General features: G+C 45.7%; 6 protein-coding genes and 1 long non-coding RNA gene across 7 annotated transcripts; 5 read left to right on the top strand and 2 right to left on the bottom strand.

The window, feature by feature from the left end:
* The first annotated feature begins 10,827 nt into the window (after positions 1 to 10,827).
* LOC128730599 (uncharacterized) lies at positions 10,828 to 66,374 on the top strand. Its single transcript, XR_008411681.1, has 3 exons — positions 10,828 to 11,149; positions 15,789 to 16,712; positions 66,255 to 66,374. It is a non-coding gene; the product is annotated as an uncharacterized LOC128730599 (long non-coding RNA).
* Positions 66,375 to 66,762: 388 nt separating this feature from the next.
* On the top strand, positions 66,763 to 73,673 carry LOC128728675 (zinc finger protein jing homolog). Its single transcript, XM_053822313.1, has 4 exons — positions 66,763 to 71,706; positions 71,788 to 71,929; positions 72,733 to 72,913; positions 73,007 to 73,673. Exons 1-4 carry the CDS (start codon positions 66,763 to 66,765, stop codon positions 73,671 to 73,673), a joined length of 5,934 nt encoding a protein of 1,977 aa, XP_053678288.1.
* Positions 73,674 to 83,625: 9,952 nt separating this feature from the next.
* On the bottom strand, positions 83,626 to 84,939 carry LOC128728686 (NF-kappa-B-repressing factor-like). The gene is made up of 3 exons (XM_053822324.1): positions 84,379 to 84,939; positions 83,931 to 84,313; positions 83,626 to 83,850 (listed from the first exon to the last, which is right to left on the bottom strand). Exons 1-3 carry the CDS (start codon positions 84,937 to 84,939, stop codon positions 83,664 to 83,666), a joined length of 1,131 nt encoding a protein of 376 aa, XP_053678299.1. The 3' UTR covers positions 83,626 to 83,663.
* A 351-nt stretch (positions 84,940 to 85,290) lies between these two features.
* On the top strand, positions 85,291 to 87,776 carry LOC128730329 (heat shock protein 75 kDa, mitochondrial). Its single transcript, XM_053823371.1, has 3 exons — positions 85,291 to 85,472; positions 85,583 to 87,431; positions 87,505 to 87,776. Exons 1-3 carry the CDS (start codon positions 85,352 to 85,354, stop codon positions 87,677 to 87,679), a joined length of 2,145 nt encoding a protein of 714 aa, XP_053679346.1. The 5' UTR covers positions 85,291 to 85,351; the 3' UTR covers positions 87,680 to 87,776.
* A 2,809-nt stretch (positions 87,777 to 90,585) lies between these two features.
* LOC128720717 (V-type proton ATPase 16 kDa proteolipid subunit c) lies at positions 90,586 to 99,189 on the top strand. Its single transcript, XM_053814409.1, has 3 exons — positions 90,586 to 90,834; positions 94,288 to 94,477; positions 95,321 to 99,189. Exons 1-3 carry the CDS (start codon positions 90,756 to 90,758, stop codon positions 95,523 to 95,525), a joined length of 474 nt encoding a protein of 157 aa, XP_053670384.1. The 5' UTR covers positions 90,586 to 90,755; the 3' UTR covers positions 95,526 to 99,189.
* Positions 99,190 to 99,893: 704 nt separating this feature from the next.
* Positions 99,894 to 103,649, top strand: LOC128731728 (periodic tryptophan protein 2 homolog). The gene is made up of 7 exons (XM_053824861.1): positions 99,894 to 100,116; positions 100,179 to 100,291; positions 100,365 to 102,161; positions 102,224 to 102,371; positions 102,446 to 102,845; positions 102,930 to 103,146; positions 103,222 to 103,649. Exons 1-7 carry the CDS (start codon positions 100,099 to 100,101, stop codon positions 103,490 to 103,492), a joined length of 2,964 nt encoding a protein of 987 aa, XP_053680836.1. The 5' UTR covers positions 99,894 to 100,098; the 3' UTR covers positions 103,493 to 103,649.
* Positions 103,650 to 106,491: 2,842 nt separating this feature from the next.
* LOC128731945 (glycine receptor subunit alpha-4) lies at positions 106,492 to 128,877 on the bottom strand. Its single transcript, XM_053825102.1, has 7 exons — positions 128,804 to 128,877; positions 119,621 to 119,697; positions 112,209 to 112,308; positions 110,821 to 110,975; positions 107,327 to 107,623; positions 107,031 to 107,260; positions 106,492 to 106,956 (listed from the first exon to the last, which is right to left on the bottom strand). The coding sequence occupies exons 1-7, from the start codon at positions 128,875 to 128,877 to the stop codon at positions 106,492 to 106,494; spliced, it is 1,398 nt and encodes a 465-aa protein (XP_053681077.1).
* Between the last annotated feature and the right edge of the window lie 4,184 nt (positions 128,878 to 133,061).

The following is a 133,061-nucleotide window of genomic DNA, read 5'->3' on the forward strand; positions in this document are numbered from 1 at the left end:
AGGTTTTTTTCCAACAGTACATGAATCAAATTTTATTTAAATAACTATTAATAGGTTGTTGCTACAGGATATATTTGATGTTGCCTTAAAAATAAACTTTGATTTAGATTATCGCTCTTGTACGTGCTTATGTCTTTCTAAATAATTATATAAATCGACATTTCATTGAAACAAACCAAATCTAGCAATGAAGGCATGTGGTGTTATTATTTTTTTCTTCATTTCAAATAATATGTAAAAACAATTGAAAAGCAACTACATGTAACTTTTCTTCGAAACGAGAAATATTCGTACAATGATCGAAAAGGTTTTTTTTTTTCCACCACACTACCACATAATGGAAATCGCTTCCAAAACGAGTACCGGAAGAAGCTTTTATTTAGCCCTCTCGACGTTCGTTTTGATGTTGTTTCGTAAAGCAAACATAAAATTTACGACAAATCACTGCTCAAACATGATTGGCACACCGCACACCGCAAGTTGAGCCGCTTACTGCCCTAACACGCGCAGACCTCTGTTAAGATGCACCGCCTAATCAAAGCCCCGAGAGAGAAACGGAACACTAAAATGTCCTTGTTTTCGCTTCAACTCTCCCTTGTCCGCAAATTTACGCATATCCACTCACACGGGGAGGAAAATTCGCCAGCAAGCTCTCGAATGTAATTCAATCATGTTTTGAGCTGGATGACTCTCGACGGAAAACGACTGCATCAGCAGAGCATCCCTTTTGACGTGCGAGTTGCTTAGAGCGAATAGGAGGAAGAAAATAAAACACACGCTGGAACGGCAAAACACAAAAAAAAAAATCACACACAAGTGAACCAACCCTCTGGCTTCGCTTGAGAAAAGAGGGTCTTCATTCGGGACCCTTTCGCTTCCTTCTGTGTGTGCCCTGTGGTTACAGCACAAAAGGACGAACACGCGCCAGACGTCGTTGGGCGCACGAGACCTCGCAACATCGGTGGGATAATTGGGAGTGAAACGCGCGCGCGGCGGGGATGAAATTTTCCCGATTGCCACCACAGGGATGGAAAGCGCGCGCGGGAAGGTCGGTGCACCGGAAAATTGCAGTCCAGGCTCTTGTTGGTGCGGCAGCTGTTACGATTCCCGTCGGCGAAGGATTTAATAATCTAATCTGAAGCGGGCCATCACCACCGCCATGGCGTTTGTAGCATGTTTTCGTGATGGCAGCGGAGCTACAAAATGGTTTATGTTTTTGTCGAAGATAGTTGTCTAACTGTTGTGTGTTGCAGTGGGTTTGTTGTTGATTATAGCTTTTTGTAGCTTGTGGGCTTTCCAATTGGCGGTTCTAATATACATATTTTAATGTATGTTTCTCCTGAAATGTAGCTACTTATGTTTCATTAGTGTTTTTCATGTGGCTTTCTGTGATAAACATTTATAAAGCATTTCAAATCAATAAGCACGAACTAATAAACGTGAATGAGTCGTACAAAAAAAGAACTCTCATCTGTTTGGAAAATGAATTCTATGATTTTTCAACCCCAGTTTTGGTAGAATTGCGCTGTAACAATCTTCTTCTGTAATGCGTGTGAGCATGAGCAATCTTCAATTGATTCTAAAGCCGTTCCGTTGAATGCGAACGTAATCCGGTAACATCGATCAATCAAACGGATTCGCTCGCCACAGTAATTTAATTCGCGGCAAATGGTCTTTAATTTTTAAAGCTCGTCCCCCGCCACATCGTGCGGCATGATTTTTATTTTTATTTCCCCGGGAAAAAACAAATATCCCCAAATTCGCACTGATTATCTCCACGGGCACGCGGTTCCTCTCCCCATGATCGACAGCACTCGTCGAAAGAAGCGCAGCACTAGCATTTATCATGCTGAAGAGCATTATCAATCTTGTGAAGAATGGAATGGCGATAAGAAAAAAAAATACTGCTACCATCAATGAAAAGCATAAATGGAAAGCAACACTTGCAATAGGGGAGGGAAAAAACACACGGCAATGCGAAGGAAATAAACAACACCACCACCCATCGGCTCGGTTCGGTGATGTTCGGGGTGCAAAAGAAACAAAAACGAAACCCCAGTAGCAGCAAATGGGAACGAAATGTGGCCAGACGCGGCAAAAACCCTCACGCACGGAAGGGCGAACGCGTCGTAGGATAACTCCCCTGTCCTATTTTACACATCACACGGCGTACGCTGGCTACCGGAAATACATCTAGCAACAGGGACACTAGGGAGAACTAGGGAGCGGAAACGGTGGCAGAAGATGAGACGAAAGCGGGCACACAAATGCTACAAAATTGCATGCCCAAGCCTTATGTAGGCATCGACCCTTCTGTGTGGTGGTGCGAGTGTGATGTTGTCCTAAGATGAATGTTTATTTTGAGTTCTGTTTTCATGCTTTAAAATGTTTAATATTTGCTATGAGGGTAAATAATATTAAATATCAATTTTAAATGGGAACCATAAATAACTTCTAAAATGCTCTAGCATCAATTCTTAAAAATCATTCCAGGAAATATATGTTATACCATGTAAAGGATCAAGACACATTTTAAACCTGATTTACACTGTCACTTAATAACATTACACCTTCAAATTTCAGTAGTCCAAAAGCTTTAACATTTTTAAAATCTATTAAATTATTATTTTAAATTACGCTATTATGATAATATTTAAGAACGTTAGCAGAAAAGTACATTGATAAACATGTAGAGATGAAGCTTTACCAAATCAAGGTTCGGAAAAGAAATTCAACAAATCAAAAAATATAATTGGCAGGATTAGTTGATTAAAATACGGTCCTTCGCGTTTTTCGTCTCTCTCGTTCCACCCAATAATAGAAGGATTATTCAAAGTGAAGCTAATTAAAAGCACATAATCAAATGTAGGCAACTCCTCCGTATCCTGTTCGCTTACGGTCGTCGCCAAACCATCCGAAACCTCCCACGTGGTGGTGACTTCTGACTGCTCCACTGCCTTAATTACACACTTCTGGTGTCTTCTCCTCCATCCGGTGCCCCACTTGTAGGGTCCTCGTCCCCTTCGACCATCCGGTCCAATCTCCGAACCAATCGGTCATCTTTCCCTCGTCCTTTTTTTTATTTTGCAATCCCTAGCCCTTTCCTTCGGTCGGCCTGGCTCGGCTCATTATGAGGAATGGAAAATTGAGTCCTCCACACACCGGCCAACGGACCGGGCCAGTTGGGAAGTTCACTTTTCTCTCCGCCCCTGGCTTTTTATTGAAAAACACACCCCACAATGACGATGACGATGAGGATGAAGACGACTTATCGTTTTCATCTCGCAACCCGGACGGAGGCGCTCGCACTAAGCCGTTCATTGATGTCCGACATAATTCGATGGTTTGTCATCGGCTACCGTTGTTATTATCGTTATTGTTATTGATATTACGGGTGCGAAGCCGGCTGTTATTGTTATTATTAATAAAGCGCGCCCTAAAGCAACACTTTACCCAAGGGGGGTTTTTGGGATCGAAGACGATCCATTCCACCCGGGGGTCAGGGTTTGGGCGTTTTGCCGTTCCTTGGATTTTTCCCTGCATGCGGTAGGAGGGGATGAGATTTTTCCGAGGAAAATTTTAAATATTGCGCTCTTCGGATGCCGTGTGAAGGTTTACGTTGGTGTCTAGGAGCTAAAAGCAAAGAGGGGGATTGTTGCACCGACGTTCCTTTTAAAGTGATTGAATTGTAAATTGAAAATTGATCAATTTTTAACGGAAAGTTATTGACGAATCATGTAAGCAATTTTGGTTGGAATATATGGGATTATGCAATGACTAATGAACATAAGTTTGAGCATATTATAGGGGGTGTTTAAATGGCAGTTTAGTAAGTATTAAAAATGCTAGGGGAAAATTAACTACAAAAGCCAATGAATGTGTAGGAAAACTTGTTTAAAATTGTAGTTAAGTGCTATTTGAAAAGTAAAAAAAAATAGTAATTAAATTGTACGTTGTAGGAATAAAGGACGAAAATTACCATTCTTCTCCGGACGGCGCATTATAGGAAATCTGCTAAGAGCATTATCAACGGGTCTTTAATAAGAAAACTTCCCTCGGCCCACTAATGAAGCGCAGTTGAAGCGCACTTATTTTTTTCTCCCACAAAACTTTTACCAAGCTAACTTTTTCGCGCCAACTTATCTACGTTAACGGCAGCGGAGTGCGTGAGAGAGTATTATAAAAAAAAGGAATGCAAAATATTCCCATTCCACAGCTTAAAAGTTTGCATTTTCTTCTCACGCCGTAGCAGGAAAGGCCAGGCACGTTTTAAAATGCATTTTTACGGCTCCACAGGAAAATGGCATCAAATTTTCCGCGAATTTTCTAACGTGCGCAGCCGCGCGATGCAATCTGCATCCTCGGGGGGGAAGGACACAAGGATCGAGCCATTGTCTGAACGGAGGTTGCGGGCGGTTGTAATGCTGTAAAGTTTTTACGAGCCGACACGCCACTCGTCCTGCAAGCACGGCTAAAGAAGCTTTCGCCTCCGTTGAGCACTCGCACGAAAGGCGCACAAGGATTCTCTTTTCGCGTTTTTTGACACGAAGGATGTATAAAGAACCTTTCTGGGAAGCCATTCGAGCTCTGCGGGCTCGAATTATAATATTATGATAGATTTATTGCTGAGCTTCTGGTTTGTTTGATCTATCTTTCCGCCATTGGGTTTTATCGTCATTTCTGATGCGGCACTTTTATGGGGCTTCGTGATGCATTAGTGGGAAAACTCTACTCGACGATGGGAAATTGCATGAGATATGCTAAAAGATATATATAAGATTATATAATTCGTAATTTGATATCCATAAGGATAAAGCGAAGGATACTAGGAAGTGCTTTTGATTGTTGAGATTAAAAATGCATGTTTTTTTATCTACATCTTTTATTGCTGATATTCTGAGTAAATCAATTTTTCTTCATTTTTATACCCTTTTTTATTCAAACTAATTTCGCAATGTGCATTTATAAGTTTCGCCATCCACAAAAACTAATTAAATTCATCTTTAAAACTCATCCCTAAACCTCTGCTCCACGTTCGCGAACGGCATGGAAACGCAAGGCTTGCAATAATCCTCTGGCTCTGGTCGTTTTGCAATCCGGCTGCCATCTCGCATCCATTTCTTATCCGTTTTTCTTTCTCGCTTTTCTTGCTTTCCTATGATCCCTCGCTTTCGTGGCTCCCAAACCGACGTTCTACGGTGTGTTTTGCTTCCATTTAGGATTGCTTTTGCTGCCGATTTGTTTGCACTTCCTCGTGGCTTCTCCCGTTGACCCACATTCACGGCCACGACGGTGAGCGGGGGAGTACCAGGAGTGTTAAGAATTTCATTTTCCTTTTCCCGGCTCAGTGCCCAAGAGAAAGAAAAGCAAACCCTTCCACACCCACTCTTCAGGGTCGCTTCTTTTCGCCGTCACGCGATGAATCAGTTCAATCAATCGAAAATTCAACACCACCACAAACGAGAAGCAGGCGAGCTTGGCCTGGCTTTTCCGTTACCATGGTGTGTGGTGTGCGTCTGTGGATTCGCCAACTGCGATGTCCTGCAGGATATTCGCTTTTTGGAGCAAACCTAGTCCCGAGATGGGCCCCCGTTTCCGTTGTTTATCTTTTTTTGTTTTATTTTTTATTATTTATTTTGCTGCCCTCCCCCAAATCTCTCTCACACGCGCGGCGCCCAGGAAACGGGAAGAGGATGATGATGATGAAAATTTAATGGGATTCGGAGAGCTCCCATCGAGCAGTCGCAGGGAGGCTACACAAGCTTCCACGGATAACAAAAACACACACACACACACCAAAACCTCTCTTTCTTGGGCACCACCGGGAAAAGGTTGTTGGGATTCGTTTCGCTGGTGGTTGCGAATAGCGGATGCGGGCTTAGCCAGGGGCTGGGAAATACAAATCCTTCGCTCAAAAGCCAAACGGTCGGCGGGGAAGGCCAAGACATTAAATTTCTCAACCACAAGCGGTGGCCGCGAGCGATGCAAACAGACGGAAAGTTTCGCACGAACGGCAGGATGTTTATGTGGAAACAATCTCTCCGCACCACACACAGCCAGCAGATTTAACGAGGCCATCCTGGGGGCGTTATGTGGAGACTCTTAAATCATAATAATTAAACGGGGACAGTGGTGCTTACAAGTGGAGAGTACTTTAATGAAGTAAAATAAATTCGATGGTCGGTCGTATGCGGTTCGAGTACATTTGAAGGGCTATGCATTTTGAAGTGGCTGCTGGTGAAACGATATTTCCCGGCAATATTATGCATGGAAAAACGTTCATATCGTATCGATTTCCTTGCATACGTGCAGAAGGGTACTTATTTCTCTTAGCATAATCATTCAACGTTCATTAATTGATTTATTCTCGTGTTATACTTCGAGTAAATAATCGCCACAGTGAGTGCACTGTTTTCTGTTCAATTTGTATATTAAGATTGCTATAAATTGTGATACTACTGCTCGCAAGGGATACTGCATTGCATTGAGCCAAGCCCTTCAATTTAATTGATAAAAAAAATCAACTCAAACAGCCGCATCTTCGATGTCTTCTAGTAGTTAGTCCTGTCGATTCGAACTCACGACAGCCAGGAAGTCAACGTATCTAGCACTTGAAAACCTTCTAGTTAAACCGATTTGTAAAAGCAGCTTTCTGCACGTTGTGAATTGAAGAAAAAAAAAAGAGGACACAAAAGTGTCCTCGTCCTCGGCAGCAGCTGTAGACGTATTTATACCCCCATTTCTTTTTGCGTCTTCCTTTGGCTCCGGAACCGGCTGTAATCTGTTCGAATTTTACTACAACTCGCCGGGCGGGTTTTATTTTCCCGCCGGCGCGGTCGGCGTTTTATTCGCAGAATTTCCCAACGTGCTGTGGAAAATACTACACCGCAACGGGGTGGCATACGGCCACGTTGTAGTCGTCGTCCTCGTCGCCATCGTCGGTAGTAATATTCTCCGAAATAACTCTCCTCTCCATGTGGGGGCGGCAGGCTATTAGGCGGCTTTATTCATCGCGTGGCTCCACACCAAAGGAAGCGGGGAGTTTGGGGTTGGAAAAATCCGAAACCGAATCCACTCCCCCAGTCACGAAGGATTTCGACGCGCTGCCGCCATCCCTACCGGTAGAAAATCTCTCCACGTACCGGATGGATGCCGGATCGATGGGAAGCGACTGGGTGACTGGTTGAGCAGGAAAATGATGGGCTGGGGAGAAAGGACAACAGGGAACGCGCGGAAGGAAACAGCAAATCCTGTACCTTCGTCCTGCGAGGCGAAAAGGAAGTAAACACACATTCGCACGCGAGCGTATACGGTCGATCGCACGCACACACTACAACAGCAAGTGCAGGAAAAGGCCAAAAGCGGGCTCGTTCCAGAATCAACACAGGACGATTGGTTCGATGGTGTGCGTGTGTCGCTACACTCCTGTCATCCTGGTTTCGGGCACACAACCGGTGTGTGTGTATGTGAGGTGTTGTTGTTTCGAAAAAGGCTCGCTTTCCACGCGTAGCGCAGTGGCGCGCCCCGTCTTCCGGGGAGGAATTAGAAGAAAAATAAACGCGAGAGAGGATTCGGATGAAAACATCCCTCCAGAGCGTGCTCCTTGCGTCGTCCTGCGCCCCGTTGGCGCATCAAACGCGTTGCGGATCTTCCAATTCTCCGCGGTAGTATTGGTGCTTCCAAGCTCGTCCTGTTCGTGCCGCGGGAGAGCTCTATTATAGAGAGCCGTGTCGAGAGCGTGGTCCTTTTTCCCTCCAGAAGCTGCCTCCCGGTGAAACCCCAGGGCTCACTTCCGGTGGCGCTGGGTTTGGCCCCGGGGAAGCAAAAGGCTGACAGCTGCACGACAAATCGTGAGTTAATCGAACCGAATCGTCGCCGTAGCCTTGTTCTCACCACTCGCGATCGGTTGATGAAGCGAGCGGGAATAAAAGTGGCTCCTTCTTGGCAAAGGGGGAAAAACTACCCAAGATGGAATCGATTCTCGGGGTGGAGCTGTTTGCTTGAGATACGGCACAAGAGGGTCTGAACAATTGCCACCAATTGCCAATTTCCATCATCCCTTCTCGCGATAAGCGAGAAAAAAGTGCTGTCTTATCGCGTCAACAAGCAATGAACCGTTTGCAACGCGAGAAACAATAGAGTGCGAAGGGCAGGAGCAGCGATAAACCAATGAATTTCCTGCAAAACCATCGTGCTTCATTAATTATTGGAAGGTTTTTTGAATACTTTTTTTCCTGGGCGAATTGTCATTTGCGCACGCTAAAGAAAAATATAAGCTCAGAAACGCGCTTTTTTTTAATCGTCCTGGGAAAATTCCCCGCCGGCCGATTCGAAATTGCGCCCGCGGAAAAGTTTCCCAAAGGCACGAGACGTTTTATTTGAATTTTAAAAGTTCACCGAGGTGTTTGTTTATTTTTTTTTTCATCCTGTTTTGCCATGCCTGTCAAAAATCAATTTAAAAACAATTAACACGCTACGATGACAAGTTTTGACAGCGGCGTTGCTCAAAGTTGCTTCCGTCGGCAGTTTTCCAATAACCGTCGTTGAAAAAAAGGAGATGGGCGGGTAGCTGACTTGGAATGTTTTCCACTAATTACACTCCCCGCTTCTCTCAAGCGCAGCGACGTTTTTACGATGATGTAAAAATTCCACGCTTATTTTCCGACAAACTTTAGCAAGCGTTTTGAACCGGGTGGCAGCTGCGAAGTCCTTGCTTGCTTCTGCCGCTGCTGCACACACGGAGGCGAACGACGTGTGTGCATTTGTCTCGATTCTTTTCAATCACATTTTCCTCCCCGCCCCCCACACTCACTGTCCGCTATCGGAAAACTTTCGTCGCGAGCAGAGGGCGAGGAGACGATTTCCGGCGTCGTCGGTGAAGGAAAAAAGGGCAGCAATGAGCGTGCGGGTGGGAGCTTGAAAAACAGAACACAGAGCCGTGGCGGGGATCCCCCCATATCGTGCGTGTGAAGGGGCCCCGGAAGCCGCGCGGGATGTGTTTATGGTGCCGTATATCATCATCATCAGCACCATCTTCAAATACGTTGCGGCTCGTGGGCGCTCGTGACGCCTCCTCCCCCTCACCCGGGGGTGAGGTCGTGGCCCTACGGTTTTCTCGTTATGCTTCATTCTTTTCCTTTTTTTTCTTTCCTCCCTGCTCAACCATACGCGCTCCATATTGCCAGGGCGACGGGAAACGGTTCCCCACACCGTGGTGGAATCGATCCGGAAGTCGAGCGGCAGAAAATGGGATGAGATGAGATGAGTGGCGCGAGAGAGCACAACCGTGCAGGGCGTGAGAGAGCGTGAGCGCGTGAGGATGAGAAGGAAGTGCACTTTTGGAAGCAGAAGGGCGTGCATGTGTGTGGGGGCGGATGAAGGGGAGGGGGGGAGGAAAATGCGAGGAAATACGGGCATAACGAGCTAATCGATGATCGGAAGGAATTAAAACATAAACACGCACGTAGGGAAAGTACACCTGCGCGTTTTTTTTTCCTCTATGGCATCGGTGTGTGTCTAAACGTCTCACCTGCTCACTGCTCACTTCCCGAGCTCCTGTGCTCACACAGGAATGTGGAAAACCCTATGAGAACGCTTTTAGCTGGTGGGATGGGAGTTTTTAATTAAAACCCAAAACAACCGATAAATAGTGCAGATTTGGAAAAATTCTACAGAAAAATGCAGAAAGAAAAATTTGACGTAAACACAAGTAGCTGTCACATTAGCTCAAAGTCAACAACCCCAAAAGTAGCTGTCCTGGAATAACTTCCTTCAAACCGCTTACTGCGATTGAGCCGCGGAATCTCTTCCCTGCCATGTGGTATGTTACTGATCGACTTCTCACACGTCCAGGTGGCCATCTTCCATACGTGAGCCGCCTCTCTGGGATGGGGAATTATTTTTATCTGCAATCCGGGTGCGTGATAATTTATATTCCCTAACTAGCGATTGGTGCGATCCCCGGTGTGTGTGTGTGCCCACAGAAGCCGGCGACGACGAGTGGTTCGTGTTTGGTTTCTTTCGCGTCTTTACCGCTTCAATGCTTGTTCTTGAGCTTCAACATGTTCGTCGAGAGCCACAGCCGCAGCAGCATTGCTGCTGTCGCCCGTGGTTGCGATAATCTAATCATTTAATTTTCATTCCTTTCGAAGCACCAACCGCTCCGGAGTCAAACGAGCGAGCGAGCGAGCGAGCGGACGGGCGCTCTCCTGCGGTGGCGCGGGAAAAGTTTTTCCCTGCTCCTCCTACACCTGCCGCCCTGTGGCCCTTCACGTGCTGCCTCATGCCGAGGAGGGGCCTATTCTTGGAGCAACGGCATGGGAACAAGATCTGGATGCGGAAGGAGGAGAAGAAGCAGCGGGCGAAGAGAGGGTCGGTGTACGTGACCGCGCTGCCCAACGTGAGACTCGCGTGCTGCGCTCAGCTAAGCGCGATGAACGCGCGAGTGTGTGTGTGTGTGCGTGAGGAAGCTTGTGTCGGCTCTCTTTTTTTTCGTTTGCTTCTCTCTTAACAAAAACGCTCACCGTTCTGCGCCGGCAACGATGCAGCGCTAATGATGGTGTGAGATGGGCGCGAGAAGAGTGAGTAGCCCACGATGAGAGCCCAATGTGTGAGCAAACGAGACGGGTAGCTCACGGTCGCTCTCGCACGGGTTGCTACGAACGGGAGCGCGCGCTCGCGCGGTCCGTGAGTGTGAGCGAGAAGGCAAACAGAACGGTGATGGAATCGCGAGAGCAAACCCACCCGAAGAGCCTCTCACAAAGAGCGAACGGTGGTTGATCGAGCGCTTTCTTCGCTCTTTCTCTCAGTCTGCTTTTGGCCACTGTTGGGGACGGTTTCGCGCGTCCGTGCGTGTTCTCGGTGCCCGTGTTCGACAGCAGCAAAGCTCCAGCACTAGCAAAACAGCAGCAGCAGCAGTATTTCGGCTTGTCAAGCAGCGCGGCGGCCGCAGTGGTGAAGAAAAAAAACGTGAATTCTAGTGGACGGTGGTGGTTAACCGCACCGAGAAACACACATCATCCGACGGCGGCAGTGTGTGCGATAGCGCGGAGTGGCCGCACCACATCAAAAGCAGCGTGTGTATTGGGCTCGAACTTGCAAACGGCCATCTAACGAACTGTGGCCGGTTCACGGAAGGCCCAGCGAAAAGGTGTGTACCACGCGGGCATATGACCGGAAAGATGGAAGAGTGTTCATCCGTGTGTATGTGTGTGAATGGGTTGGCCTTGCCTGGTGTTGCCGCCAAGGTGTGATATGCACAGCATATGCCCTTCGTGTGATGCTGTCAATTGCCGGGCGGCGGCACCATCAGTGATGATAACAAAAAGTAAAATTAGATAGGAAAAACCTTCGCCTCTCCGTCTGTGTACACTGGCTGATTTTTCCTGGTTAAAAGAAGGAATAATTCTCACTTTAGTTCGCTGTGGCCATGAGAAGTGAAGAGTATTAGCGGTACGAGACACACACACACTCGCGCTCATCTCATCAGCTTGCCGCTTCCGCTGAAGCGTCGCTGTTCGCGCGAGCCCTGCATCGTGTGTGGAGCATCGTTCTTTTCTTTTTTCTATCCGTGACTCCGTGACACGTCGTGCATGCCAATCCCACACGCCCGGGAATCCTGATGGCCATCTTGGGGGGGTCCGCGTGAGAAACGTTCTTCAATGCGGGCTGCTGAGAAGGCTGAAGGAGAAGGATGATCGATTGCGAGGTCCCGCCGGGGTGCAATTATTGTTTTGTGTACCCCTTGGGTGTTTCCGTCTCAGCTGCTCCCAGGTTTCCCGTTGCCGGCCATTTCATCTTTCAACCACTCCAGCGTGTGTGTGTGTGTGTGTGGACGGCGCAGTGTATACAATTCTTTTCCACCGTCCGTACCCCTCTTGGGTGCCTTGGATTGATGAGAGAGCAGGATGGCAAAGGAGTGCATCACGTCGAGGAAGAAGCACCAACGATAATCAAAGCAAGAGCGAGCGAGATAGCGTAAAGTGCGCTCGTTCATCTCGTTCTCGCGCACTCTTTTCTCGCTTGCTCCGTCCTAGCGAATGTTCGCTTCGCTCGTTCGTTGATCCGTGGGGACGAGAGTGTGTGTGTGTGTGTGTTTGCGTGCGTTTTTTTCTCTTCCATTTGGAATGATAAAGTTTGTTCTATCGCCGACACACACACAGTGTGTGTGTGCCATGCTTTCTCCCGCTCACCGCGCGAGAACGAATGATAGAGAGCGAGAGAGGGGGCATACATTCGTAGGCGCACGTTATGAATGAGTTTTTTTTTGCTTCACGGAAACAGCCCGCGGTCCGCGGGGGTGGCTAACGGGTTTGTGGGTGAAAGTGAATAGAAATATAGCACGGGTGGAAAACGTGCGTGAAGCCATGGCACGAGTTTGACAGCGCGCCTCGACCACAGTGAGAAGAAACGAAATCATCTCGAGAACGCGGGAACAAATAGTGCTGAGGCAGCGGTCTATCTAATGCGTGCATGTCAAACAAACGTCAATCGAACCGGTGCGTGAAAAATAAAAATCCCTCACGCATCATCGGACGTCGTTGAAGCGCTGCTGCTTCGATTGAGTGGAAATTTCATTGCCAAGGATTCGATCAAACGGCTGCATGTGTATGATTATGTGGCGTTGTGTCGGCCATATTATTATATGGGGCTATGTTTTGCGTCCAACAGAGTCCGTTGCTGGCTTTTTTTTCTCCACATCAACAAATCCTTCCCTGTTTGCCCCTGCGTACGAGAATCCCGCGATTTTTTTTTCGCTACCAATCTCGTTCTCGCTGGTTCTCGGGTTGTTCCCTTTAGTATACCCTTTCATCTTCTCGATTCTCTCTTTTCGGATGGGCTTTCGCTGTTGTGTGCTATCTGCTCAAGAACCAGCTCGCTTCAGGTACCCGCACAGGAGGAAATGTGGAAGCATTGTTGCAGGGTGATTTTTCCCTCGGGGGCTACTGCTTTTCTCTCGTGTGTGTGTGTGTGTGTGTGTGTGTGTGTGTGTTGCTCCCTCTGCGAGAGGGAAGGAAATTTAATACCCCAACCCGGGAATGAAGGCCCTTTCTTGCGTCTCTTTCGATGCTGCTCTTGCCCCCCAAAGATCAACACACCACCACGATAAAAGCTTTTGTGGGCTCTTCGATAGAAAAGGGGGGACTTAGAAGGCTCCCCCCCCCCCCAAGTCGGGTGGGTGTGTGTGTTGGTGCGTGCCCAGAATTCCTGCTGCGCCCCGTCTTTCGCTGGGTGGTGGAAAAAAGCGAGAAAAAGCACCTCTGCTGGATGGACGATGCACACGAGTGTATGCGCTGGAACGAGAAAGCACAAAGCATGTCAGTTCCGCACGAACTTCAGAGGTGGTGTGTTCTTGTGTGAGCAGGCATTTTAGTGTGTGCCGCGGATGCAAGATTTAAAGTCGTTTTGAGACCCTCCTCGCGAGGTGCATCATCAGCTGCAGCAAGAGTGCACCGTCAGGACACACACACTGTCTCACGATTCCGTGCGTGTGTGTGTGATTATACACTCAGTTGCTTTGTTTTTTTATTGTATATTGGAAACAAATCTAACGACCAACACCAAACCAGGTTGAATCGATCAAATGGCGAGAGCGAAAAAAACAGCTAAACATCAGAAGAAAGTGTACGAAGGAAAAATGGGAAAGAGATGGCCCTTCAGCCGCCACGAGAAGCGTATTTATGCTGCCTCTACACCGGAGGAGGTCGATTTCTCGTTCTCTTCTTTCTCCCATGCCGTCAGCGCCACTGCTCGCCCTATCCCATCGCAAAGCAAGCTATGCTGCAGAAAAGCTGGAGCATGCGAACGAGCGAGATAGCAGGCGCATGTTTCTATGGTTATGTAAGCCGTTCGCGTATCTGGAAAGCGAGAACGCGATAGAGTGTCGCTTGTTTTTATGCGCGCACGGTGGCAAACATACGGCAGGGGGGAAAAGATCGTTCTGCTGGGAGAAAGCTCTTACGTTGGGGATGATGGGGGTGAAACCCTTAAACCCATTCCCTCCCCCCCCCCCCCCCTCAGCTCAGTACGAAGAATGACACGCGCTAATGTTCGCTCGCGTGCTTTTCCACGCGCAAGCACCGCAGTGGTGAACGCGCGGATGTAAACCCGCACCACGCGCAACATCGCTAGACGAGGCGCGGCTCGCGCTATCAATTCATTCGCGAGTATGTTTATCTTCCGCTCTCTGTCTTTCACCCGCAAAAGGGCTGTTTGCCGACCCCCCCCCCCCCCCCTGTTCTACACCCCACTTTACTCGCACGAATTCCTGATTTCCGGCCGTTCCCCTTCCGCTTTTCCTGTGTGTGTATGCGCGCGCGCGCGCGTTCTCTAATCTCGTTCCGCGTGTTCCCTTCTACCGCGGTGGTGAGAAAGAGCACGAACGAGAGCACCTTCGTCGCTCTCCGTGGCGCATGGCCACTTGCACCGGGTGCGAAAGGGGATGAAGCGAGTGCAGCACAAACAGAGAGAGAGAGAGCGAGAGAGAACTATCAGTTCCGAGAAAATGTGTAACACCGCGCGCGCGTGAGCCTTTCGCCGCGAGAGGGTCGATGCTTATGCTGCAGCTTATGCTACACCAAGCAAGGTGACTAGCGGTGTGTAGGGCGGGTTCGAGGGTGATTCCGGTCCCGCGAGCACGTCTCTGTATGTGTGCGCCTCACACAGGGTTCCGGCCCAATGGGAGGGAGGGTTTTTTTTTGTGTGTTGAATTTTCCTCCCAAAGAAGTTTCCGTTCCGTGCGACGTTCGATCGGAGGAAAATTTAAATCGCGCAAAGATGAAAATTAAATGCCCCCAGCAGGGTTTGGTGTCATGAGGGGCGAAATCATGAATATTAAATCTCAACCATACGCGGAAACACAAACGCGCCGGCCGGTCCAGGTGTGTATGATGCGGTCCTTATGGAGATGTGGCTTTCAGGACGAAGGATAACTGAACAGCTTCTACCATGCACGAAATGGAAGATTTTATTTTTCATCTCTCCTTGCAGTGGATCCGTCATTATACGGTCCTAATCTATTTCTCATCGACTGCTCCATCACACGCGTGAACCTGCACTCGCCAACCACGCAGGAGTCTATGTTCCCCAACCTGTGTGCTGGGATGAAATAGCAGGAAGAGAGGCTGTTGATTTACTTCCCTGTGTTTCGTGGCTCCAGTCGGGGGAAAAGGCAAGAGCCGCAGCTTCATCTCAATTCATCCATCTCCTTCGGGTGGTTCGTGGTGATGGAAACTTTGTCTTACACTCACACACACACACACACGCGGTTTGAAAAGGGGAAAAGAAGTCAAGAGCTGGTTCATTTGTTTCACAGCCTGCTTCGTGAGTCGTTAGCCAGTGGGAAGGTGAAACCAAACGGGAAGAACGCAGCCTTTTTCCTCGGACCCAGCCTCAGCCCAAGCTGCGCGCTCTGGGGCTGATCCTTCGGCACACCGTTGCTCCTTTACGTGTGCCTTGGGTCGTTTCTTTTTTTTATTCGCGCTTGTTTCGTCGTTTTGGGACTCCTCCCCACACCAACGTTCGGCAAAGTTTGCCCTGTTCTGTGGTCTTGTTCTCGTTTCTTTCGTGTGTCCTTTTTTTTTTGCTATTCACGATTCACGCGCTAAAGTTTGATCGTTCTTTTGTTTGTTTTTCCTTTCTTTTCTCATAATTTCTCATTAACATTTTTAAGCTATTAAATTTTGCTGTTTCTTTCACTCGGTTGATTAAATAAAATCATATATAAGCTGTATTCTAAACTAGTGCTATTTTACTCTAATTTGTTGTTCTTTTTGTTTCTTCTCTTACAGGTGTTCGTTGGCTACAAAAAGCTATAAAAAGTTAGTTTATAAATCTATAAACCAATCTACGACAGGCAACACTCTTTAGGCCCGGTGTTTGTAAGTGTTTCTTTCGTGGGCCTTTTGGGTGAAAAAATCGGTTGCCAAAAAAAAGGGAAAATTGTGTGTTCAGTGCGCGGAAGAATGGAAAAGTGCGCAATGTTGTAAGAATAGTGGGCGAAATAGCAAATGAAAGAAAAGAAAATATCCAAGCCTACGAGCAAATGAAAAGTGAGAGTGAATAAGCGCAAAAAAGGGGTGGTGAGTGAGAGTGATTGTAGGCGTAAAAAGTGTAGCGGGAGGGAAGAGATAGAGAGAGAGCGAGAGAAAGATCGCGAATAGCGAAACGGCACCGCAGGGAAAAGGAAAAGCAATGCAAAAGGTGCGAAAGTAAACGCAGGAAAACAAACGGCCTTCCGCTAGTAATGAAAACGAGGAAAAGTTCCGGTGCTTAAGGCAGCGTTTCTGCTCGGGAGAGCAAAATTAAAAACGGCGGCAATGTTCTGTTCCCGTAGTTTCGCATAAAGGCTATTTCGCAGTGTGCTACCGTCGTCGTTCGTTTCGAAAATCGAGTGTCGGAGAGTGCGGGAATGGTGACGATGTCATTGTAAGTTTCCCAGAAGTGCCAGGGATACCGTCGGAAGGAAGGAATGGTTGGAATTTTGAACCACCCGGCTGTGTGAAAAATAAAAGTTTTCTCCTCAATACCACCCTTCGGAATCGGCACAATCCCAGGCATGGATTACGAGGCGTTGCTGTTACTTCTGCTGGCGTAAGGACATCGAAAACGGCCGTGTGAAGGATTTTTGTTCGCCACCCGGTAGTGTTCCAGGTCTTCCAGAAGGACCAAACGTCAAAATCGTCGCTATTCCTGTTCAGAGGTGTCCTTAAAAGGTAGGTATTATTATTGCTATTAAGGTAGTCTATTCTTTTCGTTTGCCTGTATAGTCGGGTCACTTTTGCCTGTAGAAACGTGCTCGATCGTTACATTTACCTGTATATTGTGTTTACCTCTGAAAAAACACTAAACGGAGTTATTTTGCTGGGTAGATCTTTCGAGTAGGGAATGGAAATTGCCAGATATATCGCAAATAAGTCAAATTTTCTGCTGTATTTAACTGTATTTTGTTCCTCGAAACCCGCCGCAATGTCATGCCACTACACAAAAGTATTACCTTCAAATTCTTTGTATAAAGAAATCAAAATGTTTTTGTACATCCAAAAATCAATATAATATGTCAGCTGTTCGTCGTCAATCGTTCATTTTACAGATGATTCCATTTTTTTGGACATCCAATGCTTGCCGCATGCGACAACTTAATCTGCATGTTCTCCTCTGATGCTGACATGTGCTTAATAGCCATTTGTTGTGCAAAATTATAATAATGATAATGATTATGGTTATAGCCAACATTACGTGTGAGATGCAATTATATTGAGTACGATGCTCGAAGGACGGAGCGTAAGTACAAAGAAACACCTGAGCACCATCTGGGAGCTTTGGTATGAAGATTGATTCTCTTATGTACCTTTTTTTTGGGAAATATCATTTTTGCCAATTAAATTCCGAGCCCTTCTAGGTGAGGATTTATTTATGAAGTTTTCTTAATTTAATTTACAATCCATTTTCCTTCATTCGTGGTTCGAAGTGTACGGGATACCCGTGTTGCACTAAAGAATGAATTAATTTGTCCTTTTTTCCGGCAGCCACAACGACCGATGTTGTGTTGTATTTCGAAACAACACAATCGCCAGCTGACGAAGAAACCACGCATTTTGATAAAAACGAAAAGAAATATCGAGCTCCTCGTATCCTTTTCATATTCTATCGTCTAAACGAGCTTCCTTGCACCACAAAACCAATTCGAACAGCTGACTGGGGTCTCAAATTGCAGCGAGATATAAAACAGTAGAAAAGAAAATCCTCTTCCACGCGCTCGAATGCAGCCCTCCTTCCGGTGCATTCGAAAGCGCATCCAATCGAGGGCACTTGCCTTTGCCTGCCGCGTCTTGTGATAAAATTAAATGAATTGGTAACTTTGTGGTGGAATTGATGGGTCGATGCCTTTTTTTTCTCTCTCTCCTCTTCTTGCCCTCTCATAAACGATCCCAACCCCTCCGGGGAAAGGATCTCAAACCATCGAGAGCCACTTCCAGCCAAGTCGATTTTGCCTTCTCGACAACCTGACGCAAAACCCGGACGCCGCTATCAGTCGGGGTCGTCTGTTTTTATTGCGCTTCCTTCCAACCGAAGGATCGCTCTCCGGACATTGCGGTCAGGTGTTCCCTTTGCCACGAACTCGATTGCACCTCCCGGCGGGTGTGTGCGTGTGTGTGTGTTGCTCGTCAAGAAATTTCGACAGCAAAAGGTGCCGCGTGACCGGTGGTTTCGCCGACAGCAGGCGGCTGAGCAGCCGGCATCGGCAGCTGTTTTGTTGCTACGCTATCCTGTGTAACCGTGTTTCCTCCCGTTTTGTTTCGGGGTAGAGATGTTCTTCAAAACAGCAAAGCTGCATTTAGTGACCTTTGCCTAGCCAGTGCTTCCTGTTTGCCGGTCGCGCTATATCGCTACGTTTAATTAATGTAAATGTTTTCAAATTATAACGTTCTCCCGGGAGGTAGTTTTTTGTGTGATTAATTCAGGCATTTTTCGCTCCGGAAAAAGTCCCCATACCGCGTGGTGTCCAACAGCGAGATAAATTAGCGCCAACGTGCGTATTATTCACCGGTAGATGATAGCTTTACGTCATCGTAGCGAGAACTTGATATGCAAACTATCCTCGATCCTTCGTCGTTATCTGAATCAGCTTCAACAGGGTGCAGGAAGTTGAGATTGACACACTGATGACGTGGTAGAACTTACACAGGCTTACGTTAGAACCAATTTTCTGTTGGAAGGTCTTTTAATGAATCATGCTCAATGAAACTTTTGACTCGTAATACGTTGTAGCCATCTTGCAAGAATTTAATTTCCAAGTTATGTAAACACAATGCACTTAAACATGCCTGAGCCACAAAAGAAGTAAACACTCTCGTGCTTTAATGTTATTAAAACCAAAACGCCGGACCATTGTTTGCTGTCGCACGGAAAACAAAACCCAAAAGGATACCTCTGGGTAAACCGCGCATTCTCTTCGGTTTTTTTTGGAAACACGACCACGACACCGAGAACAAACAAATGAGTTCGTGTTTGCGCATTAATCATTCATTATGTGATTATGCCATTGTCAGGGCGAGAGCCCGCCTAGACACGCTGTTTTAAAGAGGGGCCTCTCTTCTGTTTGCCTTTCTCACCCGGCACAAAATTGCGCGCAAGGAAAGTTCAATTAGTAAAGCGAAAGAGGAAGACGCGCCGGAGAAAGGACGACACAGTGTTGTACGATCCTTGAGCATAGTGCAATGGTAATGCATTTTCGGTTCGGTAGATATACGGTGGTAGGTGGCTTTTATTTATTCATGCACTACGGTTTGTGGCGTACCAGAAAGAGAGCAAGAGAAACGGAGGATCTTCTGTGACCCCAAAGGACCCTTCCTTGTCGACAAAGGACGTGATCCAATCAGGATAAAAGATCTATCGTGCTCCGTTTCGTGCGAGAAAAACTCGAAACTCTTGTCGCCGGTGGATTTCCGTAGCCTGTTTTTTTTTGTGTTGATTTTATTTGTGCTACAAATTAAACTCAACCCACCAAATACCTTGCAGGATGGGAGAAAATTATGCCCGGAATTCCTTGTGTACTGCCGATGGTGGTCCCCCTTGTATCGCACATCGCGTTCCGGTGAAAGGTGAATCGTGGCGTATGAATGTCTGGTGAATTCCACCGCAGGTTGGAATGACAAAGAACATTATGGGAACGTTTCTTCTCTGCTCAGCGACCTCTATTGGCCCCGTTTGCCTTCCGGCGGGTTCTACCGAGTGCATTTTAGAAATGCAACACGCTTCCTCTGGTGGCACGATATCGGAGGGCCTGCCAACGACATGTGCGCCCCGCCGGGTGGTACTCGTCGGTATTGCGCAAGAGCGTAAATGGGCACATCGATAAATAATAATTATTATTATTTATCTTCGTCAGTGGCAAGAGAGAAAGAGAGACAAGAGCATTTATGTGACGTGCATACGTGCCGCCACTTCACTTGTGTGTGCCCTTTTAGCGGGCACTTTATTGTCGCTACAGTCGTGTGCAGGAAAATGTTCTCGGTGCATTAAAAGTGCTACTAATGGATGATATAAATTCTAATTGAATGCTTTCCCTTCCCTAAGCTGGGATGTAATTTCTATTTTCAATCAAAGCATAAGTTAGAAGTGGGGTTTCCAATGACCTTTATTTATTTGTCTGTCCTTTCCGTTTCTTTTTTTAATTAATATCAAAATCAGACAACAAATAGCCATTGATTTATGTTTTCAATCTTAATGCTGTGTTTTGTTAGCGTTTAAATTTTTAATGAATATATTACATGAATTAAATATGACTTGGTTAACTGAAGGTGTTAATTGTTCAAAGCATGTTTAAATGAGTAAAATTTGCTTTCAATAGTAGCACATTAGTTCCTTGAAAATTTTATAACTACTTGTTTTCGAGTTCATTAATCTATTAGCTTTATATTTTGATACTTCATAAACGCTTGGCTCCAATAAACTTTGATTAAATGCTTCCAAATTCCATGAAAAAGGGCCGCGCATTGTGTTTCTGCTTTCGTCACTGTGCAGACGACCGTAAACCACCCCCTGGGCGATGTTTCCATTGCACCGACGTACGGGAGATGGCCATCTCTGTGGGGGGAGGAAAAAGGACGCGCCACGTTTATTATAGCCACGTGCGTTTGTGTGTATGTTCGCGCTCGCGCGTTTGTATGGCGAAGGGTACAACCCGAGGCACCGCTTGATGATGGCACATTATCGAAAATGGGTTTTATTTGCTCGATAAATGCCGTTGTCGAGGCGTACGGCCAAAAGCCCAACCCGGGTCCGGTCTCTTTCTCCGTCATTGGGGTTCAAATCGGACCAAAATGGTGCAGCCCGGTGTGGTTGCCTTTTCGTAGGGTGCCTTTGTGCAGTACCGAAGGTGGGGAGGGTGCAAATACCCACCACCAACACCAAACCCACCCCTCCCTACATTGATGCGCAAGACGCAGAGCATAACCGCGGTCCTTGTTTGGGTTTATGCTTTATGCTACGCGAGCCTCGTGTTTCGGCCAACGGTTTGGGTTGTACGTTCATTTATTTCGGATTCCACAAACGCGGATGGGTTTCCGATGTGTGGTGTTCCCAATATCGGGAAAACCACCTACGGACTTGATAAAAGGACCACAGAGACAGAGAGAGAGAGTCCATTTGAGATGACCGGACGATAAAGTTGCGGTTCCTTTTCGCACATTAGCACGTGCACACGCGCGCGCGGGGTCCATGTTGGGCTTTTCGCTTCATTTCGGAGATTTTAATGTTGGTTTATTACGCGGTTCCTCCCGATATTGCAGCCATCGCGAACTACTCTTCACGGGGGCATGCGGGTGTCCTGTGAATGGGTGTACATTTGCTTGACTTTCGGGCGGCATCCTTCGCGCGCGTTTTTGTCTCGACTAAATCGCGTTCCAAATTACCGGAAAGGAGTCGCGATGAATTTACGATCATGTGTGTTCGCGCGTATGTATTGTGCAGAAATTGGGAGGAACATTGCATTCCATCCCGCACGAAATTGGTCAGATGAGAAATAAATCTTTACGATCAATTGTCCATTGCAGTTTGTCCTTACCGGCGTGTGCACCCTTTCACTTTATTATGTGCTGGTGCTTTTGGCAGAATTAAAGCATCTTCCCCCAAGCTGGCTAACTGTTGTTTTTAATTTGATTTAATTTTTTCGCTTAATCTGAAAAAAGGAAGGCTAATTAGTTGCCCAGCAACTGCACCATATCTGGAAGAAGCTTACCTTTTATATGTTCAGTGTTCTTTTGTGTGCTTTTCTTTCGTTTTTCATCTGCTTTTGGAATAACCCAAGGCAGATATTATTAATTCTAGTACTAACAAAATCGAATTCGGCCCACTTTTTCCGTTGGATTGCTGCAGCTTGCATTATTCCGTGCCGTAGACAGGCTTCTGCTTCATATCCAAAGAATATTCATGGTGTTTTTCTGCTTCAAAATTCATCCTTAACCGTTGCCCTTGTAGGCATTTGAGCGCTCATTTCGAGTAAAAATAAATCAAACCCTGGCTTTTTCTGGCGGTATAGACGTATATATTTTTTTTTGGGCAATAATAAAGTTTTACCGAACCGACAGCTGTATTTTCTTCGGCCGTTGCTGCGTCCCAGGTTTCGTTTTCCCGCTACAAGAGCTAAGAGCCCTTTTTTTTGCTCGCCTTTGCACTCTATTCCTTGCCAGGTTGTTTCGCATTTTCAAGTTCTAGCGACCGATTTCAAGCACGGTGAACGGCAACGTGCGTGTGCTTGTGTTGCTTCTGGAACGATTTTTCTTATATCCCCCTTGCGGGCTGCTTGTATTTCCCTTCAAATCGCCTTCGGGGACCGGAGACCGGGAACCGTTTGCCATCAATCCAGCTTTTTTTTCCAAACGGCATCCTGGCGGGCTGGCAGAGGATCGTTGCATGAAAAATAATACTCTCCCGGGAATGCTCAAGGATACCCGCCGGTTGCTCTGACCACGATGGATCGATTTCCGCTCGCTGTGCCAGCTGCTCCGGTACACGGGGAAGAGGGTCCTTTGCTGCTTTGCTGGCTTTTGGAACATTCTCATGCAAGAGATGATTGTGTTCTACAACACCATGGCTCACATGTTGAGTCGCGCTGGATGGGAACAAATTAATTTCGATTCAACAAGTTGCTTGCGTTTGCTTCCTTGGAATAGAGAGAGGAGTGAATCTAAGGATCGCATTTGGCTTTGAAAAATATAGTTTTAGTGTTAAATCAACTAGACACGTGGAACTTTTAGAACTTTTAAATAACCTTACCATAAGATAATGCGTTGCATGGCTAGGTAACTTGAAGCTTTTGCCTGGCCTTTCGTAGGGGCTTTCGAGTTTTTAAGGCTGGTAATTGAATTTCCCTTCGCCGAAACAACACCAGGCTCCGACAACGGGCCCTAGAGTCGAGAAGGCAAAAAAAAGCTAAAATAAAAAAGCCACACCAAAACCTCGAACCACCTTCGAAGTTGAGTGGCCGAGCGATTGGCCACCTTTTTCTCTCTCTATCTGGGCCCTTCTGCTGCTGCTCCCTTTCATCCAGTAGGTGGCTATTTGGGCAGCTTTTTATTTCGTGGCCATAGTTCAAGAGCCAGCAGAGTGCGCTAGGAATGATGGGAGAAAAGGGAAAAAACCACCACCTCACGAAGAAAATTGCTTCATAATTGAATTTATGACAGATTGCTTCTCAACCATCCGTCCGCACCTGTACCTCCATCAACCACCCACCTTCTGGCATTCCCTTCGGGGGGAAGCCCATCCGAAGGGTTCATCAAATGCCGTAGGCTTCGCTAGCATGAATTCGACCTTATGCTTGCACTTCCATGGGCCCTAGCGTGCGAGAACGTTCCTTCTCTGGCACATTTCCTGCAGGGAGTTGATCATTTTAGTTCCTCCAAACCGGAGAAGCTGCTCCTGCCCGCTGCCTCGCTGAGGACGCGAAGTTCAACCCTTAAAGGGTCGAATGCCCTCACCACCGTACGGAACCTGGGGGGACCTGTCTTGAGGGAGGCATAAAATGGTTCATTAACTTTACGACCGGGCTCGTAAAACTACAACTTTTGATAGCAATTTTCTCTCCACACGGTTCCAAGCGAACCAGCTTCTTCGACCCAGGGCTCGTATGTCATTTGCCACAAGCCGAGCGTTTTTGTTCTTTGGTCGCGAGTAAAGTCTTGCATATGGGGGCCTACGCGGTTCCCTTTCGGCCTTACGTTTTTACACACATCGCGCTAGAAGCGTTGAATACAATGCGAGATGAATGTTGCCAAAGGGAAGGATTATTTTCACACCCCCTTTTTTGTTGTTTGAGCCCTTTCCACGCGGTGGAGGAGAACAAAAATCCACCACCATCTCCGAATAGCTGCTCATCGGAAGAGGATGGAGACTCTAATGAAATTCTATCGCCGAATGAAATTAACACCACCGTTTTCGGGTAGCAGGAATGTGCCCTCTCCCGGTAAGCCTAGCTAATTAAGCCGACTCAGAGCATCAACGATTGGCGTGTTATGGAGCGGGTTTGTTGGAACTTCGTTCCAGCTAAAAGCGTACGTTGATTGAGTAGTTATCGAGGGCGATTAAATTTGTCCAACAACGGCAGGTTCCCTCATGTTACACGACAACCGATAAAAAGGGGCCTCCCAATATTTATCACCGATGCTACAATGTATGCTCGTACAGTTGTCCTTACGAAATTACCTGCGAACGACGGGATGTGGCCGCGTTTTGCAGCGCCAATGTTTTAGTGCAACATTTTCACTTTGTTCAGCTGCGAAATGTCTCCATCTGCACCTCGCTCGCGATGGATGTGTGTAACACCGACGTGCGTGAAATGAGGAAGACATTTATTTTAATGTTATAACATCAACCAATCGTCCATTTCGGTTCTCCCTCCACGTTGTCTCACGAGTCGTAGGAGAAGTTTTTTTTAATGTAAAATTAATTCCTGTCGTCCAAGAAGCTGTTACAGCTGGCCCCGATGTTCGTTCATCTCCTGCGGCAGCAGCTGCACGCGTGTAAATGAGAGTCCAGTTCGAATTATTTTTATTTTTATTAATATCATCATGTTCCCGGCATTATCCTCTCCATTATTTATATTCGCTATCAAGGAAGCGAGGAGCCTAACTGTAGGGGTTATCAGCCTTATCGGCGATAAATGCAATGTGGTGATAATGGTTCGCCCTAACGACATCTATGAGGTTTTAATATGTCTGCTGTGGTGTATATCACAGGTACATGCAATTAATGTTTGATCGGTGTTTTTTTTTCGTGTGGCATGAATGAGTTCATTCTCTCCCTTCTTTGATTACGTTGACAGGTACGTTTGGTGTGACGTTTTGACGTTTGTTAGTTGGCAAATACGGTATGGAACTGGCATGTTGTCACGAGGCTTATGAGTGCGTTTCGAAACGCGAAATTGTGCAGGGATTAATTCAAGCCATCATTACGCGAAACAACCCGTTTACAAGGTGTAGACTCATAGCAGGCGCAGGCTTATCTGAAGCGATGCATATCTGTAGCCATCTGTCAGTTGCCTTATACGTGTTGGAATTGAACAAAAAAACACCCCAGCATGCTATGCAAACCTGTTTCCATGGAAGCTGGATCCAGAAGGGTATTGCAACAAGCTGGAGTGAATTTTTTTTGCTCTTATACACTGCGTGTGAATCATTTTGGAAACGTTTTTTTTTGCCTCCGGTGGAGCAGTCGCGTGAGCATATGTTGCGCCTTTTATGCACAATAACCAGCGGCACGCGACAACGTCATTTATCGCGGGATGTCTCCGCGTGTCTCTGTGGAGTTTAGCACATGGCTGTTGGGTTTTTAACCATTGACCAACAGTGCGCTTTGCTGCCTCCTTCGGCGATGGCTTCCCTTTTCCCCCGAATAAAGCGTGAAACAGCGGCGCAGATGTGTGTTGATAATTGTGCTGACATGTGATTTACAACGCGGGGTTGCGCGCATACTACAGTGGGGTAGCCCTAGCCAATCGGCCTCTAGCCGCGCGCGCAGCACATGTGTGCTCCTGGTGCCGAAAAACGGCTGCCAAAAAGTATGTTGTGCGCTGCTGTAAAAATATGTCTGCGCGCGGTGGCAAGGAAAAAAAAGGAGTCAGCGAAAGAAAACACACTCACACGCATCGGTTGGTTTGGCTGCGCGGCAGGCCAAGGAAAACAGTCGCTCCGCCGGATATCGACAGCTGTCGCCCTTGTGGCAGCGGGAACCATAAACATAATAGCATCTTCTCGATGTGGATGAACTAGCAGCTGAAGTCGCTTGCTTGCTCGCTTCGGGTTCGTTCGGTTCGGGGAAATTTAATGCGATTAATTTAATACATTTTTAATTAACTTCTTTGGTGTTGCTTTTTTGTTCTCACGATGTGCTCTCCAATGGCGCGTGTCGCTTTTGACATAACAACAAGCGCTATCATGAAGCTGTCAAAACCCGACATCCGTTGTTTGATAGATAGAGAGAGCCTGATAAGCAGCATGACGGCATTTATGCTTTTGAATGACTTTTCATCAAAGAACGAATTCATTATAAAAAGCACCCATTCGATGTGGAGAAGCCCCTTTTGAGCATATATATTAATCATTATCAATATCCATCTGTCATATTGACTATTCCGACTACTGCATTCATACGCGCATTACTCCCGGAACCATATCGCGATGTAAAATTGCAATTTTTCCGTAACATTCAACTCCCGGGTTTAATCATCCACGTCGAAATGAATTCATGGAGAGGGCCCTCTCGAGTCCCATTGAATTGTGAATAACCCCCACGTCCGAATGCGGGGTAGGAAGGCAAAAAACCATTTCGTTTCGCCGGCACGCAAATGTCAATGCGATGGTCGATGGTCATTGAACCCATCTCCCTGATGCAGCCCAGCTCGGCTATAGTGGTGCCATTTGAGCTGCATTTTCCGTGGTTTTCGTTTTTTCGTCCCTGCTCGCATTTATTGGTAATATTTGCCTCCTGCAGGGTTTGTGAGTGCGCACCAACGCATCCAAATCCTGAAGCACACACGGGTATGATAAACTAACCGATCGAGATCAAGAACGAATTTCCACGGGCGATTGCCGGATGACCCGGATGCATACGAGAGACCATCAATTGAAATAAACTCACTGGTGAATAACATATCATTTTATTATTATGAGCAAAATGAATGCGGGAGATAGGAAATAAATATATTGAATTGCTTTCAATGCTATTTGTGGTTTTTAGTTTTTCCTTCCATTTGCATAATTAAATTATTTGCTATCAGCCCCCCCACTGTGGGAATATAATATAAATATCAATAGAGCAAACCTTTGAAGTGGTTTTATTTGTTGGGTATTATGTTGCGGTTTTCAGATAGAATATCAGGATATTCTGCTGTGTGAATGTTAACCAGTGTTTAAAAAATATTGATCATTTCAAAAACAATTTAGAATAAACGCAGCATTAAAAGGATTTGTGTCTAAATAGATCTCCCCTCCTTTTTACATTTACATTTTCCTTCCTAGATTTAATTCATTTACTTCCTTTAGTAAGAAAACAATCCACCATCATTATTAAGCAGCTTTTATAGATTTCCTCTAACGATTCGCAATGGCACGATTTAAGACGATTCCCCTTATCCCTAGGTTTAGGCTACCGTGGTGGCATTACTTGCGTTCGATTCCCTACTCAATTAATTACACTAACGTCAATCAAGCCTGGAATTGATCGCTCACCGCGGGATAGGATTTTACGCTTCCGCTTTCCCCGTCCGGTTTCTCACCCCTCGAACAATCGCCCTGCGTGCCAACTGCTCTAAAAAGCGTACACCGGAAGCAGTTGTTCGCGTGCCTGCCCGCCATCAACCCCGCTCGTTTCGCCACGAAACTCCGTCAATCCCACGCTTTAATTAAAAGGCCTAATGTTGTGCGCCCGTGAGTCGGGGCCTCCGATCATTACGCGTCGTCCATCCGAGCGGCAAGTCCTGCCCAGAAAGCAAGAGAGAGAGAAATAGATCCTTTACGAGGTGTCCTGGGGTGGCTGATAGCTCTCCCTTGTAAGTTTCGCTTCCTTTCGTGCACAATTAGCTAGACGCCGGATAAAGCGAGGATGTTATTGGGTTTTCGGAACTCGTTTTCATCTGACTTCATTGCCTTTCCGGTTGGAACTGCGAACGTCCAACGTCCTTTTGGGTGCGTGAAAATTAGAAACGAACGGAGCGCGGATGGTTTTATCTTGCTTGGTGGTGGTGTTTCTTAGGTATTGGGGATCCTAATTGGGTGTGACTTCTTGAAGACTGCGTTAAACTTTGAACGTAAGTTGCTTGTCTATATTAAGTGTTTTATCCGTCAACCGTCGCATGGAATGTTGGAATTTAGGAACGAATGTTTCACTTGCCATCTATTCCTTTTTGGATTCAAGTGAATTTTTGCATGTGGATTCATGTACGCATATTTCTAATTTCGCAATTTTCGAAGTAGAAACACAGCTTAAAAACAAACTCTTTCGTATTTTCAGTCTTGCGTATTTTAAATCTAACCTAAAAATTCCTAATGTTCTGTTGATGTACCTTCCTTCCCATTTGACTGCTTTATGCATGTCCGTAATAACCTATCCGGGACGTTACTCTAAATACAATGTTCATGTACCATGCTCCCCGAAAAATGTACCATCCTGTGACGGTAAAGGATAATCCTTGTCCTACCGTTAGTGACGTTGAAAGATTTATGTTCACACTCCGGTTCGTTATTCCGTTGTGTCCATCACGCCTCTGAAGATAAGTCTCCCCCGGGAAACCCGCCTTGATATATGAACTCTCTAATGGTTGCCATCGAAGAGAAGTTTTTCCAGGTCGCACATATGCAACACGCATTATCCTTGTAGCGAAGGGGTCCTAATATCCTGCCCCACGGGGGAGCACTTCGATGACAAAAAAAAAACACCCGACCGTGTCGAAAACCCGTCAATACCTTCTTTTCTTTCCCTTTCGTCCTTGGCAGTGTGGGAAAGCTTCAAAGGATTAGCGACACCAAAGAGGGTGGGTTGAAACGATAGCAGCAAAAAAAGGATTGCCGTTTTTCGGGCCATTTTTTCCCTTACGCCTTTGCTCACAAAATCTCATCCGTTTTGGCGTGTGCGAAGGACTCTTTCGTTTCGCCTCTCCGGTTCCTTTCGTTACGGTCACACCACAGGAACCCAAATGGGCGCCATTTTGTTCGACCTCTATCGCCGAAACCATGCTGGACCACCCGCAGCACACCACCAACCCCCGAGGGTGGCCAAGGGAGAGAAAAAAAGAAGCACCAAAACTTATTCCACCGTTTCCCAAGGGAAGGCTTCCTGCTGCTGAGGTGCACCTTCCCCTTGTCCCTGCCCGCCACACCCGACGCACGGGCCCATTTGACATGGCGTCAATCAAATGGCTGCCAAGGGTCTCTTTCCCGCCCGTGTCCCGGTTCCGGCCAGTCGTTCCATTAATGCGGGCACGTGCATTCTTGACGAACTCATAATGCTTGCCCTCCCTCGTTGGTACGTTTCTTCTTCTGATGCGTTTTCTATCTCACTCTCGCTCAATCTGTTTTCACTCCTTCCGGGCGCGCTTTCCACTCGCCGTAAGAAGCGTCCGTCCGCTGATGACAAAACTGCATTAAAATCCCTCGCGGAGAGGGGTTTGATCCGAAATATAATGTATTCTAATCAGTGCGCTTATATTACGACCCCGGCGCCAAAGAGGGAAGGACCTCCTCACGCGTGTGTGATGCATCCGGCGGTCGGGGGGTGATGCTTCTAATGAAAATGCAATGCTGCGTAGATGGCATCAGGCGGGTTGGGGTATGCAACAATTCGTACGTGGGAGGGAAGAGAGGAGGGCTATCCCCCTACGGCGGTTTAATTATGCAAAACCCGGCAAATGCAAATCGTAAATTCGCGCGGGAAATGAAGCCAGAAAACCCCTTCCGGTGGGTTGCGAAGCCAAAAAGGACTCGTGGGGGGTGAGCTTGCCGGGATGTGATTTTGCAAATGGAAATCGTATTCTCGCATCGGTTGCTTCGGTTAGGCAGACTTCCGGGCATATTCCGTACGTATGTGTGTGTGCAGAATTTCCAATCAAATACGAGCTAAATGCAATTTTTGGTTCAAATATTTCTGTTTGCTGGCATTTGATCAGCGAATGTTTATATGCGAAATGCGAAAGAGTGAGTGGATTTTTTATCGTTTTTGCTTACGCAAGCGAATCGCGGAAAAGCCAATATTCGCACTGCGTTGAAAGGGCGGCTCATTTGAAGCCTCAAAAAGTAGATGAATCAGCTTGTGTGTAGATTATGCTTGTTCGTTAACTTTGCAATTTGTCTGTAACGCATCATAGCATGGGTAAATATATTTTAAAATGATTTCTGATCAAATCGTTTCATTTCACTCAGTACTGATGTATTGGATCACGTGGAATTTATCATGTAAATACTCTTTTTACTAGATCTTAATAGAAAAACGTTGATATGACTATATTTATTTGATTTACTACAATAATTTCTTCTGTATCAATTTATTTCAATATTTCAACTGAAAATTTTGAGTGAGTTTTATGGATAAATTTATGGTTTATGAATAACTCAACCAGTGGATGAATATTTGTTAATTATTTAGGAGAAAATTTATCACATTCTTCCAACGAAACAAACCCAACACTGCCGTTTGTCAATTTGCTTCGACTTAAACGATCGCTTTTCAAGTGATTAAGCGTCAATCAATACACCCGTCCAAGAAAAGGGGTCCTGCCAATTACCGCCAATCGAAATCAGAACACCAATCCAATCTCGATCCGTCTTTGTCAATCAAAAAGCTCGAGGGCTTCCACCGAATCGAACGGAAGAGAAGAGTGTTTTCGTGGATCGTTTTTCGTTGGAATACTTCAAAATCCGCGAAACTCGAGACACATCAGCCAGAGACAATCGCAGGCATCTCTGGCTTGCTTCCCAAAATTAGTACCCCCAGTTTGCTGTCGTTTATGTGGCAAATTGTTCCTGCCGTTTTTCGTGTCTCTCGCTTTTTTTTACCAGCGCGAAAACGACACGACGAAGGGTGACGAACAAACAAAGCGAAAAACCACACGACTCGCGAATTAGTGGGTCTTTCGCAAAGGCACAGAAGACAAGACAAAAAAAAAATAATCGAATCTAAACTCTCGATTTTCGCACTCACACCCCACCGAGAGAAGGCCCCCATCGAGAGTTGCTTCCTTTCCAAGCTCATTAAAGCCAACAAAAACCCCGTTTTTGGGACCAGCCAAAGGGAGGGGCGAGTGTCCATGTGTGTGGTACACTATTTTGGACTGTTTGTTTTGATTACTTCGTTCGTAGACCCGTCCTAGACCTAGCCGGTGCCGGCGTCGACATGTTGGTTTTATTTTTTTTGGCAAGCGCTAGAGCGGCCCAAATTTTGGCGGATTAGCAGCGCGCGAATGTGGTTGACGGAAGTGTCGAGAGAGGACGGACCGGATAGCGGGGTGTTGTTACGCGTTTTTTTTTTGTGTATATGCCACCTCCCCCCTCCCACCACCCATCCACCGCCAAAATAGGCAACAAAAGAGGAGTGAGTCTCTCGCCATGACCGTGTACAATAATCGTGTCATGGTCGTGGGAATAAATTGCGCACATCCCCCGGCCAGTGTGGTGTCGTTGTGTCTCGCTCCAAAGCACCGTTGTGCGGGTGCTTGCGAATAATCGGCGAAACGGTAAAATAAATATCCGCGAGTTTTTCTTAGCTTGATTTTTTGTTTGTTTCTTTCTCTAACGCGCGAAAAACGGTAGCAACGTCCGGACAAAACCGGGTGTCTAAATCTAAATCTTATTGCTTCCCGTTGCCGACGGATGATGAGGTGTTCCGGTTATGTTTTTTTTAGGTTTTTTGTGATTGTTGCGGCGATTATTACATCTCGTTTTTCACCGCGCCTCTGTTTTGGTCGCTTGCTTCGTGCGGATGAAAAGGAGAGTGATTTTCTTCTGCAATGCGAAATTAAAGCACCGGTTGTGTATTTGCTCTCTCATTAGGATGGAAAATCCGGCCTCAATGTATAGCGTTTAATTTGTTTTTCTTTGTGTCTGCGTTTTCTTGATGGATTGCATTTTGCTGCCCAGTGCTGCAGCGGAGAGCGTCGAATAATGCATGATGCAGTTCCGTAGGGAATTCAATGCTAATAATTCAGGTCCCCATCCTATGCAGCCGCTCACACATTCGGTTCATGAAACGCTCATTAAAAATACACGCTCCGTTTTTGCATAATCCATCCGAGACCAACCACCCGCGTCTGTTGAAGGTTAACGCATCCACCCCAGTTTCCATTTGGAGGGTGGTCATTTACGTGGAAGATTGAACGTGTGTGTGTTTCTGCTGCAAACTTCTGGCTCGCGCTTGGGAAAGGAATAATTACGGTACGTTTGGGGACAGCGAGATGACGCTGGATCATCTCCTCCCCCTCTCTGGTTCGTTGTTTATTGGGAAGCTTCATCAATTTTCCATTTTTCAAACTGACCTGTAGGGGGAAAATGACTAAATAATAAAGCCACACACACACACACACACATATCGTCCCTCTGGCTTTGTCTGGGGCGCAAACAATGCACTCAGCTGCAAGAAGGTGCATGGCTAATGCCACCCCCGGGAGAGTTATATGTTTTAGTGTTCTCTTATCCACCCTCTGGCGGGCTTATGATTCGGTTTTGTCCTTCCCACGAGAGTATTGCAGTGGCGAGAACGCGCGAGGGCCACGCGTCCGTTGGCCCTAATCAGATGTGCAAATTTTCCGCAACAATTTCCTGCACATTTTGCGATTCTCGTTGTTGAGGCACAATTTTGCAGCATACTCCCCTTTGGATTGGTTTTTGTGGTAGCGACAGTGTGGGGGTGAATTTACTGCATGCAAATTCAGCATCGCTTGCGCTGGTAAACAAAGCCTTGCACTCGGTGTATCCCTAATGGTCCTCTCCATCATCTCCTTCGAAGGGAAGCAAACCACAGCACGCACATCCGGACGAAGCGTGTTCCCAATAAAGCAAACGAAGTATTCCATGACGTTTTTCCCTCGTCTCCGTTTTCGACATAAAGTCAACTCGAGGTTTTCACTGCGTACGGAAAATCCCGGCCAATCCATCCCTCACAACTAATCCTCCTCACGCTGGCGCGTGTGGCCGTGGTAATTTGAATCGCTTGACCATTGGGAGGGCCGAGTTGTCGCTGTTGGAAAAGCAAACTGGCTTTCCTGTGATCCCCCAGTCGAATGATTTCCATTTTCCAAAGATACACACGCCCGGTCGGTCAAGTTTTTCCCCCTTTTGAATATCTCGCTCTTTTTCTCGTTCTCTTTTTTATCACAAAAACAAACAAAACCTACTCGGGCGGGGAGAGGGACACACTGACTGAAGCGTCGAAAACTATCCCCTAGAGAAAAGGGATGCGTCCCCCTCGTTTTGCTGTCGCGCCGTTGGGCCGTGCTGTCGTAAATTGTCGCAAAAAAAGGAGATTTGTGTGTGCCCATCGTTCAATAACACCGTCCGATCGATGGCCCGTCGTTAGCAGATAGCAGATGGGAAATCGAGCAGGAAATAGCGCAGCATCCTGGTGCTTATGGCATGTTTTTTTTATCCTTGATTCATGGCATCGATTTTGGGATGTTGTGTGATTTGTTTCTTCGTTTATTTTCCATCAAAACTGGGTAGCAAACTTTCGCTAACAAGGAACATATGTACCGTGAATATGTATCGTAACCATTTATGGGCTTTTTTCCTCTTGCTCTCTGTTCTCTATGAATATTCAAACGGCACACCGAAACATTGTCAATTCACGCGTACTGTGACTCGCCATCGTGATCAGGGTGCTTTAACGGACGCGCACGGTTGCTTCACGCGAGAGAGTCCACACGTATGCGCGTCCCAATGTCAAACAGCTTTATCACCGTCAATGACCAGCTGTCAACTGCCAACTGTCAAACGTCCGTTGCAAGACAAGGGATGGATGTCCCAAAATGCCCCTGCCAAAGTCGGTATTTGTCGTATGCATGATTAATCTAATTGTAAATCCAGGCCATTTGCACAGGGGGTCGTGAAAAAAGACGACGCTGCTTGTCCACTGTACCATTTATTATCCTTTTTTTATGGTCCTTTCTTTTATCGAACAGGTTGTTTCCCCGTGTGTGGGGGCTCGTTCTACCATGTTAAAACCAATTATAAACCGCTTAGAATGGAATTATGGGACAATAACTCGAACGAACTTTTACACACTCTCACGTGTGCGCTTTGTCCCTTCATCACCTTCTGTTATACTGTTCAAACCGTTTCCTCAAGGTGCGTCAAATTTTCCTAACGGAAAATGTGTCCGCGCGTGTGTGTGTGTGGAAGTACCTCGACCTCTTCCAAAGTGGCCCAGATTATACCCTTCTGGTGCAATAGCTTTCCCACCGAGACCCTCAAGTCTGTCAGAAACAACCAAAAACCAAAAAAAAAAGAGAAACAACATCTTCCGGAAGGGCCAAGGGTGTCGATAATTTTATTCGGTGTGATCATAAATTTAAAACTCACCCATTGGCGGCGCTTTACTGCTGTTGTACCCTCTCTCTCTCTCGTCTCTCTCCTTCCCCGGTAAGAGCGTCACGTCGTGTCCTCCCAAGGATGTGGCCGCGCGAAAGCGGTGTGAAGGAAATAAGAGGCGTCCCTTCTTTTCTCTCGAGGTGTTTAAGACGGTGGTGGTGGGTTCCGGCGTTACGTGCCGCGTTCACCTTGACCCGGTGTGATGGCGCACCGGGTTAAATTATGGCACCCTCGGTCGAATGTCGGCAGGGATGAAACCATCAGCATGTGTCGGTGATCACCTCTTTTCCGGTGGAGTAAAGCCCCGTTGGCGAATGTTTCTTTTGGAAATAGCTTGGAAGGGAAGATGATGATCTTTGGCAAGCTAGAATGAGAGGGAACTAAAGTTCAAGACTCTTTATTTACTCAATATTTAAACAAAAAAAAGGCAGCGTAAAGGAGAAAGAGAGAGATATTTAAAAGAATCTCCATTCATTCCATTACAAGCTGATGCTTCTGCTGTGTGTTCGGAATTTTTCTTCTCGCGCAAAACACTCGTATCCATTTATACGTGCCTCTCAGAATCTGTTAAAGGACACTCCAACCGTAGCGAAGGGAATTTAATCGAGCCGGGAGTATTCAGCGCACGTCCCGACAAAATGCAATTGGACGAATTCCGGCATCGGTCCAGGGACTGCTGATGAATAAAATTGCGGTGTCTCCACCGCGTTTGATGTGGGAGTTGGATGCCGAAAGTCTGTGTGTGTGTGGAGGCTTAGCAGCAGAGGGTTTTTGCGTTGTGGTTGAGGTTACGGGACATGCTTAGAACCGCAACTTAATGTGCATATAATATAGATTTGTTGTACAGAGGCTAAAATACTAACCTTTTTCTTTTTTTGTTTACTTTCAGGTATGTATTTTTCATTTCCGAGGACAGTTTTTCCCTTCATGACACGCCAATCCAGAACTCGCACGTGAGGGTGAGCAAGCTAGTCTAGAAATTTACTACATTTAAAACCGGGACGCGGTTTTTCGTTCCATCCTTTTCGCTTGGTCGCAAAAATACTTGAGGGGTGAAGGGATTGCGCTAGGTGCTTTTAAATTTCAAGGATCGTTTCTTCCGTTCCGTTTTCCTTCCGTGCTGACCGGACTCTATCGCATCGCAGCAGGAGGTAGTATATGGCAATTTCAAGTGCTGGCAACAGTCGATTTCCTGTTCCTGCCATCATCCATTTCGTCCGGGCGGAAAAAGCATCTCCAGAGCTGATTAATAATACCAGCAGCATTCCGGTTCGCCGCGGGCGAGGACCGAGATGGTCGAGTTTCCCTTTTTTATGTTTCATGTTCTCTTTCGCATTCTTTTCTGAAACATTCTGCTGGTTTTGCGTGTTTTTTTCGCTGAGAATACTCTCGTGGATTCGTGGTTTTATTTTTCCTATCGTTCTCAGATCCACTGGTTAAGGATGAAACAAAAATATGCTTTCCTTTTAATTCCCACCATCCTTTTTTAATGTGACAGGACTGTCACATTCTGGTTTACAATCCATCATTCGCTACCTTGTGAAATTCGTAGTCGTTGAAGAAGTATCATTGAGACTTAGAACGCCTCGGGTTGTTTGAAAAATTAATTTTATTCTATTTTCTGTTCACCTGCTGGTCTCCAAAAGTTGCCGATACGACTAATGTACGACGAACATGTCCCAGAAAAAGAATGCGTGCTTTGAAATATTGATCTTTTCTACGCGCCGTACCCTAGATGGGCCTTATTCGTTTCAGGCTGAAAGTTTTGATTAAACGTCAGTCAGCGGGAAGAAGGAACTATCGTGCTTGTTGGCCAAGAAGTAGAATATGTATATGCGACCGTCGAAAGACTCCCAGGGACTGTGAACCGGGACCTCACGTCAGCTTGGATGTGATTTGTGGTCATTTGCATATTATTCAAATTGGATAAAGTTCCTCAAAGTACATCTTCTCCGGACACGCGCAGGAAGATCGCACGAAGACGTTGAGCGGTTCAAAAAGGCAAGAGAGAGAGAGGGGAAAGGGATCCTGTCGTCTCGGTAAAATGTTGGATGTCTTTTCGGCGAACGAAAATCGAATTCCGACCGGATCGACCGGAAGTGAGCCACACACCTACGCGGTCTTCGCGCCCAAGCTTGTTAAAGGCGCGCCGCTTTGCTGGGGTCTGGTATCTCCATCTCTCGGCAAGCGAGAAAGACACCTTAAGCTGGAAGAAATTTTAAATCTCCTAAATAGAACCGGTTTTTGGTAGAGGAGGCTCCTCATGTCGCCACCACCGATGTTGATGACCCTCCGTTTGGAATGGGAATGGGTTTCTGGGAGAAGCTGAAAGCGAGAAACAGGACGCAAATGGTTCCGTTCTTGAGGCGGATCTTCTGGCGAAGATCGTTTTTTGGTGCCCACCACAAAGAAGCTCTCTTCTTGCTTCCAACAGGCCGTGTATGACACGACACTCTGTCGTCAGCAAACGTTAATGGTTCGGTTGGGTGAGGAGTTGATTTGTGAAGTTGGCGGGGTGGACCTTCTGCTTGAGGTTTAAACCACGCACAAAAATGTCCGGTACTTGTGGAGGGCAAGCAACCAACCAGCACAAGTAGATAAAACAATGGTATTCGGTATCCATGTGCCAGGCGCAGCAGCAGTGGGTGTAAAATGCAGTGAAATATGCTGCTTCTCAGGGCACAAAGAACGAGAAACCCGTCAAGCGCAGTCGTCAAGCGCTGTTTCAATTTACAATGTTGCCTGGTTTACTCGTGAAAGGCAAAGAGAATACAACCTGAACATTTATGTAGCGTGTATTTTCATAAATCCATGGAAAATCAACCGAAAATAAGCGTACTTGCATAGCCATTTCCCATGACACAAAAAGACGCATTCACAATCAAACCCTTTTTGTCCTACTTCCTTAGAACACTCGTTACTCGCATGTGCCTCTAATAACCTTGCAAAAAACGGAGTAAATTCTCTCCCCGTCAAGATGGAACGAATCTCAAACCGTGCTCTTCTGCCTCATGTTGAGTGTGTTTATTTGTTTGATGTTTGTTTGGCTTTGGTACGGAAAAGTGAATGTTATTTTGAACGGAAATCGACCTAGGCTGTGCATATGTTGCAGCAAGCGTATGTGCAGCAGCATCTGGATCGTGTTTTGGAATCGTGGCCAGGCTTCGATCCCTGAACAAGCAACAGCAGCAATATGTCTTTTTCTCCGTACGTCGCTATGGAAAATAGATAGGTCTCTGAAGATGGAAGCGAGGACTTTCTTTGCTTTATAAATATCGATTTGATTCGATTACCCTGCCATATATTCGATTTGAAATATTTCAATCATACACATTTCAATTTCAAATGTTGCTCCGGTAATTGTATTTTAGCTGCTTGCTCTATTGAACACAACGCGCGGCACTGTGACTAAATCTCTGTTTTAAAACAATTAAATTTATGCACATCAAGGCAAATAGACATATAGCCCGACAGCAGCAGACGTTGCAGCTAGTAAAATGAACGTCATCCCCCAGCAAATGCACAATGAGCAGCGATTGTGAGAAGAGACCAACCGCAACGAAACCGCGTGTGCGTGCCGTTCTTATGTTTATCAGATTTCCACTCCAGAGACCCCCATCCTGTATAGATCTTTTCCTCAAGAGACGTCCGCAGCTGGGAACGCAGAGAGGAGTGAGACTGGTTCCAAGAACATCACGCACCGAGAACGATCAACCCATGCCGAGCATTACGCAACCATTGCGCCCATGTGTGTGTCACCTCGTGGTTGGTTTATGTTTTCATGCTAACCGTCGGGTCTCTCTTTCCCGATAGCTGAAAATAAATTTGTTTTATTTCGGGGTGTGTTTTTCTTCTTCTTTTTTCATCATGCTTCACGGACCCAGAAGGCGATAAGGAAACCGTGGTTTTGGTTTCCGAACGGTGGAAATTTTTTGTTCGATCTCTCTCCCGCTGCGTAAATGACAAATTAATTGTCGGTCAACCGCGGGAGAGCTTTTCAGCCGGGCTAACCCATGCGGGAGGCCCAAATATTCATTCGCTTACGGGTGGACCAACGGGGTTTATGTCGTTTTCATATCGCTCGTTGAATAAAAATCTTCTGGGTGTACAAAAAACGATCTGATTTAAATTATTCTTAAGCGCGTTTTGTTAGTGGTATTTCTTTCAAATACATTTCGAGCAAAACCTCGTGGAAAATTGGTGAAATTGTCAACATTTGGGGTGCATAAATCGCTACATCACATCACTTCTGAACGGTTTCCGGGGGTGCACTTTGCGTGCTTCTGTGTCCTTTGTGCGTTGGTGACAGCCGTCCGATGCAATGAGGCCACTGTCCTTCAGTTGAAGCTGAGGATAAAAAGAGAAAAAAAAATACTCACCTTCCTTTGGTGGACCTAGCAAATACCGGTGGTGGTGAGGAAGTAGGGAGATGATGGAATGGGTGAATATAAAAAAATCCAACCCCCAACCAAGAACCACCCCATCCGGCGTTAAAAGCGAATTAATGATGACAAATTTGGTGTCGACCGAAGCGCAATCCGCGAACCGACGGCAATGCACTGTCAGAAGGTTGAAGGGAAGAAGGGGTCGGAGGAAAGGAGCAGGAGGGGGTGGCGTGTGAGGCCGATGACACGTCGCGGAATAGCAATGAAAAAAAAATAATAAAGCGCAGAAGAAACACACGATGCAGTTCACCTTCAAAAAAACTGTCCCGCGCTCGTAAGGCGAGGAAACACGAGCCGAAAAAAGATTATATTTTCAACAAAAATAAAATGCATCGCTCAGGGGTGGAAGATGGAGCGAAATGGGAAGGTGGAGGGTGGTTTTAAACATGAGGAAGCAAATTATACGCACTGTCTGTTGGGTGCACTGAAAATGGTTAACCATTCGCCCAAATTACAGGCGTTCTCCTCTCAACCTGAGCGTGACCAACGAACGACCTGCTGGTGTTCTCTCTCTCTCTCACTCTCTCTGTCGGTGCATTGGCTTTGGTGGCACCCTCTCGAGTTGATGGTCATTGCGCGCGGCCCCGTTGTAGAACGGAAACCCAGAAGGGGGTGCGTTGATTTAGCTGCTGCTGCTGTGTGCAGCAACCCTCTTAGCAAAAGGAAACCCTCACCTTGATGCCATTGCACACACATGGCCTTCGACTCGTCCAAGGCACGCGGCGGCGAGTTTTTTGACGGCTTGCGCATGAAGTCGTCGGTTGCGTTGGCCTTTTTTTTTTATTCAACCCCTATTTTGCGTGTCCCCTTTTTTATGCGCCCCCCCCAAAAAAAAATTCTCGCGGAAAGTTTTTGCGCACAAACCGCCGGCGCGTGTAATTATCGCTAAACGTTTTGGGGTAGTTTGCGATTAGCTTGCGGGAAGGGGCGAAATTAGAGAGAAAAAGAGAGAGAGAGAGAGAAGAGAAGATCGATAAAAGATCTACCCCCAGTGTGCTGGAAGCCAATTGGCAGGGGGATCCATCAGCTTTTTAATTCGGTTAGAGCACACACAGCGGCTTGCTCGGGCTCTTCCGCGTGTGATTAGCTTTATTATCCTATCTATCCTTCAGCCGGCGCAAAAGGATCGAAATGAAGCCTGAAATCTGCACAAATTGATGCGTTCGTTTCATTTAGCCCGCAGGGAAGCGTGCGAATGATGGAATGGCTGCGCTTTGTGTGTGCCATTTTCCATCCATTTCCTGATTCCAGTGGCCGTTGCGTTCTCAGTATGAGTGGTTTTTTTTTCGTTGCTATTTCTGTGTGCTCGCGAAATACCTCCTCATCTCATACGTCGAAAAAATCGGGCGGTAAGAGGAGGAACGGGCGGTTGGAAAAATTATATTCAATTGTTCGATGTGCCATTGAAAAGGCGTCAAGAAGTGGTGCTTAAATGAAGGCAATCAATGCTTTAAGAGCGGTGTAAAATTACAATTAAAAGCAATAAAAAGCCAATGTATCGTCCTTTTTTTCCTTCTCCACTCACAATGAGCCGCCAGCCAGGGGAATAGACAAATAATCATTCATGGGTATTTTTTTACCCAACGCCTTTAAATGGTGCTTGAAAAATGCGCCGGAAGCTTGCCGCAGGCACACGGGAAAGAAGCGGGGGACGGTCACGACGTGCTTGGTTGGGGTTTGGTTTCAAATAAAACACACACACACATACGGCCAAGCGATCCCACAACTGCATTCGAAACCGAATCAACCTCCCCTGCCGTTGACCGTGGGGTGTCCGGCTTGACCAGTTTCTTATTATTTATATTTTCTCTCTCGCTCTCTTTATTTTAAACGGGATGCAACGAACCTTGGCGCGAGGCTGACTCTAGCAGAAGTGGGGGCCTACCTTGGCATATAATGCAGTGGTTGTTGATTTTTTTTATCCCTTCTTCTGTCTCTCCCTCGTGTTGTGCACCTTTTATTTTTGTTGTGTGCATTTTGCCACATGGCCAAGGTAAATAAATTGCAACCACCGCCTGTTGGGGTGGTTGTTTTTTTTTGCTCTCTCAGGGGGGATGATACAAGAGAAGCCGCGGGTCGTCTCCTGGGTGCCGAGTTCACGCGTGTCCTATAATTAATCATGTCTCGCGGGGAGAGAGAAACGGGACGCGATGGGAGTGCGAGTGGTGGTGATTTTCATCCGTTAAATCCCTTCTGGTCGTTCGCTGACCGGTTATCCTTTACACCGAGGCGATGGTCAAACTCGGCGTTGGAAGTTTTATTGCAGCTGTAATTTAAACATTTTTTTCAAGATCATATAAACTACTCATTTGTCTAATGTTTTATTTAATATCCAATTTATGCTTTTTATTTATTGACCCAGCATCATAGAAGGTGGCCTTGTGAAAGCGTGTCCTTTTCCTGCGACAACGAAATCACAACGTGCACACGAGTACACTTTTTTCGACACAAAAATGCATTGCAAATGCTGTTTTATCGTCTCATGCATCAAATGTTTTTTTTTCTTCTTTCGGCCACAAACTTGTCAAACACTGTTGACCATGGCGCCGCCTGATTTGGCGACTGTGTATGGTGTGTGTGTATTGTTTCGCGCACTCCAAGGGGAGGTGTGCTCCTTTTTTTGTTGTTGTCCCGCGCCTGTTCCTTCTGCTGTCTAAAAATGCACATCGTAAGCGTAAACAGAAACGCTTCAATTTGCATACGCGAGTGCGAAAAGCGAAAGACGAAAAAACAAAAAATCACAAGCAATAATGGCACCTAAACTGCAGCGCCAGCTAACCCCACGTTTCTCGTCCTTTTTTCGGTTGTGAGGGTGGCTGGCTGAGGAGGAAGGATGAGAGTGACTCCCGTAAACGGCAGCCAACGCGCCGGGCGCACACACACGTCACTCTCTCGTAAACCGGGGCGAAAATGAGACAGTCAAGTGTCAAAGAACTCGCACCTCGGCGTGCGACACCACCGACAGAGTGACACAAGCGGGCAGAAGAAGACGCCGAATAAAAACGAGGTGTGAAAATCATAAGCATCATAAAGCCGAAACGGCAAGCGCGCAAAACGTGCGCCAACACACACCACCAATGGGGGTAGGGGGGTTTACATGTATGTGCACAGCGGAATCGCGTCGCGGCCCGCGAATATGCATCTCCTCTCGTCGAGTGGGGCCCCTTTTGCGCTGTGTGTTGTGATCGCAAAACAGCAAAGCGTGCCGCCTCTCCCCCCGCTTCCCCTCGCGGATCCCCCCTCTCCCCCTTCACCCCTCCTCCAGCAACACAAGCGGATGAGCGGAATGAACATTACATAAATAAATTTCTTGCTGGCCGCCGCGACCTACGACAACAAAATAAAATTGAATGTGTACGCGCGTAGGACGTGTCGCTTGCGTGTGGTGTAAGGGTGTGCGGTGGGTTGTGGGGGGGAAGGGGGGGGGTGGCAAAGAAGTGGCTGGGTGGTTGCGACTGAGAGGGTGAGATTGTGGGGGCAACGCACGAGCAAAAAAAAAGACCCAAACCCCTCCCGCAATGGGGAGACACCGTTGTTTTTTCTCCTTCACTCGCACGGTTCGCTCTCGGCCTGCTTTGCTCTCGCTTGTGCAACATGACAGATGGGTGCAGCGATCGCGATGACGTATGACAAAAGCGAGTTGAGTTTCGCACGGAGGTGTTTTGGGGTGGACGCGCATGGGTTGTGTGTTGCTAGATGAGAGAGCGAATGAGAGAGAAGCAATGCGATGTGGAAATGATTTGTATTTTCTGCGAGCACTCCGTTGTGATAGAGTGCTACAGAGAGAGAGAGAGAGAGAGAGAGAGAGAAGAAGTAAGAGCGCGATAGAGAGACGAGTTTTGACAGGAAGCAAGCCGCTGTGTGTCAAACCACGTGGAGAGCAAACACCAAGTTTCTAAGGCAACAAAGAAGCGTGTTAATTAGCTCTATTTAGCTCTCGTAAGTACGCGATACGTCAGCTACTATAAATGTGCTCTCTATCAAGTGTAGCTCAATGGGTGAAGTTTTTTGTTCTTCCTTTCATAAGTGTCATGTCGCGACGCTTTTATTCTGTTATTTACGAAGCGACAAGCATACAAGATTATTCTCATTCCTTCACATCTCCCATCATAGGTTCCGGTTTACTCATCCTTTTTCACGGACGTGAACCCCTCTGGGTAAATGACCTTTTTTGGGGGGTTGAAGAAGCATGCTTTTTCGGCGAATGTCCTTTCCCCATGCAAAGGAAGTCCTCGGTGAATAGGGTGGAATTTTCCGCATGTTGAAAATGCCAACACACACACACAAGCCGCCCTGTGGTGGTTCCCTTTCAAAGAGGGAATTAAATTTCCATCCTTTCCGCCATTGGGGTTTGTTTGTGAAACGCGGAAGAAAGCGCGGAAAACAGCTCTCCTTCCCTTCCACCCTGTTAATCATCCTGCACCCGTCTCACTACCGTGTGTTGTTCCGAAGGTTTTGCTGTATTTCGTGGAAAAATACGAAGCACAAGTGGCGGGCGACATGCGCAAATATTCTACACTCGGTTGTTTTTTTTTTCGTTCAGCCCTATGTCTGGCAGCAGAGGGTATCTTTCGGTGCGAGTGCTACGTCGTTTCCTTCCGTGCCGCGTTTTTTAAGCTCCAAACATGTTCCAAAAACCCTCGTTCTACTCCCCCTTCACATGGAGAGAATGGAGCGTTGGAGAATCGCCCTGGAGCACGAACAAAAAAAAAACATAGGCGTGGGCGACAAACATGAAAATCGCTTAAATGCTGCACACGCGGAAACAAAACACACGCACATACACACACACATCACACAAAAATCCCCATAAACGAAACAGGAGCGCCCGGATGTCAAAGCGATTTCCGGGGAAAGACGATTTCCGTTTGCAATGAGCACACAGACGCGGGGGTGAACTATGCGAATTCCCAACCCCTCTTTAGTGTAGGACACTTTAAACTGTAGCACGGTCGATGGGAAAAGGGGATGATTTTCATTTTCGTGTTTTATTGCTGATGAGCCTAAATATAAAACATATTACGAAATGCACCGCAACGGGGTTTGCTTTTGTTTCTCAAACCACCAGGAGAGTTGCTGACCAAAATCAAAATGACATTTGGCACATGCCCTCTATGACTGGGACACCGTAGCATGGCGGAAGGACTCTGGTGGTAATGTGTTAAACATGATCATAAAACATTCCAGCAGCATAAATGAATCGGTTAACATCGGCGTGTTGTACCACAAATCGTGTGCATCTGTGCGCTCAGCCACAGCGCGCTGTCAGTTTCTAATCGTACATGGTAAACGTACGCGTTGTGGTGCTTGGGAGGAATTCTTTCGAATTCGATCACCGTTTGACATTTCCTTCGGTTTCGCTCTCAAGCCTGACTGTTTTTAGGGAGCCCTCCTGGTTTGGTTCTGAAGCGAAATTCGCAAGCCAGTTGAAATTTTGCGCGCCCTGCAAAAAAAAAAGAAAACCCGCCCATGGAATGGAATGTCGTTGCTAAACATGGCACGACGGCAACTTTCGTGGTGTGTTCTGTTCCCTGTTGATTTCATACGAATGCGGCGTGTTTCGGTTTGCAAAATCACACACCACGCGTTTTGTTTCTTCTCTCTCCTTCTCTTTCTCATTGTCGGGAAAAAGCGCAAAGTTTGTTGATCTTTAACGCACCTCGCTAGATCGCTCACTCTCTCTCTCTTTTTCTCTCTTCAGTGAGACAATTTTAATAAAAAGCGTGATTTGGCGTTGATTTGGCCTCTCTCGCTTCTATTCAAAGACGTCATTCCCCCCTCTCGAACCCGTCCTAGACACCCTGTTGGAATGCTCTGTTTTGCGTTAATTTCGCAACACTTTTAGTTTCGACACCAAGCGACCGTGTACTGTGGATGATGACTCCTGCACCCCAAGTGCTAGATGCAGGCAGAAAACGGCCATGATGCTCCGCGCAGCTTCCTGCTCTCTCGGTAGTGCTATTTTGGAAATAAATAAGTCTATTTACACACCATCCTCCTCTCTCTTTTTCTCTCTCTCTCTCAACTTCGCATACTATTTCTATTTTTCTCTTTACCACCCGCGGTGGAACACCGGATCGTGGTCGGTGAAGGTAAGAGGGGGTTGGTTTTTTTATTAAACACCCCTCAACCCTCTCCCTTCCCACGGGAGACGATCCCGTTGAAGCTTTCATCTCGTCGCTCCCTCCGTCCGCGATCAGGGCGCGATCGCTTTGACAGCCGAGCGAGACGAGGCCAAGGAAGGTTGTTGACCTTCTGCTTCATATTTACGCGCGCGCGTAAAGCGGGCAGCATCCCCATCGTCATCGTGTGGTGACGGAGCGGAATGAAAGAGACAGTGTATGTGTGCGTGTGTGTGTGGTTTGCAATGATTGTTTGACATTGTGGAATCATCATCATCGCAAAAGATCGCGATCGCAGGCACGGAAGAGCGCACGCTGACGAAGAAAAGATCGAACTGTCAAACTCACGGTTCTCTTTCGCTTCACACGGTTTTAAGAGGAAGATTAGTTGACCAGAGAGCTTCCACGCGGAAGACCCTAACCGTCGCAGCAGTGTGCGAGATATATGAAGGTTGTGTGCGCGTTTCTTTTGCCTGTATCCATCACGTCTCCGGTGTGTTTATTTACCTTAACTCGCGTGAGATTTAAATAGCCCTAAATCTCAACCAAGAGCAGATCAAGCAGTGGAGTAGGAGCAGCACGAGTGGGGTTTCTTCGTCCAGCAGCTGCCGTTTCTGGTTCATTTCGAGCGGGCGATTTAAAATTTCCCCAATACCAGACACACACATGCACACAGAAACACCATCCGAAAGGGCGAGAATGTGGCTATTTGGTGTCTGGCGGCGCGTTGGTTCGAACTGGGTGAATTAAATCGATTTTCACCACCCTTGCATCCACAGAGCGTTGCGCCTGTTATTGCGATTGGGTGAGGATGGTTTGGTTGTGTGCTTTGTCCTTACCGACAAAATATTTTTACACTCTAACGCCGTAATTGCACATTCATTTCATGTTGGGCTAGGAGAAGGAAGAAAATCACAGAGGGTGGGCCTCCCAATGCAGCGTATAAATTTGCTCCATTCTGACAGGACAAAAAGGAAAGGCAAATTTTATCGCCACTGCCGCAACCGACAGGACATCTTTCTGTCGGGGTTTTTTTTTGTCAAAGCCGAAAACAACTTTGTTTATCCACTCGCTGTCATACTCTCTCACGCGCGCCTATATGAGGTTGGCTCATTTCACCTGGGCGTCCCTCTCATAGTGAGCTGTGACAGGTGAGTGACCCATAGTGAGCTGTGAGCCGCCCGGTTCGCTTGTCACTATAGGAAAAAGGGATAATAATGTTTACTACAGCAGAGGGAGGCTCACCCCTGTGGCGCTTTGTTTTAGCGACTCTCCCTCTTGGATAGGCCTCTTTCGGCCGCTTTGCTTCTCGCTCGTTCTCTCAACCACCTTGGTGGCTTCAAATTGGCCAAACGGCGAGTATCGGATAGAGAGAGAGAGAGAGAACCATGAACAGATAATTACGTTTATCGGGTGAAGGAGCGCGCGCGGAATCACAGCTCGCATGCCGGTTGTTTTTTTTTATTTTGACTGCTTCTCTCCCCATCTCTCTCGCTTGCGCTCTCTTTGTTTCCGATTTTTTGGGGCCACGGTCATAATCGCGGCACCGTGTGAGCTCTGGTAGTGGTGTGTGTGTGTACGTGCGTGTGTGTGCCAATGCAGGGAGGGCTCCATAATCATCGGTCGGCGGGACGAGACGTCGCCGCCGTCATCGTGGTATTATCGTGTATCGTCGATCGAGATTTGTTGTTCCGCAGCAGCGACGAGAAAAGCCAGTGTGCCTGAATGGAGAGTGGGTGGTGGGTGGTGGGGGGAGACGAGACACGCAACAACGATTGCAATGCGAAGGACATTGACATTGTTCTCCGCTTTCGACCTCTACGCCGGTCTCGGTTCCGCCGCGCGCGCGCGCCTGTCTGCGGATTCTGGGGCTTCTTCTTCTTCTTGTTCCCAATCCCTGCTATCGCATTTTCGCGATACGCGCGTGTGTGTGTGTGTACGTGTGGAGCACACGTTTTTTTCTTCTGTTTGTTGTTCGTTCCGTTGTCTCCTCGTCCTGTGGCGGTACGATAAAATGTTGCGCATCGTCGTTCCCTTCGGTGCGGGCATATCTCTCTGTCTGTCGGCAATTTTGGGGTTCCTTTTTTTTTCGTGCCATCTCTTTTCGCATTTTGTGTGATGCAGTTTGCTTCACCCGGGTGCGCCCGATGCAGGAGATTTTGCAGGAAGCGCTTTTTGATGGGTTTTTTGCACACACAACCTTCACTGCATTATGGCGGGGCTCAATCGGGGTATGATAATTTAATTAAACGCATAAAATGGAGGTACCAACGCAAGTGTTTTAAGTACATTTGAATTGTGAAGCACCTCATTTGCAATAATGTAAATAATGAACTGTCAAAAACGGCAAGAATGCATGGAATATGGGCTCGATCAGCTAGCAGAAAAGTGGAAAAAAGTTCTTTTTTTTAAACCCATTAAGGAGACCTCACACATCAAGTAGATGCCAATGGTGGCAAATTTATTCCGTAATGAAATCAAAGGCCTATAAACTGTGTCTGGCCACATTTGGCGAGACACCTTCTGTCCTAGACGCCAAGACTCAGCATGATTGGTAATTGATAGCTCCCCATTTTGACGGATGGCTGGGTTTCCCGTCCACTAGTTTGATCGCTTTTCAAAACTGCCATAAATTTCGTTATCACCTTTATCGTACCTCCATCGTCTGATCGTTCCATTCTACGCCCGCGTTCAAGGATTCTACCTTATTTTACGCCCTTTTCGTCGGATCTAATCCACTTTGTTCCGCGGGCAACGCTCGATCCCCGAGGGTCGTAAAGGCAAATCTCGTTTGAATAATTTATGCCTTAAATCTGTTTCTTCCTTCTTTTTGTCGTTCTTCGTGGCGTCGAAGATTTTTGGATCGTTCCTTGAGATTCAGACACCCTGCCTCCTCCATTCCCCTTCTCCAGCAGTGGAAGAGGTACCCAAACGTTCAGTTATGATGCATTTTCTTCATCTTCATCCGCTTCCCACACTCCCATCGTGCAGTGTGTCAGTAGTGATGTGCCATGCTTAGAACTGGTTTCGTTGAAAACCCTTTCGTTCTCATCCTGTCCCTCTCAGGCACACACATTAATTCGACCCTCCTCTCTGCATCGTGCGGGGTCGTATTTTATAATTTATGTGTTAAATTAATAGCGATGAAACCTTCATCTATCCCCTCCATTCACGCGATCCTGGAACCTGCGGGCGCGCTCATCATAAATGTTTATTATATTTGAATAAGAGCTGGCGCGGGCGGCCTTCGAAGCGATTGGATTACAGTAAAATTAGGCGTGATTTGATACGCCCTAAAACCGACTTCCAATGCAATGGTGGGTTTGTTAAAGGCCGTTTTTGCCTCGTACTCTGACACATTTTTCCTGACATTCTTTTTTCAACCACACCAGGATCACACGTGGGGAAGCAATTTCGCATTCACAAACAGCCAACCTTCCTCACATCCCACGTAATGGCCGCACAAATAATGCAGAAATCTCTCGAATAGGCGATGGGTGGTGGTGGTAGTGGCGATCCTTCTTGCCTTACCATGTACCTACCTACCCACCTTCGCTGACCTATTTGTTGTGTTTTATACCACCCATTTTGTGTGCCAACGTCTCGCCAACATCCCGTTTGTCACCGGTTCCTGAAGCAAAAACGAAACAAAAAGCTGTAGGTGCGCTCGAACAAACAAAAACGAAACGTAGTGGGGAGGGGTTGGCTTTGACGTCGAGAGCTGGTTGCAATACAATTTTATTGAGCTTCGGTGTTGCTCGATCAGGGTCGGATTGCTTCATTATTCCTTTTTTTTTATTAGTTATCGATTTGATTAAATATGCAAAGAAATCTAATTTACGTAAGCACAAAATGGGCTATAAATACTAACATATACATATCTTTTCTTGTGTCTCGTTTTTATAGGTAAAGAGTCCTCGGGCTTTTTTGTAAAGTGCATGGAAATAACGAACGAAACAGATCGTCAGCGTGTGATTGCAAGCTTCCCTCAGCGTAAGATCATCTATCAGAGAGTTGCATAAAGGTACATTTTGCATGAAAAAAAAACCAAAGACAACCTCCCCTTTTTGTGCTTATCCGCACCAGCCCACGGCGCATCACATCAACCGATGTAACTAAACATGACAAATTGAGCGAAGGCCCCATATCTGGATCGGAAAAGCCAATCTACGATCCCTCCGCACCCGGTGTAGCAGCTCAGATAGCATCTCTCTACCGTTTGTCCGATCGTGGGGAAGATCACGTTGCAGATTGAAACGAAACATTGTGAGTTTTTCCTTCCTTCTTACGCCTTGCCGACGGTGTGGTGTGTGCATCAGGAAGGAGAGACGAGTGTCGTATATTTTGTTAAAACAGAAACTAGAAACGAATTGCCCTCCCGTTCATCCGTTCCATTTGGAGGGGATGATGGCACGTTTTTTGTCCCCTTTTGTGAGGCGGGGGCGGGGTGGTTTCGAATCTTGATGACGCTTGAATGCATTTTCATCTGCTTGTAACGAATCGCACTGAAACCACAATCAATTCGTGTGGTACAAAATTTTCATCTAATTCTCGTTAATTCAGCAGGAAGCAGTAACAAGAAACCAAAGCCTCCAACAAGGGCCCGTCATGCGTGCAACCGCCCTTTCTGATCATCCCCCCACACCCCTAAAGCCGGGCCGATGCACTTTTTTGGTGTGTGTGTGTGTGTGTGTTTGTAGCGGTTTGTGACGGAATCGTGATATGCCGATCCGAGAGGGAGAGAACCGTCTTCGAGGGTTTCTTTGTTCGGTAAGGGTGGGTTTCAAATCCGAAACCGGGGGTGGGTTTTGTTTTGCAATCCTCCTCACCTCAAACGGTCGGAAGAGGCGAGGTGGGGGTGGAGGGAAGCACCACCATTTGATGTGATTTTTTTCCCTTTCGTTTTCCGCTTCGCGCGTGCACCCTTTTGAGGCACCCCTCCGAGGGGTGAAGAAGGAAGGGAGAGGAGGGTCTGTTGGCGGTGGACGGTTGCATTTTAAGACGGCCACAAACCACCGATCACCTTCCATCACCTTCGTTTCCCATGCCGCGCCTAAAGGGTTTTGCAGATTGCATTTCGTGCCCTCTTGTGGGTAGCCATTTTTTTTTTGCAACCCACTCTCCGCCCAACATGATGCTTGGGGGGGTGAATGCAACGATTATATCGAAAACGATTATCATCTCCCTTCTCCCATGGGCCCCCTTGGGGTCTTTTAGTGTGGATATTGTTCCGCTGCCAAGGGGTAATTATTGCAGTTAATTCAGTGTATTTTTTGCTGCTGCTGCTGCTGCGTTCGCGAGCAAACTATTCCCCCGCGGTATGAGAAAAAAGGCAGTCTGGTTTTTTGTTGTCTGCACAACCTCCCCAAAGAAGCAGAATTGATCTTTTTTATCGCATATTCTTTTGGAACGCCTGCACACAGCGTATTTATTGCGCGAGCAAGAAAGAAAAAAAAACGTGCTGAAGGTAATTTTTGTAGCCAGAAGCAAAAAAAAAGAATAATTATTATATCAAAACCCGGTAGCCAGTGGAGAGAAGTGTGACGAAATTATCCAACGACGTGGTGGTTGGAGGATAATGACCCTAAAAAAACCTCTTTCGACGGGAGGGATGCGTTTGTCTGCTGTCTGTTCGTTTTGTTTTTTTTTTCGTGATGCGAAGGCGAACGATGAGAAAAAAGTGCATTCACTTGGATGCACACATTAAATAAGCATTAGCTGCTACTGCTGCTGTTACGGCCTTCCCTTGCAACTGACCACACACTCACACACGCACCTAGGAGCATACCGGAATCTCATGCCGATACCACCCCGGGGTGGGCCATTCTTTTTTTTTCGTTCTTTTGTACATATCATACATTTGTGTGCGTGGAAAAATCGTTTCATTACTTTGTTTGCGGCACTGGCACCTTTTTTACATCATATGCTGGTGCTTTTCGAGGCTTCGGGGGCTTCTTACCGCTCCGTTTAGCTTCCGTCTGCTGGTAGGTCCAAAAAGGGGTTTCAATTGTGTCCTGAATTAGGTTATTTCTTGTCTATAAATGCTCTATAGTTCTCTTAGCACTTGTGCCCTTTATTCATGATTTTATGGTGTCCCCCCAACAAGACTGTTTTTTTAATAAATTCAATATACAACATCGTTTAGAATGTTACGTCATTTTCAACCATAAGAATAAGGGTACCAAATATCATTTGAATTGGAATAATTACTCGATCCGAATGCACGTAGATAATTTTTGACCTACCAAAAGACCATGTTCTTTTGGGAAGGAATAAAAACTAGAAGGGTTCTCATTTATGAAGATTGAAAAGCATTCGAAGAAATTGCACTAATAGAAATAGTTTTAACAGCACAACCTCAATTTAATTAAATATCCGGCTTGTTATTACAAACCTCTCTAACCGCCGATAATTGATGGTAACGTTAACGCCACCCAAACGTCTCATTTTCTTCTCCCGGTCTACTTCGATCACGCCTAGAGCGCTCCTTAATTGTCAATAGAACATAAATTCACGATCCCCCCCCCCCCCCCCCCCCCCAAAGTGTTATTAAAAACATAGCGGAAGTGAGAACGCACGCGTATGTGTGTGTGTGTGGGTGCAGGGACGACAGAAAGGGACGGAAAGAAGCGCCCAGACACGGGTAATTGGAAAACAAATCCGCGCCCGCACCTTCGCGTTTCGGTTTCATACGCTTAGGTGGTGGTCTCTCTATTTTCAGCCCCATCGAGAGAGGTGCATGCCGACGATGAAAAAATGAAAAAAACAAAAACACCCTCTGCCCGAAGGGGTGTGCTGGAACGTCGCCGCGGACCCTATTGTGTGTGTGTGTGTGTGTGCGTTGTTGCGTGGGGTTGAATTTGTTGTTTCATGTCTCTCTATAGCCGTTTCATTCTCACTTGCATTGAAGTGCATCTCTTGGTGTCAGGGACGTCTGGAAGGCGGGAGGGGTTATCATGAGGCAGAGAGGGTCTGTCGCAGCAAACCATGCGCACACACAACGATCGCACGTGCTAGTGTGCGATGAGTGAGCGCGACAGATATAGCCCTCCGTATCCGTTTCCTTTTCGCGCTTTTTCCCTTCAAAAGGAGGGTGGGCACGTAGCAAGTGCATCGAACTTTTGACTTGTCCGCGAGAGTCCGCTGTTGCTCTCTCAATTTTTCTTGTGTGCTCTCTCTCACTCTCTCGGTGAGCCTTGAGGGGCCATGTCGGGTTGCTCCTGCTCCAAGTCACAAGGCGGAAGTAGTAGAAGGTGCATCCGCGCCAGGGCTCCACCGCGTGTAACCATGGTAACGCCCCTCTATCGCCTTGTGGATATCTAAAGGGGTGAAGAGGGGGGGGGTCCTCAAGAGGAGGGAAAGTTAGAGCAGGACAGAAAACGAAGAGAGAATTTTTAGTCTGGCGGTAAACTCCAACGTCTCTCCGTTCGGTGTTGTAAACCTCTCCGGAAAAACAGGAAAAAAGAGAGCTTTTTAGAAGGGTGTTCGCTCTCTTTTTCTCTCTGCTTCTCTCGCTAGGGTTATGTTGCTTCATCCACGCAATGCGCGCCTTGATGATTATTTTTAAAAGCACTTTTTTCATACATTTCCTCTCAATACCGACGGCAAACCCCCCTTCCTTTCAATAAACGCTTCTAGTTTGGCTATTCTACACACTACACCGTTTTTTTTTTGCTTTTAAGGTCCATCCCTCTCTAGGGAGGTGCGCAGGGGGTGGTGCGTATGTATGTGCGTCTGCTTGCATGCCTCCATTGGGGCACGTTTGAAGCCGAACGGGAAAAATCGGTAGAGAAAAAAAGGAACCTGTCATTATGATGCCTTTTTTCTTCTCTTTTCTTTTCTCCCTCAAACGAGACGATGAAGAGGAGAACTACGAAACACCGGTGGTCATTTTTCCAAGAAAAGCCATTTACGCGCGGGGGTCGTGGGCAGAAGTGTGGGAGAAGTGAGGGGAGAGTAGCAACGATGGGGCCGGCCACCCCGACTAGACGGCGTTGGAGAAGCAGGCAGCATACAAACGCCCTTTTTCAAGCATTGTGTTACAAACCGGGCCCTTGGTGTGTAGACATCGGCACGAGACGTGGAAAAAGGATCGTCCGCCGAGGGTGGTGAGGGGTGGGGTTGCAAGGGCTTAACAATAAAGAGAGCGAGAGAATGTGAAGGCTAGCTTATGGGGCTTGCATCGGTTCTCTCTCTTGAGTTCTATGCTTCAGAAAATGGGCGAAAAAAAATCTCAAATGGAGCTGAAGCATATTATACTGCTTACGACGGCTGAGAAAGATGTGTGTTTCTATTAATGAGCTAAGGCGTGTGCGTACGTGCGCAAGAGACGGCATGAATGGGGATAAACGGGAAGGTCTTTTTCTAGCGTACACGAGAGCGGGTGTTTTTTCATATTCTCGGAACAATCATAGGAGTTGTTTACGATTTGCCCAGTAGATTGATAAGTGAACATAACTAGCTAAGATTGGCTGCTTTTGTTGCTTCAGATTTGTTTTGTAATAGAAAAAATTTCATTGACGAAAAAATGCAATATTTTCCAGATTTCCCTAACGAAACAGTAATGTTTGTTTCAATAATATAAAAATACTTTAGCAATTCGAATGTTCTGAAAAATAAAAGAATGTTTAGCAACTACTGGTCCCACTGGTCCCACTGGTCAAAGAAAGATGTTATAATAACGATGCTAATTTGCATTGATTGCTAAGGTCAAATTAATAACTTTCACATATTGAAGGATCATGTATTATAATATGTTTAACGTTTTCCCTTTTTCTTTCCATCACATAAACGCGGTTCTGTGAGTACGTGCTTTTCAATCCCTTCGCAGTCAACCTGCGTTCGATAATATGATCGATGTTTTGCAACACACACCACCCATCTTTCCCTCCCGCAATCAGGTGTGGCTCGTACCAGGAAAGCCAGAAGAGAGTAAAAAAAACATAACGAAACACAAAACCAATGACCCCTTCCCTTGGGGCAGAACATTTCTGCCTGACTCGCGGCGGAACCGATAAGCGAGAACATCAGGAAAAAACCAACAGCAGACCCCAAGAGATTAAGCCCTTTTTCGCAGTTTGACACATGAATGATGTGTCCGTTCATTTTGCCTTTTGAAACGCGCGCGTGACCTCACCCCCCGGGCGTGTGTGCGTACTGAGGCAGCTAATTCGAACGCGCGTAATCACATCCCCCCTCTCCCCGAAAGGAAAACGGGAAAAAAGGGGTTGAAGAACGTACCCCCTCTACCCTAAACCTTCTTGGACGCTGATAACTGATGTATGTGGGCCATTCTTCTACGGTGGTTTGTTGAGGTTATGTCTCCACGGTCACACAACCCAACCTCCGCCGGCGTGTGAGTTGATGGCCTACATTATCGCTTGCCTCCGTTCGTGGGGTTTGCCTCTTCTCGAGGAGGAGAGTGCCAGAGCAAGATGGATGACCATTTTGTGCGTGCGTGTGTGTGTGTGTGTACGCCCGGCCAGGCGCCAAACCGATAAGCAAAGTTGGGTTGGTGGGGTTTGAGTCGCGTTGTGCCCTGGAAAGGGTAAGTGTACATAAAATCGAACCTTGGCTCGACCGGCAGCTGGCTCCTCGTTCACGGTTTATTAGGTGTCCCCCTTTAGAACGGCCAGAACTATAAGTGGGGGGAGGGCATGAAAAATCAACCCCTACTGGTCGGGCGGGGTGGTTATAAGTTCCCACGCTATTCCGCACCGACGTTTAAGTTACTCTACTGGGTTCTTCGTTACATACGAGATGTGTGGGGTGGCCAAGCGAATGGGGAGCTATTCCTTTTTTTCCCCCATCAGGAGCTTTCGGTGTTTGCTAGGTGACGGCATGTAGATAAGGCTTCGAGTGAAGATTCCGACTTACGCAAGGTAGCTTGGCGCACCTGCGTGGTGTTCGATTTCTTCGGAATAGATTGACTGCTCGAAGGGCTTCGAAAAAACCTTACATGCCAACAAGTTGGGCTACCAAAATTCCTACAATACCTTTAGAATATTCACATATTTTGATGAATAAATTACGCATTTTGGATGACTTTGCATCGACAAATTATGCATTTTCCGAACTTCACAACATTTGCGAATCTAGAACACAAATTAGCAAGTTGAAGAACGTTCTATTATACTCTATTTACATGGCAACAGTAAGTTTGTTCTTTACCAACGTTAATAATCAAAGACTCAGCCGCTGTAAGCTTACAGCCAGCTGTTAACTGCTGATTTGTGCTTGCCTGTTAAAACAAAAGTGCGAAAAAGAATCGATCTCAACGAGAGCAAAATTGGTCACGAAACAAAACATGTCAATTTCGACAAGTGGCCCAACTCTTCTCGCGTGCAAACCCACATACACACACACACACACACACACACACACACACACACGCAAACACAGATTCTTCAACCCCTTCCCATGCTTAAGCTTCGATCATTTCCGTCTGCCTACGTAAGCGTGTGCATGTGTGCGCCCGTGTTCTGACGGATATTCTTCTTCTCCCTCTCTCCGGAGCTGTGCAACTGCAGTTAGAATGCAGTTCGCCTCGATTGAACTTCGTCCGTTTCGTCGTCGTCGTCGGCGTCGTTCGCGCTGCTACCCACTCTGCTGCACGTTTAGCGCTCAGCAAAACACGCAGAAGAAGGGGCAGCAAAGAAAAAAACACAGGAAAAAAGAGCAAACCTCCTCAAACCCACAACGGGGTCGGTAGAGTTGCAAGAGGGAATGCATCGCGTGGAGGAACGGCATATGAAGATGATGCCCTTCGGGCACTCTGACCGAGAGGCAGGGGTGTTGTTCGTTGTTTTGCGGCCAACAGGAAAATATAAGAAGAGTGAGGGAGAGAGAGAGAGAGAGAGAGAGAGAGCGTGCGACAGCAAAAAAAAAAGCGTAACACTGTTAACCTTGTGCTCGCGCCAGGCAGCTCTTTGGCAGCTTCAACGGCACGAAAAGAAATAGATATTGGAAGAAGGTTTAAAGGGGTTTCGAACCTTCCCCGAAAGCGCTGCCCGATGATCCATGGTGAAACAACTTCCTCCCATACACATGCACACAGGGGGTGGGTTTTTCCGCGTTTTATGGGGCCACAAAGCATGCATAAAAATTGCAGTTTTGAGACGAAGCGAACAAAAACACGCGCACCGCGAGACCCTAGAGGGCATCGTAAATACGCGAGATGTGGCTTCTTTTTTTTTTTGAGTGAGGTGCTGTGCATCGTTCGAACCTTGAGAAGCTGCAGGTACTCCGTGTACAGCAACATATCGGGTGCTCTGTTTGCATCCAGTGCAGGCATAACTTTCTGGGTGTGTGGAGAAAAAAACCTGCGTGCCTTCTTTTATTTAGAGAAAAATGTTTAACTTCAAAAAAGTGCTATTATTTGTTTCACCCTTCATTGCATTTAACACTCACCAGTTATTTATTTGAGCGTCTCGGGGCGTATTTCTTCATTTTTGAGCCACCTTTCTGGCCCACCCCAGTGACACGGGGTTGCGTAGGTTGAGCGGTTTTTGACACACACACACACACTCAGCTATCCCTTCCCGAAGAAAAGGTGCTAATAGACGGCTGCGGCAGCGGCCTGCGAGTGATGGACGAGAGACCCTGTACTATACCATCCCCGCTGACAGTGCAGGGCAGAAAATGAAGCGAATCGACCGTTTTCCGGGCGGAACTTTTGTTAGGATTTATGATTATTACATTTTCATGCCCTTTTGTTTTATTTGGAGTTTCCCTTTTTTTTCGTTATGGACACAACTGTCGGCAACTGGTCGGTTCAGTTGGTGTTTTATTGGAGACTTCATCTGGCGTTTTGTTGAGCAAACGAATGTTGCTCCGTTTCGAATTAGTTTGGTGGGGATAAATATTTAATTTTGGTAACATTTTATACACACGTTTTTGGGCACTATGCACAGGGAGGTTTTGGTGACACAATTTCTCATCACCTCGCGTCACACTTTGGCTGCGCGTGCTGTCAAATCTTTCTTTCTGCGTGTCCTCTCCGATCTCAAAGAAGAACCCGTCGACAGAGGAAGGGTCCAGTTGCTTCAGATTCGTTCTTCAATCCTACATCCTACTCGGTCCGAGGTCCGTTGCTCCACTTTTCGAGGGGCCCCAAGGTGTGGATGGTCCAGGTCCGAGGGCATCACAGACGTCTGGTTTGTGCCGCTTCCTGTAGCCAGTTATCGCATTCCCTGCCTACTCGGATAGCACCACACACACACACACACACACACACACACACACACAAGGGTAAAAGCAGACGGTAGGAAGCAGAAAATGAACAGGGAAAAAAATCCCAACGTAAAGGCCTAGGCGGCAGGCAGCGTTTGAAGTTTTGCCGACTCCAACCGCGACCGCAAGAGGGCGCGCGCGTGAGAGAAGTCAAGAAATGGCGCTCGCTTTCCGAAACAGGCCTCGGGGAAAACTCGGCATGCCTCTTCGAGCAGCACGCTGGGGAAGGTTTTCATTGGGGTGGTTTAACCCCCGCCCCACCACCGTCTCACACATGCTTACCATACTGCCTGTTGGGGGGGTTTTTTTTTTTTGGAAGAGATGTTAGCGAGTTGACGAGTTCATTCGCTTCGCCTCGATGGGGTTATTCTGTGGCGCGGTCTACCTCAAGCCCACCCCGGAGGCTCCAATCTCGGTCGGGCGCACGTAGTACCGGTGGCTTTAATTTAAGCTAATTAACTTCGATGTTAAACTGCTTCTTCCTACGAGCCGCTCCATCGCGGTGTCTGAACTGAGCAACTCACGGCTCGATTTCTACACCTGCTGAAGAAACCCACCACCTTTTTGGAGGGGGTGGTTTGATCGAAGGACGAGTGGAGTTTATTGGCTTTGTGGGAGGTAGTATTGGCAAACACCACCCACTCTGGTAGGGGAGTACACTGATGAGAGGGTGGCTTATGGTGGGTCTGGGAAGGAAAATTCTGCTTCCACCCACAACCACCCTTTTGTGGGTTTTACTTTTACCATTCCCGAATCAACCCACTCGCTGGCAAACCCCTTCAACCACACACGTGTTCCCCCGGTCGATGTTTTGCGATAATGAACGCTTCCTGCGCGATTACCTAATGATATGGTTTTCTAAACGTTCGCCGTTTTTTTTGTTTCGCTCTATCCCTCCTCGAACGTGTTCCTCGAGAACCCGTACTTTGCATGTTTCTTCCTTAATTTTACTTCCGCTATTTGTGCCGCACCCACACAAAACCCCCGTCCCATTCCCCAAAGGCAATGTATTCTTGAGTGGTGTTGTGCTCTCGCCCCCTTTAGAAGGTCGAATAGAAGAAGGGGTTGTGTCCCTTCCTTGCTGCTGCCCTCCGTGTGTGAATGAGTTACGGTGGAATCGTGCGGAAAAAAGGGCTCAACTTTTGCCTTCTTACGAGGAAAGGGAGTCGTCTGGGTGGGGTGGGAGAGGGGTGCTCCTACACCTTACGGTTCTCCATCCCCTCCCCCAAAACGCTACTCCTAGAACGGAAGCAACCAATTAATGAATGGTTCTGTATAATTTATACTCCTCCGGCGCGTTTTGCGTCGATTCTCGCCTAATGGTTGCGCCCGGCTGGCTCTCTTTCTGCTCCTAGAGAGCAGAGCGCGCTCAATGGCGCTGTGCTTTATATGTTTTTTATGGGAGATGTGAATTTTACAGCCCCAACTTCCCCACCTGCATCCCACTTTCGAGGTGGGAACAGAGGCAGACAATGGAAAAAATATCAAAAAAAAAAAACAGACCCACTGCGAGACCTCCTCAGCTTCGTCGCGGTGATGGTGGAAAATGTGTGTAAATTTATGCTGGGTAAGGTTTTCCTTTTCAGGGGTGCGTTTTTCCAACCCTCCCAAATGGGGTGGTGGTAGCGTTCAGCAACATATCGCTCCATTCGCCCATTTTCACCTGCGTTCGGTTTCCGGCGGTTTGCGCTAATATGTGCATGATACGGGGGAGAGAGCGGCTAATGAACAGATTTTCATTTCACTTTTCATGTGCTGCTTGCGGGGGCTTAAGCCTCACATGCAGGCATCGTGTCGCACCTGTTTGGCTTCGGGCAAAGGTGGGTGAAAAAAGGGCTCTAGTGTGTATTCTGGTTGATACAAAATAAGAAAAAAGATTACAAGCTCCGGCTTTTTTTTTCACCACCTACCAGGGTATCTGATTCACGGTGCAGATTTATTTTATTATGCTTCCAGAATTTTAGGAAAATAATAGAGGACCTGCAGGACGTATTGCTTGGTTATAACGAGATATGAAGGACCTCCTAGCTTTCGGGATATTTATAGAGCGTCAAAGTTCTATTCATTCCGAACTTCTGGTACTATTGTTGGGATATATTGGCAATTTTGTCTTTTGGGTTATTATGTCAGCACATAATTGGAATATATTGTTCCACCTAGTGTTCCACTCATAAGGATACAAATGTATCAATGCTGCTAGGCAAAATTTTCCAATTATTTATATCGGTCAATTGCGAGCATATACTACAATGCAGCAATGAACTCTATATCATAAACAGCGCTACTCTTCATCACAACATAATCGGAAGTAGAGAGAGAAAACCCATCGGAAGTGGTGCGAACATTTAAAAAATCATCCACCATTCACACCAAAAGGTCACTCCCTTCTCTCCTCCCTTCAATCACACATTGGCTGCGTAATTCTTTAACCCCGCCGGGCGATAATGCAGTGGAGAGAAGAAAAAAAAAGCCTCACGTCCTTCTGGTTAAGGCATTCACCTTCAATTCGCAGGAATGCCAATAAAAACACCCAAAAAAGTGCATCAAAGTGTTTCTCTCTCTCTCTCACTCACTCTTCCTTCTTTTGGGTGGCTGGTTGGGGTGAAAACCATCCGACGGAAGAAGGAAAGAGAGAAAAAGAAAAATCCCATTTTTGGGGACGGTCGCGAATTTTGGAGGGCGCGAATCGTCGAAGTCGCGCGGGTGCCCGCCGATGTCTCTTTCGGCTCGCGCCGGTCATTGGACCGAAAACCAAGGTCATGCATTGACTGCACGCGGACCTCCCCCCCCCCCCCCTTCCAGGGCCACCCCCAACCCCACTCCCTTTGCCCTTATCGCTCTTTGCGTCGTCTCGAACGGCAGCATTAATGTAATTTTGCGCGCCTTTGCTGCTGCTGCTTCTCGTCCTTTAATGCAACCCCTTCTTCGCGAGCCTGCATATCCTTGCGGGTAAAGGGTGCACCGTTTTGCTCGGTCAGGGACGCAACGGTTCATGGATGGTTGTGGAGGGGGTTTGGGTTTGTGGAATGGCTTTTTTTTTACGTTTGGCTCGCACGATTTTTTTGCTCCATCTCTTCGCACCTTCCCACTGTATTTCGATCTTCGATTCCTTCATTCTCGCGCGAATCTCTGGCATCATCATCCCTCCAAACGCCCCCGCCCCCCTCACCACATCCTCAATCTCATACTCGTCTCGTTCGCTTTTCTTGTGTTCTTTTCTTTTCTTGTGTATTCCCTTTTTTTCCTCACTTCTCGATTAACTCTGCAAAATTTTCTCCTCTTTTGCTTTTGCTCTCTCTTTCTCTCTCTCTCTCTCTCTCTCTCTCTCTCTCTTCCCTTTTGGTTTTGTTTCTCTCCTTTTTGTGCGTGTTTTTTTTTCTGCTGCTTTCCTTCCGTCGACCTTGTTCTTCTCGGTTTTGTTCTCCTAAGCTTTTTTTACTTATTTTTTCTTTCCATTTTTGCCGGCGCGGTGGCGGTGTTTCTCTATTGCGTGTTCGCTTTCTGCATGCCTTATTTAACATTTTGTCCATTTTGCTTAATCGCCACACTTTGTTACGGCTCGTTTTCGGGGGGGAGAGGCTTCTCCGCGTGTGCCTGTCTTTGACCACGCTGCGTTGTGTGCGTGTTTGTTGTGTGGGGTTTGTGCTTTTGCATGGATTTCTTTCTCCCGATCGTCCCACCCCCGCAGCCTTCATCGGTCACTTCCTCTTTTCCGTTCTTCCGTGCTTTTGTTTTTTGCTATCACCCGTGTTCTAATCGCTAATTCCGTCATTGATGTTAGTTCGCGCATCGTGTGACGTGGGGGCTCCAAATTCTTCTTCAACCACCGACGGTGCTAGCAAGTTCTCCTCTCTCTCTCGCTCTTCCTTCTTCACCTCAGTCTGCTCCGAATGATGGCTAGTTAAAATTCCGCGCCCGCCTGCCCAGGATGACAAATATTTGAATGCCGTTGTTTATTGTCCAACGCTCTCGCGAGCAGGGAAGAGATTTTTTTTCGCATGGTGTCTAGTTTCTCTCGTCTCCTTTTTTTCCCGCGGTTTTTCGACCGGAGCGTGGGTTTTTCTCGTAACCGCACGCGTGTGCCGTTTGGAATTAAAGCCCCCCCCACACACACAGTCCTCGTTTGCTGGTGGAGTAGATTCGAGCGCGTATCTTATCGGTTTTACTTCCTATTTAGTGCGATAAATTATCGCAAAATCGCACGTGGTATAATCTGCTCAATTATGTTGCCGCTTTCTTCGGATTAATTGCTGGCTTTTCCCTTCTGATCATCCCCCGTCTATATGATCCTGGGTGACGTGGGTGGGTGGAGGTTGTTCAAGAATTCGAGGCATCCAGACGATGAAATTTATGCTCCCGCGCTAATCGACAGTGGCCCTATCACATAATAACCAAAGTCAACTACCTTTCTTGCGTGCATCCAGTGGGTGCAACTTTTAGGTTGGTGACCCACTGCCTGTGTGTGTGTGTCTGAACGCGCACAAAAACTCCCGCATGTGGTATGTGAAATTTTTATGAACTTTTGACATGCAATTTGCCCCGCGGGACCATGAAATACGGCCACCGGTTCCGTTGTGGGCGCTGACAGACGCCCCAAACACAAACGCCCCTTAAAAAGAACCCCAAGAGCTAGAAGGAAGAAAAACGATACGATGCTGAAGAAGCGTTATTGGCGCAGCTTTTTATTTTTTTGGGTGCAAAACGGTTTTATTGGAGAAGTTTTTTTTTCCACCATGCCACCAGCTGGCGATTATCGCCAAACGCGGAGAATGGTGTTGCTATTTTCTGGTGTGTGTGTGTGTGTGTGTGTTTGGATGATATTTTCCCTTACATTCGCGGAAAAGTTTGCCTGCCGTTGGGGGTTCGATTTGGGTTTTTTTTCGCTCCCATTCTCGCCAGAATATTGCACAAAAGTGTGCCTTTATTCAGCATTATATCAAGTGATATAATCTAACGCCGGGTGTCATGTGTACGCGTTTTATGCGATTTATTTTGTTGCTGCAAAAACCATTAACCTTTATTGAGAAAATTGCTCGAAAGCGTGTACCGCCTGTGTGTAATTTACGGAATGATTCCATTCTTTAACTGCCCTTTCGATTTATTTTCCAAATCAATTACATCATAAATTAATACACACCCCCCCCCCCCCCCCCCACAGATGGTTCCCTCCCGCGGGAGGAAGTCAATCAAAAGTCGCACACACAAAAAAAAAGCAAAAGAGAGGAAGCACAATGTACGATAACATGTCGGTTCCGGTGTCCCTTAGCATAATGCGACGTCCACCCTCCAGTATAGGTATGAGGGACACCCTTTCCGTCCGATCGTGTGCGCTCTTACGTGCATACTGACCACTAATACCTGCGCCAGTGACGCCACAGAGAGACCAAAGGGAAAACGAACGTCGACAGGGTGGCAAAGGGCGAAGGAAACTCCCACCGGGGAAAAGCGACGCGGTGTGTGGTTGTGGGGAACCCGGGCATGTTTTTAATGGGCACGCATAAAATTAATTAAATTCATTTCTCCATAAAATCGAGCCCTCCCTTTTTTTCCTTCGTAAAATCCCGGACCCCACCGGTCTGTTCTCGCAGGACGTGTCCCTTCTTTCCAGTTGCGGGGAAGAGCTATTTTATTATGCGGAATGATTGCCCGCCCCTCTCTCCCGTTCCCAAGGGATTCCCTGAGGTCCTGAGCCGCGCTCCATATTATGCTTATGGTGGAATGTGAGTTCCCAGGGAGGCTCGCACACTCGCTCGTGACTTCTCGTGACGGAATGTTGTGTTGGGGTGCTGCATACCATCGCTACCCAAATCTCCCGTGCGAGACCACCGACTTTTGTCACCGTAAAAACCAGTCGTCACTTGTTAAAGCTGCTCGCGAACCCGGCGGGAATTCATATCGGAAGGCACGTGAATGATTAACTCACTGGAGTGTCACAGAGTCCCCTCCCTAACGGTGAAAAGGTTCCTCGTTTATATCGCTTTTAAGAGCTTTTTAACTGCGTTCAGTTTGACATTTGCTACCTGTCCATCGCCGCCGTTGCTATGGGAGATAGTCAACGCCTCAATGTGGCTGTATAAACGGCGAAAGAGCATGCTGAGCTACTCTGGTTCGGTTTTTCAGAAAATAACTTCCCTAGACCCTTTTTCCCTTAGCAGGGCGATGCTAATTATGCGCACGACGAAGATGATAATCATAATCGCGATGATGAAGGCGTAGAGAACGTTTGTTGCTTGGTTCTCTAACACACCCGAGCTGGGAAAGAGTAGCCAAATCATCCTTTCGACGTGCGCGACGGTCCCGAAACACGACCCCATCCGTGGAAGAGATAGAGCGAGAACGCACCGCGCTGGGTTAAGATAAATAATCAACTTTTTCAAACTCATCGTGATGAATCTATGCGTTTTGAAACGTGTCGATAAAAACGGACCGAGGGGTGGTGGTGCGAAAGGGCCCCGAAGGGTTGCGCTGCGCGAAGGTTGCTAGAAATTCTCCCCCCACGTGATAATAAATGGTACCTAAGTGTTTTTCAGCACGCGTAATGAGTTTCGGGGCGGCTGCGAGGGGTGCCTTTCGGGGGGAACGAACACCCTTTCACGGGGATGCTGTAGGTTTGTGGGAGGTGGGTGTTGGGCGTGCAAAATGCGTGCCACCCCCACCCCCTGGTAGGGTTTATTCCTCCTGGTTGTCTAGTCGTTTGCGGTTGGGAAGGAGGTTGTTGCTTCTGCACGATTCCACTCGATGGAATGTAACGAGAATCCTCTCGTTTACGCCGTGAGTCCTCAGCGACCTGTAGGGAGGCCAATGCACTGGTTCTTACCTTACCGGTAGCGATAGCACATTGTACCACGATTGGGAGTTTTCAGTAGACTAACGTGGAAGATATTTCTCCCTGAAACCCATATGTTTTTTGAGGTAAACCCCGAAGCAGCTGCACAAAGGTGGTTAGAGGGTTGGAATTCCAGAGCATTTCACGAGAGGTTCCGGGGCAGAGGTCCGACGGGGGAGGGGGGAAATGGGCTGTGAACGAAACGAATGTGAGAGTGAAATTCTGAGCCCGCTCTGATGCGTGTAAGAATTTCATTTACCCTCTTCAATAGCACATTCTTCAGCACACCTGGTCCCCCTCGAGGTGAGGCATGTCCGTCCGGCTACGACGGTTCCCTGACGTCTTCCTCGCAACATTCAACGTCCACTGGAAGGTCAACATTCGGCTCCGGGAATGCTCACATCATCGAGCACAGAGCAGCACACCTGTGTGTGAAAAGAGGCTACTTCTGCGAGGGTTATCAGCTGTCTTTCTCGATCTCGGTGAGGGAATGTACGTCCAAAGAGGAGCCTTCATTTCTTTCGATACCAAGACCACAAACGATCAGAATTAACGCACTTTGGGAAGGAAACGCGTGTTGTTCTGATCATCCTTTTCGCCAGACCACCGTCGCCTTTCGAAGAGGGAGAATATTTCAGCAATCTTCACGCCCGTTTGGAGCACAAAATTTCGCGTGGAACAACGAGAACCGAACGCACGCCGCCCCTAATACCCGGGAGAGAGGGAAAATGTGCGTTCTGGAATGCAGGTCTGGAACTCTGGACGGAAACCCACCCGAGAAGTTGAGCATCGTTGGGCTGCTGGTTTTCGGGTGTTCCTTTTGCGCGCTGCCCGTTCCCTTTAAGATCCGCGCACCGAATGCCTCACATAAGCAACACCCCACTAATGAAGGATCGTGGAAAATGGGAGAGCAGGACCTCCAGAACCGCCGCTGAGCGATGGAATGATATTAACCCGGAATTATGCTCGGGACCGCAAACAACACACAACACCCCCAGCTTATGCTTCCTTTCTTCTTGCGTTTTTTTTTGGTTGTGTTGTTGGGGGGAAGTGGGCAGGTTCTTCTTTCTCTCCCACATGCGGAGGTTGTTCTCGAGTACCACCTCTGGAGCATACCTTGAAGACACAACGGCCTCCGGGGGAGATGTGTTGTACGCAAGGCGCATCTATTCGAAATCATGCGCATAAGTGTTGGCCACTTTCGAGCTTTCCACTTTGAGCAGAGTTCCGGCCCTTGGAAAGGATGGAGCAAAAGAGCAGCAGCAGCAGCAGTTGTTGGGGTGCTCGCGTGCTCACTCCTTCTGTCTTGCGCGCGTGTTGGGGTTTGTTTTCATGAATAAAACATTGACATTCTACCATATTCGCCCTAAGACCCCGGTTTCGTAGCCACACCACCACACAGGGTGTGCTTTCTTCCTTCTCGAGTGGTCGGCTTTTCTTGGGGGGGGCAAACAGCATAAGCTCCACTCCACCCAATCCCCCTCCCACACACACACCTTTTCGGTGGGGTCTTCCATGTGCTCCAGAATTGCTTCCCCAAATCTCTCGTTTAGGCAGAGCATAGCATTGTGCATTTATCGGATCGAAACCGGAAGAAGCGAGACGTATGAGAGGTGTCTACATCATCTCTCTTTCCTCGTGTCTGTGTGCGTTTGTGTGGGAGGAACTTCCCGTTGCCCTCGGGGTAAGTCTGAAAGCGAGCGGTTGAGAGCAAACATACAACAACGCCCAAGAGAGGAGGGTGGAATAAAAGCGAAATTGATTTCCTCCTCCACTCTACGCCACGTCCGGTTACTGGGGGATAGTGGTGGTGCGAGGAGGAGGATGTGAGAAGTGAGGGGAAAGGAAGGGTGGCCGCGAACTTGCTCGATTACCTGCTGGTCGTCGGGAAGAAACCTGTTTCTCTACGGTGGTCGCTTTGCAACTCCTCCGGCTCCGGTCGTTCGCTTGGCGCGATTTTCTCGGTCAGTTGGGTCCACACACATACACGCACCGGGGTGGGAGGGTTGCACACACGGGCACGAAACCCCGGAGCATTACAAAATATATGTATATATGACACAAAACCCCTAGCCGGGCGGTGCACGACACCTTTTTCGGCACACGGAAATCGAGGACGGCACAGGACATGACGAACGAAACGGACGAGAAGAACGAATAAGATAAAGAGATGCTGGGTGGGGAGCGAGAAGAAAGAGAGAGAGAGACAGAGAGAAAAAACTGTACCACAAAGAGGTCAACGTACGGCCAAATATGAGCGAGACCTCCTCAACGACTACCCTTCGGGTCTGGGGGGGATGTTGTTTGGGGTGGCATAAGGAACTGGAACTGAATGGAATTGTGGTGGCCGAGATGAATCTCTGCAAACCGGATTTTTTTGCGATCAACCCCCCCCCACACCGGTATCAAGGGTCTTTCGCTCTTTTCCAGGGCTCGTAAACCAAGCTCCCAAGCCCTTACGCGATGGTCGATCATTTATTTTGTTTGATAAGGAATGTTACAGAATTAAATATTCATCAGTTGTTTGTTTTTTTTTTTTTTTTGCTTATCCTTCTTCCAGGTGCTACTAACAGTCTTGGGATCTGGTGTGTTGATACGCTGTGGAATTTTACCGAAAGCAGCAATTCCTTCCCATCAACCGGCGGCCATTCGGTGTAAAACGGAACGACGATGGTGTCGCCCTCTAGTGGACAGTAGTGGAAAACCATGCGCCGACAAGTATCGATCGAGCAGCAACACACTCGACGTCGACGACAAGACCACGTGGAAGGAGTCGCAGCGGTGGCCGAAAAGGATCGTGGTGCAAGGAATGCAGCGGCGGAATGATGCGGTCATCGTCGTCCTCGTCGGTGGCGCTCGATCACCTGCATATGGAGGATAGCCGTCTGGCCCCGTAGCGTTCATCCCGAATCCGATGCAGCAACGACAAGCGGCCGGACCCAGCAGAACGCAGGAGAACCGACGCAACCGACGCAGACGTGGTAGACGACGCAGGCAGACGCAATCGGAACGGCGAGAGCACGCACAGAAGCAGCACAAAGGGCGATATCCTTCGGAGGGGGCCGATGATGGCACCACACACACAGACTGCCGGTGCAGTAGGCGGTATTACGATAAAGCAACCGTTTCAAGCGCACCATCAGTGGCCATGGACCAGTACGAACGGTGCCGGGAACAACGCCACAACGAACGCCGGGAACAACAGCAGCACCGTCGGCGCTAATTCTGTCGGCATGGCGGGAAATAACGGCAGTAGTTTAAGTAGCAGTAATGGGACGAGTAGTAGTAATGGTGGGACCAGTGGTACCACTTCGGTAGCTCATCAAACAGGAGCTGGATCCTTGAATGGTAGTGGAACCGTCGTATCGTCGGTGGAGCAACAAAACGTCTCAAACATCACTGCCTTTACAACGGTGCAATCACACGGAGGATCTGCTAGCATTGGTGGAAACATCCCTTCGACGACCACCACCACCAGCTCCAGCACCACTACCAATGGCCAAAGCATTGCCTTGGCAGCTGCAGCCGCCCTGTTGCGAGTCACTCCCGGCGGTGGTTCAACCGCCGGCATCGCCGTGAGTCCTTCGAACAAACTGAAACGCTTACAGCCAACGTCGGCGACGGCGACGGCATCTACGGCGGCAACCGCACCACAACCGCCACCCACCCCCACCACAACCGGTGTTCAGACGGACGGAACTGGAAAAAGCAATAGCAGCAGCAATACTAGCGGTAGCATCAGCGCCGCCAAGCGCGCCCGTCCGAGTCCGGATGGGGCGAAGATCGTGTGCAAATCGGTCGGAACGAATACGAGCGGGCCACCAGCGCTTGTTGCGGTCAGCAACTCAGCTGCTGCCCAGAAGAAGATCTCGCAAATGGCCATCGTAGCGGCCAGTGGACAAGGGAGTACTGGAACGCCCGGAACCACCACTACGATGGTGATGAAGACGACTGGCAGTGGAAGCGGAACCATGACGACTTTGCCAACAACCGCGCTGTTGACAGGGGCATCCACTCTACCGACAGATCCTGCGAAGGGAAACAAAATCACTGGCTACTTTAAGTCGCAGACGAAAACCCCCAACAGCTTTCCCGCGATGAAGAAAAACATTAAAACCATCACCGGGCGGGCGATTACGATGCAGCAGCAAAAGAAGCAGCTGTTGAGTGGCAGCACGACTACCCTAACGGAAGGTAGTTCGGATCAAACGACCGGAAACAGTAACATCGCTACAGCATCAGTCATGAAGGCCCCGGCGCCTTTTTCCGGGGCAGATCTGCAGAAGTATCTGGAGTTGTTCCAGCAGCAGCAGCAGCAACAAACGTTGGGGAAAAGTCTCCCTAACGGTGCTAGTGTCTCTTCATCGACAACATCAGCCCTGGAAGCGGTTGCGGTGGCAACCCTAGCCGCGTCGGAGGCTGCTGCTTTAGCGGCCACTAATAACGCTCTCGTTGCAGCCGCTCCAGGACCTGCCGCGAAGAAGGTGGAACGTAAAACAGCCCGCATAGCACCGACCGTATCGGCAACCCGTAAAATCAGCCACTCGGTGCAAAGTGGCATCGGTGTTGGAGGAGCAAGCGCAGCGCAAGCGAAGAAACCCATCAACATCGCGCCAAGGACGACAACCGTCAGTACGACATCCGTCTACCAGCAAACGATCGTTGCGGCGGCACCAACGAACAGCAACAACACTGCCAGTGTGCACCAAACGACAACGACGACGACGCAGAAGACTGAACAGCAGCAGCACCAAGCCATGCTGCTGGGCAAAGGACAATCGGCGGTGGCCAATCCGCCCGTCCTGCTCACTGCCATACGACTGCCGGGGTCGGCAGTTCAGCAGCCACCCCACTCCGTGGCCACCTCGCAGCACTCGTCCGCGGTGGCCGCAACTCAGTACAAGACGATTCTGCCCCAGTCGCAAACGAGCACATCCTCGACCTCAACCAGCGGCGCACCGAAGCTAACACCGGCGAAGTTAGCAACTGCTGTTCCGGCGACTGTCGCCAGCACGGCGGCAATGGCCGCACCGACAGCGGCCGTTTTTCAGTTTCACCACCAGCTGACGGGTGGGGCAGGGACAACGGCAACGGCCGGGCCCGCACAGATGCCAAATCTTGTGCAGATCTCGAACCTGCTCCCGTTGGCGGCCCAGCAACAGGGTAAGCTGACCGGTGCGGGTTCTCTGACCCTGGCCACGGCAGCGAGCGCATCCGCCATCCACCAGCAATCCCCGTCGGTGACAGCTTCAGCCGCAGCGGCGGCTTTTGCGTCTGCACTTGGTGCTGGGCCGCAGACGGCGGTTACGGCCGCTAATCACCTGCTAGTCAACGCGAATGGCGGTGGGTTGGTTCGTGGAGGTGCCGGTGGGACTACCATGACCACTGCTCCAACGCCACAGCTCGTCATGAATGCCACCTTCATTAAGATCCATCAAATCCAGCAGCAACAGCAAGCAGCTGCTGCTGCAGCACAACAAGCAGCAGCTCAGCAACAGTTGCTAGCTGCTACTGCCAATTCAGTTGCGAATGCGACAACCCAACAGCAGCAAAGCTTCACGATGGAAGCGTCGGCGATGAATATGAACTTTAGCGGGATGTTTGCATCAAAACCGACGACTACGGTTGTACCGTACTCCTGCCAACCGACAGCAGGACGTCCGGCTGCTACCTACCAACCATCGAGTGGCGCAACAACACTTTATCCCTCACCAATCAACCCATTCGCTGCGGCTCAGCAACAGCATCAACACTCCCAGCAGCAGCTGATTATGACCCCGACCGGGGGGATCTTCGTGAATGCGGCCGCCATTCCGGCGATGATTAGCTCGCAGCTGAGTGCGGCTTTCACGCAGGCAACGGCCAACATCCCGGCGTTACATCCGCTACAACCGCCAACGTCGCTTCCAGCCGTCAGTACGGCCACCAGCGCCGGACAGTTACCAAATATCACAGCTATCATCCAACAGAGCAGTGGCAGTGCGGCAGCCGTCAGCAACAATGCCAACCCACAGCAACAGCAACAGCAGCAGCAGCAGCAGCAACAACAGCAGCATCATCATTCGCTGGCGTTGGCAAACATTTCTCCTGCGATTCTTTCCAATTTGCAGGTGGCTGCAGCGGCTCTCGCATCATCCTCCTCCATTAACAGCACGAACTCGGCACGCCTTGGTCCGGCGGTGGTGACTCCCGTCTCCTCGGCACCACAGTTCGTTCCGATCTCCGCCACTGGCCATTTCGGTGCTGGTGCTACGCTCTTCACAGCAGCTCCGATGACTTCAGTCCACCAGCATCAACAGCAGCTGCAGCAACAACAGCAGCATCATCATCATCTTCATCAACCACCGAACGTTTCAGCGGCCATGCAATCGCTCTCTCCGCCACCCTTGGTCGCCACCGTACCAACCTTCACCACCACCGGCAAACCGATCGTGAACGCTGTCCTTAACGGTGTCGCACAAACACTCACTTCCTCGACGGCGTCCGCAACGGCCATGCTCGGTGGTGAACCACCGGGTTTGGTCCCAGTACAGCATCCGAAGCCAGCAGGAACAGGGGTAGTGCCACTTCCCAAGCTGGTCCGTGCGTCCTCGCTTACAACCCGCACGAACGGTTCGACACAAACGGCCGCCATCTTGTCTCCGGTTGCGTCCTCTTCACCGCCGGCACTCAACCCGCTTACGCTGGACTGTGGCAGCAGCAACGACAGTGGCATTGTGGCCAACTCGAGCGACAGTGAGGACAAATCGCTCACGATCGATCTCTGCTCGCCGGGTTCGCCTTCCGATGCGTCTTCCGCGAAGAAGAGCGAACGTGGGGATGAGGATGAAGAGGACGAGGATGATGAAGACGATCGCGAACATCACCATCAGCATGTCCGGCCACATGTCCGGCCGGTCCGTCAGCACCACCATCGTAAGCCGTTATCCCGATCTCCTCCGCTTTCGTCTTCCGAGGATTCCGAGGATCAGCTGATCGTCGACACTGATGCTCCTCGGTCTGTTCCGAGTTCCGATGGCATTACGTTAACGCCACCGGTGGCGACGACCGTGTCATCATATCCGCCACCGTTACGGCTTCTCTCGGATGTGGCGGTTGCTGCGGCCGAAGCTGAGGCAGCCCTCCACCAGCGGCTGCAGACTCCAGTGACCAATCATCAGGGATCTACCACGAGCAGCGCGGTTTTGGAGCTGATCCGACAGAAGCACGAACAGCAACAACAGCCACCGGAGCAGCAGAAACTTGCGGAACAGAAGCAGGTTCCACCGACGCCATCTCCACCGATGGAGCTGGATGAGGACACTACTTCATCTACGCACAAAGATCTCCCGCGAGATGGCCAGCCGGTGCAACGGCAAAAATCCGTCACCTCATCGTTGTCCTCGTCGTCCTCGTTGGTTGCGGTGGATCTGCAGGAAGATTACATTGCTGCAGCAACCCCGCAAAGTAGCAGCTCCTCGGACGGAACAGGAGCGCAACAGGGAGAACAGAAGTCGCAGGGCCAATCACCCGCTGAATCGCGCCAATCCAACTCATCTCCCACCTCCTCGTCTTCCGCGTCATCGTCCTCTTTCGAGCAGTCCCATTTGTCACCGCCGAGCATCGACACGGAGCTGCTGACGGTTGTCGCACCGGATACAGCTTGTGCCAAGAGTCCTATCCTGTCGCAACCCAAAACGATCCGCTTCCCTGCACCATCCGGTACGGCACCGCATCATAACTTCGGTCGCAAGGGTTTCCGCCGATCGGGCGATGGCCGGCTGTACGGTGTTTGTTACTGGCGCGATTGCAACAGCAAGTTCGACAGCAGCTCCCAGCTGCTCGATCACCTCCAGCTCGCCCACGTGAACACCCAGAAGGACCCGCCGTACTCGTGCCTCTGGGACGGGTGCAAGGTGCACAACAAGGAGTGCACCAAATTCAATTGGCTCGAGAAGCACGTCCTTTCGCATGCCTGCAGCAAACCGCACAAGTGCATCGTTGCCGGGTGCGGAATGCGTTTCGCTTCACAGGTAAGCAAATGGCACAGGTTGTTTAGCATTATGGGTCTGAACAGCGTGTCTCTAACGGATTTGTTTTGTCCCCTTTTACAGCCTACGCTGCTCAAGCACGTCAACAGTCATTTCGCGAGTGCGGACAGCAACGGTTCCAACAAACGATCGACTGATCCGCCCGTTCCGAAGATCCTCAGGAAGACAGGCAAAAAGTTGCGCTATCGTCGTCAACCGTGGTCAGGTACGTGTACATGACATCTGCTCGTTTGTCGTTGTTCCAAATAACAGCGATGGGTAGGGTGGAGTTTGTGTCATTTGACAACGGGTACAAAATCCAACAGGGACGAGAAATAAAAAGATGCTGTTAGAATACTAAAGTGTATCCGGGGAATGGGCAAATAAAGGACGATCTCAATTACGTCGTCCTGGATGTTTTTTATTAACTTTTCATTATTGTTTCTTAAGCATGGCACAGTTGAGGTAGTTGCCGAACGCCTATGCTTCTTTTTATTACAAATATCAGAATCCGTTCCATGACATTAATTTTTTGTGGTTAACCAAAACAGTTTACTGTACAACTGATTGACATTAGCTGGTACAATGTTATTCCAGCATCGTCGTAGTTATATGAATTTTATTCAAAGGCTACGGTGTTATGTTTTCCGTTCTAACATATTGGGTTGGCGAATGACATCGAACGATGTTAGTGGTAGTTCCTTTGGGGATGGGTTTGTATTTGTTCCACAGATATTCAACAAGCGGACCAAAAAGATGTCCACCCTAAACTATCAACCCTAAGTCGCACACACAGTGACCCCCTGCAGCAGACTCTACATCTGCGAGTGCACCCTGGTGTCCTGTGACAGGCGGCTGAAATAATGAAAAACGCAAGCAAATACACGCCATAAAAGGCGGTATCATTTCGTTCTGGCGGTTATAATTTCCCTACGTCTAAGCTTTTGCCCCAAAACATCAGATTGTAAAAGTAATCCGTATTAACCGTTCCCTTTTGTTTGTTTCCCTTGTCCTGCGATTCCCGTGCAGCTCGTCGGTTTGATTTCTTCGACTCCGGCATCATGGAAGGATTGCAACACCGTTTGATACGACTAGCCGCCATCGCTAGCGGACCGGGTGGAGCGATTACATTCCGTGGGCTGCAGCTCGCCCGTCGTCACGTTGATGCCGATAAAACGGAAGTGCTCATTCGATGGTACCCCGAGGACATGTAAGTACAATCAACTTCATTGCTGTTGCCCCTTAAAACTAGGAGAAATTGTCACATTTCTAACGTACATTTTCTTATCATGTAATTTTCCAGCATACCGGACGAATGGTTACCGGCGAACCCCGTGGGCGAGAAATTCCTAAAGCACGTCAGCATTCACCATCTGTCCATGGCGCAGCGAAACAACCTGTCCGACTATCTGAAGCACGATCGGCTCAATCCCATGGCGACGGCGATTGTCAATCCTTTTGCTGCGCTGCATGACCGACCCCTCGAGCAGCAGTCGACCGCGAGTGCCAGTGGAAGTAATTCCAACCTCAGCAGTATCAGCTGCAGCAGCAACAGTAGCATCAACAGCACCAGTGGCAACTGGTCTAGCTTCAGTGCCAGCTCAACGAGTTTGAATGTGCCGTTTAACAGCCGTACGGCACCGAAGCAACAGCGAAAACCGCCCAAGAAATTCACCGCAGGTTCGAACGGTTGCTCTGTCACGTCGGGCACGACTGAACGGTCAGGAGTATCGTCCCTTTTCTCCACCTCGTTGACGTCGCTCTCCGGTGGCGGCATGGCTAACAGCACCGTTACTACTAAATCATCCATCGGCGAGAGCAGTAGGGACGGAAGCTGCAGCTCAATGCAACTCTCATGTTCGTCTTCCTCCTCTTCCACGGTGTCGTTCGCGAGATCGGCTTCATCTTCTGCTGCCGCGAAGCCGGCTTCATCGGGTCTGGCTAAAGTGACATCTACATCCTTTTCCTGACCGTCGGTGACGCAGAAGCGCAGGGGTAGACCACCGGCTTCGAGAAACGTCGCGCAAGCAACACTTGCAACAGTACCGAGGAAGAAAGGACGTCCTTCGAAATCATTGCCGATTGCAACAGCTAGCAGCACCATGTTGTTTAGAAACCAACGATCTACGACACGTGGTTTGGCGCAACAGTGCGTACGTCGTAACACTGCGACGATTAACAGCGACCGGCGGTAAGAAAGTAAAGATCTTACTGCAACGTGAGATCATCTTCAGCTGGGACCGTTCCTTGCGTATGTATAAAAGATGGTAAAAGGACACGCGTGAAACGACACAAGGCATAAGTAAATAGGGGAGGTTTTCGTTCGGCATCTCATGAACGCTTCCTCTCGACTAACGTTACAATCCATTATAAGAGCAATTGCCACTAAGTGTAGCGACTCATGAATAGATACATTTTAAGTGAAATAATACGCGCCACAAAACGGTGCAACATTACACACGGCCGACCCGCGAAGGGCGGTGTGCGTCGGACTGATGCCGGTTGCAGAAACCCGGTATAGTAAGTCGAAACGTGAATTCCCCACCAAACACTTGTCCCCATCCTTACATACTACACATGCACACAACCACACCACACAAATATACAAATTTTACACGTAACAGTAAAAGTAACATACGTAAGTCCATCCAGTCGCCATGGAATGATTTCTACAAAGGAGGTGTATGTGTGTTGTGAAAGCATTATTTTAGTTATAATTTTACCGAATTACACGAACTATGTTTAGCTATATTCGAATCGTAAATACATTTAAGTTTAATTTGTATTAGATAAATACCAGAGAAGATGCATGTGTCCTCTCGCCCCCCTTCTCTTCGATAGGTTATTAGTGCTTTTTTTAGTTTTATTACGATTACTGCTACTATTACTACTACTTCAGCTACTGTTACATACAGTCAGTACAACAAGCGAAACAATGCAATGGAAAGCAAACAAGCATAACAAGTCAAGCGTTTTCGAACGCGCCTATTTTATAGTTCATGTTACGACTAGCGGCAGTACACAACCAACAGAAACACGTACAGAGCAACACACAGTCTAATTGTACTGGTTTAGAAAGGAAAGGTGGTTTATTTGTCAGGGCACGAAAACTAACATTGGAAGTCGAGCGCCGAGTAGCCACACACTAAAGCTGGCGCGTTAGGGAATAAAGCAACAATGCGCTGAGGAATGTATGAGTAATCAATCAAGCAAAATTATTTCAAAATTTCGTTGATCTCAAAGTAGTACTGTGTAATAAATATTACAAAGCAGCAGAAGGCGATACAAGTGGCGATACGCAGAGATCGAGAAAAATAGACAGAAGCAAAAATCGTAATGGTTTGAGAGAGAAGGTGAGCGATAGAGGAAGAGCAAATAGTAAAGGATCATAACATAACGTGCTAGTGATATAGTGCTAGGATTAGAACATTTTGTGACCATACCTATTAGGAGGGCGTATAGCGGGAGAAATTGATACTACTAGAAGGCACCACTCCTCTCAATCATAAACACTCTTGGGTAAAGCGGAAGACCGGTGGTATCCGCACCGCATAACGATAATATTTACACGTTCATACACCAACACATACATTCATACAAGTGGAGAATGGCGAGGAGTTAGAAAAAAGGAGAAGTAATGTAGCAATACTTTCAAAATTGCGGTGGCTAAAGACTGAAAACGTATTTTTTATTAGATTGTACGGTGATAAAGGTGAAGGGTGAAGGAGAAGCAAAGGCACGAGGAACTACTTGCCATCATTCTAAGAAGCAAACGTTGTAAGGATGCTGTAAGGAAATATGCTGATAGATCATTGATCGGTGATCAGGATGGCAAACTGGCAAATGTGTTATATATGCTCCAACGCCTACTAGAAGGAAAAAAGGCACAGGAAGCTTTATGTGATGCATTCATAAAACAATTTTCTCACATTTTTTCATTGCTCACCATGACAACTCTGTACTGATCTTACTTTTACGACCTACCTGATTCTATCTTTCTTCTTCTTTCTGAACAAACGACACCCAGGTGGCATTTAATAATTGCTCAGAATATTTGATTTTTAGATGTTATTCTTTGATTGATACTAGTAAGCTCTCAACCTCCCGGCCTAAGGGACGCATTGATAAAAATACATAGACTGGGGCCAGCTACGTCGCATGTGATATATTGCGACAGTATTGCAAATATCGTTCGTTGGACTGGCGGTAGTTTGTATTGTATACAGGAAACAGTTACAGTTCGCAGACGCCTTTCTTACATCAGGAAACCTTACATTCGATTACCACGAATACTTTTGCTTCTTTTCCTTCCTGTGTTCTCCTTCACAAAACCTTCGTCGCAAACCTTTTGAGCTATGTTCAAATTTGGCTGTAGTAACAAACTAATTAAACATGCACACAAAAAGCGATAAGCAAAACGGTCGCTGGGAGTAAGAAACTTAAACGTCGTGTGCTTATATAGAAAGATCACATCGAGATGAGCAAAAAAGCGCGCAAAAAGTATGATCACTGCCAAAAAAGAAAGGGAAAATTGACTGAATACAACGCTAACGAAGAAGACAAAGTGTTGAACACATCTGCTAAAACGAACTAAGGTAAACTTTGTCCGAAGCTGCAGAGTGCAAGCGTGCCTACTGCAAAACGGGCGAGAACGATAATCGAACAATTCGCGGAGGTGTGCTAACGTTTTCAAGAGTAACCCACATCCGTGCAAGGCGATAATCACGCGGGAGCATGTAAAATCATTGTCTCGGATCAAAAATCAAAAACGTACACCATAGTTTGACAACAATCAAAGCACGGCAACCTACCAGGGGTAACAAAACGCTTTTGAATTTCAGTCTTTCTTAGTATACGGTTCTCGAATGATCAAAAATAACGCAATCAATCAGGATCGAAATTAACTCATTAGAGGGTTTTGCTACACCGTCTCGAATTTTTCCGGTAAAGTTTAAAGACATCATACTGCCAGCTTGATACAATATCGATTTAAATGTATAACACAACGCCATCTCTAAGGGTGGACAACTCCGCACCACTGCCAACTTTATTACTGCCTGAGTGCTCCGTTATTACGTTAGGTTCACTCATTTCGTACACTCATTAGTAAATCTACAACCCGTTCTGGAATGCTCCGTTTGATCCAATGATGCATTATCATCGGATTTGCACACCCGTGTGATCGATCCGTACTACAAGGAATAGATTGCACGAAAACTGGTCAATACAGCTAGTTAAATTAAGAGCCAAGTACTGCTGCAGTGCATCATATAACATCCTATGATTAGCACGTTTGTTCGATATCGCCAATCACAGTCGTTGCGTTTTGTGGGCGATGAGAAAAGGGATCCTTTAGACCACAGTTACGACGTTCTCAGTTTAGGTCTCTCAATTTAGGTTTAAAATTTATCAAATAAGAGCGAATACGCTAGGAGATAGGAGAAGCTTCCACACTCGAAAGTATGTGCGCGTCCCTGTTTTTGTGAGGTTTTGTTTTCCTATGGGGAATATCTTATCCATGCTAAGCACGGTGTGCTCGCTCGTTTCTACAGACTGCTGCCGAAAATATTTCTTTAGAAATTTACGTTTGGACTGATTTTTATAAAATGAATTTTACTTCTAATAGGATGCAATTAGAGATTAAAGCGCTTTTAGTGTGTCCGGCCGGACCGCAGTTAGGAAGGGAAAAGAATGACGAGTGTAACCGTGCGTGTGTGTTGGCGTTATGATCTCTTGCCACGCCATGCCTTGGATGCGGAAAAGGAAACTAAACGAAAGGACGAACTAGTAGTACAATGCCATTTGCGCTCTCTTTTTAAGTGGTGAGATCATACACAAAACACAACCGATCGAAGAACTGCCCGTAGGTTGTAAGATTGGATTTAGGCGCTAATTTATCTAAGCTTTTGTTTTTGTAAAGCATTTGATATGTGTGTATGTTCGCGCGTGTGTGGTATACTTCCTTTGCTGTCCATTAAGCACACACGCGTTACTACCGTTTGAGTAAGTTTCTTTTGTAAGTAACGAGCATCCGTCAACCGCCAAAAAGAAAAGCCCTAGAATAGGTAGCATTTTCACATCAAATTATTTAACATGGAGCGTTCTGCTCACTCCTCCTTGTACTGAAGCGGTGCGATGCGAACCGCGGTCATGTCACTGCCTCCTAGCTGTCCTGCGATCTCGTTCTTAGGATCAGCGTTTAAACGTGCACTGCCATCATTTTTTGCTCCGTACTATCTTTTCACACTTCTTTTCCTTCTGCCATTCGCTCGATCAATGCGCAAACGGCATGATTCGGCTGTGCGTGGCTGCATGCAAACGGTTGTGTAGTGAGATTTCTTAGTCGTCTAGGGTTAGTAAATTAATTCGTTTTCCTGTTTGCATCCCTGAATCCGTCCCGCCACAAAATGGTGGGGCCATGGAACCATGTGTACCCGCAGGACTTCACGTGATGGCGTACTTTGTGCGCGTACTGGAGCATTTACGCAGCCAACCGAAAGCGTGTGTGAGTAGTTTCTCCTCCTTTTTTAACATGGGGAGAACTTATCGCACCTGTCTGGAACTGTATGCTGTTACTGCACGTTTTCCAGTCAACAATTTCCCCTAACGTTGACACATGGCACGCTGATTTAACGGTGAACCGCATGGTAAAAGCGCCATTTTGTGCTATCCCTCCGTCGATCGTTTAAATGTAATGTAGTGTAAAATATTGTACCACAATGTGTTAGTTTAATTATTTTTCTTTTTTGAAACACTAGAAACATCGTCATCGTCAGTAAAAAAAAATTAGCGTCTCTTTTGTGCAACATATTAAGTTAAACTAACTTCGACAGAAACACCTGCAGCACTACTAATCAATGACTACAAAGAGACTTTGGTGTCTTCGTGTTCGTTTTAAGTACGACTAGTTTAAGGCTATTTGTCTAAGGAGAAACGCTCGAAATTCGGCGCGGATCCATTCACTATTCCGCCCCTCCTTGTTTCAACCGATCGCGCGTTCATTGTAACGGATTGGAACACCGCAGGGGGTTGATGTGTCGCGCAGTCGAAAAAGAAATGAAAAGCAAATCCTCTTTTTATCAACCATAACACACGGGGTAGAGTTTTATTTTCTGTTCGTTGGTTTTTGGTTTCTGATCTGGTCTTTCTTTGTTACTTGTCTCGTTCGATGTGTGGGATGTTGTAGTACATGTTTCGTTCGTTTCCTGTGCAGGTATGTTTTGTGTACGTGTTTGAATTTGTTGACTTTCGACATATGTGTTTCTTAATTTTTTTGTTCGTTTTTTTGTAACATGATTACATTTTGTTTTTACTTTTAGCTTCATTTTGTTTTACTTCACCATTGGCAGAGCGGAGCAGTACATTTTTGTATGGCGATCAAGCTTGCAAGCTGGCACAGTAACACATGCATATACGCATTTATGGACGGATTCTTGAGCATTATTTCCGAGTTATCGAGCAACGGAGAAACCTATAAGTGTAATAAAAATTACCGGATATATTTCGTTGTACCATAGAATAGCCGCGGAACGGAGCTGTCGAATAATAAGTAGGATTCGTATCAAATTGTAGGTGATACTATGTGTAAGTAGCTGGCGAACTAGGTGATAAGATATGACTTATTAAGGCGTATGAAGAAAACCGCAATGCAACACATTTGAAAAAAGAAAAATCAGAAAGTCTAATGAGCGAGATGACGGAAGGTGGCAAAAGGAAACATCAAAGTTAATGATGTGATACGCAAAAGCAGCTCATAAAAGAATGTATAAACTAGCCTATAAATACTACAACATAACAAGTGCATGAAAGCGAGACAGAAAAAGGAAGAAACCTCAGGGGCCGATTCAACCAGTTTTAAATGGTTGACGTATCGTTTCCGTGTTCACTTCGAGGTCAACGGTTTTCTTTTAACAATTGCATACTAATTAAGCGGTATAATCGTTTTAAAGTCTACTCCCTACCAGATTATACGTTTGCAGCTTCTGTTTCATTTTAGCGCCAGCGAACAGAATCGTGAGGCCGGTAAATGTATGAATGATGGCGCTGGATTGATTGCATGATGAAGAAGATTGGTGATGAAGAAAACAAAAAGCATAACGGAAGAAATAACACTGACACGAAACGGTTTCGGAATATCAGATGGATTTTATTCGGATTAAACAAAAAAAAATTGAGGATGGCGTCGGAAGAAACCGAAACAGAATGACGAAAAGAGTAGATATGCAGGTGGTAGAAGAAAGATGAATCGCGAGGTGGGAGTAAATCAAAGGACACACGGTTAGATAAAGAAAACTCGGAAAATGGTAACAGAAGAACAGTAGGTTTGAGTTGAATTGGAAACGTGCCTACAAAAAAAGAGCAGAATCTTAAGACAGCGAGCAGACGACGTATGTTTCCCGGTTGCAGCAGCTGCAGAAGAACGAAATAAGTTATATTGTCCTGATGCAGGCATGATGGCAGATATCCTTCAAATGACGGTGGTGAAAGATGATGCAGCGAATGGGAAATGAAAAAATGGCCACTGGCCACGACACTCTGGAAACCGGATGGATAAGTAATACGCCGAAGGCAGAAGCCAGAAAAGGCCACTTGCAAGGTGCAGGCAGAGTATCGATTTAAATTCGAAGAGAAGGAAATGGTAAGCATGACCTTTACCTCATGGAAACAAGGAAGACTAGCATGTTGGTTAGTGTAGCGTGGGCGGAATGTTTGATTGAACGACGTAGGCAAGGCCAGTGGGCCCAAGAAACACGCGTAAGTAACAGTGGGTGCGGATTTAGATGAAATTGTACATAGCTAGTCATGCTGGAAAAAGGGGGTAAAGGTAAACCACACACAGCCACAACCAGTAGCTTCCGGTTCGATGGAGTGGGTAAAGGCTCGCTTCTCGATCCTGAAAACCTCTCGGTTGCATCATGTACGTGTCTTGTGAGCGCTAGTAGATGTTGTTCTGTAGAAATATGGTAAAACGGAAAGCGAATGGAAAGAGGCAAATTTAGCACACAAAGTGGAAAATTATGGGATTACGGTAAAGGAAAACAACACAAAAAAAAAACCTACCAAAAAGGAACAAAAAAAACTAGTGGAATTTAGATCGCAGTGCAGGGAGCGCAGTTAACTTGCATGGAATGTGTGTGTGTGTAATTTGGTGTAGAATGGCAACCGTAACGGTAACAGAATAGCAGAAGGTAACAGAATAGGCAAACAGCACGTGCAGGCAGGGCAGGCAAAGCTTAGTCTTACTTAGTCAAGTGTGTTTAGGGTGGTTAAATTAGTTGCGCGCGAAACCGTACAAGCTCAGATCGCTCGATTGCTTCACCTAGTCTACTACTTTTCATCCCGTTTCGTTCGCAAAGTCCCCACGCTCGGATCCGTTTTGTGGCGGAACGTTTCGTAGATCAATGAATTTGTTTCCGTTAATCATTTCCTCTCCACAGCCGAATCAAATACAAGTAAACCATACTGAAAACTGAATGAATGAAACGCAACAGGATTGAAGAGAAGGATTACGAATGGTATGATACGCACGAAGGAGATCAATAAGAAGGACCACAACAAATAAATTAAGGACATACATTTGCTGAAGGAAAAAGAACAAATGCCGCCGCGATAGACGATAACGAACGATAACAATCCACACGGGAAAAGGAAAAGCGAATGGATGGGAACAGATGACGAAAAAGGGAACAGGCAAGCGAAGCGCAATAAAATTCACCAACAGTCATATACACCGCAGATATTCCGGCATATACGAATCAAAACAAGAATCAGGACGAAGCAAATCCCGTAGGAGAGAGGATGGGTGTAGGTGTAGAGGCCATATTTTTCATACACGAAAGGACACAAATGTAATCGTTTAAACGGAAACGGAAACAAACAAATCAAGTGCACCTATAAGAGAGAACCGACAAGGGAAGGAGAGCGAAGCAAAAAAAAAATAACAGGATAGCGAGAGAGTAGCCCAAAATCGCGGAACCACACGAACGGAACATGGCAACACAGTTTTAGCAGCTGACAGGCAAGGGACAACAAAATGAACAACTACCTCATTAATGTTTAGAGCATACAAAAAAAAAACAAAACATACAAAACGCACAAAAAATCAGACCGTTATCGAATTGAGCGCCGGCAGAAACCCGAAACACGGAATATGAACCATTTTTGTCAAACAAAACTACAGCTCGAACTCGTAACTCCGCAATAGGTGCAAAGTAACAGGGCCAAACAGCATGGAAAGCAAAACAACCACATCAGGTCACGTGCACACAAACAGATAGACACCCACAGAAACGCGCGCAGAGGCTAATTTATTTGAGTTGAACAAAAAAAAAAGACAAAGCGGTTAGCAAACACGTTCAAGGATCAAACGTACAAAAAAGCAGCGTACACACATACGAAAGAAAAACAAAGGGAAATAGCGTTCGAATGCGAATCGAAGTAGGCGAGCTTGCGTCATACGTTATGTTCAGAATCCTTGTAAAGGTATCCGATGTAAAAGCTACCAGGTTGGTACTCAAACGAGCCAAGTAGAGGAGGAATACGTCGTTTGTGGAGCTCCAGGTCCTTCCGTACCTTTGAGATGGTACCCTTCAATGAGCTTGCAATTCTCTCTCTCTCTCTCCCTTCCTTCATACCTCTCTCATTCCAGGTGAAAAGATGCATTTTTTAATCATTCCCGCGTGCTCCATCTTCCTGTTCCTATGGCTTGTGAACTGACCTATCTATTTTGTGTCCGCTGCCTTGGCGGAAGTAGCACAACCGAGAGACCGGTTCATATATCTATATGTATATCACATACACGCGAAGGACGAAGGAAAAGACCATCCCCCCCTCTGGCTAGTCACGGAAAAGGGCGCATTCGTACTTAGAGCGGTTTATATATTGAAATGAATGTAATATCAGAGCATTAATACGAACGAGCGTGAATACTCACAAACATCTCTTAATCCTCAGCAGCAGCGTATTTAAGGAACATATTTTCGGTAGAAAAAAGCATACACTCAGTCGCAGATACACGTACACATTATTTAAAACGGTTAGGAGGGCATCAAATGGGCACAGAGACAGGATTCGTGGTGAAACGTTGCGAAATAAAGTGAGATAACACGCAGGAAAACGCAGGGTGGTAGAGGCAGAGCAAACAAAACACGTAAACAAACACCCGAAATAGTCTTACAAACGAAAAGATGCTTATTAGAGTTAAATAAACAACAAAAACAGTAGGCAGAAACGTGCGAAATGCGAAGGGCAAGCAGGCGACACGCGTGAGGTAGCGGGGAGGGGGCCTTCTGGCCGACAAACCAGAACCACGAGCGTCAGAACTAAGCATTGTATCATCAGTATGTTTAAACGATATGAAATTATTGAAAATATATTACCGATATGAGAAAGTCATCGTAATCGTGATTAAAACGTGTTTTATTTATGCTAAAAAAATGTATTTTCCGTTTTATATCACTTCCGTAAAACGTGGTCATCGTCGCTTATTTTCTCCCGTGATGCGCAAAAAAAACTGGTCCGGCAGCTGGTCCGAGCGCCTGGTGCTACCTCTTCGAATTCCTGCGCTCCTGTTACAAATCGGCGAGTTTTGCTGAAAATTTGGATTTTTGATTCGGCCGGTTTCGCCAAAAATTTGGTTTTAGTAACAGGAGCGCAGGATTCTGAGGAGGTCATTAGTACCGCCATTTCTCAACAGATGGCGCCACCACTTTTTTGGTTCCTCCGATACCCGATAGATGGCGCTGATCAAATTTCGCTAGCAGTACAGCGCCATCTATGGTTCAATAGTGGTACTAATTTTGAAATATTTCCAAGCGTTTTCTTTCAAAAAATTTCAATTTTAAAAATTTATTTTTTTCAAAAACCACGCCGCAACGTGGAAAAAATTTAGACGAACGATTTTTTTTTCACTTTGATTTTATTTGTTAACTCAATCAACCGAATACACAAATCAGTTTTGCTCACACCGCCAAGTCTTTTGCGGGAATACCAGCTGCAGGTGGTATCACAACATATTTTGCGCACAGATCCGAATGTCCCTTCATAACGCCTTCCTTGATTTGTTTGATTGTCAGCGGGCGGCTCACGACGAGTTTTTTCTTCTTGTTTCCAATCATCTGTGGTTGAAGCTTCAGCGATTTGGCGAAACTAAACGAAAACAAATGCGAAGTGATGGTTAGTTGTTGGTCATTTTACACGCTCTAAATCACTCTTCTTGTGTCACTTACTTTATCAATTTAGCCACCTGCGGCTTCGTGAACTGCGAACTGAACACCAGGTCGTACAACGCATTCACACCGGCATACTGCTTCAGCAACAGAAAGAACGCCTCTAGCGGGATCTTCACCTTCTCCGTTGGCGTTCCGTCAGAAACATCGGCGTTTTCTGAGCCAAGGCCAGTTTTGCCTTTGCGTTTCTTGGCTGTGATCGGCTCGAGGATACCTTCGGTCGAGGTTCCGAGCGCGGTGCCCGGATTCCAGCCCTGTTTTTGTAGCATCTGGAAACCGATGTTTTCTTCTTGAATTTTCTTTGAATCTTTTTGGGCCTGAATCGCCGCCTTTGGAGGTCGTGTGTAGAAAATTTTCCTACGCGTGTGATACTCCTTTACTCGCTGAAAAAAAGGAGAAAAGAGATTTTAGTTCGATGCTTGATGATTAAATGCTTGATGGCTGTTACCTTCACTATGTAGCAGTAGTAACGGACGATCTGCACCAGCTTTTCCCTGGCTATCGAGTGCGCTTCGTTCTTCTCTCCGACAGCACGGCACATCTCCTTCGTGTCGACCAGGAAGCGAAAGACGTGTGTCTTTTCATCGTAGTCCGGTTCCAGCAGTATCCCTGCCTGTTCGAAGCTCTGCTTTAGAGACAGCTGCTCGCCGTTGTATATGTAACCGATCAGCGGTTTAAGAAGTTTCACTTTCCGCGGTTCCAGCTGCGGATCGGGAATGTTCGTCGGTACTGGTTCTAGCCGGGGCAAATTCTGCACTGCTGGCTGCTCAGGCGAATCCGAATCGTTTTCACTCTCCGAGGATCCTTGTGTTTGAGGTGTAACAAACACCATCGGCTTAGGAGTTGTCTTCTGTGCAGGTGAACTGTTTTCGGAGCTCGCGACCGCTGATACGCGCTTTTTAACACCTTTAGCAGCATCTGTATCCTTTTTCCATTTCTTTACCACTTTTTTCTGTTTGGTTTTCGACACGGGTAGTTTAACTTTGCTCTTTTTATTGCCTCCCGCCATTATTTGTTGCGCACTTCGGAGAGAAACAATGCCGGCAGAACGAGGTGCACGTGTGTTTATTTTATTCCGACTTTGACAGATGCACACTGGGTGCTATCGTCATATGCTCTAGGAATTGGTTCAATCGCCGGGAAGACAAAAATATATTTTTATTTGGGGACTATTTCATATGATTTAACGATTGCTTCGAAATTAAATGACAATTGTGTATTATTTTATGAGTTTTACACTGTACCGTGCTGCAATTTTAGACAACATTTTGTGTTATTAAAACGCTTGAAATTGTGCAACTGTCAGCACGTGTTCTGTTTCACTTAAGCTCCGTCAGTCAGAGTTAGCTCTGTCAACAAGTTTATCGCGTGCAAGAAGAGGTTCTGCTCGTTGTTTTGTTTATCTTACCGGTGTTAACAAAATGAGCGTTGTTCACGGACTCCTTCGGGCGGGCAAACTCGTACGGCCAACCTTTTCGCTTGCTAGATGCATGCTTCCGGGCTTGAATCATGTGCCAACGGTCCCGGTCAGCTTCACTTCCGGTAAATATCAGTTCCCTTATCAACAAGAACATCCCTGCCGGTGCCTTCTGGATTGTTACGCAATAATAAGCATGCCTGTGGTATTGACTGTCTGTTTGCACGCATTTTAGGCCAACCAACCCTTTTGAGCTGGTCTCATCAATGGGCACATCTCTCTCCACGAACGTTGAGTACAAAGGCAGCCGAGGAAGGATATCATTCCATCATTCGCGACCAGGAGAAGGCAGTTGGATCGAGCGATAAACACGAATTCCAGGCGGAAACGCGCATGCTGCTAGACATTGTAGCACGTTCGCTCTACTCCGACAAGGAAGTGTTCGTGCGAGAACTCGTATCAAATGCTAGCGATGCACTGGAAAAGTTCCGTTTCCTCATCCAATCGTCCTCCGATAGTAGCGGAACGGACGAGTTTGTCGAGGCAGATCGGTCGCTCGAAATTCACATCGGCACAAATAAACAGGACCGTCTGCTGACGATTCAAGACACTGGCATCGGCATGACACGCGAAGAGCTTGTGGCCAATCTAGGAACGATTGCCCGATCCGGCTCGAAGCATTTCATCGAGCAGCTGAAGGAGAGCGGCCGGGGCGCGCAGGAAAACGTGCAGAATATAATTGGCCAGTTCGGGGTTGGGTTTTACTCCGCCTTCATGGTAGCTGATCGAGTCGATGTATACACGCGATCGTCACGAGCCGGTGCACCCGGATTAAAGTGGTCGTCGGATGGCTCCGGTACATTCGAAATTCAGGAAGCCGAAAATGTGGCCATCGGGACAAAGATCGTTATCCATCTGAAAGCCGATTGTCGTGAGTTTTCGGACGAGGACCGCATCCGCGAGGTGATCCGCCGGTACAGCAATTTCGTGGGCAGCCCCATCTTCCTGAATGGCAAACAAGCCAACCAGATTCAACCGATCTGGCTGATGGAACCGAAACAAGTGACGCCAGAACAACACAATGAGTTTTACCGGTTCGTGGGTAACACTTTCGACACCCCGCGGTTCACGCTGCACTACAAAACGGACGTGCCACTGAGCATCCGGGCTTTGCTGTACTTCCCCGAGGGCAAACCGGGTCTGTTCGAGATGTCACGGGACGCAGACAGCGGTGTGGCGCTCTATACGCGTAAGGTGCTCATTCAATCGAAGACGGAGAATCTGCTACCAAAATGGTTGCGCTTCCTGAAGGGCGTCGTCGACTCCGAGGACATTCCGCTCAATCTGAGTCGCGAGCTGCTGCAGAACAGTGCGTTGATCCGGAAACTACGCACTGCCTTGACAAACCGCACGCTTCGATTCCTGCACGATCGTTCGCAAAAAGAACCCGAGAGCTACGACAAATTCTACAAAGACTATGGCCTATTCCTGAAGGAAGGCATCGTAACGAGCCAGGAGCAGCAAGAAAAGGAGGAGATTGCGAAACTCTTGCGTTTTGAGACGAGTAAAGAGCCCAACCGTACCGTCTCGTTGCCTGAGTACTGCCAGCGCCAGGCGGAAGGCCAGAAAGACATTTACTATCTAGCAGCACCTAACCGTACGCTCGCCGAAGCATCACCGTATTTTGAGTCGCTTAAAAAGCGAGGCATTGAGGTGCTATTCTGTTACGAAGCGTACGATGAGCTCGTCCTTATGCAGCTCGGCATGTATCTTGGCAAAAATCTTGTCTCGGTTGAAAAAGAGATGCGCCGTTCCGACACATCAACCGATGGTGCGGATGCGGATGGTTTGCTCGAGGGTTCACTGTTGAAGACACAAATCGATGAGTTGTTGCCGTGGCTAAAGCAGCGGCTCACCGGAAAGGTGTCCAACGTAAAAACCACCGGCAAGCTGGATAGCCATCCATGTGTAGTGACAGTAGAGGAGATGGCTGCCGCCCGTCATTTCATCAAGACGCAAAGTCACAACATTAGCGAGGAAAATCGATACGCTCTGTTGCAGCCGCAGTTTGAAATCAATCCCAAGTGAGTAGCATGTCGGTGTTAGAGACAACTTTCAGGCGATTACATTTTGCATAACCCTTCTTTTGAACTTTAGACATCCCATCATCAAAAAACTGCACAAGTTGACGGCAAGTGACCCGGAACTAGCAGAGCTTCTGGCTAAGCAGCTGTTTTCTAATGCCATGGTTGGGGCAGGTTTGGTGGACGATCCTCGAATGCTGCTGACCAGCATGAACGATTTGCTGCAGAAGGTGCTAGATAAACACTAGACAGATTTTCCCACTTAAACTAGATATTATAATTTGTTTTAAAATAAAGCTAAATAAGATATGTTGAAACAAAATTCTAGCCATAAATTGTTGGCAATTCACCTGAATCGTTGTATGTATCTCTGTATCTTCTGAAACAACAAATCCGAATTCAATATATTTAAGGGCGTGTTAAAGATGCAAGTAACATTCATTCATTATGTATTCTGCATATATACAATTGAAAAATGTAAATTTCTTTTTTGTTTTCCTTTACTTTCAATAATTGATTTTTGTTACCAACAAACATTTACAGAAAAAGAACAATATGCAGTGTAATGCATCCATGAAATTTGATCGGATAAACCAGTATTAAGCTACAATTGAACCTATTATAAAAAGTCTTAAAATGAGGCTTTTTTTCCAAAATTATATAATAAAAAATTGAAAAATTGTTCTCGATAGATTGTTGCTACAGAAATATAAAATATTGAATAAAAATTTGTTCTATTATAAAATGCCAACGTATTAAGAAAAAAGAGTAAAGACTGATCTTATATAATTTTAATGCGAAGCTTTGATTAAAAATCTAGTTTTCCATATAATCAACAATAATTATTGTTTGAAAATGTTTGCTATATTTATGATTCTGCAAAGAAAAGAGCTATTTATGGCATTCAAAATAAAATTAAACTATACACAGCATTGTAATAAAAAAATCTACCTATTTTAGTTGTTGTAGCGTTAATATCTTTAAAAAAAGCATTACACTGTACGCACGAGGTGCAGTATCAAAGCATGTGATGGAGTCTTATCACCACTACCTTTATATAAAAACGCTTTTATCTTGCCATTGCGAACCACGTGCTAGCAGGGGAATCTTATTCATTAGCGACTTTTGAGCTGCTGCAGAATTCCGCGCATGTGAAATCTTTTTCCAACTTTCACTTGCAATACTTTGCATGTTAAAAGATAAAGCATCAGCATTATAATTTTTTTAATTTTACAACAGACATAAGCATAAGCAGGGCTCATATTTTTGTAATATTATCTATGATCAATCTTGGAATATAATGTTTTCTAAAAATGTTATAATGTGGTAATAATAGATGGAAAAGCACATGAACAAAATTGATAGTTTTTGAAATGCGTAGGGTTCTGAGATTTTTAGAGCATATAGTTTCATAATTTCTCACAATTTTTAATGATTTTAGTTTTTTTAAATGTTGGTATACTAATCATTGTTATTCGTAATTGAAGAATCAATTAATTCTTTTAAAGTGATTGATTTCATATAATATAATGTAATTCAATCGATTTTTGTGGGTGAGATTTGTTAGAATTATTTGTGATGTTTATTAGAAACTAACTCCACAGAACCCTATTTAAATGTATCTTTGGGAAGTAAACGTATCAACTTTACTTAAGAAATTATAATTTCAACAGAACGATGTGTGTCTACCGCCAAACAGTTTTGGGACAAAACATATTGAAATTTCACTCAATTATAAAAGTTAAAATAAATTAATTGAGGGGTTTTAAATATAAAATTTTACGTTATATGACACGTGCATATTTGTTAGCGTAGAAGTGATCCTACAAATGATATGAGCTCGACACGCCTACCTAAGGCCACGATTGTATCTAATCGAGCATCGGTACGCAGGTCATATGATGGTAAAGCTAACAAGGGGTATCTTGTACGTAACTGCCATGTGATGCGCAAGCGCAGGCGAAGAGTTGAGCGAGTCTGTTAGGAAACAAAATTGACGATTTGCATGCTCTACAGGAAATGCTCTATGTATTCACAGAAGCATGGGAAAAGCTGTTCGAAGCTTCACAGCTATGTTCTTTCCGACTCCGTAAGGGCGATTTCAATACACTGGAAGGGACCATATTGTTACCATGGTTTTGAAAAAAAATGTGATGAACCAAGCACGACGGAGGGGTTGCTCTGGATAGAAGATAACTTTCCGACACCTGAGCCTAGCTTGGTGATGACCAAAGGCAATGTACTTGATAACCTGCTAATGAGGTAACGTGAGGTTTAAACAAAATATTATACCGAACTCGTCGAAAACCGGCGCTTTAAAGCGGCTTGGCACGTTGGTACATAAAACGTCACTGTACTGTGATGAAGGTTGCTAAATGAATATATAAATTATATTAGCTAGAATTCAAGCAAAAAGTTAATTGTAGAGTTTTCATTCTACGAAAGGCTTAATGAGAATTTGGTTACGCAAATCAAAGAAATTCCTTATTTACTATGGGTGAAGTGGTTTACTTCTTCTTACAAAGATAAATATCACTGAGAAAATACCATCGAATATACGTTCGTTTATATCTCCCGCTTGGGAAGCGAAGATTCGTTCAGCGATCGCTGTTGTCAGCCTTATAATTGCGCTTCACACGACCTAATGAAATGTTATTCTGAATAATTTTCATAACAAAAACAAAACGTAATTTTGATTCGATGAAATTAAAAAAAAATCAGCATAATTTGATAAAAGATCTAGGTTAGGTGTCGAAATTTCTTCTCTCTGAACGTGATGATTATACACATGACCGACTGGAATGTTCAAGCCGACTTGAAATAAATAATCGATTTACAGGCACAACACCAAATCTTCTGCTGATTACAGAGATCATAATACAGATCCGTTTTTACAATTTGAAAAATCAATGTTGCGTCTATTATACCGTGAAATTACCAATAAACACATGCTAGAATCCTAGCAAACTTGCACCGCGCGCACTTGAAATCAACTTGAACTCGAAGCGTTACCCGAATGTCAAAGCATCTGCTGGTGTGTGTATGGCAGAGAAGAATTCACTACCATTTCTACTGAGAAAAACGAACGAGTCACGAGTGCGGATCAACGGTGTGAGCCATATTTCTCAGTTTCCGAGCAAAGCGACTTCATCAGTTTTGTTCAGTGCGTGTGTCGAGTAAGAAGTCGTCTCCTTCCGAGTGTCTCTCTCCTTGTGACACCGTCACCAACACCGAATATTAGCTCGAAGTGACGGCCAAAGCTGCGCTTTCGCGAAAAAGAAACTATTCGGTAAAGCTAAAACCACAACAAAACAGACTTCAAAAATGGCACTGCCGGAAGAGAACCCCGTCTACTCGCCCTTCTTCGGAGTTATGGGCGCAGCAGCTGCTATCATTTTCAGCGGTAAGACCTCTACCCACCCCCTTATTGTACACTTTCCTTAAAGTCCGACCATCGTAGTACTCACCTGGCTGGTGGTCCTGGAACCGCTTTTGCCACGGAGAAAGCACTATCCTGCACTCTTTTCGTTGGCCGAAAATGCGTAACCCGCCCAAGTCTTCGCCATTCACTATATACGCCCCGCGCTACGAGGAGCCACTGTCATGTGAGCGCGGTCCGTGTGCTGTGGTGTGTGTATGTGCATGTTCCTGTGTGTATGTGTATGTACGCGCGCAAGTGCCCTCGTGACCACTTTTCGTATTTTTTTTTGCGCGAAAGTTACCCGCAAAAAGAAGAATGATGAGGAGAGCGGGCGGTTAAGAAAAAGAGTAAAAGGCACTGCCCTAGGGATAACCTACAAGGAAATCATAATGGACGTCTAGATGGCAAAATTTTACAGACTAAATGGATGGATTCCAAAATGTCGACAGCGGAGAATGGGGCTTTTTCTGAAGCCAACGGATTGAGCAGAGTCCCTATCGTTACGAGCAGTTTTCTGAGGCGAAGCGCGACTCCATTATCATGTTCTCTACTTTACGTCGAAATAGGGCGCCTGGGGCGAGGATTCACGCATCCGCACGGGAAAGCATTGCAAAATTCACGCACCCGTGCGGGAAAGCATCGGAAAATTGGTATTTTTCCCGTGAAGTAGGTGAATTCGATATAAGATAAGCAAGCAAAAGAGCTTGCTTGCTTGGGTCGTTAAAGTGCGTTGAGAAAATGCATTTAACAAGTGCGTATATTTACAGAGTTTGTAGCCTGTAGCACGAGAGACAGGAGAGCAAATTCGTCAGCGAATCGATAGCGTGGGAGAGAGAAAGAGAACGCGGGAGAGCAGTAAGGCTACGTTCCGTAGTATCCTGGTGAGAGCAAAGCACGGCTCAGGAAGGAGCTTGGCAACTCTATCCTTTTTGCTTAACGGGAAGGTGTGCTTTTGGGGCAGGCCTCTCTTGCCTACGCTCGAGATTACCGACGCTTGATTATTATTGATTTTGGGGCCAAGGACTGGTAGCGAATGCCCTATGAGGGTGCGCGCAAGAGACGGAAACATATTGTTGTAACCCCAGATCAATTCAAGCGCACGATGGTTCGGTAAGTTCCATTAATAATGCAGAACGCGATGGGTATCCTGCCCGCGGAAGCTGAGATAAGCTCAGTTTTGTTCCATTGCCACAACCAAGGAAACCTTTTTGGCGAGCTTTTGCAGGGTCTTCTCGTGTAGACGTTTCTGGGTTGAACGTGCGTCACGGGACACACATGATGATTGGCTACCACATGACCACTCAGCAAATGGCTGTGGCTGTGATGCGAATGCTTCGTGTTACAATTTCTCTGGTTAATTTGCTTGCTCGCCAGCAATGTCTTTTCCGATAACTGCATTGTACATTCTCCTTTTGGGCTCCATTCGGAAGTTTTAGGCCAGTAACTAGCAATGCAAAAAATTCATCCACGCCACTCCGGCCGAGGCTCATTAAGTGAGATTATCTGTCTGTCACATGACCCACCGACATTACCCCGAAGCCCACCTGCTCCACACCACATGTTGGGTGGTAGGGTGGCCATGTGGATGACATCTTGCAGTAGTGTCCGTTGGGGTTGATTTTTATTAGCGCTTCCCAAGCAACAGTAGCCCAATAAGCATACATAATTTGGACCGGGAGCAGCATCGGTGTGGAGCTGGTTCACGAAATGCTTGCAGAAAATGGGATAGGATGAGTAGTATCGATTTTTCCTCTGGTAAAGATTGCCTCTCGTTCGCTTTTCATTTCTCTCCCTCTCTCGATCATGGTTCAGGCAAAAGCATTTGTTGGAAAATTAGTAGCATTGCTTGCCAATTTCATATTGGAACCAGGCTTCATAATGCTACTAAACTATACGCTTAAGTTATGAATGAAAGCTTCAATGTGCGTTGACGTCATAATGGAGCTTGTTGCAAGTGATGTTTTCACTTTTCTTCGAAATCAAACCCTTCCGACTTGAACGTATTGTTGGTTTACTTCTTTAAAACATAACATTTTAAAATCATTAGTTTTGAGAATGATATATGTACGAAGCAAACCTTATAGGTAAAAAAGTGCGCATTTTTAAATCAACAAAATGTTTCACTTGATGGTTTTACATGATGCATATGCTGTTTTTCCATCGTCAAGTGACAAGCTATGATTCAGCACCACCCCACTCAACTATCAGTTTGTCTGTTGAAGGTAGTGGTGGCTTACGTACACAAACATGTATGCTGCCGCTGGTTCCTTATCGTCCAAAACGGCCTTTGCAGGCACATAGGCTAGGCTTGTAAGCTAAAGATGGTTGACTACGCTCTGATTTAAAAATCATATGACCGATATCATATGACGAGTATGTCCACGTGTAGCTTTTATAACACCGCATGGACGGCATATGTAGTCGCGAAACATGATCGTGTGGAAAACAACATGATCATGTGCATCTCAACGCCGTTACAATAGTATTGCTTGCCCCGATGATCATGATAGGCGAAAATCATTCGTACGTACATTTGCACCTTCTTTCCCACCTTCGAACAAACGATTGATACTGCATTAAACTGACTATTGGATCCCCTCCACAACCGCGATCTTCACGTGATCGCGTTCGGGTACACAGCGCCACGCACACAATCTCAACCGCGCTAGCATGCAAGCCCAATGCGTAATGCCCCGTGCGGAATGCCATCATGTGACCCTCCCCGGCTTCATAATGCCCGCTGGAGCCATCATCATGGTGTGACGATGGCACGAAAAAAAATTATCAACCAGCTCACACTTTGCTTCTGTTAAAGTCTACATTATCTAGCGGGTTTGAGATAACTGTTGGCTTTTTCCATGAACAATTGGCAGCCTTTTCAAACCCGTGAATGGGCGCAATACAAACCATTCCTCGATTTTGACGCGATATTTTCGAGAGTTGAAATGGGATAAGAGTTATCAACACGCTTGTTGCAATAGACTAGCTACCGATAGGCCGTTCGGGTCGTAATTTTCTCAAATCAGCATCACATGGCAGCGGCGGTGTGATCGTACAAATTTCCCTTCAATTTAAAGGCCACCAATAGGCTCAAGGGCATGTAATACAACGTGCGAAATGTGCCCGAGTATGGGTGGTGCGTGTCTGACGTAGTCGGTTCATCAGGTTTCGAAGGCTTTTTTGTATGCTATGTGAGCTTTTTTTTAACGAAAACAATATAAATGTGCATCTCATGGTCTAGTTTGTTTTCTGCAGTGTGCTGTAAGGCTTTTCCGGAGTATGCGGCTGCGTTTTATGTCAAAAATTACAAAACATGATCTTTCGATTGCTCTCCGTTTCCTTTGCTCACTGCAATTCAAAAATATACTATTCTGTTTCTAATTATATGTTACTATATGAACACCGTTCTCATCTATCTCTTATTTTACTTTCCAGCCCTCGGCGCTGCCTATGGTACGGCCAAGTCCGGTACCGGTATTGCCGCCATGTCGGTGATGCGTCCGGAACTGATCATGAAGTCCATCATTCCCGTTGTCATGGCGGGTATCATTGCCATCTACGGTTTGGTCGTTGCTGTCCTCATTGCCGGATCCCTGGATGAACCAGCGAACTATACACTGTACAAGTAAGTCCTGCTGATTTATCAGCTATCGTATTTTAATAGAGTTTGCTGCGAGTAGTGGGTGTTTTACACCGCCTACCATCAGTACAGCAAAAAAAGACAAGGTTTTGACAAGGTTTTAGTTTCCGATATGACACGACGAGATAAAAATTTGCACACCCGCTTGGCGGACTTGACGCTCGTGGCCTGTACCCACTCTAACTCTCTGGAGTGTCCTTTCAGTTGAAGCTTATCTCAACGAGAGCGCGAAGAGTTGGAGTGTGCGCGCTGTTAACCATAGTCTCTCTCTTCAAGAGAAGGAAAATCCCTAAATGAAAGCAAATATCCAATTGCAATGAATGAAACTCGAAAGACCCTATGCCATGGCAGAGTAATATGAGTAAAGTTTACAGAAAATAATCATTAGAGTCTGCTTTACAGTCTAAGAAATATTTTTAATTTCTTTCATTAAATAATCTGACGTCGTTTAGGCATGTGTCCAACGAGAAATATGTTTTAAAAAAGATGTTGATTTCTTCTATAATTCCTAATTCTTTCATCTGAATCGATAAAAGCTAGCAATAGGCTAGGGAAGAGCCTACCTAAAGGATAGAATCTGTAACGGATTATGTTTCAGGTTTAAATATCTTGTCCGATTGAATCTCAAATAGGCAATATTATTATTACATATACATTAACATTGTGATGTAAATTATGCGAGTTCAATTATCACATAAAACTATACGCAAGCATTATGCGAGGATATTGAGAATAGGATAAAATTACTATGATCATTACATTATTTTTTCGAAAAACAAATTCTTTCGTCGGTCGGTTTCATATAATTATTTTTATCTACACTTTTAGGGGCTTCATTCATCTCGGCGCTGGTCTCTCGGTCGGTTTCTCAGGCTTGGCCGCTGGCTTTGCTATCGGTATCGTCGGTGATGCCGGTGTCCGTGGTACCGCTCAGCAGCCCCGACTATTCGTCGGTATGATTCTGATCCTCATTTTCGCTGAAGTGTTGGGTCTGTACGGTTTGATCGTCGCCATCTACTTGTACACGAAATAAATTAGCAACGATGCTGCTAATTCGCGCCTGGAGGAAGAAGGTGCTTTTGGGAATGGATGTGTTGCAGTGGCAGACCAGAGCCCGTATCAATCAAGTTGGATAGTGCAATGGCAGAAGAGTAATAGTATGAAATGCAAGAACATCATCACCATTATCATCGTCGACAGACTTCGATTGTGCAACAACATTTGCTTTTTGCTACCACCAAAATGCAATATAGCGTTGCCTGCTGCATCCTTCCTAGGAACGCCTTTCCACCACCATCAGAACAACATCCTGAAGGGCGCGCGACACATTGCATAGAGAAAGGAGAAAAACAAAATAGTTGAGTTCCAGCCCGCGCTTTCGTCCGGTATGTTAAGTGCTGTTGAAACGCTGCAATTGTATCGCGAGTGATAACCAGTTACTAACGCCGGCCGCAGCGACTACGAACAGCTGCTGGACATACTTCCTATACAACAACAATTTACATTCTAGGGTAAACAGCAGAAGGAAAAGGTAAAATGTGACAACCCGATTACAAAACGCTTCCTCAAGCAAGGTAGAGTAAGGTTAGGGATTGCATCAACCAACAACCTTTGCATCGTGATCTTCTCTTTCCCTGTTTGTGAGCGAAGTATTAAGCTTCAATAATGTAACTCATTTCTATCCGAGTGCGCTGTTGTTCTGATACATTGTCCATTGATTAGTCGCACGCTGTTGGTTGTAAAGCAGAGGGCGCATGAATACTGAGATCAACTTCCGGAACTAAAACAAAAGACTATTTGTATTTATGTAAAATAATGTGTATTTAATTGTAATCTTAATTTATGTACATGTAAATTTCTCCATACTGAACACACTCTCACCTCAACTCCCCACAGAAACACAGACGCGCGAGTGCACTTTCATACACATACACAAACACACACCAGCGTACTTAGGGCATAGGATGCACAGGGAATCTACAGATTAGGAAAAATGTAGGCAACAAAAAGGAACCCAGTAGGTTCGAAAGGGATTGCATCTCTGCTATTGTTTTCCATTTTGTTTCGCTCGCTCCTGTACGATTTTTCCAATGTCTCGCTGTGTTTGAAGAACAGCTTTGGCGCATCAGTTTAGATGCGGCGTGTCGTCGGCGTGGGTTGGTGTACTGTGTTTGTCAGGTGGTGTCGCAAAGAAGGAACGTTTTTTGAAGTCTGTGATAAAAGCTTCCATCACGAACCATCACACAAGAACATCATTACAACGGTAGACGAGAAAAAAAATGAAAATCAAGAAGATACACATTTAAAAAAATAACAATTGAAAATACAGTCTTTTCCCTTTCTTTATGGTTCTCATCATCAAACGTACTAACAGTTTGTGTGCTAAAATGGATCTGTGAAACGGTTTGGCGTACTGTCGCGTGCAGTTCATTGCGTCTGGGGTCCAATTCGTTTGTGGAGAGATTTTGCGTTAGCGTTCCGTAAAGATGTAAAGGGAAAGATCGAGAAGTTCGTCACAAGATCCAAGAGTTTCCGTTTCAACATCAAGACCATCTAAGAACAGTGACAGCAGCAGTATCAATTGTAGCAGTGGAAGATACAAGAGTATTAGAAAGTTTTTTGTTTTATGTTTCCGGAATTCGTGCAAGGCCCGTTAGCTGTGTGCAAATCATGAGGCACATGGATGAGAGAGAAGGAGAAGAAGCGTATTATTGGGTTTATTATTAGGGTATCACGACCTATAACGACTAAACGAAACAAAATGAAACAAACATCCTAAACACACGCAAAAGGGAGCTATACACACGTAAATCTTTGGAAGAGCGATGGACCAGCAACAACTTTAACATCTCTAACCTCGCCAAAGTTTTAAAACTGAAAACAAAAGGAAGGGAAATAACAACATGCGATAGAGATATATAAGCGTAGTAATATCGATCAAATTATCATCATCTTAGGGGAAACAACAGAAAACAACAACATCGCGAGACGATTTCGATATAAGCTAGGGAAGAAATTGAAATTCAGCGTTACAAGTAGTGGAATGATCCGAAAAGGCAACACAGGAAAAAGTAGAACAACATCCATACTTAAACCTTGCCTTATACTTGAATTGAAAACTTACAGTTCACTGTATGGTGCAGCCAAAATGGGACACAAAAGTAGGGCTGTTTTGTATATAGATGGAGTCAATTCATTCAATTCAAAGAATTCCTCCATCGATTAGCTTGTGGAAGGCTAGGCAATTGCATAAGATCAGCATTACCTATAAAAAAACATCAAGGAAAGAGAGAAGACACACATCTGTCCATGAGATACAAACCATCTATATCTCATGGTAACAACATAGAAAGGAAGAGACAACACAAGAAGTAGAGTAGAGTGCGCTGAATTTTTCCGTGGAATTATGTAGCGTACGTAACATTCGGTCACAATTTCCATCAATCCAATAGAAACTGTGTATTTTGTACATAAACAGGACGTGATCGATTCCGGAAAATAAGATCGAAGACCATTGCCGGAAAAAAGGACACACACACACACACCGATACAAAACGATGAAAATGCTATTTGTCTGCGGTAAGCAGGCAAGCAATTCGCGCACACGCTTCGACAACCAACATCCTTTGTCGAAATAATCACCACCACTGTTCCACCAACCAGAAGCGTGTAGTGCGTAGGTTGAAAACGAACGCACGGACGACCACTGCCGTAAAAGGGACTCCGTTCGGTTATGAAAATGTTGGCAACGTGTTTTCCTTCGAAGGATGTTCCCGGACACCACTGTTCGAAACCACATCATTCCATTGACGGTGCAGCTGTGCGTGTTGTGCTGATTCCGATTATGTAACACTTCCGCGCGTCTAGATGCTGAGACGAACGGAATATGATACTAATTGAGTCAGACTCGGGATCAAAAATTTCGTGAGGAGGGAATTTTCCCAACGTTTTTCGACAAGGAAATATTTCCTTTGTTTGCGTTCGTTTCGTCGCACGAACGCTGGATGGAAATTAGTTAATTGTTATTAGTTAATTTGTTTATCCAGCAGGAACAGGATTAAAAAAGCTAAAATACGGGCGTGTTTGCGGTGGAGTGGAGATGATAATCAGTGCGGTTTATCGGAAGCAACACCGATTTTCCATATCCTCGCACACGCTCGACAACTCCAAGACGACATTTTTTAACCACCATAAGAAGAAAAGGAGTTGATCCTGAAAATATGTTTCACAATCTAGAGCATAACACTCTCCTACTATGAGAGTGTAAAACAAACGAAACGGAAACGTGTATTTAGATTGAAACTGTTGCAAACAATCCGTGTTTTGTTGTGAGAGGAAGCTTTAAACGAAAAAAACATCCTGCTACCATTTACTATCTACAACAAATACCTACTACCTTACCGATACCATAAAATTACTTTTATTGATAAGTTACAAACTGGAACCAACCAACCTGTTAGACACAAATGAGAGCTCCCACGCGTTATGCCCTGTTGGACAGCAATATATGGGCTCGGCGCTGGGAGAACAGAGCAGAGAAAGGGCACACCCCGCGAATAAGATCATAACCCGGGGATTGTGTATATCTATCGAAAATAATGACAATGACGAACATCATCAAGAGAAACACGAGAGAGAACGACCGGAAAATACATTCAATGAAAAATATGAAAATAAAAAAGAGAAAATAGAAGAAACGCGAATCTTTTTCTACTTAGTGTTTCAGTTCATCATATCCGAATATTTTAGATAATGTGCATGAATAATCGCTTCTCATGATAAAAACACATGCTTCTAAGGAGCCTAAGATGCATTTTTATTTCAATGATGCATATATTATGCAAGTACCACGTGTTACACTATTTCTTAAGACGTGAGCTTTGCTGTTCCTTCGCTGGGAACGTAATGGAAAATGGAATGGCAGTGATTATCATTGCTGTGGTATATCTACTATTCCACAAGGTAGAATGAGTTTTTATAATTATTACTGAACCTTCATTTGGTTCATTGATTCCGAGGAAACTCATGTGTATATATTAAACTATAATTTATTGAATAAAAAAAGATGTTACTGATGTAAAGCATGACCATCCTTAACAAAACACGTTTGACGTTAAAAACGTCAGAGCGAGCATGGTTGTGTACTCGTATCGCGATTGTTTTGGTTGGCATTTCGGTTTCTTAGAGAATTTTGCAGATTTCTAATAGTGTTAACCTTTTTTAAAGTAAAAGTGAGAACATAAACTATTAATAATAGAAAATTCACACTGAATCTTGCTAGTTCAACTGTAAAAAAGTTGTTAACGCTGTTATTTGAGTTTGTTTACACGAAAACCACGTGTTTGCTTATGCTCCATGCAGCATTCTGCGTATTGTGTTGATAAATATTGTCTGATATATCTCAGAACTAATTATATGAGCTTTCAAAAAACTACTTTAGACCTAGATATCACAATCAGCAGCTTAGTGTGAGATTTTAAGATAAACAGAGGTCTACGCACGTGGTACAATACCATGCTGTAGGTGACCGGTAAACAAGTTCATAACAAAACAAAACAAACTATTCAATGTTGTGTTTATGTGATTTGTAAACTACAGTAAAAACCATGAAGTTCGCCTACAAAGTATGTACAGAAAACTAATGAGTAAATAGTTAATAACACCTTCTCGATTTCGTACTTTGTAGTTTAACAACCTGCTGGGAGCAGTATTTAGACGGGGTAATCTATTGTTTACTCCCGACGGGTACTCGGTAATCAGCCCAGTAGGCAACCGGATAACAATATTTGACCTGAAAAAGTAAGTACAATGCTGACGATAATGATAAATTAAAGTAAGTAATTTGATATGTTATGCTCTATTATTATTTCAGTAACAAATCAACCACGCTCAGTATCGAGAGTCAATACAATTACACCGCTATCGATCTCTCTCCGAACGGATGTCTACTAGTTGCAGTGAACGAAATTGGCGAAGCGCAGATGGTCAGCATGATTTCCCAGACGACCATCTACCGACACAAGTTCCGAAGCGAGGTGAAACACATGCGCTTCAGCCCGGATGGCCAGTACTTCGCGGCTTGTGTTGATTCCGCCGTTCTCGTATTCATGACGCCGGGTGATTCTACCGGTTTGTACGGTTCGTTTGTGGTGCACCGTGCGTATGAGATCGGTTTCGATGAAACTGTCTTTCTCGATTGGGCACCAAACTCCAAGGTGCTTGCAATCGGTTCACGTGACAACACGGTTCGACTGCAGAATGTGGCATTACTGAAGACGTTTCGACCGTTCGTACTGGGTGGCCACCGGGAGGCTATTGTCGGTTGCTTTTTCGAGGAAAAAACACTTGATGTGAACACCATCAGCAAGGAAGGTTTGTTGATGTTGTGGGAGTGCAGTATGGAAGTCGATGATCTGGATAAGGAACGTGAAGAACTTATCGAGGCAGTGGAGGTATCTTCTGTAAAGAAAAAAAGAACAAAGGAAGCAAACAACGACGAGAACGAACTGGAGACTTTTGCCGTTGAAACGGATCTCGAACGAAATAATGGAATGCCGGAGCTTAACTTCGAGCGGTTTAAGGACGTTAAAGATGGCGAGGAACGCGACGCTCAAGGCAAACTAATAACGAAGGATACGCGGCATCCGTTTTATTACAAGCGCCTTTCGCGTCACTACCTCGCAGGAGATGCACGCCAAGAGTCCCACAACGCATCCGTTACGGCGACTGCCTACCATCGGCATCTGCGGATCCTAGTTGTAGCCTTTTCGAACGGTTCGTTTTATCTGTACGAGCTGCCGGACGTGAATATGATCCATTCGTTGAGCATCTCCGAGGCGAGCATTAGCTCGGTAGTGTTTAATGATACCGGCGACTGGCTGGCACTCGGTGTATCCTCCCTCGGTCAACTACTCGTGTGGGAGTGGCAAAGCGAGCAGTACATCATGAAGCAACAGGAGCATTCGCAGGGTATGGGCTGTTTGACGTACGCACCGGATGGCCATCAGATTGTCACCGGTGGACACGATGGTAAGGTGAAGCTGTGGAACGTTACCAGCGGCTTTTGTGTAGTAACTTTCAACGAGCACACATCAGCTGTGACAGCTGTCGAGTTTAGCCGGAACAAGAAGTACTTCGTCAGTGCGTCTCTCGACGGAACAGTGCGCGCGTTTGATGTGGTGCGGTATCGAAACTTCCGAACATTCACCTCACCGGAACCGGTGCAGTTCGCCTCGGTTGCAATAGATTTTTCGGGTGAGCTAGTGGCCGCAGGCGGTCAAGACGAGTTTGAGATCTACCTCTGGTCGATGAAATTGGGCCGCCTGCTGGAGGTGCTGAGTGGGCACGAGGGTCCGGTCATATCTCTCGCATTCGCACCCGTCGCTTCCTCTTCAACGATGGTGTCTGGTTCGTGGGATCAGACGTTGCGAATCTGGAACTGTCTGGAAGCGTCCGGGGCACACGAAACCGTACAGACCGGCTCAGACGTCGTGTGTGTCGCATTCAAGCCAGATGGTGAAGAAGTGGCGGTTTCCACGCTTAATGGCAATATAACCGTATTTGACATTAAAACGTCCGCCCAGCTGGCTTCCATTGAGGGAAGGAACGACATGGAGGGGAGTATCTCCAAAAACGATCTTACCTCGGCCAAAAAGAACCTTCTCGGCAGGTACGCGTAGAAGTTTATGTAAGGTATACAATTAATTGCATTTATTTTCTCCCTGTTTCTAGAGCATTCATGACAATATGTTATTCGGCGGATGGCGAGTGCTTATTGGCTGGAGGCAAATCGAAATACGTCTGTATTTACAACGTAAAGGAGGCGATACTGTTGAAAAAGTTCCAAATCACTAAGAACCGAAGCTTGGACGGCATGGACGTAAGTAAAACATGGTCCTTTAAAAGAAAAGCGATTTGTTAGGTGAAAAAAATAACATCGCACACAATCCGCAGGAGTACATAAACCGTCGGAAATTGACTGAGTTTGGTAATATTGCCTTGATCGAAGAACGAGAGGAGTTAGAGGGTGGTAACGTAGCGTTAAAGTTACCAGGAGTACAAAAAGGCAATATGGCTGCAAGGAATGTCCAACCGGAGGTGAAAGTGGACTGCTTACGATTCTCACCGTCCGGCCTATCGTGGGCCGCTGTTTCGACCGAGGGGTTGATGGTGTACGCGCTGAATAAAGGCGTGGTGTTCGATCCGTATAAGCTGTCGGCGGAAGTGACGCCACGAGCTACTCGTGATTTGTTGCAAAAAGAGCACAACTACGGTGGCGCATTGATGATGGCGCTGAAGCTGAACGAAACGAGTCTTATGCAGGAAGTCCTTGAATCGGTGCCGTACTCCGACAGTAAGCAGCAAATGAAAAGCTTTGGTTACTACTGATGATCACTTCTAAGATTACCCACCTATTTTCTTGTTTATTTTCGTACAGTTGAGCTAGTTATCGGTGCTCTTCCGGATCAGTTTGCCCTCCGTACTCTGCAATTCGTCGCGAAAAGCATCGGCACCAGCCAACACATTGAATTCTACTTACGATGGTCAAACTTGCTACTTACTCGGCTGGGGCAGGTCGACGAGTTGCTTGATGCACAAACGTTAGTGACGCTACATCAGAATATAAACCGAAAATATGAGCAACTAAGTAAAATGTAAGTAAACCCACAAATATCTTACGGGGAGATGGGCTAGGGAAATTACTTAAATATTGGGCTTTCTATTTACAGCTGCGATTTCAACAAGTACACCATGCAAGTGCTACAAACGCTCTGTGAGTCGGGGACAACTAGAAAGTCAACGACAGCCCGTTCCAATGCCGACGAAGAAAAAGGTAGTGATGCAGATGATTTGGCTGACGAAAATGGACACATTTCTTCAGACGATGAGGATGAGAAAGAGTGGATGCTGATAAAACAGGAAGGGCTACGGCAGTCAAGAAATGATAACACAAGCTCCGATGAGGAAGCAGATATGGAAGAGCAAGAAGATGATGAATAATGTGCGGTTATTCTATTTTAGGAGGCATTTAATAATTTTGTTGGTGTAAATGTTATTGAGTCCGGTAAAACCAAGAAAGAAATAGACACCCACACTTTCTGTAACATGTTCGGGCAAAAGCTTCAATAAATGTTTACAATTCGAAATCTTCGTTTGTGCGAGTTAAGCAAAACATTTATAAGCAAATATGAATAAAATGATTGTCTTTCAAAAACAAAAAAAATGAAAACTCTTTGATTTTATATTAAATAAATGAAACGAAAGAAATCTTGCAGCTCTATTGTCTGGATGGATAAGTTGCTCAAAAACAACAGGAGAACATACTAGTTGAGAGGTAGCACCGTGTTTGATTCGATCCATGCGAATCCTATAACGTTTCCCTGAAAATGACTTCCAACCCATCTTAAAATTTCTCTCCAAAAGTAACAGGAGAGCATGCCAACTAATAGGTAGCATTTCACCTGCTTTGAGATAAAAAATCTTCCATTTCATGTTCATTTTAAATGAAAAATCTTTCATTCAAAATGTTCACAAAAGCAACAGCGAAGCATACCAACTTAAAGGTAACCTAGAAGAATTATTAAAATTTCCAAAATTAAATTAAGCAGAAAGGTAAAACCAAAGTAAACAAGTTAAATGATCATTTTAGTTTATATTTTGTTTTCTTAATGACAATTTGTTGTTTCATATATTTTCTCCTGGAATATTCCATCTCTTTCGTTTGATTTCATTGGATTATAATCAAAATCTTGAATGCAACTAAGTATTCCTCAAAACTTATGTTACATCAATAACTAATAGTCATTCTGAATTTCATTTTTAAACGGATTAACCGTCCAAATTGTGCACTGCTTTTAAATTGTTTTGCTGTGATCCAATCCTGTATTGAACATTATTCGTAACGGTTTCGTAATGCCGCCACGAACAAATGATAGGAAACTCAAACAGCAGAACGTTTAAAATATCACAAGAAAAGAAAAATATAACGCAATGAAACAGTTTATAATTTTCCTTTCGTTGGTTTTTGGAATATCTTTTGCCACGTCTCGAACATTCCATGCCCGTGTCTTCAGGCTTGATTTAATTAGTTCGTAGTACGTGTGCTGCAGCATTTTTTATGCGAAGCTCTGGTTCTAATTGTAGGCAAATCATTATTTACATTACAGCGTTCGCGATGCAAAAATATCCTTTTTATCCTTGTCGGTAGGCATCTGATTACTACACTACATTGCATTTCTATTCATTACCTTTTTAGGTATGGTGAGTGCTTCAACGATAGCCATTTGTAATCAGGGCTGAATCTGTTTTCGATGTGATTTTGAAAGCCTAGTTTTGCTATTTTGTGTGTTCATGTTTAAGGATTTGTTTGATTTGACTGGTAACAGTTGTTTCGCCTTTCCTGAATGCCATTCAACTTTGCGTTGTCTTCCCTCCGATTTTTTTTCTTTAGCGTATTATTCAAACAGTTTCAATCGCTGTAAGCAGCATGCTATTTCAGCCGCTAAAGATAGTTGATATTGGTGCTTTTGTCAAATTTTGATTTAAATTTTCATTTCTAACTAATTTTTATCACAATAGCATGCGATTCCATTTTTTCACTGTGCTCGCCGCTTGTAAGCAGACACAACTTGCGCTCGTGTCGTGTCTCGTTACATTCGAGAAGGCATGGGTTTGGTTTGTTTTATAACATTTGTTCTACTCGGATGCAACGCGCTTGGAATTATCTGTTGGGCTGATATCGAATTGCTTGAGCGCACTTGATTCGTAAATTTTTGCATTTTCATATTGTTCCTGCCTACTAGCGCAAGATACGACTTTAACTTAAGACTCAATTATGGAATAAAGATTTCCTTCTTATGAAAGGCACAGCGTTTGATGCTTTTAGTCTAATATTTTTTCTACCTTTTCCTTGTCATTCATGCTAGATGATGTTGATTTTTTGTATGTATAATCTGGGCTATCTTATTCGTTGTCGTAATGATTAATCATTCTCTTCTTTCCATGCATTTCTTTTCTTCCGTTGGATTCATTCGCTTTAATTCCTTTTTTTGTGATTTCTTTTTAGCATACCACACTTCTTCATTTTAATAATAGTTGCTCTTAAGTATATAAGGTACTTATTGCTTTCACAGCTGCGGCTTAAATTCTACAGCTTTGTATATGAACGATATATTAATGCCCTACTATTTTTTGCCAGTTTTTACTTTTCAGCTGCATTATCTAAAAGTTTACAATTTTTGCGACTACGCTCCGCTAGTATCGGGTCGGGTTTATCTGAGTGTTTCCGTGTTTTACTTTTACTAATGCAAATATAATATTGTCCTTGCCAGCTGCAGTGAGCTTTGTGAAACGGTGTGTCTTGCATTTGAAGTGATGGAAAGATAAATAAAAAATTACCCTTCTAGGATTTTGTTATTTTTAAAACCTTTCTACCTACATTCAATTCACTCTACTAAGCATGCTTGCCGAAGAAGAGTTTTAACGCTAATTGAAACTGCTTTTAACAAGTGATGTAGCAAGCAACGCTCTCGTTCCTTTTTTGCTGTTGGCATAGATGTATAGGTAGTAAAGCTTTCTTTTATCATTTTCTACTCCAAAACCCATCTTCAACCTTCTCTTTTTTCTGCATTCATTTCTAGTATGTATCCTTAATCTACACTTCTTAAGATTGTGGAAACCGGTATGGTCATTTTCGTGTTTGTGCGGCTTGATTTTTTTGTTATTTTTTTCGAGTTAAGAATCTTTCGTAAAAGCCAGATCGGGTGCTGCTTGAAGGATAGTTATTTTCGCGTGGAAACATGGAACCTTATACCCGTCTCTTACGGCGTTACGTTTCAATCATTTCCCGTGGTTTTGCGTGCGCCGGAAGAAGAACCAAAATGGTTTAACGAACAGCGAAAGGGAAAGAAAATATTAATCCGGCACTGGCACGCTTGGCTGGGCTGGTTAAGGCAACGTACACTCCCGAAAGTCGCAGATCCCATCCCACCAGCGTTCCATTAGGACGTCTTAAAGATCAGGATCGGCCAGTAAAGCACGACAAAGACGAGAAACAGGCCGGGAAAGACGACACGCGACATTTTATCGATCTCACGCCACATGATCTTCTCGATACCGGTGTCAGTATCAGTCCACGCCACGGAAAGGATACTCTGACGCCGGGTCGGCTGCTTGGTTGGAGGCATTGGAGGCTGAGGACCACCATTTCCCTGCAATGACACCTGGCCCGGAGTTGTCGGTGTCTGGGTGGGTTTCCGGGGACGAACGTTCACAGTTCCACCCTCCCAGTTCGCAACCGTGCCCACACATTGGCCCTTTTCCATCGCACTGATGCGCATCGGTAGCACCTTCGGTACCTTATTCACCTGGTATTGGTACTGCACGTCGAGTACCTTCACCACCACGAACTCCCCGAGGGCTGAAAACACGAACAACATGCACCCGGCCATCCACAGATCGAGCGCCTGGAAAAAGGAGTGGAGTTAGACACACAGTTGACACGGAAGCGCTAGAACTACTGCTGAAATGTTCGCTTCACCTTAACGTACGCCACGGGCGGAATGTCCGCTCGCATACCGGTGAACATCGTCACTAAGGTGAGCATGCAGGTGACGAGTAGCGTAACCCTCCCAGGTATAGCGTCTAAACCGAGCCAAAAGCTAAACCAGGAGAGCATCACGACAAGCGAAGACGGCGCAAACGTTTGTATGAGATGATGGCCGATCTGTCGCTCAAACCGGAAGTACACTGCCAGGCGAGAAAAGTTTCCTAAAGAAACCAGCAACCGATCGGTTGAAATTAGTGCATCCTAAGCCGACAGATTCCAGGACTTACCGTACTTTTCCGGCATGTACCCGTCCGTTTCCTCTAGCTGTAGCGGTTGCCCGAGGTTGTACTGGAGCAACTTTAGCTCGGGATTGATCGTCACGCCATTGTCGGCCCACTTGAGTCGAATCTTTTGGTTGTGGTACGAGAAGCTTTCGATGTAGATCGGACATATTTGGATGTCCATTGGGTATAGCTGAAACTCCATTTGGCACGCGATGATGGCATGCATCATGCACGCGTACCGTACCGTCGAGTTCTTGTACAACGTTACCGAGGAGAATTTGTGCGTAAGTGTGGCAATTTCTAGAAGCAACGATAATGGGATAGAGCAGAAAAAAACCCACCAGCACGACAGCACGGGTGAAATAGACAATAATTATTAGATCAAGTGTTCTTGTTTTAATTTAATTATAACATATTGCCATTGATTGTGGATGATGAAATGATCCGAACAAGGAAGAAGAGGGACAAAACCGCCGGAAAGGGACGCATTTGTACAAAAATTGACAAATTCAATGTGTGTTAGACAAAACTAATGCGTGCTTATTATATTCTCTGTTTTTTCCCTGCGTAAATGTGCTTTCAGCACAAACAGCAGTGGCTAAGAACTGCTTATAATGTATACATATTCAGATCCAAAATATGCCTCGAAATCCTCGATTAAGAATCAAAGTCAACCTCGAATTCCAACTGAGGATCCAGAAATGTCGCTTTAAACTTAATTGTTTATGTGAATTGTTTGATCGTACGCAGTAAATTATAAAGCTCTGTTTCATTTCATATTAACGGCTGTAAGATCAAATAAGAATTTCTGATCCATTACACGTCAAATATTATTCATTCACAATCTAGAATATAGACAAATGAATATATCGGAATTTGTCAACCGATTTGGGATTATTTATTATCAAACAAAAAGTGCTATCAAACGACATATTATAACCAGCCCACGAAACCCGTAAATATAGCATAAGAACAAATGATGAAATATAAAAAAAAACGCAGTATAAGAAACATAAGAACAAATGATGAAAAGCAGCTTCTCTTGACGGTCTTGGTCACGATGGTGAGATGCCAAAAAGTACACCACAAACGCAGTACATAAATGTATCAGCAGTAACAGCAACAGCGCAAGACCTATCAACAGCAAAAGCGGCAACGGAACAGTACACGGACACGGAAGTACTACATGGTTGACAATGTGGTGAGAATGTCCTGCGGATACCGCTACTCAAGCCGTGTCGTGATGTAATGAGATTGCTACAAAGAGATCATTTTTTTTCCTGTGTAGTTGACGTTGATAATGCACTCAAAAGTGGGGATGTGTGTGGAATTGTGTATTTCGTGGATGACTTCTGAAGATGCGTATCTTCGGTTGATGTCTCCGAAGCAACCCTTCGGTACGGCGTTCACTCACCTTGCTGACGCATGGAAGTCATGCAGCTGATCTTGCCGCATAACACCCTATTCATACCTTCATTAATAAATGTTTGACCTGCGAATGAGGTACGGTGTCATACGTGAGCAATTGCGATATATTTTTTTTCTTGGGATGACAATTTGAGCACTCCTTTGAACAGGGTTCACTGACCAGGAAAAAGTGACTAGTACTTATGTAGGGGTACTGCGTTGTTGCTGTTGCTAGTTGCGCTGCTAGTGATGTGGAGCTGATTGTGTATGATAAAGATACCTTCCACTGTGTGTCTCTCGCAAGGGTGTGAGTGTACATGGGTATGTGAGACATTGGAAGATCAGGTGCAAGAAGAAGCTGCTGTTGCTGCTGTGGATGCGGTGACAAGAATGCATTACGTTGAAGCCAAGCCAGTATGGGATTCGAAAACAATAGATTGTACAGAAAAATAAGGAATATTGGCTTTATTACATTCTGATAGATTATTGAGGCGATTTAATTTACGTTTGAGTGGTATTTTTATGTAAAGTAATACCATAAGAAACATTTCCTATCGCTACGTATGTTACCTTCGAACTATCGAACTAATCGAACTATTGTCAATGGAGGCGCCTGGTACTTTGTAATAATAAGTAAAATCGATGGAGACGCCTGGTACTTTGTGGAAAATATTTCGTTTTTGAAATATGCTCACGTTAATACATAAACTGCCCCTATCAATGATATAGCTTCATTTGACTCTATATTTCACGTATTATTTGTTGGTTGAGTTTTTAACAATATATATATCTCCTATTTTTTGCCTAATTTTATGTGAAAATTGTTCAACCACTGTCAGGCTTTGAGAAACAGTTTTGCAGTTTCTGAGCTCCCTACTCAGTACTGGCATTATATCTTACCATCGCACACACCAAGACAAGGACGGACTTTGACTAAAGGTTATCGGCAGTATTTGATCGACCTCTGGTACAGTAGTTGGCCTCAGCCCCAACCGTGGAACCGTAAGGAATTTGGTACACTGGAGTAGCCTTGGGGGTGAACTTGCATCCCATTGTATGCCCCGTCGAGCGAGTTCAACAGGACATTAACCGGAAGTTTTCCCAATGTTACGCGGCCATTAAAGCTGGGCAGACATTAGTGCGATAAGCAATGCATCGCCCCCGGCAAGTAGAACGTTTGGCCAGGTTTAGTCGTTGCCAACTCGCGGCTTTGCAAGGTCAGCAAAAATCACTAGCTGCAAGGAGTTTCGGAACAGTGCAAGGTGCACATTTGCTTCCCACGGCATATTGATGAAAACATCCTGCAAAAACTGCGAGGTGATCGGGCGGTCTATTGCTATGGCTGCTAACTTATTGCCACCAACGACGCCCTTCGGCGAGTAAAGCGAAACAGACCAAGGTCGGAGCGGTGTATTTGCTGAAGCGAAAGCGCAATGTACTGTACAGGAGTGCGCCGAAAGCAGGAAGGAAGGCAGAAATCAATCTCGATTGTAACGAGGCAATGGCAATTACAAGCAGACATGTTGGAGATGGGTTAATTTTTCAACTCTACCGATAGTCTGGGGAAGCCAGTATTCGATCAATACAAGCAGTACATGCTAAAGGAAGGATGACGAAATCGGTCTTTAAGTTACATACACGCTGTTTGCTACTTAAACATAGATCAAAATACTTTTAACGTCTTTGAGAAGGCCTTTTTAAAGCTTTCCACATTCAAGCGTTTTATTTAAATCACACTTGATGATTGTAAATTCATCTTTCTAGCTCAAAACTACATGTCCAAGCAGAAAAAGCACTGATTATTCAAACCAAACACAAGTAACTATAATATAGAGCATATTTACTATACTACGCTCTATCTGAATGCGTTGATATCAAAACTAAACACGAAACCCTATTAGCACGAAAGAATTTACTCAAAAAGAGAAAAATGCAAAAGAACACAGAACCGATAAGAAGCCAAAAAAGAAGTGGCACAAAACGAACCGGACTAAACAAGGAAAGAGACGTGGTAAAAACAAGATGGAAGTAGGAGAAATTACAAACACTCTTCGCAGACGATCGCCACCCTTCGCGCGCTTTAAATTTACCTGAAATTTTTGAGTTGAGAAAGTACGGATCCGGTTGCCATAGGTTATCGAAAAACTCCGGCGGAAGTATCACGTGATCGTCACCCTCCTCGAAAATGTCGTCGTGCAGATCCAACCGCGACTCGACCCACTTCTGGTGCACGAACATATCTACTCTGGATGTGGCCGCGACCGGTGTCGATTTGGTTGCCGGTTGTGGATGTGGGTGAAGGTGGAAAAATTTCATTATTAATCGATTAGCTTTTCCCGTCATCCGCGCACCGATGACGGTCTTTTCCATGGTTGGCTTTGTGCGGGGTGTTTCCGAAGGGCCAAGGGCAGAGTGCATCGTCGGTGCAACAGCCCTGGAACCCGGTGTGGGTGGGGATAGCAGGTACGAGATGGGGGTGAAAAGTTATGGTACAGAAATGAGCAAAAGCAAAACAACAATGAACGACAAACTTAAAAAGAAGTACAGCTTAGATGTACGATATGAATGTGATTACGTCCTCGCTCTCTCTTTCTCTTCTTTTTCCCTACATAAGCTCTCTTTTTTTGGCTGTGTGGTTTTCCTCCGCCCTTTCTACGGCGGTTGTTCGCTGTCAGTGTGACAATCGAATCGAACCAACTGCACGAGGGTGGACCGGAAGTGGGTTTGCAGCCATTGCAGCTGTGAGTTATGGGCTGTGACTTAGAGGAGGAGGCTACCGCTGTTCGCGACTCTCGCCCACACTCACCACCGAGCTAGGCCTATCAATTGGAAACCCGGCACCGTGCACACGGGCGTCTAATTGAAGGACATTGGGCCGAATTGTGGTGCGCCATTCCGGAGCCGCACGGCTTTCCTGCCACAAAGCGGACAGAATGATGTTGCCGGGACGTTAGTCGACTCGTGAAAGGGTCGGAATAACTAAGGGCACGGTAACTTTCATGGCCACGATGCAGCTGAAGGGAATGTGTCTTTTTGAGCGGTTTAAACTGCCTGCGATCATTATTCCATTTCCACGCGATTCTGGCCGATAAAGATAGGAATCCGACTTTACTGTTGGGGGTAGGGAATTGAAAAACTTGAAAGATGGAAATTTTGGTTTCAAACCTAGCATTAGCTTCATATTGCAAGCAGTTGTTGAGGAAATAGACAAAAAAAGGAAGTTACTGAGCAAAAAATCGTCAAAGTAATTTCAGAAGTTAGAGAATATTTTCAAACATTTGTATAGGCCCTCTACCTTTTTTTTATATATACTTAATGTTGATTAAACATGCAATGATTAAAATAATAAACTTAGCTGTTCATTGATGGCTAAGAATAACTATGAAAATACTTGCGTAAATGAAGCAGGAATGAGAATGAGAGGATGCATCTACAAATGCTCAGTTAATGTCATTGTTTGCTTAGCTGCTTTCGATACCTAAAGTCCATATCCTCGACATTAATGGAATTGATATCTACCACGAATATACTGAACTCAACCACGACTGGACTGCCCTTTTGCGATGGGGGCCGAACCTCTGGAATGAAAGACGAGTTTGGAAAAGAAATTAGTGCAAGCCTATAATAACCATCGGTGAATTTCAAGAAATGTAAGCACCCTGTGCCTCCACGGCAATCGTACACAATGTTGAGCCTCTTAGAGGTTTAGTCCTCGTTGACCCACCCGAGGGTACGTCCCAAAAATAGAACATTTTTGCGTAGCGAGTCGTGCTTCCGGTGGGTCGGGGTTCCACGCATGACTCCATTTCCCAGGTAGACGCAACGCACCGGCTGGATGGCCTTTATTTATGGTTTCTAGTATGCACGAATTTAGCATAGCAAGAAGTTGATTCTGAAGGTCGCTAAGAGCCGACCGACGACGTGACCTTGTATGTCCACCGTTTGCAACCCATAAATATCGCCCGTTGCAATTGCAGTTGCACTTCCGAAATCCGTAAACCATTTCCGGCCCAGCGGTGGGCGTTCGAAAGGTGAGAATGTTGCGGAACGAAGTGTGAAGTGTATTTTAATGACGACTAATTAGCCGGTTACGGTATGATTCCTTCCCATTCAGTTATTTGCATGAAACAAAGAATGGCCGACAGGGGATTTTAGCTCTTCATTTGTTATGTTATACATTTAAATGCACCGCCATAACGATCCTTTTGACCTCAATTGAGGAGTGGAAAGAAACGGTTTTGAAGGAAAAAAAGCAACGGTGCAGCAGAAGGGGTGCATTTGAATTTCTTTCCATAGGCAAGAACAGACGTATTTCATGTCAGCATGGTAGAATATCCTGCGCCCCCAGAGCAATGTTCTCTGCAAGAAGGGGCTAAATATTTAACGAACCAAATGCAACGTACTGATTGTTTGAATAATACCCCCTTATTACCATTACCATTGACCCCATTTTTTCTGATAGAAATGAACAAATAGTTAGACATCGGTTAGCTTAATGCTTTAGGTGAACCTTTACATATTTAAGCTTAATTACTCACATTGAAAACTAATCGATTATTTGAATAAACTACAAAAAAATCAAATTTATAGTTTTATAACATGGGATGAATTTTATGGGACATTTTTTCCGATTCCTACTCGCATAGTCACTTACACTTCTCCTTATTCACTCGCGTTTACGCAATCCAACCTTAAAGTTATGACACGAGGGTGTTAGGTACCCTAAAGCAATTGCTATAAATGGTTTAATTGTCAAAGTGCCAAAGAATTACCGTTAGCAAGAGAAAAACAAACGAATTATGCTCTTGCCTTCATGGAAAAATCGAGCAAATCAGGAAAATTAAATCTATCCCTTTCCGGCAGCTACTCTACGTGGTTGTGTGGAAAAAGCGAACGTTGTTTACCGGTTCATTTCTTAATTAAATATAACCGATTCCGGATTTCCGTTTTGGCGGTAAAGTTTCGAGGGTGGTTTGCTTGAAATTAAAAATGAGCAAAACAGACACCAAAACGGAAAGTTTCAGCATAAAGCTGTACCGTTTACGTACTGTCCGGCATTCGCTCGACTTTAATTCAAATCAATCAAAAATTGATACCATATTTTGAGCGTAAACATTTTTCGTTTGATGATTTCAACGTTAATCGAAAATGTCTAATTTTCCATTTCAGGATATGTGACGTGCTCCAGCGAACGGACGTAGCATAAATCTAGGAAATTTTGGATTTTGAAACAGCACCGTGCTTTCGATACACAATTGATTAATTGAGACGTCCTATAATACGTCTTTCACAATGGTCATTAGCCAATGCAATGACGACACTGTAATTAGAACAGAGCCTAATGAGACGGAATTATTCGCTTTGGATTGGTGATAATTTGTTGATTTTCTAGCTCAATTATCGATGGTTGATTACCTTTTTATTATGGAACTTACAACACATTTTAAGCATTTGTATATCAGATAAATCCATGTGAATGAATAATTTATGGCATTTGTTGTTTAAGAAGTATTTCATATATCTTTTAGGAGTACATAATACGAAAAATATTGCTTATACTAATCTATACCTTAAATTCTTATCTAATCCAGTACACTTTATATTAGTTGCTTTGATAATATGAATGAATGGCTCTTAAGAATTCTTTCCCCAGAATTCCCACCCCAGAATACCGTCAGCTTGTTTCATGAATTATCTTTATTAATGCACACGACAGTAATCGTTTATTTCATGTTCGGTAAAACCCGCATCGCAAAACTAGAAGGCAGATTGACGTGGGTCAATATTTCAGCATAGATGCAGCTATCCCTGAGCCGTAGAAAAGAAAAGCTACGAATAGAGTACCCCACGGCACGCAATATGTTTTGCCACCCAGTGGCACATACGACTCCCAGCCATTCTTGAGGAACCTGGGGCGATTTCGTATGGGGGATTTCCCACGACGTAAGCCTAACGTCCGACGCGGCGTTTGATTAATAAATGATGCAATGCAGACGAATGGATTATTGTGCTGGAAATGTAGGTGCTTGCCTCTAGTGCGATGCCATTTCCCAATGGTTGGCAGGGCGTGGTACTGCCTGGTCTGCAGAACGTACCCCGTAGAGTTAACGGGTCATCTACCCCCTGGTTGGTATAATCCGCTGACGGCCGTTTAGAATTCGCTATATTTGATTATGAAAATATATTTCGGTGTGTGTTGTAGGATAATTGGATGTTAAGACATTAGAAAAGAGAGAGAGAAACGATCTTTTTCAGGAGCAGTGACTATACCACGAAATACGAGTATGCCACCAGGCCATCTTATTCAAGCTGAAGCGAAAAAGAAATGAATGATACTAGATTGTGACTGCATGAGGTTATTCAATCACGCTTTTGACTGTCTCTAGAAACTGCTATCAAAATTATCTCTTAACGCAAATTGTATGTTGAGATTAGCTTAATATTTGATTGAGTGTTTTATTTTGAGTGTTTATCTTTGAACGCTCAACAATAGTTAGGATTTACTATGTTTCTTGGATTTTATTTTACGGCTTACGTCGTATAATTGGAACCTTTAGCTTCATGCAAGATCGTTTTAAACACGGCCAGGCTATCACCCATACATTTTCCAAGCAAAAGGATACGAATGAGCATGTCAATCCGATAACTAGAATTGTCCAGCAGATAAGAAAATCGTACAACCTAAACTCTCGTACTCCTTCCCCGTCAGGAGCTTTCCACTTTTTGCCATATCCTTCATCCACCTCTAACCGCTCATGCTCTAACCGATGTCTTGTAATCCAGTATCGAAAAAGATCACCCTCGATGAAAGCTGTCCAGTGGAAATCGAGCGTTTCATCGAAGGGTGAGTAGTAAAACAAAACGAACGTGTCCTGAAAAGGGAGCAGTTGTTCCGGCACAAGATGAAACACGTGTCGTTTTTTGCGACTCCACCGTTCTGCCAAGTCGCAAGATAGAGCTATATGATACTTTTCAGGTAAGGGTCCCAACTCATCACCATCTGGAATTTCTATCTCATTAGTGAACTGGATCGAGCTGATAATGCTGGCATAGTCGCTTTTGAATATCGGCACGTCGGACCGGTTAACCTCATCCACCGTGCGATATTCGGGATAAAATAGAGTCTGTGACAACCGTGCCGTTAACACGGATTGGTACACCGTTACGAGAATAAAACAAACATATATGTAAGCCGTAAGGATGCAATTCCCAACGGTTGTATCTACTTCCGATCGAGGCGGCCCATTTATGAACGTCTGGAAGATGTCAAAGTTAATTCCGAGAAACGTGCGCTCCGTTGCATAACCGTAGCGCTGTAATAGATAGCTCGTGAGCTCAGACGCGAATAAGAATGCAAGCCACACCGTCCATCGAAACGGATCGATCAACAATCGTATGAATGGAATTCGATCGCTTCGTGGAGACAGAATGCAATGATAGCTGAGCTGTTTGAGTGGAATACGTCGAACAGGATGAGGCTGAAACGTATCGTACACGATGCCAAAATCCATCATTTTGTTTTTTCGCCAGTTTTCTATGTTTGACGTGTAAATGAGATAGCGCGCATTGATTCTCTGACTTAAGACGTCGATAAAGTACCAGTAACGGCTTGTTCGAAGCATCCGTTGGTTGAGGTCTCCTTTGGTATAGTACACAGTCAGTTCGTATCCTTGTAGATTACGGTACTGGCGGTGAAACACTGGCTCGAGCGTTTCCTCCAACAGCCGCTCGGGATGATGATGAATCACTGTACGCATGAACGGCTCCAATGTTACACAGCTGAAATCTCCAGTCAAGTCGTAGAACAGCACCACAATATTGAACGGTCTGTTGTAATGGTGGATGTGAAACATCTGAAAAGCATCTGGGTGCATCAGACGAACGACCACCACAAACCTTGCATTTCCGAAACGAGAAACTTTCCAGTGAAGAAAGTTCCTGAACGCTTGCACATTCTGCATCGCAAAAAAAGGATAAAACCATTTAAAAAACATTCTATAATTCTATTCCAACTAGCTACTCACTTCCGGAGCATTGTGGGCAAAGAGTATGAAATACTTTTTCGATGTCGTAAATTGCTCCAGTGCATCGTCCTGCATTGTAATCTGATGAGCACACGCTGTAGCGTCCAGTCCGTTCAATACAGTACCCAAAATATCATTTGCGTGTGAATCCAACGGATGGTGCATGAATTTAAGCTGATACACATCGTCATTTGCACAGACTGGGCGTAGTAACTCAAGAAGATATCGTGCAATGGAAGCATCGGCGCGGAGATACTTGCTACTCCAGGAGGGCAGAAACAGCTCTTGTTGAAAAGCTAATGTGTAATGTGACACTGTACCGAAAACGATCACAAGAAATAGAAGACGGCACTGATTCGCTACAACCATTGTATTCGTTCTGACAAACACTATTTGGGTTTCGAAATTGCGCTCCTGTTTTGTAGTTCCAGTTCAGGAGTGTTTGTATAGTTTGAATATTGCATGTATGCACTTATGGGGACAGAATTATTCAGATGATTTAAATTTCAGTAATGGATTTGAAAGCTTATGGTATCATTGAACAACGGTCACGGCTAGGTTTTATTTCGATCTTTCACTGAAACCCTCAATCCAAAGTACGTATTATCCGTTTCCATGGATACTAGGGTAGGTAAGGCTTTGTTCAACTTGTTTGTTTTACATACCTTGACTTTTCTTTTCCAATAGCGAACTTTTGATATCTGTCGACATCGATCCAACCCCGACCAATGTATCATCATCATCTTTTCCGTACAAAACGAAATAAGTGAGAATACCATCCCAACGGCCAGTATTGTCCAACCAATGAGTAAATCGTGTACTTTAAATGCCCGTTCTCCATCGTCCTTGATCGTTTGCGGGTTGCCACCCACTGCTTCGCTTCCTTCAACCTTATAGAACCAATGCTGCACGGACCAAAACCGAAAAAGATCACCCTCGATGAAAGCGGTCCAGTGAAAATCAAGCATTTCATCAAAAGGCGAATAGTAAAACATAACAAACGTATCCTGAAACGGTGCCACACGCTCCTGCACGAGATGTATCGTGTCCGGTCGAGCTCGACTCCAGCGTTCGCCAATGTCGCAGGCTACAACAACATGGAATTTAGCGGCGTGATCTTCAACTGAAATTTTGTCCTCGCTCGTGAACTTGACCGAACTTATTCGATGCATGTAAGGGCTGATATATACGGGTAAACCAGACCGGTTGACCTCGTCTGCTGTGCGATACTCGGGGTAGAATAGCTCCTGCGAGAGGCGAGCCGTCAGCATTGACTGATACACGGTTATGAGAATCAAGCTGGCGTATATGTAAGCGGTAAGGATGCAGTTGCCAGCGGTAGTGTCCGCTCCAGCACGTGGTGGCCCATTTATGAACGTCTGGAAGATGTCGAAGTTAATGCTTAGGAATGTGCGCTTCGTCGCATAACCGTATCGTTGTAAAAGATAGCTTGTGAGCACAGATGCGAACAAGAGACAAAGCCACACCGTCCATCGGAATGGGTCGACCAACAATCGTATGAACGGGATCTGTTCACTCTTAGGCGAGAGTATGCAATGATAGTTGAACTGTTTCAGTGGAATACGCCGGACCTGATGGTTTGTAAACGAATCATACACGATACTGAAATCCATTGGTTTCTGTTGCTTCCAGTTAGCAGCATTGGTGAAAATATTATGTCACGCGTTTATTCTTTTGCTTAAAACGTCAATGAAGTACCAGTAACGGTTCGTGCGCAGCATATGCTTACTGAGATCTCCACGGGTAAAGTACACGGTCAGTTCGTAACCATGCAAGTTACGGTACTGACGACGAAATATATCCTCGAGAGATTCAAACGAGGGCCGGTCAGGATGGTGAAAGATTGCTGTTTGCATGAACGAGTTGAAAGACACACAGTTAAACTCTCCTCGTAGATCGTAAAATAGAACGAAGAAATTGAACGGCCGATAGCTATCTCGAAACTTGAATATCTCGAATGCATTCGAGTACGAGTAAATTTGCAAAACGACCACCACAAATCTCGCACTACCGAAACGGTAAGCCTTTAGCTTAATATAAGCGTTGAGTGCTTGTAAACCCTGTTCCAGAAGGAAACAAATTACTAGAGAACCAACAACTTATCGAACCATCACTCACTTCCGGCAAATTGTTGACGAAGATGATGAAATACTTCTTAGATGCCATAAATTGTTCCACTGCATCGTCCTGCATTGTGATCTGGTGTGCACACGCTGTTGTATCTAATCCGTTCAAAACCGTGCCCATAATGTCATTGGCTTGAGCATCCTTGTGAAACAGCATGAATTTAAGCTGATACACATCGTCATATGCGCAAACTGGACCTAATAACTGAAGAAGGTATCGCGCTACAGGAGCATTAGCGTTGAGATATTTCCTGCTCCAGCGGGGCAAAAACAGCTCTTGCTGGAAAGCCCATATGAAATTTGGCACTCCGGTTATGATCAGGAGTAATAGTAGATGACACAGACTTGGTACCATCGTTTCAAGCAGTCGATCAAACACTGATTGACATCTGTTGGTACTCCTTGTGCAAAGGCGTGTGAAAAATTCAGTATCCGATAAATGAATTCATGGATGTTAACATTATTCAGTAATTTTCAATTTGTGTAATGGAAATGAAATTCCCACCAAAATAATGTAATAAGTCCATTTCTCTTAGTCACTTGTGCATTCGCTGAAATTTGTTCGTAATATTTTCTATTCACTTTGAGTAGTCTGAAGTTTTAGTTTGAAGATTCTCGAAAGCAATATTTCATACTTTATCTCATACAAAACAACTCATAGAAATAACTATTTGTATAATCTTCGACATAGACTTTTAATTGAGACAATAATTACTTACCTTTTACATAGTCCTCCGGCAGCACTACTCGTGGTTTGAGGGTGTAATTTTTCGCGGTCAACACCTCCTCCAGAAAGCTGCAATGAAGCGGAAAACAAATAAAGTGTTTGAGACAGGAGAATCAGGCTCGAAGGCGGAAAAGAAAAACCAGGCCGAGGAAATAAACCGATTCCGTTACATCCCGGAAGTGCCATTACTTTAATGGTATTAATCTATTATTAAACACATCATGCTACCTTTGGCTGGTCAGGAGAGAGAATGAAAAAAAAACCTTACGATCGACGCCACGATAATAATTCTCGTGGGAACTCGAAAGGGAGTGTTGATGGGTGAGCGAATATTGCCAACTCTTTCCTTTTCGAGTGGCAGATATAAGCCGTTGGTATTTTAGGACCCTAGACGATGATTTTTGTTTGTTGCTCTCAGGTTCCTTTTAGTTTTCAGGACATTCTAACAGACCAACAGTGACAGCTCATACACGAAACGGCCAATCGGAAAGACGCTTCGATAGGTGACGTCATAACGGTCGAGGCGTGCCAAGTTCCTGTAGGGAATCGGTCGTACCGATGGGACATGAATTAGCATAAAATGACGATACGATAACGGTAAGCGGCTTAAGAATAGGAACCCAAGCATGACTCGGAATGTCCAGCGCCCACAATCAAGCGCGTCAGTTGAGTTCTAGTATGCTGTCGATGCAATTGACCACAACTGCTGGATCAGGTGACGATTGACGACTAACGCAGACAATTTCCGCTGGTGGAAAAACCATCGGAAAAGGTTCGACGGTTGACAAGTCGTTTCAATGGGACATATGATGATGATTAGCGCAACAAACGTAGCAAAAATAGCAGATTTACAGGTTTGCTGATTGTATTCTTTTCGAGTGACACTATGGCACGTCATGGAGTACAACTTCTAGAAACGATCATACACCTAATAGAGCAACTTCTTTAAGTGCTTTTTTGGAGCCCAGTATGTCGACCAAACAAACGAAGTAGAAACGGTATGTGATCAGCTGTGTTCAGGAGTCGCCAGATAAAAAATGTTCACGAGAAGAAAAACCACCCCGCTTATCTGATTGGGCGCATGAGAGCCAAGACAGAATGGAAGCAGACCATCGGCCATCGTAATGAATAAACATCACATTTTGGAGGGCTGCAACAACGTGCATCCTTCTACTATTTCAGGCTAAATGGGGAAAAGCCAAAATCAAATTGGACGGATTGAATCATAAATGAGGTATAACCATTTGTCGAGTGACTAAACGGATGGGGGTTATGAACGGAAAACAACAAAACATAATCTGATGAAGTGTTGTAGATTGTCGTTGGCACGGGTACCGGTAACAGTCGCGAGCTCTTGAGAACAATTTTATGAATACGATTCTATAAAGGAGAGACGATGCTTTGCTGGTACCATAATGCATCGTATAGAAGCTGACCGCAATCTTTAAGAAATAATAACAATTCAACTGATTGTTATTCATTACAATTCAAGTTAATGATACTTTAATAAGAACATATTTTTAATGAAATCGATAAAATAAATAGCTTTCTGTAAGCGTTATTGAAGGTTCCTATAATGGGTTTTTAATCTTTTTGAAACAAAATAATAATCAATTGCATATTACGGAGTCCAATAAAAACCATCAGCTCGGTGCGTGAGCGACTAAACTAAAGGAAGAACAACCAAATAAAACAAACTAACCAACACGCGATCCTCTCGGCATTCCTTGATCGCCATTTATCAGCATCAAATTGCAAAAAACACCACCTTCCGCTAACGATCCCCATCGAGTTTTAACACCATGTGATGGTTTTAATCGAAATAAATTGCATTATCAGCGGCTGGAATCTACTCGGGCCAGTCTCGTTGGTCGCCAAGGAAGCAAAAATGAATGCTGGTCGCGGGATTCGGTAATTGGCAAGCGCCTGGCTTCGAGTGGCCGTCCAGCAACCGTCCACGTATTACGCAAGCAGATCGAAGTGGTCCAATGTCAAAACACCGCCAACATTGTGCCCGTTAGCCGGTTCAGGCACGCGACTTTCGCAGGGAACGGAATGCGTTGCTCGGACGGAAGATGATAAAAAATTAAATGAAATAAAGCCAACCGACATACTCGCGGAACATGAAAGCGTGTTGATGATAAACGGACAATAATAACCGAGTCAGATTCGTTACCGGCGCGAAATACATCCAAGATGTGGCTCGGATCTGATTCGCAACACGGCCAACCAGTGTTTGCGTAGTCGGTAATTATTATCTGTGTCCGGAAGCGATAGGGTTGCATGCGAACATTCCCATCGGATGCGGCCAGTTGGTCATTATTCTATTTGAAGGATCTTGACAACCGCCAGCTAAGGAACGGGTTTGACAGAGATATGAATATAGCATTGTAATATTATTTTACTATACTTAAATCTAAGTATAATAACGAACATATTTTTTGTATCAGATTAAAGCCAGTCAAGTGAGCCAGTCTATATTGCAAATTCTAATTTTTTCAAAAGTATTCGCTCCAAAAAATAGACCCATCTAACCCAGTAAACCTTCACGGTTAGGAACATTGAAAAAACTAAACATAATATACGGGCATTTTTTTCTTTTTCCCATATGTGTGCCTGGGAGCCATTATCCTGCGACTCCACGTGTCTGGCAGACAGTTATAAAACCCACCGAAAACGGCTTCATTACCTGCAAGCACCCTCCCTAAAAACCAGCTAACCCGCTAGGCTGAGCTGTCGCGTGTCGCTGACTCTCTGGAGCGTGCCTAGCTTCTCTCCTTCGAGCGGAAACGGCGGACAAAAAGTTGAGGCCTCATGTTGGGGCTTTAATTTCGTCAAATTTCAGCTTATGCACCCCTCGCCGAGCTGCCTGCACTTTGACGGCCGCCGGTAAAGTTTTCCACATCCGTTTCATTTCGTCCGCTTCCTTCATCTTGCTTTCCGACCGGGAAACACGTGACCCGGGAATGTGTGGCTTGTGGGGTAGTTTTGTTCTTGGATCTTCACCTCGGCCTCCTGGTAAGGCATGGGGATTTTAAAATAATTGTCGCTCGGCACGAGACCGGCAAGTCGAGCGAGTTAGCTTTTTTTTTCAAGAACGGCTCGCGACCAGTGGTTTATGGCTCGTTTTTAGGGTCATCGTCGTTGAATTTATGATTTAACAAGCACGTCATCTTTGTCGAATTTATGATTTAACTGGGGGAGATTTTTTTTTCTCTCCAATGCGTTGACATCGCGGATTGTCTTTTGCAAGAAACTGGTTGAATTATATCGTGTTTGTAAGGAAACGGGAAATAGTTTCAAGGTCGATAATTCCATCAACTTATCATTGTGATTTTTGTTGTGTTGACGAAAAGTGGATCGTCTGTATGCTTGTCATTTCTACAGATAAACTATTAATATTGTTTAAAACCTGAAATATTTCTAAAAATGAATTTTCAGATAGCCCTGGATCCGCTGGATTTACTAAAGGCAAAATATGACATGTAAATTGCTTTAATAAAATATTTTCCGCTTTTAAACCGTTAATTTAAATCTGGAGGCTTTATTTTGACACGACTGCTGTTGGCTGCACATACGCCTACTTGATGTGGAAAATATACTGACGAATTCAGTTAGTGTCGAATTTGAAGTAAATGCTTTTCCTTGACATGAACGCTTCGTTTGAAAGCGAGTTCTTTGCCTTGTAAACAACGTGCCGTTGGTAAACCAAACCCTGGGGTGCCATGGTGAACGCCATTAAGGCTGGTCGTTATTCGTTTATGTTGCACCAACCGAACTTTCACCGAAATTATTGCTACTTCCTGTCGAACGGTGGTCGCTAATTGTAGTTTCGTTGCCAACCATTTCCAGCATTTTCTCTTGACTGGTTCAGAAGCTCCCACGCAAGCAAAGTAAAAAAAAACAATACGCTCAAATGGGCCACTTCGATCGGTGCACTCGTTCGTGTGCGCGACTCACACAAAACATGAAGCTTCTCTCGCATTTCCACGGATGCACTACTGCATCGAACGGGACCTCGTTCGTGAGAAAAAAAAATCGAAAAAAGGCCCACTCCTTGTCAAGATGGATGGGAACATGATGTATGTTTCCTTTGCATGCACTCGAGCTCGAAGATAAGACGTTTGGCCCGTTCCGACGTGCTGTTTTATTTGGCGGTTTTCCACCTTTCCTTTTTCTGTCCACTAAGCTTACCGAGAAGCGTGTTTTAAAACATGCTTGGTATTTGTACCACTCGGTGCCATAAATTAGCACCACGCTGTAGCAAAACGCGGCCGTTTTAAACATCCGAAAATCATTTACGGTACCTTGCGGCGGCCACGGCCAGTATCTGGTTTAAGCGATCTTAACTTATGTGAAGAATATATGTAAGACCTTTTAAACCGATCGTTTGTTCTTTAAAAAGATGTATTTAAAAATTAAGGACCTCACAAATAAAACCAAACTAATTGGAGGTTCAAATCTGATATTTTTGCTTAATACCGAAAACATATTTTTGTGTTTGAGTAACAAACACGCCTAACTCGTATTTCAAATACTAATGACCTGAAAATGATCGTTAATTTACTTTTCCTGAGGATTGCTTTAAAGCCCTTTCTGTCATTCTGAATGCACTCTCCGCAAACACCACAAAGCGCAACCCAACAAAAACTTTTTTGAAAACTCGGGATCGATTCACGGGTGACCTTTCATGCCAACGAAACGTCACGTGACCATGCGGTTTTTCCTTGGACGGTGCGATCAACTACCCGTAGGCCACGTGAACCGGTTCTTTTTCAACCAAAGTACAATCCGGGCTGCCCGCATCGCATATTTCGCTTCACAAAAGATATCCACAAAACGAAGATGCTCCTTGGAAAAATGACAGTTAACAAAAAGTAATTTATTTCTACAAAATGGTACAATTTAATTTCGATCGTGGCGCGTTTGGCGAGATGGACGTAACTTTGGGAAATTAATAACAGGATGCTCACCAGTCACGAAAGGGCTCCCGTCGGTTCGCGATGAGGGAACTGTTTTCTTAATCACTTCCTTTCGTGACGATCGGAAGGCGCTTTTTGATGAGTTCAAAGCTGTACCTATTTCGGTGGCAGCAAGACTTTGGAAGGATCACGGATAAGAAAGCGAAATCAATTGTACCTAGAATAACCTCTATTAGAGACGGAAAAATATTGCACTGAGCACCTAATAAAATGTGCTAGAAGCATCGGTTTTACAAGAATTGTGGGAATGTCTTATGCGTGATTCAGTGCCATACAAATTATTGTGTTTTTTTTTGCTTCACTATAAAAAAGCCCAACAGAGTCACTTAAAGTCCATCCACGTCAACAATAAAGAAACTTTTGGGTGGTTGAAGAAAGCAGAAAACATCTGCCAGACATCAAGCAACCTTTTTCAGCCTTCTTTTGCCAAAAAAAGAAAATCACACGCACTTTGAAATAAAAACCAGTCCGAAGCGGAAGATATTCTAGCCAAAATGGCCAGTCAAAATGACCGATTGTCTTCCATGGGGCGATCGTTCCAAGAACGCAATAGCGATGCAGCACTAGCTATCTAAATCCATTCGACGCCAAATCTCTGCCAACAGAATGGACACCACCCTGCATTATTGAGGAGTAGAAGGAAACGGAACATTTTTGAGCTCAACCACTCCGAAGACGTTGAAACGAAACGTTTCCCTACCGAATACCAAAGGATGTCGCCTCGTGTCCATTTTCCGCTTCTAGGATGGGTTATAACTCCAATTCGGTATTCATCTTTTACGAAGGGCAGACAGTGAAATGGAGGACCGTGTATTGGCAGGCGTCCCGAAATAGCTCAACCGGTGCGTAATGATGTCGAAATCGGCCGAGAAGCTAAGGCGTCTCCATCACCCGGGGCGGAAAAACGACCGCAGTGCAAACCGGAATCAGTGCATCCGGGAAATGGCAAAACTTTTTACCTCGCCTTCTTCATTTCACACAAGCTCTCGCGGTAACGAGGCCTCCGGTGCTTTATGGTGGTTACGCGAGGAGGCGGCTTTATTTATTTATGCCAACGATTGTTTGCTGCGCGCTGTGTGCTAGGCGGAAGAGGAAACTCGTACACGCATTCCGGTAGGTCATGGTTCCTGAGCTGAGGGTGCCTTCGGCAGGACGTGAAGGACGCACGTCCACGGGAAAGAATTTTAGCATAAACCCGATGCGGACGCATGCAGAAAACCGTCAAACTTTCCAACATTCCAACCCGAGCCACCCGTCGGCACCTAAACCATGGCAAAACATGAGGGATTTGGGGCAGTGGTCCATCGGTGGGACGTCGTGGGTTTTCCAACACACGCGGCAGAATCGAACCGAGCGCTCATGAATTATTTATAATGGGAACATTTAATTTCTTGCTGGTTCGGTGGAGTGGTACCACCGTTACACACATTATCCTGACGGGCTGCTCAGCTTTCTACTGTTCCTTTCTACCGTCGTATGTTTATGGAATGCGTCGCTCCAGAAGTGTTGTTTCTAGTCGCCCGGGGATGGGTGGGTTGAGTTACACGTGCCGGTCTCTGTTTTCCCCTTGTAAGGACCTATTAGAGGTTATGCAGCTTGTGTCATCGGTTATTAACACATGCTACAAGGTAATGCACCATTTATTAGATTTTAAAGCCAAGTAATATGTTTTTAAAATCAACGAACTTAAACGTGGCTTACTTAAACCACTAAACAGCTTGTTTGTAAGGAAACTGTTTGCTGTAATGGCATCAATCCGATATTTTAAATTTTAAGTAAAAAATAGTGGTACCAGAAAAGCAGCATAGAGGGCGCTTTATCGTGCACTAGCAAGCATAATGCACCTAATGTCTGTAAAACTGCATCATGGCCCACTAAGACCTGCTTTTATGAGAGATCCTTCTAGAGAATGTGAAAAATTCAACATTTTTTCCTTACATTAAACAAGATTGAAAATATGATTGTAATCCAACACCACTCTTGACTTTTGTGACTCTGTTTGTGGCTTCTTTTGCACACTTTCGCTTCGTTTCGTTTAGTTTCGGCTCTGTAACAGTTTTACTCACGAAACGGTGTGCTTCACATATGATGTTATCACGAAGAATTAATCCAATCCCATCCTGTTACCGTGCTACAGCAATATGCTGACCGTAAATGTTATTAAAAACGCCCTCCAAAACACGCTAGATCATTTACGTCTGTCGCTTCGAGCTGTTGTCCAACCGAACGGCCTAGCCCACTACTTTTTCGCCATATCCCGTTCGGCAAGATGAAGGTTGCAAGCTTTTGCGGCCGAAATTGACGGAAAATCAATGATCCAGCCCAGGAGTCAGGTGCGCTAGGATATAGGCGGTTTCTTATCGTGCTCCCACATCGCCCCGTGGGACACTGGCGGGCTTAGTGAGGTCCTCGGGGCCACCACTCAGACTAATCACCTGGACAGCGCCGGGTTGGCGAGTTCGCAAAACGTGAAATACATCCACCCGGTGGGGCACGGTTTTCTTATCGACATGTCGACGTTCGATGGCGACGATTATTCGGTGCCAAAGTCGGTGACGGCACAAACGCCCTCAGCACTGAAACGATCCACAGTGACCGATAACCGCGACATCGAAACCGATTTCCCAGAGCCCTCTGATTTCCGGTGGACTTGTTCAGTGGTGAGGGCAAAATGAACCACTTCGACACGTCGACAACGGTGTCAAGTTGTCCCCCGGGTTTGAGGTTGGAAAGAGAAACGATTCAGCCTCGGTGCATTCGTCGAAGGTCAGGTCTCAGTCAATCACCCGTTCGAGCAGGTTCCCTTTATCGCTAGTAAGCCATCGAAAGATCGATAACCGTTTTGAAGGAAGTCGAATAAAAACCAAAACGGGCTGCCATACGTCTACTTCCAACCGCATGCGAGAGAGCTCCACATCGACGGCGTAAAAGGGTGAAACTTTGAAACGAGCGTAAACCGAAACTGCAGCTGCAGTTGCAATAATGCCCTCCTGCTGGCCGTGTGGAACCCGCGAAGGTTGAGCGGGAAATCAGAACGGAGAATTGATTTTCGTTTACACCAATCCACGCGAACGTTCGCAATCCTTTAAGGTGCCGTAACGATGGATCCTTTGTGGCTCGGTTTCGTATCGCAGTCGATTTTTTTTATTATTTATGATGTCGTAGATTAGGTGCCCGCTAGTTTGGTGCAACCCACCAAGTCTTTGTTTACTGTTTAAAGGAGCAAAAAAAGCAAAGCTTTTTTACCTCACCAACAAAAAAAGGGACCCGCCGTCGTGCGTGCAAGCCACATGAAAAACCACAAAGTCCACAAAACATCCAGCGCACGTCACTCAATTGGAACGGCATCGGATTCTAAATAATACACGCTCGGTGATTGCGTTTATGATTTCAAACTCGAACAGGCAGAGCAGGGTTTGCTGGCTTGGTTTGGTGCCTTTTATGACCGTGACACGAACGAGAAGCTGAGGACTGCGGGCTTAATGGTGTAAATTGAGGTCGTTTTTACGGCGACTGTGAAACGAAAGGTCTTGTTGCAGGTGATTTTGGGATGTAAGGTGCCATAGGTACTGTTTCGATGGAAGGTACGAAAAATGTTACGAAAATAAATCCCACGTACATTGTATCCTCATCGTTAAGAAAAGGATTCCAGCATTAACTTGACGTCGAGATGCTTTAGTTACATTTTTACACTGAATTTTTCATCTCCAAACCTTTCAGTTACATAAAAACCTTATTGTTTACATTTTGTAATGTAAATTAAAGATTTACGCATTCAAATCCTTTTTTTTCTTGTACTGCCGGCCTAACCATGTTGTTCTTAAAACTAGGTTATTTATAATACATAATTCATAGTCAATTCATTCTACAATTTAACAAAATTCAAGGCAGGTTGGGCATTTCCTCCCATCAACCGTACGATTGCACCTTATCCCGGGTGGGCTCGGTTAGTGTATCTATTCCTTTTTGAAGACATGTAAAACCTTTTTTTTTTACTATTTTTACATAACTTGGAATATATGTTAGTATGCCGAACCGCCGATAAATCACAAATTCTGTTTCAGATTGATGCACTTTCTAAAACATGATTGATGCACTTTCTAAAAAGATGTCACCCCTGTAACTATTTAACGTAAAAGCAGCTTATAACCCCCGAAACATTCACACTTTAGTAATAAATAGCAAACACTCACCATAGCACCAGCAGCAACACAGCAAACGCGATCGATGTACTTCTAGACGCTTTTCGAAGCACGTTGGCGGCCATGTTGGATTTACCGAGCTAAGGCTCGCTTCTGCCAGTTGATGGAGTTGGTGACGACAGGCGGTCCGAGGGTCGCACTCACGCCGTCTCCGTCGTCTCCGCGGCCGACGCCTCCACCACCGTCGCCGCTGGTCTGGTCGGATGTGTCCGAATCTCCGATGGGCAGGGTTTATAATCATTTCATGGTTGTTAGGTGTGTGGCACGCACCGCCACGTCCGGTCGCTCTTGATCACGTGAGCCTCAGCGAAGGCCCCAAGCGAACCGGACAACGTCAAAAGCACAACCACGATATTCACTTCCCCCCGGATATACCTCACGGATCACGGACACTACACTTCATCCTCGCACTTTGGCTCGCCTATCTGCTAATCAATCACTTGGCAGAAGCACCTAGAATCACCTGAAAGCGAACGATGTTCACAACGATTCTCAACGGATCCGATCCGACACTCTCGAGGATGTTGATTCCTCTTCCACGCTAATCGTCACTTCCGACGTTTGTCACTAGACGTCCCGAAGCGTCCAACTTAGCATACCGACCACTTATTGCACGCAGCACGTGTCGGATATGGTAACTAATCAACTCGCGTACATCGTCGTCTCGCCAACTTCTGATTTAAACTGTTGCTATGAAGTTAGCCGCCTCGCGGTCGAACCAATTTGCGCACAAAACACTCGCCCGACGGTATCTCACCATCGTAGCAGTTTGCTTGGAAGGGAACGCACTGACTGCGACTTATCACCCAGTCGAATGTAAGCATCAGGACGTGGAAGTTGATGGGGATGGATAGGTTGACATATGTTACGTAGCCCGCAACCCCCTGCTGGCGGTCTCCCGGGAAGCATTCTTTGGTGACAATTCTGCAGCTGGCTTAGCTTGACAGTCGAGGCATTCGAGATCTTATGTGCATTACGAGCTGCTGCTCCCAAGCTGCTGACAAATGAACAGTTGGCCTTTCGTTGACCATCCCAACCTCTTTCTCCCGCTTGCCACGGCGAAGTTTAAGATTTGCATAATTTATCACCCCGCTAGACACAGACGGATAAATAATAACGATCGGTGTCTCTGGGGTGTGCTTTCACATTAAAACACCTCCATGGTGACTGTGCACTTGGTGGATCGAGGGGCCCGAGAGGTTCAGAGCAGTGTCTGCAACGAGCTCACGGTGCAACAGGTACCGGAGATTATTCTCCGAGTGCAGGCAGTGTGCTGGAAGGTACAACCCACTCAGTAATGGCACGTGCAAGCATGAACTAGCAGGCGGGAAAGCAGGCAAATGGTTGCTTTAAAGGACGTTGATTAATTTGTTAATTATTTGGAATTTATTCGACATCCTGCCAGTGTCCTGGTGATAGCACACTTTTATCACATGTTTGGCAACAGTTTACAGCCCATTCAGCCATGAATGTTTTCATAATAAAGGAGGTATTGCAAATATGACCCTTTGAAATGCTCAACTTAAGAAGAACATGCATTTAACATTCCACAGGATGTGACATTATGCTTGTTTGGATGAACAACATTCCTTACACCATAAATTGTGGGAAGACGAAAGAAAGGAAGTGCCAATGTTGGCTGGAAGATAGTGAACGGCTCGTAATTGAAAAAAAAGAGCTCTGAAACCGCTCCAGACACGCATCATCGAAAGGCCCACAGCCGGGGCCGTGACTTTGACCAGAATTGGCTTTATAACAGTTACGTTCGTGTAAGCTGAATATTCACTATATTAAATGATATTGTACGTCACTGTTTTTAAATGTAAGAGGTGGAAAAAGCTGTATTTGATTTAAAGAATTTTCAAACTTATCAATCATCATATCACTGAAAGATAAAAGTCCCAAGTTTTATATGCATTGAAAAAGCCGTAGTGATGATGATTAATACAAAAGTGTATCGAAAATTAATCCTACCAAAAGCAAAATCAATAACGCAAGATGTATAACCACAAATATGGGCTAAAGAGAGACATCTTCAGTCGCTTTTATTCACGCTTTCCTTTCCTAGCACTCGCGCTAGTTCCCAGAAGCAGTGCCTGTTTCAGCATCTTCAATTTCTGCCGCTAATTGTCTCCCCAGAGATTAGTGCTTCCCGCTTGCCTCTGTGCCACGGCCTTTCTCTAGGGGCATCCTCCATCCGGAGAATACACGGCAATTGCACTTGCGTCGGCTTTCGAGCACGCGGACGCAGCCATCTTATCGAATGACAAACTCGACGATTCGCTCTGCAATAAAAACGAACCGAGAAGTGGAACAATCCACTTTCAGAGCTTTGACGGACACAATCGCTAGGATGTGATGGGATATTTTTTTCATGTTCGAGGCTAAAATAGATGGGCTGGAAGACCAGCGATTTGTTTTGGAAATATGACGGCTAATCGTGATCGGTGAATGCTCCCTTTTATGTGACGTTTTTTAAGGATACGAGTACAAAGCGAGAAAACACAGTATATACGGGCACGTTTTATCAAAATCAAGCTCAACTGGCCTGCTCAAATGTAACACCATTTTGCTAGTGATCGATCGTGGTTGCTACTCAAAATTGTGCCTGTTTTCAGACAGCCCCTATGTTGTCGACGACAAAAAAAAAGATCTCGGAAGTGCGGATCGGAAACAAGGACGCACGGTTGGTCGCACGAAAGGCCTAAAGGCCCCTATTTTTAGTGCACCAATCAATACTTATTATATCAAATGGAATCCCATTTTGCGTTCGATGCACCGTGCTGCACGACACTGGATTGCATCCGAGGTTGGCTAGTTCCTCCGACGGCTGGCGTGGTTGATATATTCTGCTTTCCGTTGGAAACGAGTTTGATTTATTTATCCCATGGATGGGCTTTCTTATCCGATCGGATATGTTTGAGGGCAAAAGTTTGGCGTAGCATATTTGGCATTAACAAAGCAACAATATTTTAGCAAAACAATATCCATGTATACGTGCCATAAAGTGAAAACAAAAAATGCTTTCAAATCATCCATATTATACAGAAATATTAATATTCAACCACATTCCTCTATCATCTTGAAGCTCATACTTTCATATTAACCTTCCACTCGTGACGTTACTCGAAGAAAACCTAAAAAGATCGCCAACACCAACGCACCCAAGCCAAACAAGTTCCTCCATCCTTGGGCGCATTTCTTTTATTGCCCCGGAAGTAGATTTCGCGCCCGAGCCACACGTTTATCGACGGCACGTTGAGGTCGCAGGTTCACGCATTTTTTATTATCGTCCAGGTATCTACGTCTTGTCGCTGCGTTTCGACGAAAGCATACACACACATACACAAAAAGGAACGACCGAAAGTGGCCTGTAACCGCCGGAAGTGACCGGAAGTTCTCGAACACGGCCCATCAACAAACAACGGCTCGATGACGGCGTATGAAGCGAAAGGGATGTTCTTGTCACGAAAAAAATATAACATCAAACGAACAAAAAGACTGGGCGCCTCCACCGGGCGTCTCCACCAGGTGCGATGCGAACCGATGATAATATTTAATTACCGCTGCTCCCCGAGCCGGCCAGCCGGGCCTGGCGTTCCTGGTTTCAGGGCGCTTTGATTTTCATAATCCACTTGCACAATAAAACAAAAATATCACACACGTACACTGAAACAAACGCGTACACGTACACTGGAGCACTGCGAAAACGAGGCGACCATTCACACCGGGTCGGGAATAATTTTCGAATCTGGCAATAAAACCAAATTACATATTAATAGCAAAACAATAACGACACCACACTGCACCGGGACACCGCAGGTTGGAAGGAAGTTCTTCTCACTCTCGCACGTTCACTGCCCTTACTATTTTGCATCACATTTCACTCTCGGGAGATCGGGCGCGTTTCCGTTCGCGGAGGCCCAATACGAACCTTTCGAGGGGCGACCAACCGAACGACTAACCGACGCCAAACAACGGGAGCATCAGGATCACCGAGTCAACCATCCGAGTATGACGCGTTCGGACCCGAGCGCTCGGCTCGTGTGTTTATGATTGCACTTTTTTTTTGCCTGTGTGTGTTTGTGTCTAGCGTTAGTAGCCTGCACGCGATCGCTCGTCAGCAAACGGTCCACTATGCCTGTTTCCGTTGACAGTTGAGCGCAATTATTATCGCTACCCGTGGGGCTACGCTTCGATCGTTTGAGGTTAGGTTTTCGTAAACAACGAAAAACCATGTGACAGAGCG

The sequence above is a fragment of the Anopheles nili genome, chromosome 2, assembly GCF_943737925.1.
Source record: "Anopheles nili chromosome 2, idAnoNiliSN_F5_01, whole genome shotgun sequence".
NCBI lineage: Eukaryota > Metazoa > Arthropoda > Insecta > Diptera > Culicidae > Anopheles > Anopheles nili.

Bases quoted from the DNA above. Each gene is read 5' to 3' on its own strand.
- LOC128731945 (XM_053825102.1), bottom strand. From the start codon at position 128,877: ATGGCCGCCAACGTGCTTCGAAAAGCGTCTAGAAGTACATCGATCGCG. The intron at 107,624-110,820 runs GTAAATTTAAAG...CGTTGCTTCTAG, and splicing joins TCTCAACTCAAAAATTTCAG to AAATTGCCACACTTACGCAC. The intron at 107,261-107,326 runs GTAAGTCCTGGA...TGGTTTCTTTAG, and splicing joins GTACATGCCGGAAAAGTACG to GAAACTTTTCTCGCCTGGCA.
- LOC128731728 (XM_053824861.1), top strand. The intron at 102,162-102,223 runs GTACGCGTAGAA...CCCTGTTTCTAG, and splicing joins AAAAAGAACCTTCTCGGCAG to AGCATTCATGACAATATGTT. The intron at 103,147-103,221 runs GTAAGTAAACCC...TTCTATTTACAG, and splicing joins TATGAGCAACTAAGTAAAAT to CTGCGATTTCAACAAGTACA.
- LOC128728675 (XM_053822313.1), top strand. From the start codon at position 66,763: ATGGCACCACACACACAGACTGCCGGTGCAGTAGGCGGTATTACGATA. The intron at 71,707-71,787 runs GTAAGCAAATGG...CCCCTTTTACAG, and splicing joins GAATGCGTTTCGCTTCACAG to CCTACGCTGCTCAAGCACGT. The intron at 72,914-73,006 runs GTAAGTACAATC...GTAATTTTCCAG, and splicing joins CGATGGTACCCCGAGGACAT to CATACCGGACGAATGGTTAC.
- LOC128730329 (XM_053823371.1), top strand. From the start codon at position 85,352: ATGAGCGTTGTTCACGGACTCCTTCGGGCGGGCAAACTCGTACGGCCA. The intron at 85,473-85,582 runs GTAAATATCAGT...CACGCATTTTAG, and splicing joins CCCGGTCAGCTTCACTTCCG to GCCAACCAACCCTTTTGAGC. The intron at 87,432-87,504 runs GTGAGTAGCATG...TTTGAACTTTAG, and splicing joins CAGTTTGAAATCAATCCCAA to ACATCCCATCATCAAAAAAC.
- LOC128728686 (XM_053822324.1), bottom strand. From the start codon at position 84,939: ATGGCGGGAGGCAATAAAAAGAGCAAAGTTAAACTACCCGTGTCGAAA. The intron at 84,314-84,378 runs GTAACAGCCATC...CCTTTTTTTCAG, and splicing joins ACTACTGCTACATAGTGAAG to CGAGTAAAGGAGTATCACAC. The intron at 83,851-83,930 runs GTAAGTGACACA...GTTTTCGTTTAG, and splicing joins CAGGTGGCTAAATTGATAAA to TTTCGCCAAATCGCTGAAGC.
- LOC128720717 (XM_053814409.1), top strand. From the start codon at position 90,756: ATGGCACTGCCGGAAGAGAACCCCGTCTACTCGCCCTTCTTCGGAGTT. The intron at 90,835-94,287 runs GTAAGACCTCTA...TTTACTTTCCAG, and splicing joins AGCTGCTATCATTTTCAGCG to CCCTCGGCGCTGCCTATGGT. The intron at 94,478-95,320 runs GTAAGTCCTGCT...CTACACTTTTAG, and splicing joins GCGAACTATACACTGTACAA to GGGCTTCATTCATCTCGGCG.